Below are 131072 nucleotides of genomic sequence, written 5' to 3' on the forward strand. Positions count from 1 at the left end.
AATTCAGATGACCATTATAACTACTACTGTGGGCAAGAATCCCTTTGAAGAAATGGAGTAGACCTCCTAGTCAACAAAAGGGTCTGAAATTCAGTACTTGGGTACCATCTCAAAAATGACAGAATGCTCTCTGTTCATTTCCAAACCATTCAATATCACAGTAATCCAAGTCTATGCCCCAACCACTAATGCTGAAGAAGCTGAACAGTTCTATAATGACCTACAAGACCTTGTAGCTGCTGCTGCTAAGTCGCTTCAGTCGTGTCCAACTCTGTGCGACCCCATAGATGGCAGCACACCAGGCTCCCCCATCCTTGGGATTCTCCAGGCAAGAACACTGGAGTGGGTTGCCATTTCCTTCTCCAGTGCATAAAAGTGATAAGTGAAAGTGAAGTCGCTCAGTCGTGTCTGACTCTTGGTGACCCCATGGACTGCAGCCTACCAGGCTTCTCTGTCCATGGAATTTTCCAGATGAGAGTACTGGACTGGGTTGCCACTGCCTTCTCCACAAGACCTTGTAGAACTAACACCAAAAAAAAAAAAAAAGATGTAATTTTCATCATACAGGACTGGATTGCAAAACTGGAAAATCCAGAGATAGCTGGAGTAATGGGCAAGTTTGCCTTTGGAGTACAAAATGAAGCAGGGTAAAGGCTAACAGTTCTGCCAAAAGAACGCACTTGTCATAGCAGACACCTTCTTCCTACAACATGAGAGAGAGAACTTTACACATGGACATCACCAGATGTCAATACCGAAATCAGATTGATTATATTCTTTGTAGCCAAAGACGGAGAAGCTCTATACGGTCAGCAAAAACAAGACGAGGCACTGACTAGCTCAGATCATGAACTCCTTATTGGCAAATTCAGCCTTAAATTGAAGAAAGTAGGGAAAACCACTAGGCCATTCAGGTATGACCTAAATCAAATCTGTTATGGTTGATTATACAGTGGAAGTGACAAATAGATTCAAGGGATTAGATCTGATAGAGTGCTTGAAGAACTATGGATGGAGGTTCGTGACATTGTACAGGAGGCAGTGATCAAGACCATCCCCAAGAAAAAGAAATGCAAAAAAGCAAAATGGTTGTCTGAGGAGGCCTTACAAATAGCTGAGAAAAGAAGAGACGTGAAAGGCAAAGGAGAAGAGGAAAGATGTATCCATTTGAATGCAGAGTTCCAAAGAATAGCAAGGAGAGATAAGAAAGCCTTCCTCAGTGATCAATGCAAAAAAAGAGATGAAAACAACAGAATGGGAAAGACTAGAGATCTCTTCAAGAAAATTAGAGATACCAAGGGAACATTTCATGTAAAGACAGGCACAATAAAGGACAGAAACAGTATGGACCTAACAGAAGCAGAAGATATTAAGAAAAAGTGGCAAGAATACACAGAACCATACAAAAAAGATCTTCGTGACCCAGATAACCACGATGGTGTGATCACTCACTTAGAGCCAGACATCCTGGAGTCCGAAGTCAGGAGGGCCTTAGGAAGTACCACCACACACAAAGCTAGTGGAAGTGATGGAATTCAAGTGGAGCTATTTCAAGTCCTAAAAGATAATGCTGTCAGTGTGCTGTACTCAATATGCTGGCAAATTTGGAAAACTCAACAGTGGCCACAGGACTGGAAAGGGTCAGCTTTCATTCCAATCCCAAAGAAAGGCAATGCCAAAAAATGTTCAAACTACTGCACAATTGCACTCATCTCACACGCTAGGAAAGTAATGCTCAAAATGCTTCAATCAAGGCTTCAACAGTACATGAACCGAGAACTTCCAGATGTTCAAGCTGGATTTAGAAAAGGCAGAGGAAGCAGAGATCAAATTGCCAACATCCATTGGATTATCAAAAAAGCAAGAGAGTTCCAGAAAAATATCTACTACTGCTTTATTGACTATTCCAAAGCCTTTGAAGTCAAGGCCCACCTGACTTCAGACTCCAGGATGTCTGTCTCTAAGTGAGTGATCACACCATTGTGGTTATCTGGGTCATGAAGATCTTTTTTATGGAAAATTCTTAAAGAGATGGGAATACCAGAACACCTTACCTGCTTCGTGAGAAATCTGTATGCAGGTCAAGAAGCAACCATGAGAACTGTACATGTAACAACAGACTGGTTCCAAATAGGAAAAGGAGTACGTCAAGGCTATATATTGTCACCCTGCTTATTTAACTTACACGCAGAGTACATCATGTGAAATGCTGGGCTGAATGAAGCACAACCTGGAAACAAGATTGCCTGGAGAAATAACAATAACCTCAAATATGCAGATGACACTACCCTTATGGCAGAAAGTGAAGAGGAACTGAAGAGCCTTTTGTGAAAGTGAAAGAGGAGAGTGAAAAAGCTGGCTTAAAACTCAACATTCAAAAAACAAAGATCATGGCATTTGGTCCCATCACTTCATGGCAAATAGATGAGGAAACAGTGGAAACTGTGACAGACTTTACTTTATTGGGCTCTAGGATCACTGCAGATGTTGACTGCAGCCATGAAATTAAAAGATGCTTGCTCCTTGGAAGAAAAGCCATGGCAAACCTAGACAGCATATTAAAAAGCAGAGACATTACTTTGCTGACAAAGGTCCACCTAGTCAAAGCTATGGTTTTTCCAGTAGTCATGTATGGATGAGAGAGTTGGATCATAAATAAAGCTGAGCATTGAAGAATTGATGCATTTGAACTGTGGTGTTGGAGAAGACTCTTGAGAGTCCCTTGGACTGCAAGGAGATCCAATCAGTCAATCCTAAAGGAAATCAGTCCTGAATATTCATTGGAAGGACTGATGCTGAAGCTGAAGCTCCAGTACTTTGGCCACCTGATGCAAAGAACTGACTCATTGGAAAAGACCCTGATGCTGGGAAAGATTGAAGGCAGCAGGAGAAAGGGACAACAGAGGATGAGGTGGTTGGATGGCATCACCAACTCGATGGACATGAGTTTGAGCAAACTCTGGGAGTTGGTGATGGACAGGGAAGTCTGGCGTGCTGCAGTCCTTGGGGTGGCAAAGAGTCAGACACAACTGAACTGAACTGAACCTGATCATCCAGTGGCTAAGACTCCACACTCCTAATGCAGAGGTGCCAGGAGCCAGCACAGGAGTCCCCACCCATGACAAGGTCATGTGGGAGAGATCTGGTGGGCAAGGTGAGCCAGAACTCGAGGGGTGCCCCTCTGGGCCTACCTGAGCATCTACCCCAAAACCTGAGCCTGTCTGTTTTACTGCTTCATGACTTTCACCAACTCCTTTGACAGTCACGAGGGGCTATTCCCAACCACTCTTATCTGTAAGAAAAGCAACTTAGAGCTCTAGTTACTAAGTCTCCAGGGTATAATAAGGTGTGTTCCAATTGTGATCCCCTCAGAAAGCCTTCTAACCTGCCTAACAGGTTTCCGGACTCCTACAGCTATGCATGTGATTGTTTGCGACCTTCCAGCCGTCTGAGGCACAAGGAGACTGTTACAATGCAGAGCCTCCCAGGGAGTTAGAAATTGTTAAAATAAAATCAATAGACGAATTCTTTGTCGAGTTAATGCCTGCTGCCAAGTTTCCATATTTCCCACCCACTGTGTCCCTGAGAGTGTATTGATTAATATAGTTTATATAAGTATAAACTTTAATGTTAATAATAACCTTAGACTCCTGAGCTAATAAATTCTTCCTTTAATTACCCCCGCTGCACCCTTGCCCTATAGGAATGCAACTTTGCCTAGTGCTTTTGGGGAGTGGTACTAAACTCTAAAGTCACCTTTGGAGAAAATAAGTTTTTCTGGTTGACTAACTCTTATCAGAAGAAAAATGTTAGCAGGTCTCCTGACCAGAACATGATGTAAATCATAAAGCCTTTGTATCTGAAGAAAAGCCTGGTTTCAAGGTCTGCTGACCTTGCATGACTTTACATCCCCTATTATCTTCTATGTACAACTTTGGGTATAAAAGCCCCTGCTGGAAATAAAGCTACGGACCCTGCTCACTAAGCTCGGTCTCCCCATGTCATTCTTTCTCGTCTCCTTTTCTTTCCTTTTGTCTCTACTCTTTCTTCAGGCCAAAGTAATTGGAGCGTGGAGGTATATTAATTTCCCACATAAATCAATTATAATTAGGCCTCTGATTCTCTCCACTGACGCTATCCCTTTTCGCCAACGCCGTCATCCTGAAGGAATCCCTGGATCCAACCAGGGATGGACCCCGGTACAGAGGCCTGGGTTTGATACCTGCTCAGGAAAATGGATCCCCCTTGCCAATATAAGACCCAGTGCAGCCAAATAAATAATGAATATATTTGTGACTACTTTAAAAAAAGTAAAAAACATAAAATACATTTAGACATTTCTATGGACTTCCCATTAAGGTCAAGGAGAAGCATGCTCTCCAAACAACTCTCTGCCCACCTCACCCCACCCCTACATTTTCACAACTGTTCACAATGAGGGCTTAAAAATTATATCTCCTTCTCTACTTTATCTTCATTTGTTTTGGTCGCTAAGCTGTCTCGGACTCTTTGGGACCCCATGGACTGTAGCCTACCCAGCTCCTCTGTCCATGGTATTTTCAGGCAAGAATATTGGAGTGCATTGCCATTTCCTCCTCCAGGGGATCTTCCTGACCCAGGATTCGAATTCGTGTGTCTTCTGCATTGGCAGGCAGATTCTTTACCGTTGAGCCACCAGGGAAATCCTCTTTCTCTTCATAGTGACCTAGTATTTCTCTTGTGCCTGGAATTTTATGTGGCTAGTTTTCTTTGTCACCTGCTTATCAATAACATTTTCCAAAGGCTCAAACACATCAGAACTGTTTAATTTCTGGAACCCCCTTTTCACTGCAGACTGATGGCATTCTCAACCCACTCACAGCACTGCCCTCTTGACCCTTCCTCTGCCGTCATCCCTCTGACTCTTGGCCTTTCTCCTGTATGGTTCCCTTTTCCTGGAACCCCTTTGATGTTTACTCTCTTATTTTGCTGAAGTCAGTAGCTTCCTGAGAAGGGTGCTTGTCTGAAATGTGTTTATTCTGTTCATCACCTGTGGATAGTTTGGTAGGGTATAGAATTCTAAATTCAAAATACTTTTCCTTCAAACTTTCTGAAGTCATAGTTTTTAACTGTTGGCTTCCAGGGCTGCTGTGTAAAAGGTCAAAGTCATTATGATTCTTCACCATTTGTGTGTGATATTTGTTCTCTCTGAAAGATTTTAGGATTTTCTCATTATCCTTCAGTTCAGTTCAGTAGCTCAGCAGTGTCCAACTCTTTGTGACCCCATGGGCTGCAGCACGCCAGGCTTCCCTGTCCATCACCAACTCCCAGAGCTTGCTCAAATTCACGTCCATCGAGTCGGTGATGGCATCCAACCATGTCGTCCTCTGTCATCTGTCCCTTCTCCTCCTGCCTTCGATCTTTCCCAGCATCAGGGTCTTTTCCAACGAGTCAGTTTTTTGCATCAGGTGGCCAAAGTATTGGAGTTTCAGCTTCAGCATCAATCCTTCCAGTGAATATTCAGGACTGATTTCCTTTAGGAGGGACTGGTTGGATCACCTTGCAGTCCAAGCGACTCTCCAACACCACAGTTCCAAAGCATCAATTCTTCAGTACTCAGCTTTCTTTATAGTCCAACTCTCTCATCACATCTTTATTCTTGGTGTTCTCAAATAACACAACAATATACCTTGATGTGGGCTTTGCTCATGGTACTGTGCACACAGTGGTTCTCTCCATTCTACATATTCATGTCCTTTAGTTTTGGAACTTTGTGAAGAACAAGCCTCCTCCATAGTCTATGTTCTGTCTTGATGAAATTCCTTTTACATTCTGACTGGACCTCTAATTTTAATCTTCTGTTCTCACATAGTGTTTACCTCTATTTCTGGTAAATATTCTTTTTAAAGTTTTATTTATTTATTAATAGTTTTGGATGCAGTGGGTCTTCATTGCTTCTCAGACTTTCTCTAGCTGCAGCAAGCTGTGGCCACTCTGCTTCTCATTGTGGTAGTTTCTGTTGTTATGGAGCATGGGCCCTTGGCATGTGGGCTCAGTAGTTGTGGCACACAGGCTTGGTTGCTCTGTGGCATTTGGGATCTTCCCAGTGAGTGTTAGTCGCTCAGTCATGTCTGACTCTTTGTGACCCCATGGACTGTAGCCCACAGGCTCCCCTGACCCTAGAATTCTCCAGGCAAGAATACTGGAGCAAGGCTGGCATTAGGTGATTGGTTAGTGTTGGGGGAATATTGTAATTTCCTCGGTTCTGTCTCACCTCAGCAAAAATTTGAAGCGATGGATGGACCTGTGTTACAGCCCCATGTAATTTCCTCAGACAGAACAGTGTTAAGTCCATTTAAATTGATAAATGTCTCTGAAATTTTCTATTCTCTCTTCCTCTAGAGGTTTTGTATATCCTTAGTCTGCTTTATTCATGGATAATTGGCTTTGTTTGAAGCTATTGTAAATCATAATTTTAAGAATTTGCTGCTTTACAGAAATACAATTGGAGTTTGTATACTGATTTTTTTTTTATGTATACTGATTTTATGTAGAGCTACCTTGCTAAACTCTCTTACTGACTCTAATATTGTATTTCTGAATTACATTGTTTCATGTACAAACACAACCATCATATGTGAATTATGCCAGTTTTATTTCTTCCTTTCCATGTTACAGACCAGCTCCATGTTACAGCTCAGTTTTATTTAGAAAGCAAAGGAAAATATGTCCTTGAAGCCTGAGGGCGGGCTGACTAGAAAGATGTGTAGAGAAGAGAAGCCCCCAATCCTTCTAGGCTTCTTCCTTTTACACATTTGTCTCCTCCCCTGAGTCTGCCCTGTGTAAATTGGGCTGGCCGGGAGTGCTGTTTGTTTTATCTGAGGTCCTCACTCCTGTCCTCGGACATTCCTTTGCTCTATTTTCGTGGGCTTTTCCCTTCTTTGTCTTTTAGCCGCCGCCATTTTGGACTCCTTTATTCTAACTACCTAACAGTTAGGGCGGGTATTTTTACCTAACATGGGGCTTGAGAACTGGCTGGTTTAGATCCAGGGGGCTCATGGCAACGGTTGCTCTGGGGTTCAGTCAGTTCCGGAGATGACCTTAGTGCAGAGCTCCACACTTGTGACCTTGGTACAAAGCCTCACACCTGTGACCTTGGTAGGGGGCTCCACAACAGTGAGAACTGTAGACAAGGCCCATGGATAGATGCTGAAATTAGTGATGAGGATGTGTGATGAGAAAGAGGATGTTGTCAGAGTCTCTAAGTAGCTTCCTACTGGATATTTATTGATTATAGTGACTTTACGACAGAGAAATCCACCTTACCATGATATCAAGGTGAACGTTGCTGGCCAAGAGACAGATGGATGCTGTGTTATCCCCGTTATGATGCCCAAGGACACAGCACTTCTTGCCAAAATGTATGAGCTCATTGTAATCTGGAGAAAACATTAGACATGTCCAAGTTAAGGGGCAATCAACAAAATAAACTTTAGAAGTGTCAAGGTTATGGGCAACAGGCAAACCTTGAATATCCAGGACTGATTGGAATGGACACAGGAGCCATGACGACCAAAGGCCATGTGGGTCCGGGGCAAAGGGCGTTGTGGGAAAGCCACCACACCTAAGTAAGTCTTGTAGTGGCCAGTGCTGTGCTCAAGCAGCTGCCTGCTCTTCAGAATCTCATAAGGCTGTGTTAGTTGTGAGCATCAGGAGGACTTGGCAGTACTGTCCACTCTTTGCAACCCTATGGACTGCAGCCCGCCAGGCCCCTCTGTCCATGGAGTTTCCAGACAAGAATACTGGAGTGGGTTGCCATTTCCTTCTCCAGGGAAACTTCCTGACCCAGGGTTGAACCTGTGTCTCTTGCATTGCAGGTAAAGCCCAGGAGAACCTGGGTGGAAGGTATATGGGAACTCTCTATACTAATTTCTCAACTTTTCTGAGGTCCTAAATTATTTTCCAAATAAAAACCAGGACACACACAATGGGGCATCACTACCCACTCACTATCTTTATTTTTTTTTTCTTTTATTCTTTTTACTGGAGTATAATTGCTAGCTTTAAAAAGACCAAAATAGGGACTTCCCTGGTGGTCCAGTGCTCCCAGGGCATGGGCCCCTAGTTCAATCCATGGGCAGGAAACTAGATCCCACATGCTGCAGCAACTAAGAGTTTGAGTGCCTCAACTAAGAGTTCGAATGCCACGAGTAAGGATCCCACGTGATGCAACAAAGATCTTGTGCGCCACAACTAAGACCCAGCACAGCCAGAGAAATAAACACACGTTAAAAAGACCAGAAATCCCTAGTGTTAACCAGGAGGTAGAGCAACTGGAGGTTTCACACCTTGCTGGTAGAAACATAAAATATGTCAACTATACAAGAGCCACTTAGGAAAATGATCTGGCAGATCTGACAGTGTCAGTCATATTCCATACCCCACGTCCCCTAAACTCCACTGCACCCAGGTCTTCAGTTAAGAAAACTGGAAGCACAGAAACACACAGCCCTGAACATGCTTGCTGGTAGCAGCTCATCCACCAGGGCAAACCCCGCCCAGCGTCCACCAGCAGGGAAGGAAGCACAAGCTGAGTGGCGGGTTGGGTGCTGTTTGGGGGTACAAGGCCGTGAACTGCTGAAAGGAGCAGCACCCTGGAAGGATCTGGACCTCCTTATGCTGAGAGAACAAGCCTGACATGCAAGGGGGTGGACAGCAGGATTTCATTTACATAAAATCCAGAAACAGGCAAGACTCCAGTGAGTGGACGGGCAGGGAGGAGCGGCTGGGACTTTTCGGCTATACGTTTGTTGACTCATCCGACTGTACTCTAGAAATGGAAGCATTTCACTTTAAAAATCATATGTCAATAACCTTTTCAAAAGGTAGATAAAATTAATACATTAAAAAGCAAGAACAGGGACTTCCCCGATGGTCTAGGGGTTAAGACTCCATGCTTCCAATGCAGGGGGCACAGGATCAATCCCTGGCTGCAGAACTAAGATCCCACAATGCTGCGTTGAGAGGCCTCCCCCCCCCCCCAAAAAAAAGAAATAAATTAACACAACACTGTAAATCAACTACAACATTGTGAATCAACTATACTTGAATAAAATAAATGTTAAAAAGCAAGAACACCCAGAATACTTCTGGAAAATCAAAGTCCTGAAGGGGTCCTCGCCTTACAGAGGGTAGAGCGTCTTCAGACCCGGAACTAGAACAGGGTGGAGCAGCAGAGGGCGGAACAGAGGAGGACACCCTGTGGACTCCTGGCACAGGGCGGCTCAGACTTCCCGAGGCAATTCCAGGTACTTTCCTAAGGAAGAACCCTGCCGCCCCCGGGACGCTGGGAACGCAGGGCCCGCGCAGCCTCGGTTCACCGCGCGGCCAGCAGGTGGCGGTGCTGCCGACCCCGACGGGCCGCAGCCGCGCTCCTCCTTCTGGCGACTCCCGGAGGCGCGGCTTCCTGCAGGTGCACGTGGAGGCAACTCTCCCCGCGATGCCCCGAGTAGCTGGTGACCCAGCAGCTGAACGCAAGGCTGGTCCTTCATCCATGTGCGCTGCCTCACAGCCTCCACGTGTACCCTCAGGCCAGAGTGGGAAGCAGTTACTAGGCTGCCTCTCTGAGCACGGGGTGGGAGTAACACCCCCTCTCCAGCCCTCGAAGCTGCCTGTGCGGGAAACTGGAGCCCTGGACCACGGAGGGGCCTAGGGCTGGGGAGTAGGGAGCCGGTTCATCCAATACACTTTTTTTTAGGGCGTTTGTAGCCAAAGATAAATCAACGATTAGTAAGGAGGAGCCCCATTTTCAGCAACGAGATGTTTTCAATCACTGGAAAGTCCTTCTTTCTCATTGAAAGGATGGAAAATCTGTATGAAATACGAAAGCTTCCTTTTAAATGCATGGCCAAAGTGAGAGAAAGAACAGGAGGGAAATAGCAAACCCAAATGCAATGAAATCAAAACCATAGGGCTTTGCTGGTGGTCCAGTGGTTAAGAATCCACTTGCCAATGCAGGGGACACGGGGTCAATCCCTGGTCCTGGAAGATCCCACATGCAGTGGAGCAACAAATCCTTCGAGACACAACTACTGAAGCCGGCGCCCCCAAGAAATAGTAACCCCAGCTCTCTGCAACTACAGGAAGCCCTCAGGCAGCAACGAAAACCCAGGGCAGCCAAAAATAATAAGCAAATAATTTTCTTAAAGGGGGACCATAAGAGGGGCTGAGCCCCAGGATGTGCCGTTGGAGGAGGGGGCAAGAGAAGGGGACAGGCAGGGAGGAGTGGACCCAAGCAGAATGTGAGGTCAGCTGTAGGTCAGTGTAGGGGGTGAGGCTGAGGACACCACTTATCAAGAGGGCAGGATTCTGTATTCATTCCCATTTCTCCCAGCCCGGTGGGGGCCTAGCACTTTAAAATAACTACATGTCAAATGAGCAGATTCTTCCTGTGAAGACGGCTGGCTACTCGGGCTGCAGGTTTACAGAGGAAGGAACTGGGGACACAGAAGGAACAGGACAGCCCAGCTAGCTGACCCAGAAATGTGTCCTGGAGGATTAATCTTAATCATGACACTTCCAAGAAAACATCTGAGCATATTAGTATGAAAGGAAACAGACTTTTGACTCTAAGGAAACCAACGAAACTGTGAGATTTGGCATAATTTTTTGCACAAAAAGAAAAGAAGGAATTCCAGAGTTTTCTTCTGGTTTCACTAAGAAATCGCACAGTTGCCCATAAGAAATAATAAATGACTTACTCTTTTTCTTTTTAAAAAGATAAAAACAATTCCACAGCTTTTGTTTTCATTTGACACAAGCATGATCAAAATCATGAATAAATGTTTTGAACCTGTGTCCATCAACAGATAAATGGATCTCGTCTCTTCTCTGCCATATCCTATCAGGGTTGAATTTACTCCCTGCCAGGTCTTCTCACCGGAGAAGGCAATGGCACCCCACTCCAGTACTCTTGCCTGGAAAATCCCATGGATGGGGGAGCCTGGTAGGCTGCAATCCATGGCATCACTAAGACTCGGACACGACTGAGCGACTTCACTTTCACTTTTCACTTTCATGCATTGGAGAAGGAAATGGCAACCCACTCCAGTGTTCTTGCCTGGAGAGCCTGGTGGGCTGCCATCTCTGGGGTTGCACAGAGTCGGACACGACTGAAGTGACTTAGCAGCAGGTCTTCTCACAAGACTTTCAGGATCAAGTAATTCCAGGACAAGAAGCAAAAGCAGGATTGTCCCATTCCTCAATGGATTTAAATGAAAACTGGTAATAAAATCAGGTACAACTACAAGAGAAGACATTGGAGAAGAATCAGGCTGGGTCTATAAGGAGCCCCCATGGGAGGTGGCACAGATTTATGCTGTGTCAAGGTCACTTGCATCTTACTGTATCACTCTGAGAACATCACTACTGTTTGAAAAGCTGGATGAGTTTTAGTGGGAAATGATTTTTCTCTTTGCGTCAGTGTTTCTGCACTAGTGCTTTGGCTTAGTGATAAATATGTAAGACCTTTTGTTGGGAAAAAAACAACAGATGAAAGAATAAAGAAGATGTGGTATACGGAGGACTTTCCTGGTGGTCCAGTGATTAAGACCCTGAGTTCCCAGTGCAGGGGGTCTGGGTTTGATCCCTTTTCAGGGAACTAGATACCACATACTAGAGCTAAGAGATTGCATGCTGCAACCAAGATCTGGCACAGTCAAGTAAATAAATAAATATTTTAAAAAGAAAATGTGGTGTATATATACTCAATGGAATACTACTCAGCCATAAAAAGACTGAAATTCTGCAACTTACAACAATGTGGATGGACATAGAGATTACTATGCTTAGTGAAATCAGTCAGATAGGAAAAGACAAATACCACATGTTATTACTTATATGTGATGCCTTTTTTTGGCCATGAAGTTTGCAGGATCTTAGTTTTCCAACCAGGAATTGAACCTGGGTCCCCGCAGTGAAAGCACTGAGTCCTACCTAACCCCTGGACCACCAGGGAATTCCCTGTACTTGGAAACTTCAAAATAAAACAAACTAGGGAATACATTTAAACAGAATCAGACTCACATATATGAGAACAAACTAATGGCTACCAGTGGGGAGAAGGGCGGGAGAGGGGCAAGACAGGAGTATAGGATTAACAGATACAAACTACTGTGTATAAACATAGATAAGCAACAGGGATTTACTGTACAGCACAGGAAAATATAGCCATTATTTTGTAATCACTTTAAATGGAGTAAATCCATTAAAGTGTTGAATCACTATGTTGTATACCTGAAACTAATACCGTAAATCAACCATGCAGCAGTAAAATAAACAATATGAGTAAATGTTTCAGATGCCTAAAAAAACCGTTTCACATTCCCAAGAATTTCTCACTTCGTTGATAATTTCTGGTTGAAGACACTTTGGAGCAGAGTAATGTTATATTCTTCAAGCATGATTCACCTAGTTGTTTCCTTGACTTTAATTTTGAATGAATCTCTTCTGCATCTCCTAATATGAGATTCATATACTCATCAAAAGTGCTTCCCTGGTGGCAGACGTAAAGGATCCGCCTGCAATGCAGGAGACCTGAGTCTGATCCCTGGGTCAGGAAGATCCCCTGGAGAAGGGTTATTCTTGCCTGGAGAATTTCACGGACAGAGGAGCCAACAGGCTACAGTCCATCGGGTCGCAAAGAGTTGGACACGACTGAGTGACTAACACACACACATACTCATCAAAAGCAAGGAGATCGCCCTCTAACCCTAACCCTAGCCACATACTCACCTGTGGCTAAAGCCACACTTGAAGCCGAGATCTAGTTTGCAAGAATTTAAAGATGAGGTTGAGGCTTGCACTGTCACCCTTTCGTTCCTGGCCATGGAGTAGCAAGGTGGACACCCACAGAAGCCAGGCCGACTCATCACACTGAGGGATGTCAGCTCAGTGTTATCAGGGCAAAGCCCTGATTCAGGAGGCTGAATCTGTGGGGACATCGGTCCACTCTTGAAAGTCCAGGTGTCGCAGAGGTGCCTTTGTGCCACCTGCAGGCAGCCAGGGAGTGGGGGCAGCTTTATAGCATCAGAAGAACAGAAGTTTCTCCCCGTTCACCACACTGACTGGAGAGGAGGGACATGAATGTCCTCAGAATCAGACATTCTGAGGACGCAGCAGGTCAGGGGCGGCTGAGCCTCCCTCCCACTGCCCTTTTAAACCTCTCTCCCCCCACCCCTGCCCCAGCAGCTGGGAACTAAGCTGGTCAGAGGCTGGATCACCCTGGTTAACATTCCAGAAATAGGGGCCTACAGACCTCACACTTGCTGAGATTAGTGAAGCGCAGAGCAGACCCTTTCTAAACACATGCCATACATGGTGAGCGGTACCTTTCTCTTTTATGTTAGGAATGAAAAAGAATATAATTGTATCTCTTGCGGGAGCAAGAGCACTGTGGGAATTTTCATGCCGATAAGTCTGGAAACATAAACAAGATGGACAACTTCCTAGGACATCTGAATAGTTTCAGGGCCAGCAGATCTGCTGATGCCCTGAGCCCAGACTGACCAGTGAGGCTCAGCCCTCGTCAGCCTCCCTGGGGCTCCCGGCCATAATGGACTCCAAGAGGGTCTCTGTACAAAAGCAGAAACAGGCCAAAGGGAACCTGAGTGACTTCACACATGGGCCTCCTCACTGGAGCCCCTCTCCACTCTGTTCAACACCTCTTTTTGCTCAATTCAGTGTGCTCCCAGCAAAAACTGCCATACTGCTGATGCCTGTGCTGATCTGTTCTGGGAGGAGGGACCCACTGGGAGCCCTGTGGGTCCCTCCAAAGGGAAGATCCCCCAGGTGGGACCTGCCCCACTTCCCAGGCTCATGGAATCCCGAGCCTCAGTTCTGCCTCTGCCAGTTGCCAAGCTTGTGATCAGGCAAGCTTAGGCCCAACTGCTGCCCTGCATACTGCCGGCTCTCCGTTTGTCTACTCTAGGGAGGGAAGGGAGCCAGGTCCCAGGCCAGGTCCCGTCCTGCATGTCCTGGGAGCCCGGGAACCGGGTCTGCCCCAATAGTCCACGATGTGCTGTCCTCTTATAGAATCCTTGGAGGCCCAGAGAAGCCGGCCATTCCAAGCTCCAAGTCTTGCGGGCCAGCTCCCTGCTAGGGGCTCCTGGAGGCCAGAACTTACCCCCCGCCTCTGCAGGTGAGAAAACAGGCACCAGTCCACTGCTATGCCGCCCTGGGGACATTTTTGCAGCCTCTCAGCTCATCTCTGTCCTCAGGGAGCAGAGAAGCAGGGGTTCTGGGTAGGGAGACATCTGGGGCTGGGTGCAGAGGCTCAGTGGGTGCCGGGGCTGGGTGGGTGCTGGGGCTGGGTGCTGGATGGGTGGGTGGGTGCCGGGGCCACCCCAGCCACCTTGCTGCAAGGGCAAATTGGGCAGTGAGTTGTGCAGAGGCTCTCGACACACCCCAGTGGCGGTGTGTGGGGGTCCTCTCTCTAGTGTCCCCTGCACTCTCCCTCCCCACAAGGTGCGGGTGGTCTCCCTCAGGTCACTGGCTGAGGATGAGCTGCTGGGGGGCCCCAAAGGCTGCCCAGAAGCCCGGGCTGTCCGGCCAGTGGCGGAGGCACCTTTGGGTCCTACAGGGGAGGAGGGCGGCCAGCTGCATCATGAGAAACATGGCCCCACAGAGGCCAACCTGGGCTTGACAACTTGTTTCTCAGAGCCCATATCTGCCAAGAGGAGAGCGCTGCACCCATAAAAAAGGCCCCCTTCCTCGGATGTCAGGTCCCCACCCCACCCCGCAGGAGCAGTCATTCTGTGGTCCTTTGGGGCATGAACAGAGGCTGGCCCCAGGAAGAGAGGACCCAGCCAGGGATGCCAAGGCTGTGGAGAGGGTGGTTCCCATGAACACACAGGCCCAGGAGGGCAGTTGCCGCCCCAACCCTCTCTTGCTCAGACAACCCAAACAGCTTGGTCACCTGCTCATCCCATGACCCTCCGTGCTCGGAGTCTGAGGAGCCCCACGCCAGCTGCTCTCTCAGGATGCTGATGGGGTGCAGGGGGCCACCCTGTCTAGAAGTCCCCCCAAGAGGTTTCCTGGAAGCCCCTGTGGTTGCTCCAGGCTGGTCAACCACCCCACCACTACCACCTCTGGGTAGAAGCATTTCCCACAGGTCCTGGAGATCGGCCCCGACATGAGGTGTGAGCTGGGTGGGCTCCCCTGGATGCCCCTTCCCGAGCAGGGGCAGGGACCACAGGGACACCATGGGTGACCAGCAGCCTCCAGGGATCTGAGGGGGCAGGTGGCATGTGGAGAGAATGAAGCTCATGGAGGCTTCTGGGGTCACCCTTAGATGGTCAGTCTGACGCCTCCAAGCAGGAAGCCAAGACCATCCGACACTGACTTTTCTTCTATTTGTGGTCGTGATATGAAGTCTCCTCTAAGCGGATTTAAAAAGAACTTTCAGGAAATAACCACGCAGCTGGTAAAAGTGAAAGTGTTAGTTGCTTAGTCGTGTCCAACTGTTTATGACCCCATGGACTATAGCCCGCCAGGCTCCTCTGTCCATGGGATCCTCAGACAAGAATACTGGAGTGGGCTGACAGTCCCTTCTGCAAGGGATCTTCCTGACACAGAGATTGAACCTGGGTCTCCTGTATTGCAAGTAGATTCTTTACCATCTGAGCCACCAAATATACTGACTACCAGAAAGTGGAGCTTCAAACAGGGAAGTGTGCCTGAGCTGGACCTGTGGGGGCTGGATGGAGGCCTTCCCTCCCTGCCTGCCACGTCCTTAGGGCCAGCCCCAGCTGGATCTCCCAACAGGGGACCTGAGAAGCCATGTTTTCCTTGCCCAGAAACGGCTTCCTGTTTCCCGTGCTCTCGCTCACAGTCACGGGCCATAGCCTCCCCCTTGCCTTGCTGGCCCCTCGCAGGCAGCTCAGCCCCCTGTTCAGTCTGTGTCCACAGCTCACAGCTGGAGCCAAGGGACAGCGGGCCAGGCTGCCCACCCTGCTGTCTGAGGCCCCCGGACCCCAGTCAGGGTAGGGGCAAGTAGGGCTGAGGGAAGATGCTCATATGTTCAGGGAGGAGATGTTAGGCAGAAGGAGTGACCTAGGGTTCTTGGAAAGAGAAGGGGTGAGGGTGGAGGGTGGAAGGTCAAGTTGGGGAGGTCAGCGGGGCCCGCAGGCCACGCATTTGTGGAACTCAGTTGCAATGGTCAGAAAACTGGTGTTCTACTATTTACACAAGAGGGGCTTTCCTGGCCTCTATGACTGTGAAGTCCAAGGGTGGGCTTGCTTCAGACAAGTTGGATCCAGACACCTGGTGCAAATACTCTGGTAGGTTTCTTGCCTCTCTCCGGGGGTGGCTTCATCCACAGACCAGCTCTTCCCGAGACACCCTCCAGTCAGCAGCTGGATGTCTACCCTTGCCAAGGGAGCAACCACACTTTCTGTGAGGCTCAGCAAAGGCCTTCCGGCCAGGCGGATGGTCTGACTGGCCAGGTTGGGTGCTCTGCCAACACCTGGGTAAGGTGGGTGAACCCACCTAAAGGCCCACAGCCTGAGAGTGGAGAATGGAGGCCCCCAAAAGGAAAACGGAGGCACTGGCACTGGAAGGCAGAACAAATGTGGGGCAGGCAGGTGCTACCCGCCTAAGACACGGTGGGGGTGGGGGTGTTGGGTTTGGTTTCAGTTCACATGCTGGTTCCTCTCTGTCTGCTGACCCTCCCCTGTTCCCTGTGCCCAGCAGCCAGCCTCCATGTCTGCATAGCCCAGGCCCTGTCCTCTGGTCTCCAGTGGGAATGCTCAGGAAGCTGGTTCCAGCCAAAGCAGGGTCTCTTTGTGGGGAGGGAGCAATCATGATGGGTGGACAGTTGGTTAAAGACGGGCCCTCTGGTCTTTGCAGTCCTGCCCATTTGCCCTTTCTGGTGGGAGAGAGGCCACCGGTGCCACACTTGGCTACATGAGGGCTGTGGGTGCTGACCTTGACTTCTCCTCCCCTTCCCTTAGTGGGGAAAGAATGACAGAAGCTCCAGCTGCTCCTGCAGACTCCATGAGCTCCTGCTTCTGGGTTGGGGGCTGTCAGGTAGGGGCTCTGGCGAGGGGATCTCAGGGCTGGTGGATCCGGGATCTGAGAGGGGCCATCTCTGTGGGGCTAGGAGAAGGGACCCAGAATTCACCTACATTCCTCACAGGCTGTGGCTGGTGACAGACGGGGTTCCAGCCCCTCTGCAGAGCTGAGCCCTAGGACCGGGACTTTGCAGAACTAGAGATGGTAACCCTGGTGGCCACTGGCAGGGACAGCTGCAGAGGTGGGTGTGGGGGCTGATGTGAGGTGAAGGGTGGATTTCTGGGGAGTTTGTTTGCTTTACCAGCCCAGAGCCCTCTGCTGGGAAGCAGGGCTTTGTCACACTTGCCCCCACCCCAAGCCTGCAGCAGCTCCTCATACCCTGGATAGGAGCAGAACATGCCCCTCCCCCAACACCTGCTCTTTGCCCAGACCATGCTCTGCAGAGTCAAGCCCAGACCGGGAAACAGCAGATCCCGCAACCCCATGCCTGGCCCATCCCTCCAGCCAGGAGCTGCCTGACCAGGAAGCTCAGCATTGGTGTGTGAGCCCCCAACCACAGAACAAGCTCAGGGCATGGGCACCAGACTCCCCAGGGACATCTGAGGTTGGATCTAACTGGACTTCTCCCCTCACCCCCGATCAGCTGGAAAAGCTCTGAACAGTCCTGTTTCCACCTGTCTCAGGTGTGGGCAGGTGAAGTGGTTACCTGGCGGCTCTCTGGCCCAGAGGACCATGGCCCCCTCTGACAACTAACCCCTCGGGCAGAGCAGTTGCAGCAGCCTTAGCTCCCACTGGAAACCCGGTGTGAGCAAGCTGGTCCAGGCCCCAGGAAGCTGAGGGTGAGGATGTGGGGGTCCCTGGGTCACTGTAACTTTCTGCCTTCCTGGGGGAGCTCCTGAGTCCCCCATGACGCCAGGCAAGAGGCTGAACCCAGCCCCATCCCCACCTGCAGAGGGAGAAGCCAGAGGCAGGGCCAGGGTGCCTCTCTCTAAACCCTCACCCCAACCCTACCCCAGTAGGTGTAGAGACCTGGGGAGACCCTGCTCTGGATCTGAAGGAGCCAGAGAGGCCTGGTGTTGAGGGGCAGGAGTGTTGGGCCTGGGTAGGGGGCCGCTAACCCCTAGCTTCAGGCTCCGGTTGAGGTCTTGCTATCCAGTGCTGACACAGAATTCTGCGGGATGACCAGGAAGTGGTGAGGGGGGTGGAAGTAGGATGCTCCATGGGCGGGTGCATGGAGAGCAAGGACTCAGTGAGTGCTGGAGACCACCTCGTCCCTCCCCTGTGTCCTCAGGTGAGAGCAGCACCTGGAAGGGGCTGCGAGGGGACCAGGGTCCACAGGACAGTGGCCAAGGACCCCTCCCTCTCGCTGCTCAGAGCTGTGCTCCCTGCACGTGAGGCGCTCCTGCTTCACATCCAGTCAGGTCAGGCAGGCTTGGCTAGGGGCCCCCTGGCCCTGAGAGGCATCCGGACCGACAGGGGCGGCTCCCGGTCTCTGGCCCATGCTGAAGACAGGAGTGGGGGAAGGTGTGTGCCCTTCCTTCCCAGGGTAGTAAGGTCCGCCCGCTGCATCCGGTGGGCTTGTGGAGGGTTCTTCCCTTTGTGCATTCCTGCTCTCTTCTCGGAGATCCAGAGGGCTGCCCCAGGGCCCTATCTGCGAGAAGCCGAGGGAAAAATTAGAGTGGTCCACTCTGTAGCTGCCTCTTTGGTGCAGAATGAATAGTTTTCAGATGAGGAAGCCTCTTCTCGCTGGCGCCCCTCCCAGGTCGGCGCAGTCCACCTCTCAAGGAGCAGAAGCCTGGGGTCGGGGGATGGGGGGGGCGTTTCCATCCTCACCCCTTCCAAGTTAGGGCATGTGGGACCCTTTCTTTGCCGGTCACCACCGTGGGTCTGGGATGAGGCGGCGTGAAGCCGCGCGCGCTCCAGACCTCTGGTTCTCCCTACCCAGAGTCACACCGCGTTCTCGCCGGGCATGGCCAAGGAGAGTCGCGGAGCTGCCCCCGTGGGCCACGACTCGAGACCCCAGTCTGCCAAAGCCACGGAAAAGCCCTAGAAAGGCCTGGCAGGGCGGGAAGTGGCAGGGCTCCGAAGGGCGCTCATACGGCGAGAGGCCAACAGGCACAACGGCCTCGGCGCAGCTGGCCACAGCCGGCCCCCGCCCCACTCGCGCAGCCGCCCCCTCTCCTGCGAGATCCGATCTCCGGGTGGCTGCGGCCCAGCGAGGGTTAAGGGGGGCGGGACGTGGGGCGGCCCCGCCTCCGCCGCCGCGCCGGTCCGAGCGCGCACGGGGCGCGGGGGCGGGTCGGAGCGGGCGGCGGCGGAGGGCGCGGCGCGCTGGGCGAGCGCGGGGAGCGGTGGCGCGGCCCGCGTGACCCACCGCCCGCGCCCGTGCGCCCGCGAGCCCGCGCCCCGCCGCCGCCCGGCCCAGCCGCAGGATGCGCGCCCCGCCGCTGTTGCTGCTGCTGGCCGCCTGCGCGCCGCCGCCCTGCGCCACGGCCGCCCCGACGCCGCCGGGCTGGGAGCCGGCGGCCGACGCGCCCTGGTGTCCCTACAAGGTGCTGCCCGAGGGCCCCGAGGCGGGAGGCGGGCGCCTGTGCTTTCGCAGCCCCGCGCGCGGCTTCCGCTGCCAGGCGCCTGGCTGCGCAGCGCACGCCTCGGCCGGCCGCTCACTGCGCGCCAGCGTCCTGCGCAACCGCAGCGTGTTGCTGCAGTGGCGCCTGGGGCCAGCCGAGGCGCGCCGCGTGCGCGCCTTCGCGCTTAACTGCTCGTGGCGTGGCGCCTACACGCGCTTCCCATGCGAACGCGTGCTGCTCGGCGCCTCCTGCCGCGACTACCTGCTGCCCGATGTGCACGACGGCGTGCGCTATCGCCTTTGCCTGCAGCCACTGCCGCTGCGAGCCGAGCCGGCAGGCGCCCCGGAACCCGCCGCACCCGCCGAGTGTGTGGAGTTCGCCGCCGAGCCTGCCGGCATGCGGGAGATCGTGGTGGCCATGACGGCGGTGGGTGGTTCCATCTGCGTTATGCTCGTGGTCATCTGCCTGCTCGTGGCCTACATCACCGAGAACCTCATGCACCCGGCCTTCGGGCGCCCGGGCCTACGCAGGCAGCCCTGAAGCGCGAGGCACCTGCCCGCCCGGGCTCTACCTGCCCGACTAGGGCGCAGGAGGCCCCGAGCCCTCGGCCCGCTCTCCCCTCGTCGCTCCTGCTCCCTCTTTAGGACCTCCACACAGGGCCTTCTGGAGATGGATGGGGCACCGGCCCTTACCAGGGCCTGGAGTCACCGGACGACCTTCCCAGCCGAGCAGCTGACTCCCAGATTCCAGTTCGGGACTGGCCCTTGGGCCTGAGGAGAGGTGCCAGCCCTGTCCAGGGCTCTCCTCGCTCTCCAGAGGCCTTTGGCGGCGCCGTGAGACCACAGAGCCCCTTTTCAGAAGAGCCATCGGCAGCCCCTGGCCGTCACCCTGCGCCTCCAGCCCGTGCCGAGTTGGAAAAAAGCCAGGCTATCGTCATGGCTTGGTCACTGTGTACTTGACCAACTCAAGGGCCCTCGAGCCTGTCCCCTCCCCAGTGGGCAGCCCCAGTGGGTTTAGGTAGCTTCGTGCCTTAGTATCTCGGGCCCATTGCGGGAGCCAGCCACCCGTCCAGTACTGTCGGAAAAGATCTGTGGCCCCCGATGCTGGCAGCTTGTGTGTGCTTCTGGCTAAAGCCCCCTGGGGACCCTCCCTTCAAGCTTTGCAGGAGTGATTGGCCTGGGGAAGCAGGGTCCCGCGGCATTTCCTCGTTTGAGCATCCGACAGGCTGGAAGCCACGGCTTAGCTCAGCAGGCGGCCCAGTGTTCAGCTGTTGTATCCAGGGTGAGTGTCCCTGACCTTGGGGGGAAGCTGGTGCTTTGCCTGGGCTGGGTTCCTTCCCTTTCCTTTTGCGTTTCTGGAGAGGACTTTCCTCGGTGACGGGGCAGGTGGCTGGGAAGATGGGACTGGTCTGAAAGAACAGTGTTGTATGCAGAGGGCACAGGACAGATGCCAACCTTGCCCGGCTGGACCTGCCACTGTGGTCTGGATCCCAAGCCTCAACCACAGCATGACGGACAGTACCGTCCACCCCCTCCTAGAGCTGCTGGAGATGCTGCTGCCTGCCGGGCCCCTCCACCCTCTCACCATGGACTGAAGACCGGCCTTGCCCCTCTGTGGGCACCAACCACATGACAACGCTGGGCTCTGAGTGAGCCCCTGACTCTGGCCGTTCTGGACCTGGCACTTCTGGAGTCACTGTGGCTAACTCCTCCCCGCTCACCCCAGCAGCCACCAGTGACCCCCACACCAGCAGCCTGGCTGGTGCCCCCGAAATGCCCACTCCCTACCTCTCTGTCCTTGCTCTGCCCACCCCTGGTGTGGCACTGGTCAGGTGTGAGCCTGGTACCAGTGTCTAAATGTCCATCATTCTTAGACCAAAACCACTGTTTTGTGTACTTATTTGTGACAGGGGAGAGAAGGGGTAGGGTGAAAGTTGAGCCCCTTTTCCTGGCTCCTCAGGCATCAGTCAGTCCAGTGGTTGGCCCTGAACCCTTTGCCAGGTCACCTGGGGTCAGCACAGGCCAGGGGCACAGGCATGCTGCCCTTGCAGTTTGTGTCAGAGGAACAGGCGGCATGTCCCTGGCTGGCCTTTCCACCCAGGGAGCTGGGGAAAGCGTCTTCTCCCTGCCTGCTCTGTTGGGTGGGGGCAGGGCGGCACTGCTGTGGTTAGAAAAAGCCCAGTCTCAGGGATGATCTACTCAAGAGCTAAGACAAGCTGCAATTAGACACCTCCAGGAGAGCCCCCTCCCTGGCCTGGGTCTCCCCACGTGGTGCTGGAGCTGGGGTAGGGGGCACAGGTCGCAAGCAGGGCTCCTCTGGCCCTTCCCCACCCCACCCTGGGCCTCCCCCACCTAGGCTAGGGTGTCCTTGAGATTCTGCAGCTGGCGGTGACCCTTCTGAGCAAACAGCTGTGGGCGGGCCAGGCTCTAAGGAGTGACTCATCCCTGCCACCAGGGGGTGGGGGTGCAGTGCAGTGTCTAGACAGCCCTGGGAGTAGGAGGGGTTTTACTTCATCCTGGCTTCCTGGGGGCCTTCTGCATCCCTCTGCCACCTGTGAGGGCGCTCAGGTATCTTCCACAGGCGGGCAGTCCAGCCTCCAGCTCCTGTGTGCAGCCGGTTTCAGAGCTGGGGCCACCATGAAGTTGTTGGGAGGTCTGCCCTGGACCCTTCCTTCGCCCTGCACCCAATCTGGTCTGTGGCCCTGATTGAATTCATGTCAGGTAGAGCCTCAGGCCTGTCCTCCCAGCTGATTCTTCAGACTGGTCAGCCCTGACCTGCAGGCTTCTGCTTCAGAGATGACTTTGCAGGGCTCTGTTCAGGGGCTTCTTAGAGGCCCAGTGCCCAGCCCAGCACAGTGGTGGGGGAGCACAGGCTCTGGAAACAGCCTGGAGCTGGTGTTCAGGAAGAGCACTTCTGAAGCCTTGCCATCTCCGAAGCTGCGCCTTTCCCCAGTGGCCCCTCGGTCCTCCCCAGGGGGTGCAAGGGACACTCAGGCTTCTGCCCTACCGAGTCCCCAGTCCTCCATCCCCACCATGTCCTGGAGGAGCCTCCCTCTCCTTTCCCCCTGCCCTCTCTGACTCATGCAAGGCTGGTGGGGGCACACGAGTCTTCCCTGTGCCCTGGAGGTAGGGTCCTGATGGCTGTTCCTTGGTCAGGACTTCACCCTCCTCACTGGTGCCTGAAGGCAATTTGCCTAAGCTTGTGATTTTTCTGCTGTGGGGCAGAAAGAACTGTTCTGCTTCTGAAACACTGAAGGGTTGCCTGGCTGTAGGCCTGGCCTGGCCTTTAAAGAGCCACACACAGCCATCAGCGCCTCTGTCTCACCTGTGAAGTGGAAACAGTCATAGGAGCAGTCTCAGAGGCCTGTTTGGAGGCTTATGTGAGGTCAGCCACGCAGAGAAGAGTTAAGTGTCTGTGCTGTTACTGTCCATGCCATGACTGGACATGCGTCTGGGCCGAGATCCCCAGGGCTGCATGCATAGCCTGATTCTGCTCAGAATTCTGGGGTCCTTGAGATTCCGCTACCAAATGCACGCCCTCTGGTGCCCAGACCTGCCCCACAGCTTGTGTTCCACACTCAGCCAGCAGGAGGGATCAACAGTCGTTTTGTGAACACGTGCCCAATGCCCTGTGTGGCTGGCTCTGAGGCCCCGACAATGACACCTGTAGGCTAGATGCTTGCTTGCTTGCCTGCCTGCCTGCTCAGGCCCCTCCCCATGGCCCCCAGGCAGCTGCTTGCGCTGTTGGTCCACTGGATATTCTGGCCTCTGCTCTCTTAGGAGAAACTGGTTTCATCTGTGCTGGCCTGTGAGGACCTCATATACCTGGGGGCTGATGAGCTAGGGGACACAAAAATGTGCAGACAGGATTGGGTGCAGTGGACAAAACATCCCTCCACAGGGGCAGGGTGTGGGGCCAGCGTTTCCCTGAGATCTCAGGATCAGTGGTCTGGGCTGTTGGATTTGGTCCAGAGGGACAGCCAGGGAGCCACTGGAGACCGGGGGGATGTGCAGTTTGGCCACTTCAGCTTAGAGAGTCCTGGACGCTGACAGCTAGAGCCTCCTTCAGCCTCGCTGCAGCTTTTTGGGGACTGGGAATGTGTCCTCACTGAGCCAGCTGAGAGAGAAGGTAGCAGCCCCCTTCCAGGGAGGCGTCAGGCTGCACCTGACCTGAAGGCACGAGCCCAGGGGCCACGGGCAGTCTTCTTTCAAGGCCCCAGATTTCCCTCTCCTTTAGAGATGCACCTCAGACGGTAAAGCATCTGCCTACAATGTGAGACCTGGGTTCAATCCCTGGGTCGAGAAGATTCCCTGGAGAAGTAAATGGCAACCCACTCCAGTACTCTTGCCTGGAAAATCCCACGGACAGAGGAGCCTGGTAGGCTACAGTCCATGGGGTTGCAGAGTCGGACACGACTGAGCGACTTCACTTTCACTTTCATTTTAGAGATGCTACCTCATTTCTACCTTGTATTGGCTGTCTTTTCAAATCTTCATTTTTTTCCAGTGGTCTGGAAATGTCCCCTTCATTTCTGATGCAGGGTGTTTTTTCAAAACTATCCTTTTCCTGTTTGGCTTACAATGAAACATTTGGTTTAAATGTCTGTTTTTTGGGCATGTCTTTCTGGTTTGTCTTCTCTATCTATAGGGATGTCAGCATGCTGCTTCTTTTTCCTTTTTTAAAAAATATTCGGCTGCGCTGGGTCTTAGTTTTCGCATGTGGAATCTTTAGTTACAGTATGTGATATCTAGTTCCCTGACCAGGGATTAAACTCAGGCCCCCTTGCACTGGGAATGCAGTCTTAGCCACTGGACCACCAGGGAAGCCCCTCTTATTTTCTTATGAGTCTGGATGTGAGTCAGTCACTGCTTTGTCCTTTTGGTCACATATAACAGAGCCAGGTTTCCCTCACTCTTAGGTGGGGAGTGGGCGGGCTGGGATGGTGTCTATAACATCCCAGCTCTGCTGTTAGCCATGTGTTAATTACATGGCCTCACACATCTGGAACCTGCCTTTCTCTTCCTCCCCAACTTTTATATGCACTCTCCTTCCTTTGCCCCGGTGTCTCTGTTCTGCTCAATTAGGATTCCAGTCTGGCAAATTCTCCCCATGCCTATTCCCTTCCCTCCTGGAAACCACTCTGATCTTGTGCTGCTCATTTTTTTTTTTTTTTAAACTCTACACCCTGAGATTTATCCATGCTGCAGAATGCACAAATATTTCATTTCTGTTCATTATGTGCAATTTCTAGTGTGTGTCCCTCAGGCTGACTTGTCCTCACCCCTGGAGGAACACGGGTGGCTGCCATGCTGATCACTGTGTCACCATGAAAACCCTTGTCCATACTCCTCAGGGACCTGTGTGAGGATTTTTCTAGGTGAGAGAACGTGGATCTTAGGGGTGTGCTTACCTAATTTCACCATTATCAGCTTGTTTTTAATGGCTAAAGCAGTGCAGAGAGGTTGTGACTTACTGATGTCTCACAAGTGCTCTGCACCACTGTGTTCTATCTCATGCTCATCTGTCAGTGCCACAGCAGGAACTGGATTTGAGTCTGTTCTGCTCACTGGAGAGGCTGCCGACCACTTCCCAGTCCTATTGGCTGTTTGAGTCTCCCCTCAGATGAACTGCTCATTCACGTTCTTGTACAACTTTCCATCACTATGGCTTTTCCCCCTTGGTTTTCAAGAGCTCTGCAAATACCCAGTTCTGCCCAATGGGACTTTCTGAAATTGTGAAGATGTGCTTTATCTGTGCTGTCTTAGTGTCCTGGGGCTGCCCCAACAAAATCTCAAACTGGGTGTCTCAGAACAGGAATTTGTCCTCTCACAGTTCTGGAGGCTAGAGACCTGAAACCTTTTGTGAGTCTCACTGTACTATTGAGAGAGACCAATACTACTACTCACTGTATTATTGCTCACCTTAATCCGTTATAATTTGATTGCATCTGCAAAGACCCTTTTTAAAAAAATGTTATTTTTTGTTGTGTTGGGTTTTTGTTGCTGTATGTGGGCTTTCTTTAGTCGTGGCGAGCAGGGCTAGGTCCATGGGCTTCTCATTGCAATGGCTTCTCTGGTTGCAGAGCAGGGGCTCTAGGGCGCTCCAGCTTCACTAGCAGTAACCCACAGGCTTAGCTGTCCTTTGGCATACGGAATCTCCCCAGATCAGGGATTAAACCCATGTCCCCTGCATTGGCACGTGGATTTTTAACCACTAGATGGTTAAACCCATTTGGACACCAGGGAAATCCAAAGACCCCTATTTTCAAATAAGGGCACATCCACAGATAACAGGAGTTAGGGCATCAACTTATTCTTTTGAGGAACACAATTCAATCACAGTGGTCACTAGTCAGTAGTAAGTCACTAATAAGTCATTGTGGATACTGTGGTTAGTGTAACTGAGAAATTGCATTGTAAGTTTTAATTAAGTGTTAAGTTTAAATATCCATATATGTTTATGTACTGAACAGCATAGTTCTAGATACATACCCTTGACCATTTAGCTGTCACAAATATTTTCTCCTATACTGTTAACATTGTCAGTAGTGTCCTTTGTTGAAAACATAACCTTAATTTTGATGACATCAGACCTTTTTCCCCTGTAAGTTGTATGTATTTTTTTGGTCTTAAGCAATTCTTGCATACCCAAAGAATACGTAAGTGGTCCCCATAAAATATTTCTTTCAACTGGCTTTATGACTTTACTTTTTTTATGTCTTTAGTTGCCTAGAGGGCATCTTTGTATATGGTGTGAGGTAGGGATCCAACATTTTATATCAGTACCCCAATCTGGTCTGCAGAAACAATCTATCCTTTTCTAGTATGTGGATAGCCCCACATCACATACCACATCCCGGCACATGCATGGGTCTCTTTACAGGCATTGATCTGATTATCTTTTCCTATTGTCATCCTCTATTAGTCTTACCATTATGATCTTAACATCTGTAGGATGAGTTTCCACATTTCACTCTCTTTAAAATGGATGTAGTGAGACTTATGATTCCTACTTATGATTCTGGAAAAGGTCAGTTTTCATTCCAATCCCAAAGAAAGGCAATGCCAAAGAATGCTCAAACTACCGCACAATTGCATTCATCTCACATGCTAGTAAAGTAATGCTCAAAATTCTCCAAGCCAGGCTTCAGCAATATGTGAACTGTGAACTTCCTAATGTTCAAGCTGGTTTTACAAAAGGCAGAGGAACCAGAGATCAAATTGCCAACATCCACTGGATCATGGAAAAAGCAAGAGAGTTCCAGAAAAACATCTATTTCTGCTTTATTGACTATGCCAAAGCCTTTGACTATGTGGATCACAATAAACAATGAAAGAGATGGGAATACCAGAACACCTGATCTGCCTCCTGAGAAATTTGTATGCAGATCAGGAAGCAACAGTTAGAACTGGACATGGAACAACAGACTGGTTCCAAATAGGAAAAGGAGTTCGTCAAGGCTGTATATTGTCACCCTGTTTATTTAACTTATATGCAGAGTACACCATGAGAAACGCTGGACTGGAAGAAACACAAGCTGGAATTAAGATTGTCAGGAGAAATAGCAATAACCTCAGATATGCAGATGACACCACCCTTATGGCAGAAAGTGAAGAGGAACTAAAAAGCCTCTTGATGAAAGTGAAAGTGGAGAGTGAAAAAGTTGGCTTAAAGCTCAACATTCAGAAAACGAAGATCATGGCATCCGGTCCCACCACTTCATGGGAAATAGATGGGGAAACAGTGGAAACAGTGTCAGACTTTATTTTTCTGGGCTCCAAAATCACTATAGATGGTGACTGCAGCCATGAAATTAAAAGACGCTTACTCCTTGGAAAGTTATGACCCACCTAGATAGCATATTCAAAAGCAGAGACATTACTTTGCCAACAAAGGTTCGTCTAGTCAAGGCTATGGTTTTTCCTGTGGTCATGTATGGATGTGAGAGTTGGACTGTGAAGAAGGCTGAGTGCCGAAGAATTGATGCTTTTGAACTGTGGTGTTGGAGAAGACTCTTAAGAGTCCCTTGGACTGCAAGGAGATCCAACCAGTCCATTCTGAAGGAGATCAGCCCTGGGATTTCTTTGGAAGGAATGATGCTGAAGCTGAAACTCCAGTACTTTGGCCACCTCATGTGAAGAGTTGACTCATTGGAAAAGACTCTGATGCTGGGAGGGATTGGGGGCAGGAGGAGAAGGGGACGACAGAGGATGAGATGGCTGGATGGCATCACTGACTCGATGGATGTGAGTCTCAGTGAACTCTGGGAGTTGGTGATGGACGGGGAGGCCTGGCGTGCTGCGGTTCATGGGGTCGAAAAGAGTCGGACACGACTGAGCGACTGATCTGATCTGATGATTCCGGCCAAAATGAAGTAACAGGGATCAGAATTACTCTTTCACCTGAAGCAACTAAAAAACCATACAAAATATGTGAAACAACAGTTCTAAATACATTGGCTGCAATGAAGGGCCATGACCCCTAATGAGAAAGGAAAGAGATGAACTGTGAAAGAGAGTTCTGTGACTGTTCCAGCTTACTGTCTGGAGGACTTTCAGGATGCAGAGCACAGAGGAGAGACTCAGGCAGAGTCAAGTACTGTCCTGACTTGAGTGGACGGCTCTGGGAGGCCAAGGTGGCTGGAGACTGAGGGGCAGAAATTGGAAGGAAGAGGACGTGAAGATCTGTAGCTTAGGACTGACTAGTGTGTGTGAGGGAATCACTGGGCCAAGAAAGGTAGCAACAAATGGAATCAGAGGCCAAATTCCTGAGTTCAAGCAGGGCCAGGAGCAGTGTCGCTAACAACTAGCCAGAGTGCCAACCCACCCACTGGGGACACTGATTCCATGTAGATCAGTTGCTGGAGGCTGCCCCATAGCTCACTGATATTCTGTTCATTTTTTCTGTTTCATTTATACTTTCTATCGGTATATCTTCTATTTAATACCCTTCTCTTCTTTAATCTCTAATCTACCATTAATCCCATCAGTATATTTTTCATAGCAGATATTTTAGTGCAATCTATAAAAGAACAAATTGATAAATTATACTTTATTGAACTTAACTTTTGACTTTGAAACATACTGATCAGAGAACAAGACAGACTGCAAGGAGAAAACATCTATAAATCACATATCTGGAAAATATATATACACACTTAACTGGGGATCCCCAAGTAGATTAGTGTGAAGAATCTGCCTGCAATGCAGGAGACACAAGAAACCCTGGTTCAGTCCCTGGGTTGGGAAGGTCCCCTGGAGAAGGGCATGGCAACCCACTCCAGTATTCTTGCCTGGAGAATCCTGTGGACAGAGGAGCCTGGCGGGCTACAGTCCATAGGGCTGCAAAGAGTTGGACATAACTAAAGCGACTGAGCACACAGCACAACTTAATTACAACACAGTGTTAAATGCACAAATGATTTGGACACCTCATCAAAGATGACATAGCAACAGCAAATAAGCACCTGAAACTATGCTTCATTTCATTAGTAATTAGGTAAATATACATTAAAAACACATTGAGATACCATGAGACATCAGCTATTAAAAACATTTAAAACTGAAAAGATTAATCACATCAAATGCTGGCAAGGATGTGGAGAAACTGGAACACTGCTTGTGGAATGTAAAATAGTACATCCGCTTTGCCAACAATTTGGCAGCAGTTCCTTAAGAAGTTAAACACACATTTGAACATGTGATCTAATCATCCTGTGCTCAAGCATTAACTGAAGAGATATGAAAGAATATGTCCATATGAAGTTTCATTCTTGGATGTTCACAGCAGCCTTAACTGTAGTAGCTAGAAGCTGGAAACAACCCAAGTGTCCATCAAGAGGTGAATGGATAAATGAAATGGGGAACACCCATACACTGGAATACTTCTCAGCAACAGAAATGAACCAACTATTTATATGTGCAAGATTATTGGTGAATCTCAAAATGAATATGCTGAGTGACAGAAATCAGACTGCCACCCACAAAAAAAAAAAAGACAGCACATACTCTATGATTCCATTTATGTAAAATTCTAGAAAATACAAACTAATCTATACAACAGGAAACAGCTCAGTGGTCACCTGATGAGATGGGGGGCAGGTGGAGGGGAGCCCAAGGAGGAATTACAAAGAGGTATAAGCAATTGTTGAGGGTGATACATGTTACCATTGTATTTGTTTTTTGACATACAGGACCTTCCCCCACCAGGGACAGAACCTATGTCCCCTGTTGTGGAAGCAGAATCTTAACCAATGGACTGCCAGTGAAGCCTGTTGTTACTACTGGCGCATGGATGTACACATGTCCGAACTCTCAAACTCTACCCTCTAAATGTCTAGTTATATGTCATTAAATTGTCTTATTTATCCATCTCAGGTTGTTCTATATTCTCCAGCTCTTGAGGAATTAATTATCCTGCTTGATGAATATGCAAGTTACCTTGTGGGAGCTCACCCTGCTTTCAGTCTTTTATTGGTAATACTTGCTCATGGACTGTTCTTTGTCCCGTGTGACCCTGGTGATGGATATGTCCTAAGGGAACATTGGGTCCTGTTTATACTGGAGCCCTGGGGATTCCAATGGTCCAAGACTAAGTATATTTTTTATTTCAGCTTGGGGTTCCCATGCCACGAACGTATAAAATTAAACCTCAAAGAGATGCTGGTAGCCTAAGCACAGACAGTGCACAGAGCGCTCTGTCACCCACCTGGGCACCTTCCCCCTCAGGTATCTGCTAGATGAGCAATTGGTGAGTGTCTCCAGAGGAATGATATTTCTAAATACACTGGGCATACGCAACACAGCCATCTTGGCTGAAAAAGGAGGCCCTAACCCTTTTGAGCTCAGAGTCTGTGAAAGCAGTGGGAAAGAGATGCACAGAGTGCTAAAAACTGTACAGAGCCTTAAGAGCAAGTTGAGGGTGCTACTGGGAGCATAGAAAGGCCAGGGGGAGAAGACATGACGAGGGTGAGCTTTCCTGAAGCCCGTGACATCTGTCTGCAACTCTTAGGGCCTGGACTAAGACCTGAGGTATGAAGTTGCCTTATGCAGAGGTAAAAAAGGTAACGGACAAGCAGTTTTCAGCTGGTAGTCCCCTAAGTTCTAAACAGGAAGCTGGGAAATGTGAGGTAGGTGAGCTCAGTACTGCACTGGGATGGTCAGACCATAATGTCTTTGAATTACATTGGGAAAGCACATGGGGGGGGGGTGTTGTTTTCAAAATGTAAACAGCACTATTATTTGTGGTGGGTGTAAGAGAAATACATGTTCAACATAAACTACAAAGTCAAGGGTGCTTTATTCAAAGTACCCATAACCCTACTGCCCCCGTTCTCACTGCCTCAGTGCTCTGTCCTCCTAGACTTATGCTATACGTACATTTAAATACATAGAGAGCAGAGGAGCCCTCCTTCCTCCTGATTCGTCCCTCACACCCCCCGCCCCCCAACCCAGTCTTTCCAAGTAAATGATTCCTTGTTGCAGTCATGCACTGTTCCTCCCCCACACTATGCTCAAGGGTCCTTAAATACTCTAAGGGTCTGATTCTCAGCCTTTTCTTCCGTGAAAACATCAGTAGTAACAGGACACTGGAACATCAGTAAGGGTGGTCACTCACTGCCCTGGTTTCTGTTTCTCCCTCTCCAACAGCAAGACTATCTTCTACTGGTGCCCATGGTCACACTTAGTCTACAGAGATATAAAATGCGGCCCCCTCCCCACACGCTGTTTCAAGCACCCTGTTCTACCTCTGTTTGGCTCCAGTGGCATTTTTCCCACCGGGATCCCCAATTCAGAACACACAGTACCTTTTCACTGCTGCCACCCCTTCACATCCTCCTTTCTCATCACTTCTGGATCCATAGTGGAACATCGCCATTCCCTGCCCCCTCCCTTTTTTGCGCCTCCATTGCAAAACATCAACTCAGTGGCCACTCCAAGCGGCTGGAGGACAATAAAACCGAGTTGACTAGTTTCACCGCCATATCATGACCCCAAACCTCTGGTCCGCACTGAGTGCGTGCTCAGTCATCTCCGACTCTTGGCGATCCCATGGACTGTTGCCCTCCAGGTTCCGCTGTCCGTCGAATTTTTCCAGGCAAGAATACTGGAAGGGGTTGCCATTTCCTACTCCAGGGTACATTCCCCACCCAGGGATCGAGCCCGCCTCTCCTGCATTGGCAGGCAGATTCTTTACGACTGTGCCAGTGCCTCCAAACAAACCCAAGGATTTAAGTCAATTTGCTCTCCCAACCCAGGAGGTCTCCTCACACCTCCTACGTCTCGTTTCTAATTGTCTTTGCAAATACTTTCACAACTGCACTTAAATGTCAAACTCTGCAGGGTTTTCAGAGGGCACCCACGCGCTAGTGTTTGCGAGAGGCTAGTAAGACGCTGGGGCAGTCATCCAAGAAGGGGCGCGGGGCTCGGCCTAGAGCTGTGGAGGCACGGCGGCTCGGGCGGTAGATGTGAAAACAATCCGGGCCGACTTCACGCTAAGGACGGAAGCCGGAAGAGACCAGCAACCTTCAACATACGTCCCAGGTACCGCGGCGCCTCGTACGTCACTCCCGGCGACGGCGAGGACGGGCGTGACGTCACTTTCGCCGGCGCGACGCCTCGCGCGTCAGTCCCGGCGACGGCGGCTTGCGACGTCTGGACGCCAGTTCGAGTAGCCGGGCAGAGTGAGGGCCGTGGCCCTCACGCTCGAAGCGGTTGTGCGGTCGCCGGCCAGGCAGCAGGGGGTGGGGACTCCCTCGGTCCGCGGCCCAGCAGTTCGGGGCGGTGTGGGAAGGCTGTCTGGACGCCGCACATACGCCCCCGCCGCGCGTCCTGACGCGCTACGTCGCCGGCGCCCCCGCTTCCGCGTCATGACTTCCGGGCGTGGAGGCCGCCATCTTGCTCGTGCGGAAGCGGCGCGGCTGGGTGGGAGTCCCGAAGTGGGAGTTGCAGACGGTGCGGCTGCCGCCATGCCGTCGTCGCCACTGCGGGTGGCGGTGGTGTGCTCGAGCAACCAGAACCGGAGCATGGAGGCGCACAACATCCTCAGGTAGTTGGGGCCTCCGCCCTGGCCCAGCGCGCCCCACGGACGCCGGCCGACTGGCCGTCCTTCCGGCCCCGGCCCGTGATGGGCAGTCCTGGTTCCTAGTCTCGGACCTAGCCGGCCCGTGCTGGGCGGTCCCGGTTCCTGGCCCGTGTTGGGTGGTGGCGGCCGCAGTTGCTGGCCCCGGCCCTCCCCGGTCCATGCTGGGCGGCGGCCCCGGATCTTGGGTTCGGACTGACCCGTGCCGGGCAATCCCGGCTCCCGACCCGTGCTGGGTGGCGGCGTTTACCAGCCCCGGTTCTCCCCGACCGGTGCTGGGCATCCCGGGTTCCCAGGCGGGCGGTATTCGGCGGCTCCCGAAGGACGGCCAAGAGGCCGCGCCTCGTCCGGGCTCATTGGCTCCGGGGCCGTGTGCTGCGAGGACTCGAGAAAAGCTCGGTTCGTCCGGTTTTTCCCATATGTACCTAGTGTCAGGAAAAATGCAGAATGTGAGCCGAAATGTTTCCGGATGACGGGAACCTCGAAAGCTGCTCGTAAACCTGAAAGGCTTATGCTGTTCGTGTCTCCTTAGTACTCACATCTGTATCTGAAAACAGTGACCTCCTTTAAATGCTCTGCAGTGAGGTGGTAAGTTCCAAGCCGAAGCTTAGGGTCCACGAGAGGACAGCCCGGCTCTGTCCAGGGCGTGTCGCCTTGTATCAAACGTGGAAAACTTGGCACGACAGAACCTCAGGATAGCACAAGTCGTTAAAAACACGGAAGTGGCCTGTTTTAACTTAATACATTTGTGTGTTTACTCCTGTTTACATTTTTCAAGTCTCATGCAAAGAATTCCTTTCTCCTTTGGAAAATCTCCAGTCGACAATTTCTGAATCACACGTGAATTTGGTTTCACTCTTTTAGTTTATATTTCAGTGGTAACTGCCTTTTTGCGAGTCTGATGTGTACGTTTAATAAAAGTTTATTCCCATTTGATAGTTTTTTTCGTTCAAAAGCACGTCACAGAATGTGAGATTGATCCCTTGTGTTACAGTTAAAAGTTAGGTGTACATGTCATCTTTGATAGTAAAATAAAGTTGAAATTGCTTTTTCTCCCGAAGTTTGCTTACTTGGACTTTAAAGGGCAACCATGCCTCGCTTCCCCTACCGCCGCAGTCAGCTTTGACTCTCCCAGTGAAATCAGAGTTTTCCTGCACTCCTCATTCTTTGTGAAGCTGGACATACCAGGTGTCCATGATCTGCTAGTTAGGAGTTTAATTCTTCCCTAAAATCTACCACACTATCCACAGTATTCAGTTAATGTGTTTTTTTGGTCGAATGTGGTATGCTTGAAACCTAACAAATTAATGTGGAATTTATTTCTAAACTAGAATTTTTAAAGTTGTTTTAAAATTTGGAAAGGCGGAGGATTACAGTGTGCTTGATCTGATCCCCAAACTGCGTGTATCTGTTCAGAGTCACTAAAATATATGTATTTTAGTGGTAAATATAAAGAAAAGACTGCAAAGTTCACATTCATGGAAAATTATTCAAGGAAAATGAAATTTAATATCTTCAGTTAGAATAACAAGTGACCTGGAGACCACCTCATTCTGCTGACTCTGGCTGGTTCTGGATTCTTTGTTTTAAGCTCTTCTCTGCATAACAAAGTTGGGATGGAATCTTACAAAAGGAGGTGTTTTTAAATTTCCTCTAGCAAATTTGTTCAATCATTTCTAAAGTTTTGCCTACCTAATAGTCCTCAGTCACTGCAAATTACAATCCCTTCCTTAGTTTGAAGTAGATGGGATAGCCTTGGTACTCCTGTGGAAAGGAGGGTGGAGAAGAGCCCCTGGAGATAATCACCAAGTAGGAATGCTTGTGTACTTTTAGCCATTTTACTGTCTTTCAAATTTACTCACGAATGAGAGCCAAAGGAGGTAAGTTTAGAGTAACATACATTATCTCATGAATGTGAAGTTATTTTAGATATGAATCTTAATTCCTAAGATGTTTATATTTGGGGGACTGTCTTCCTTTTTAAAATAATAGTGTTTGCGTGTTGCAAAACATCCTTGCTGTAGAAGATGGGGAAGATAAGAATCACTTGAAGTACTGTTTCAGTGTACATCCTTCTTTCTGGATGTTTTCTGTATATATATACACACACTTAAGAAAGATCAAAACACTGTTCTGTAATCTCTCCACAGGATGTCAACGTAGTTTGATTTCAGTGTTCATTTCTGCTTTTATTTTAGTATATTGGATTTAAACATATCTGTTCAGATTGAGTAATGGCAGTGGTTTCAAAATTGATTGAGTAGGCAAGCAGTCCTGTGCAGTAGTCACTTTGGTAATCATCCCTAGTGACAGACGTGGGGTGGTTTCTCAGTTTTATAATGTCCAAATCCTTGTGCCATTCATGTCTCTTTGTACACTTTTCTAGTTATTTCCTTTCCATAAATTGCTGGAGGTAGAATTGCTGAGTCAAAAGGTAGGCATATTTTACATTTTCATACATTCTGCCAGACTGCTTTCCAGAAAAGTGCCTATTTACAGAACTCCCATTTCCTCACAATATGGGCATTATTTACATCTTTTCATGCTGCTGGGGCAAAATAAGAACTTTGCCTTTCCTTTAGCTTTAAAGTTGCTATTGAGATTGAACAAATTTTCATGTCATTTTTCACTTTTGAAACTATGATATTCTCTCCATTTGGATAATTCACAAGGTTTAATAGCATCTTTAAGTAATTTATATAATGACTTTTGTTACAAGTAGAGCTTATAGAAGATGTAGAGACATGAGACATAGGCGTTAAAAATGATTGAGAAAAGTATTTAAAAATGATATGATAAGGGACTTCCCTGGTGCAGCAGTGGTTAAGATTCCGCACTTCCAGTGCAGGGGGCACAGGTTCCATTCCTGGTCAGGGAACTAAGGTCCTGCTGCCTTGGTGTGGCCAACAAAAAGTATGATCGTGAAAACAGGAAAATTGCATTTGCAGTTTAGTTACAACTGCATAAAACTGTGCTTAGGAAAACTTCTGAAATGAACTGTCAAAGGGAATGTAGGTTTTTTTAGGCTACTCTGGGTCTTAGTTGCAGCATGCGGGATCTAGTTCCCTGACCAGGCACCAGCCCCGACCCCTGCATCAGGAACGTGGAATCTTAACCATCAGACCAAACAAATGTAGTTAGTGGAATGTGCATGCTAGATTGTTTATTACTGAAATCCAGTTTTTTGCCCTGTTGAAAGTCAGCTCAGGCTGTATTTTTCTGACAAGTTGAATATAAGTATTAACAAAGGTTGGCATTTTCTAGAGCTAGCCATAATTTCCCTAGGGTAATCATTTTTGATCTTTTGAGACTAAATTGTTTGAAATACTAGTCCTGGGAATCCTTTAGGTTTTTAAAAGGAGTGTAGGAAGACTGTTTCTACAGAGCCTCCTATTCTTTGTACTCTGCAGATTAAGATGTCCCTTTGGTGCCAATTAAATTACTTTTTTGTTCCAAACTATCTCTGGATGTTAAGGAGCATGTTGATTTTTGGAAGCTATATTTTTAATTGTAGTAATTCAAATTTTAAAGAAAGATTTGTATAACTTACTAAAGTGAATTCTTAGTCTGTTTTCAATTGTAACTTCCTGGGTAGTGTGATTTGGGGAACATAAGCAGACAGGCTTCAAATGTGGAAGAAAGAAGTTTAGCGTCATCTCTTGAGCCCCTCTGTGCCAGGTACTTTACAAATGCATATGTCATTTCATCCTCACAACTCTTAAGATGTCCACACTGACAGAGGTGAGGGGATAAGACCCAGAGCCAGAAGCCCCAGCTGGTGAGTAACAGCAAGGTTCTGGACACAGGGCTCCAGTCCTGATGCACAAGTAACGTCCGATGGGCTGGGGAAGGATCCAGATCCAGGGTGTGGGGAATGCCCAGGCAGCTGAGGCCCTGTGATTCTCCGATTTGTGGTGGGGCTCTCAAGTGTCAGTGTCCTCAGTGGAGCATGTAGACCCCAGCCACAGTGGGATGGAGGTGCTCAGACCTCCTCTCCCAGGGGTACCTTGGATCTGAACCCTGGGCCACTTGACACAGCACACTCCCCATGGTGGTGCTGAACTCTCCCTTGTCTTGTCCTAAACCAGGGAGGGATGGTTAGCTCTGCCCAAGGCTCCTTGGGCTGCATTTTTTTATATTTCCTTTCTGGGTACACTTGGCGAAGGTGAACTGGAGACCATTTGGGGAGGTGGAAGGATTTGAAATCGTGTCTTTAAGGATGGCAGAAGAGGTTCCTACAGGGGACATGTTTGCCTTCATAGATCTTAAGGGACTTTGCATTGTGTTTGCTTTTTGTCTTCAGGGGGCAGAACTAAGACCGGAAGGATTGGTTGGAAGAAGGTAGATTTCTGTTTGGATCTGAACATTGAGATGAAACTGGGTAGACCAAGCATAGTATCAGTCCAGCAGCTAAAACATTTTCCCTGCCTTAAGGATCATCACCAACCTTCTGTAGGTGAGAACAGGTCGAGCCCAGAGAAGGAAAGATAGTTGGGTGGGTTCACTATGATAAACAATGCTTAGCGCGGTGTTGGGGCTGAGACGACTCGAGTGCTAGATCTTAAAAACCTGCTGTGTGCTGGCCCCCACCCTGGGGAGGCCAGCAGTGACCGGAAGAGCAAGTTGACCTTCGAAAAGCCAGGGTGGAGGAAGAGCTGGCCTGGAGCAGGGACATCCAAGCAGGAGCTCTCGTGGGGAAAACGGTGTATGTTTGTCACAAGCTTTGTGCACTGTGACCTCATGCTGAGAAGCCTCTTGGTTTCTACTTGACCTTGTGGGATGGTAGGAGTAAAATAAATTCTAGAAAACATTTATTGAGAAGTGTTTTGCTAGTGGTGACATTACTGGAATGTTAACATTTCAGGAAGTTGATCTCAGGCTTGCGGCTGTACCACAGTGAAATTGCAGGCGGATGTTGGAAGTGTGATGGTGTGTGAGCAGTTGATTTGTGTTGGGTAAACATGGGGTCGTTGTGTAGCTAGAAACTAGGCTGATTAATAAGTCATGGATGGTTTTACCTGTAGTAAAGGTGACATCATTGTAAGCACATTGTGTCCCACTTAGACGCAGGTCATACTTTCAGAAGTTTGGCAGTGGTCTAGGATTTCAGTCTTAGCCAAAATAATGCTTTGAATTAGATTAATAAGTACACTAGAAAATAGGGAAAATACCATAACCCGTAACCTATGCTGATAATTTGTGTGTTTTCATGATCAGTGTTCATTTTAACTTTTTATTTTACCTTTAGACATCAGTACTGAAACAATTCTGTTTTCCAAAATTCAGCATTTTCTATGATACTATTATCTTTTTTTAACTTTAACATTTTTTTATCTTAATATTTAACATAATTAAAGTATGTCTCTGATAGTGATAGTTTTTTGATACCTTTATAAAAACAAGTTTGATAAAAATTTGTCTGGAAGATTTATTTAACATACGAAATAATTGGCCCTTAAAGCTTTTTGGTTGTCAGGAATACTTTTATAGCGCTCAGTCCTTTCATGTAAGAAACACATTGTCACTGTGCACAGTCACATAAGATGGGCCTGTGTTGTCAGCTGCGTGAGCTTAGAAGAGAGAGCACTTCTGTTGCTAACTAGCCTTTTTGCCACTTGTGAACATTTTGCTGGGGGGAGAACAAGCCGAATTTATTTTTTTGTGTGTGTGGTTTAAATGCTTCTGCCAGTGAATTCCTCTTTTGGGGGGTTTCATTTTATTTTTAAATATGTTTGGGTAACTAACTGTTCAGGCAGTTGGGGAGGCAGTGAGAGGGCACAGCTGCGCACCCCTGCCCCGCACTGGCCGGATAGTTTCTAGTGGGGAGAGGGTCACCTAGCCTTTCAGACACCATCAGGCATCCTCTGAGATACCCTGGTAAGGGGTCAGCCACCTGAAAGATTAGCCCAGGTTATCTTTGGGGTAGTTTACTTTTAGCATATGGACAGTGTTTCCTTTGGGCCCTAACTCCAACCTCAGACTCCCCTGTGATAGGAGAGGAGGAGAGGAGATGACCCACCCAGGCAGCTTGGACTTGCTGCCCCAGCAGTAACAGGGTGGGTGGGCACAAAAGACGCTGTGCTGGGGCCTCTCCATCTCCTGGAAACCCTGTGGGCAGCTTTTCAGTGGCAGCCCTGCACTGCCCCGACCTGACAAATCCTGGGGTCCTATTGGGGTCTGCATTACAGAGTACAGTATGTGTTGGGGCCCCCAGGGCGCCCTGTTTCCACTCTGCTATCACCCCTGTGCCATGATTTTGCTGTCCTGTGCTTCCCGCCACCTGGGTCCTGGAGGGTGCCTTTATGCCATGCTCCCAGAGTATCTGAGGAGAGGGTTTGGGTCTCTTGATCGCTGCTAAATCCCAGCACATAGCAAGCTCCAGAAAATACTCCTGGATCAAGGTGTTACGACAGACCTACCGCCAGTAGAAATGGTGATTGTTTTCCTTAAAACCTCAGCCATTGGGGTTTTAATAATCTCTTTGCTTCTGCTGGGCTAAACTAAGGTTTGTTCACTGTATATCATTAATGTGTTTCAAGAGTAGTTGTACCTGGACCCGTTTTAACGAATTTGAACTTAGATTTAAGAGTTGTGTTAGTCGCTCAGTCATGTCTGACTCTTTGCAGCTATATGAGCCCGCCAGGCTACTCTGTCCATGGAATTCTCCAGGCTACTCTGTCCATGGAATTCTCCAGGCAAGAACACTAAAGTGGGTTGCCATGCTCTCCTTCAGGGGATCTTCCAGACCCAGGGAGCAAACCCAGGTCTCCTGAATTGCAGACAGACACTTTACCATCTGAGCCACTAGGAAAGCCCCAGATTTAAGAGTTAGGCTCGTGTAAATAAGTTCTTTGAAGTGAAGTCACTCAGTCGTGTCTGACTCTTTGCGACCCCATGGACAGTAGCCTACTAGGTTCTGCCATCCATGGGATTTTCCAGGCAAGAATACTGTAGTAGGCTGCCATTTCGTTCTCCAGGGGATCTTCCCAACCCAGGGATTGAACCCGGGTCTCCTGCATTGCAGACAGACGCTTTACCGTCTGAGCCACACTTCAGGATGGAATAAGTTCTTTAACAATGGATAAATATTTCAAAAGAATGACCACAAGGAAATGACAGATATAGAGATACCTTTTTTTTTTTTTTTAAAGAGTGATGGAGGAGCTGTGTCTAAGTGAATCTTTCACGTACCTTTGTTGGGAAACGTTTTATTTCTCCCATTGTTACCCAAAATGATTTTTGGGACCCTTTTTGGAGCCGACTTCATAGATAGCTAGCTGAGAGAAGTGGGCTCAACCATGATTTCTTACTCTGACCTCACAGGCCCTCTCCCATAATTAATTTATCATTATTTGGTCTCAGATGACATGTTTAAAAGAATCAGGGCTGCCACCAAAGGACAGACCTTTCTCCCCAGATCTGTGCACACCTGTGTGGCTTTGTGACAGACCCAGGGTGGTCTTAGATGGTTGTCCAACAGCTGTGCTCACGCAGCCCCCCGGCTTGCTTCCTGATGGTGTCACACCTTAGGCTCTCTGTTTGGGAACTGGAGTCAGCCCCAGGTCCCTGGGGACTGTGTTTCTGTGGGTATGTGTCTTCTCATAGCACACATCCCTCCCTGGTGGGCCTGTTCCCTCCAGGGTATTTCTGGGATGGGGAGAGTTGGCTCTATGAGGATAAGGTGATTGTTTTGGGCAGTTCTTGTGGAGTAGCAGCCATCGTGAAGCCAGCAAGACCAGCATGGCCCCTGCTGTGTGCTCCTGTGGGGACATGGCTGTGACCTATCCTCCGTCACCATCTTGGGAGGGAGTGGCCCCTGGGCTGTTGTCAGGGGGGCCTTCAGCCCCAGCTTGTTGGTGCTCTGACAGAAAACATTTCTTCTATTGTGCGTTCCTGACCTGCTGAGGAAACAGATTCAGATTCTGGTGCCATGGTCTGCGGGCATCTGCTGGGGGCCCTTGCGTTCCAGCCACCCTTCTTTGAGGTCTATTTACATCTCAAGTGGCCATGACCCAGTATGCTCCTCAGTCATCTCTGCTGTCATCCATGTTCTCCATCATGGGCAACGTTCAGGGCTTGGGTGGGGGCACAGCTTGGGCTTCTAGGGGTGGAAGGACAGGGCTTGGTAGACACAAACCCGATGAGATGCTTTTAAAACGTATGCCTGTGATGCTCTGTGGTGCCAAGCATGGTGACTGTGCTCCTGGACCCTTCATCTGCACAGTGGCACCCCTGAGTGACCTGCAGGTCCTTCCTGCTTCTCTGGGAGAACAGTGACTCAACTGGGCTTCTGGAACTGCTGTGTCTAGTGGGAGGGACCGTGGGTCTCGCCCCATGGGCACCATGGCCCAGTGAGGTTTTCCTCCTCCGTCCCCCTTTCAGCAGAGAGTGACTGGCAAGGGTGCCCACGTGGTGGGGGAGGGCCCGCATGCTGGCACTTCTCTGGGTGCTGGGCCTCGAGTGTCCAGATGCACTGGCTCCTCTGTGGACCTCCCATTGTGACAACCAAAAATCGCTCCAGAAGCAGCCAGACCCCTGAGTTACGATAAAATGTACAAAAAAGCTTGAGACACTGAGAGGTGGCCGCAGAGCCCACAGCGCCGTGAAGAGTACATCAGCGCTGCCGGTCTCGGGGTCGGCTACCAAGTCGGTGGGTAGGGACGCATCCACACGGGCATGCAGCAGTGTGTGAACACAAGATGAGGATGAGCAGGCTGTTTGACGCAGACACTTTGAGCACTCCCAGCCTGTCAGTTTGAGAGGACACAGGGTCTGCAGCAGAGCCCCTGGAGTGAGGACAGCCACGGGGCCACGTGAGTGCCGTGTGCGACTTGCGGGTCCTGCCTGCCTGACCATTTATCAGGAGACACTCAGCCATCCCCTTGTCTTCAGGCCTCACAGGCGTTGCCTCGAGGCAAGAGGCCATTGTGGGGGTGCTTCTCCTGCCCTGGGGGCTCTGGGGCTTGTGTCTAGGTCCTGGGAAGCCGGTGTCAGGGCAGCTGGGAACCTGGGCAAACAGTTTCCTTTTAAGAGTCGCACGACAGTCAGACGACAGGGTTTTCTAGGTGAATTTCACTTGACTGTGTGTCTGTCCTTGGCTTTCACAGATAGCCGCCTCATTCCCCGGCGTTCACTGGTTCTTTGTCTTCTCCTTGGATTGGCTTCATCTAGCTTGTGTAATGTGCTGCAGGATTTTTTAAGATTTGAGTATAAAATACTTAAAAATGGAGAGACTTCCCTGGTGGTCCGGTGGCTGAGACTTCACCTTCCAATGCAGGGGATGTGTGTTCAGTCCCTGGTCAAGGGATCTTAGATCCCACATGCCTCATGGCCAAGAATCCAAAACGTAAAACAGAAATGATAATGTAGCAAAATCAATGAAGATTTTAAAAATGGTTCACATCAAAAAAAAAAAAAAGAACTGAGGAACATGTTCTCTGCAAATGGCAAAATTGTTCGAGTCCATTTCCTTTTCCGTTTTAGCATTTTCTGTCTTGTTTAATCCAACTGTGATTCTCTGTCCTATTGTGTCTTTCAGCAAACGAGGATTCAGCGTCCGGTCCTTCGGAACAGGAACTCACGTGAAGCTTCCAGGACCAGCACCCGACAAACCAAACGTTTATGATTTCAAAACCACATATGACCAGATGTACAACGATCTCCTTAGGAAAGACAAAGAACTGCATCCCAGTGGCTGCCCTTTAACCCCGAGGGCTTGTCTCTGGCACGTGTCAGCTGTGGGCACCCCTCAGGGGCACCTGTGAGGCGGGGGATGCGGCGGCCCGTGCGAGGTGTGCGGGGTCACTGGGTCTCTGTCTCTGTGCTTACGGGACAGTCCAGGGGTTGGAGACCACGTGGACACAGTCGGTTAAGGTTCTGGTGCGGTGTTAGAGCAGCTTAGGTGAGGAAGGTGGGAGCCCGAACCCTGTGGCTTCGCGCACTGCAGGTAGGTGTGCGTGCGGGTGTGCCCTGGTCCACAGGGGTGCCTCCCACCCTGGTGGTGTTCTGGAGATCACAAGAGGGCCATGGTGGCTGCAGAGGAAGCGTGTTAGAAGCAGGTAATCTGAGAGGATCTCATTGCAGAAAGACACAAAGCAGACTGGGTCTGCTCCCTGAGACTCACCAGCTTCTTGCGCACGTGATCCCAGGCTGCGGATGGTAAGGCCATCCTGCTGGCTGGGTTTTGACCAGGACCTTTGGGGTCACCCCGAGTGCTTTAGATTCCTGGGCCTCCTCGCGTTACCTCAAGTGATGGTGATTCTTGGGGTGGAGCCCAGACACGTTCCAAGTGAAGGAGTGTAGGTGCCATGTGGAAATCTGTCTTCATGTTGGCAGTCTTGCAGTCTTTTAATAAACTACGAATGTCCTCTGTACACCTCTAAGTTAGTTAGGTGCGAGGGACCCCAGAGGCCATTCCAGCAAAAGTACCGGACGCAGGCGGTTGCTGCATGCTCTGTCACTGCACCTGCTCCTTCCCAGTTGCAGGGGGAATGTCGGGTGGGAGCATCAGGGCAGAAACAGGTGTTTCTTGTCAGTACTTCGGCCAGGCACTGATGCCCGGGTCCAGGACTCGCCCCCTGCATGGTCCCCAGGGTCCCCCAGCGCACCTGACCCACGTCCCCTTCTCAGAAGCCCCAGAACCCACATTAGAAACAATTAGGAGCACTTCCAGGGAGCTGCCAATTGTGTCCTGGCCTCCATGGTGGTGACGGGCTCTGGTAGAGACTCTTCCCTGAGATCTGAGCAGTGAGAGCCGCCCTGGCCTTGCACAGAGGTGTCTGCCACGGCTGCTCCCCAGGGCAGAGCTGGGAGCCTCACTCCACGCTTTTGGTACTTGCACCGCAAACACTCTGTTGATGGCTTATCTTGAGACCTTGTCTGTTTTTGAAGACTTGTTCAGTTAGCACCATTCATGTTTTAAAAGCTCTTAAACTCAGCAAGAGAAATGAAACAGGTAATAGTGCACTTGCTGTGCTCCCTTTGTCACTGTACCTCAGGTTATCTCACACAGAGTGCTCTCTGCGAATAAGCATTCACACACGAGACTAGATCTGGAGGTGTCGTGTGTGTGCCCCTGGTAGCTTGAGACGAAGGGGCAGGGCCCAGCCTCTGAGTGCTCAGATGCTTCTCCAGGGTGACTGCACAGGCCTGTGCCCCCTGGGAGTGTCCAGGGGATGGCTGTCCTTGCTGTTGGCAGTCACACCCTTTGACTGCCCTGTCGGCGCCCTCTTGAGGCTCTGGGAGGGACCATTGGTTTCTTGCTTCACTTGGGTGGGATTTTTGCCCTCTAGCTGTGGGTGGGAAGGGGCCAGACATGCAGTGCTTGGCTCTTCCTGAGTCAGCCTTTGGCCTTTAAAGGGGGAGTGTGGGGGATCTGGGGCTTCCACACATAAAGGGAATGGCAGAATGAGTCTGCTGACTTGGGCAGGTTGGTGATCACAAGTGGGACTGGAAGCCCTATGTCCCCATGTGTTTGGGACACAGCAGACTAGCTGAAAACCCAGGACTGTAGCATGAATGCCGGGGCTGTTGCAGAAGTGGTGGTTCTTGTAATTTGCAATGCAAAGCTAAGAAAATACTGAAAGATGTAAACCAACATTCAGTAAATGTTCAAATTTTCAGGGGAGAAAAAATGCCAGTCATTGGGCAGAGGCGGGAGTTGAGACCGAGGTGCTGGTGGGGACAGAGACAGCCCTGAGGACACTCGGCAGGGCCGAGGATCCTGTGGTGCTTGAGCCCTCAATGGTGTTAATTACTTGGCTATAAGTAGACGTTTTGATTCTGATGTCCTGTCCACAAACAGGAGTGGGGTTGGGGGCCTGCCTGCTTCGAGCCCCTGGCGACAGGTGTGGTGACAAGAGCACCTGCTGAATGTTGCTCAGCCAGTGAGTAGAGCCAGACGCCTGGTGAGGTGTCCTTGGCAGTGCAGGAAGTCTAGGCTCACCTCACCCTCCCAGACACGGACGCCTCCAAGGTGGGACCTGGCCTTGACTATAAGGAGGTCCATCCACTTCAAGTGTGTGGGTCCCAGGATTGTACAACCAGCAAACAGAGAATGTTCTCACCCAGGAAGCCCCCACAGCCTCTGGCCCACCCCTACCCGTCAGGTTGTACGACTTGGGTCTGTAGCAACTGGCTTCTGCCTGACACCTGAGGTTTGTACAAGTTGTAGCAGGTACTCAGCTGGCCTTTCTTAAGTGTAAATTCCCCCTTGACCTTAATTTCTTTATTCCTTCTGCCTTGGAGTCCTTTTAAAAACTGATCCACTGCAAACTTGGTGTTCCACGTGGGGCTTTAATGTAGCTCCGGGGTCAGGTTGGTGGAGGCATCCAGGTTTTTTTCATTTCCTGCCAGAGCCAGTTTCCACAACTGAACGTCCTCCCTGGCTCCCAGCATCGGCTGTGTGGACTCTGTGGCTTAGCCTCAGCCTGCTGGCCGCCTTTGGGGAAAGAGAAATGGTTTCTTCTAAATGTAAGGATGGCCTGCCTGTGACCTGATGAACAGGGTCCATGAGCCGTCACTGGAGGGGCCGCCCAGAAAGGAGAGTCAGGTGGGGTCCTTGGGGCTCCTTAGAGGGTCATCTTTATGTAAGTTCCAAGTAATTGCTTTGTGAATTATAAAACCATGTGTCTTAACATGGGAAGGAATGTGTGGCTATAAATGCAGTTAATGTAAAATTTTTAATATGTGTGACCACTTGCTCCCCAAATGGTGAGCTGAAGTGCTGGTGTAACTATAACATGTTCCCAGATCCTGACTTGTCCTCGGAGCTGGAGGCTGCCTGTATAGCTGTATCTAGCAGACTTGCCCAGTTTATCTTGTGGATCTTTTGTAACTAATTACCTTTGGGGTTTAGATTTTTTTTAACTATTCATTTTCATCTTCTCAATTTCATTGTTTTTTAGGCCTTAGATTTATGTTTACACTCACTTCTCTACTGTGTACTTTTTGTTCTCTTGGGGTAAAAGATAAAAATAAAGGTGATTTCTAAGATTGTAAATCCCACAGCCTTCAGACCTCCATCCTGGGTTCGAAGTCAGTGGACACGGCAGTTCTGTTCTATTCCAAGGCCCTAGGCTTTTCCAGAACCTTGTTCTTGTGGTCTCTCAGACTCTTAACCGCCTTCTTGTGCTGTGCTCAGGGGGGTGTTGGGGGGTGGCTGCCCAGCTCCGGGCCCTTGCCCTGGAGATGCTCTCTGCACCTGAAGCCCCGCAGGCTCCTTCAGGCCCCCACTGTCGGCATGTTCCGCCTGCCCACCTTGCTCACAGTCGTGGTCGCTTTCCCTGGCCCCGTACCTGCCTGGACACAAACTCGCCTGTCTGACCCCATCTCATTTCATCCTGGTTGGCAGCTGTGGTCTCAAGTGGTTTTTGAAAATGGTGTCTGTTTAACATGGGAGCGTGTTCCTAAGCCAGACACTGGTACCCAGGGAAACTCTGATCCAGTTTTGCTGATACTTAAGCTGTTGGGTTTCAGAAAAGCACTCATGCTTAAAATTATGGCCTTAAAGATAGATGAGGCCAGAAGAGTAGCTTTCATGTCTGCCAGACCATGCCCCAAGTTGAGTGGCCCGCTGGGTCCCTTCTGAGTGAATACGAAGCCTCAGGCCTGGTCACTGCACCCTGCAGCAGGTGTGTAGACAGCCGGTGACACCGTAGCCCACGCCAGTGTTTTCTCTCTGCCTGGTGTCCAGGGTGGTGAGGCCATTGCAGATCTCGGCACCAGACTGCCTGCCACTGGCCCTGGGCAGTGGTGGGACAGGCGCTGGGCAGCTCAGCAGCCTTGGGAGCTCCCTCCAGGGCCGGCCAGGTGCTCATTGCAGGGTGGCTGCAATCACCCTGATGAATATTTTTTTCAACATGAGCAAGTCCCACGTGACAGCTTGTGCTGAGCGTTCCTCAGGGTGTGTTCCAGGAGCGCCCCAGCCATCTTGGACCCTGCGACCATCTCCAGTCTAGAGCCATCTGCTCTTGGCCTTGCTCACACCTATGTGTGGAGGGCAGCCCCCTGACGACTGATGGGCTGAGTGTGTTCTCATGACGACACACAGCAGCTGCACCACCACCCCCACCCCCCCCACCCCCCCGACAACTGCCACCTGTTCCTGGAGCCCTGGCCTATCCCCAGCCCCTGGGGAAGAAGGGCTGACTCAGCCACAGGAGCTGCAGCCTGGCTCTGCTGCCCCAGCCCCGAGGCCCAAGGGAGACCCTCGTGCTGCTGCTCAGCGCTTTTCTGTGAAGAGATGGACTGGGTGCCATGGGGAAAGGGTGCTTCCTGCATCCACAGCAGGTGAGGGTGATCAGGGGTCTCTGGGGGGGGGGTGGTGCAGTCAGCCTCTGGTCCCCTCCCAGTGGCATTTGCATCTGGAGTCTGAACTCCAGGTAACCTGTGACCAGCGTTGGAGGGCTAGCTGGCTGGGAATCCTGGTGAGCTATGACGGGTATGAGGTGGGGGCTGGGTAGGCATCAGCAGTGTGTTCTACCCTCCACCCTGGGGCTGGGCCTGGGCCTGGCTGCAAGGAGCAGGAGGAGAGGGCTGGATGGGCATGCTGAGGGTGGGTGTGGGTCTAGGCCCCAGCACTGTGTGGACACAGTGAACATGGCTTCCTCTGACCTTGGTGGGGGCAGAGTCTGCTGATGAATCCCTGAGCTGGGATGCTGGTGTAGCTATGTCCACTCCAGCACTGACCCCTTCTCAAGGTGATGTGGACTGGAGGAGAGAGCACGCGTGAGGTCTCAGGCCAGAGCTGTGTTGCCAGCAGGTGCTCCCCTCACCGGCCCCACATTCCCTGTCCACAGGTGAACCTGCACCTTCCCAGCGCCATCCTCTCAAGTGAGGGACCTGTCCAGGGTATCTTTGGAGCACGTGTCCACTCTGGTAGCGGGTGGAGGTCGAGGGGTGTCACAGGTGCTCTTGGGGAGGGCCTTTCCCTGGCATGGAACCTGTATCTCCCTGGCTCATGTTCAGGGGCATAGCTACCCTGTCAGGACATGTGCTGTCACTGTGACCCCCAGAAAAAAAGAGCGGGAAACCTGTTGGGACAGGCTCTGCTGGGCCGCCTTTGGGTTAGGGTCCTGTAGGTACCAGGGGACACTGGGCAGCGCCTCTCCTCCCGTAGCCTCCTCTCAGCTTCTGTCCTGCCCTTGGGGCTCACAGCTCTTCCCTTGGCTGCGGTGTTTCCCAGACACCTCCAGACCCTGGCTGCTCCCACAGGTCCCCAAGGGGAGCCCTGTTGGGCACGGGTCGGTTTGCAGTGATCACTGGCATCTGGGACCAGCCCCCAACCGTCTTCTTATCCAGACAGTTAATTTTCTCATGCCGATTGCATTGTCTCGAGGGCCAAGCTCAACCCTCTCTGAGTGGGCTCAGTTGGGGGCGTCTGGGTCAGGGGCCACCCTGGGCTTGGGGCTGTTTCTGCTTCAAACAGTAACTGGAATTTCAGTGAGGGAGGGGGTCATTTTATTTCTCATGGAACTCAAAGTGTTTGGGGCAGATCTGCCTGGCACTGCTGGGAGGGTGGGCAGTGGTGGATGGGCAGAAGAGAGGCTCCCGGAGTGTCACCACATGCCCCCGCCCCTGCCCACTGTACAATGCTTGGGGTCTCTTCTGTTTTTGAACCATTCTGCATAGAAGTGATTTGATGTTTGTAGAGTTAATTTATCATTTGAGGATTTTTTTCTCAAAAAGTTTTAAAAAATAAGTTAATTATTACTAAAATGCTCCAACCTAGGACTGAAGCTTTTACTTTTGTTTCGAGTTTAACATTCCTATGATGTTGCACACAGACAGCTGGGGACAGGTATGTGTCTATTTAAAACAAAACACTTAAGACTAAAGATACATTCCCCATTGTGTTTTTATTTATCCAGCCAACTTATTTTTTAAAAGTTCTATTTTCTTGAGCTTTTTCTCAAATGAACGTAGTCTTTTACCTGATTTGGATAGCAGTCGACCTTATTTAAAAGTCTACTGATACCAACTCTGGTTTAATGATATGCTTGTCACCTGCTCCTTTCAGGCTGACTTGAGAATGAGGCCCTGACCTTTGACCTCATGGATCCTTCCGGTTACACTGAGGGTCGCAGTTTGTGTTCTGGTGGCCCAGTTTTGTTTTTAACACCATTTGAGAGTGGAGGTGGGCGGGTGGCAATGTTTCCTTTGAAGAAGAGATACGGTGGTTTCTCACCCCGCCAGGATCCATGTGGAGGTGGCCAGGTGCGTGGAGCCCCTCATGCTGTGCCCATCCAGGGAGCCCTGGGGGCAGAGCTGGTTGATCAGACCCCCACCTGTGAGCCCAGGCCAAGTTCCAGGTGTGTGTGTGTGTGTCTCTGTGTGCAGGGGATGGGGACAACCGTGCCCTGGAGCCCAGGCCTGTGAATAGTGTGGTGCAGCTGGTTACGTGTAGGACATGATTACAAATGAAATGTATTTGCTGGTTTCCAGTCCATTCTTTACTGACTTTGGCCCAACCACAGCAGCTGTGCTGCCAAGTTGCAGTTTGGGGAGTTGTGGCCGGGTCTCTGCTTCTGTCTATCCTGCCCTTTCCCGGCTGCCTGTAGCCCCGCCAGCCCAGGCCCAGTCCCCTTGGGTGGTCCCCTCTGGTCCCTGCAGCCTTCAGCTGTTGGGAGCACTCTCTCTGTCCAAGAGGTGTGCTTTTCTGATTTTTATCCTTTCTGTACATAATACGTGTGACACAGGTGTAATGGCACAGTTACACTTCCCGTGTTGCCCTGTGCTGTCCTCCGGGGTGTCCTGTTTGCAGCACGTGGGTTTGAGACACCCATTGTGATCTGAAGTCTTCTATCGGGGGACGTGGCTGTTTAACAAGCATGTGGTTGTCACAAATGGTCCCGTGGAGACAAGGTTGGGCCCAGCCTGCCCTCTGGTGGCCAGCACCTGTGCTTCTTGGGTTTGTGCTTTTTTACAGGGCCTTACCAGGCCAGTGGCTTTGACACAAAACCCTGGGGTTGTTGTGACAGCAGATTGTAAGTGGCATGGGGAAGCCATGGGCAAGGGTTGGCCCTATGCAGCCTCGGCGCTCATCCAAAGTGAAGGTGGCAAGGTTGTTGCTATGTTATGAGGCTAAAATTTGAGTGAAATGATTGAATTGTTCCCAGATGGAGGCCCATTTCCCTACTGAGCTGCCCATCCCTCCGTGCCTGGAGGCTTCATGCGCAGGGAGGGGGCTCCTAGCTGCCTCCCTCAGGACTGGAAGGGGTCTGAGGGTAATCTTGACCCTCTTGAATCAGCAGAGAAAAGAGCAGGGCAGCTGACCAGGGCTCCAGACAGCTGGACTTGGAGTTGGGAGGTTACTGTGGGCTTCCAGGGGTGCAAGGTCCTGCTGACCTTGGTGCTATGCTTGGCCCAGCAGGGTTTGCAGAAGCCTCAGCTCTTGCCCAGGGCGTGGCCAGCCAGTTGTCACCTGTCCGGGGCAGCGAGTGCCTGAGCTTCGCAGCTGGGGGCTGGTCCCTGCCTTCGAGTACCTTCCCCAGAAGCATTGGGCCCCTGCATGAGGGGTTTTGCAGCTTCCATTCCTGTTGGAATGAGCTCAGAACTGGAACTCGAGTCAGGAGGATGCCTGAGCAGAGTGTCCTCTGCGGGTGCAGCCCACCTGGCAAGCCCAGCCAAAGGATCCAGGTTTACATCCCAAGCTCAGCCCTGAAACAGGAAATGACAGGCTTGGCCTCATGGTGTGCAGGTGCAGAGGTCCTGACGTAGGTGGGCCAGGATGTCCTCGGGTTCTGACGGGTCAGTGTCCGGGGCGCAGCTTGGACAAAGGTATCCTCTCTTGGCAAAACTCCCATGGTGGTTAGACCGAGACATCCTTTCTTGGTGAAGCTCCTGTCATGGTAGACTAGGGCCTGCCCGAGTCACCACGCCTGCCCGATCCGAGAGTCCCCAGTGCGTGGTCAGAGCTGGGCTCCAGAGCCTGCTTGTGGAGAGTGAACGTGGGTGGTGGTGGACAGTATTGTCCTGAAGCCTCTTTCCAACAGGTGTGGAGCTGCACCGCCCTGGCTCTGCTCCCTCCTTCTCAGGGTTCTGTCTCTTCCCAGAGACCCTGCTTCTCTTCTCAGTGTTCTGAGCTCTGCTTTTCCTGGGTTTGTCTCCATCTCGTGTACTGGGCAATATTTGCGGGAATCCAGACTGAGCTGTCTCACCTTCTGGGAAGTGTTTCTGTCCCCAGGGAAGCCAGACCCTGGTGGGCCTCTGGGCTGAGTGGGGACATGGGGTCTGGGCTCCACTCTTAAACCCATACCCTTCAGGGGAGCATCTGACCCCGGTTCTTCCGGTGTGTCTGCCCTCCCTGGAATCCCTTTGTCTGACTTGCGCATCTGGCTTGGAGAGTTCCATGGACTGCGGAGTCTGGTGGGCTACAGTCCATGGGGTCACAAAGAGTTGGACACAGCTGAACAGCTAACACTTTTCCACTTTGGCTTATCTGCCCCCTCCGCCCTCAGCTATCTGCCTTCATGGGTACATCTCTGCTTGGACCCCAGGCTCCCGGCCTGGGCTGTGTGCCAGGGCCCTGCTCTGTGTCTACCCAGCCCCTTCGGCTCACCCTCCTGGGCCCTTGTCTGATGGGCACCTCTGTACAGCTGAGTCGACCCCCACCTGCTCCTGGGGAGGCAGGAGCAGCCACGTGCTTGCACTCCACAGGGTCGGCTGCCTCACTGCTGAGGGCTCAGTAAGGCCCTGCCCGTGGGTGCCCGTCTGTCATGGTTGCCAGGTGAATTGTTGAGGCCCGTTTCTCTGAGAATCGCTGTTGAGGCACATGTTCAACTGAACCTGTTTGTGAGCCAAGGACACCTGTGTAAGGGCCAAACCTCACTCTGAAAAGCTACCTTGACCTAGAACAGGCCGGAGGCCCTTGGGTGTTCAGTCATGAGCAGGTGCAGCTCCCCTAGCAGGCGGCCTTCAGGCCAGCCCATGGTGCCCACGGGTGTGTCTCCAGCTCATTGGTGTGCCTGCCTTTTGCTCTGGAACTTTGGAGGTGAGCCACCCTGTACCTGCTGTGTTCTATTGCACTGTCAGGACAGTCCCTGAGGACCCCATCCTGAACCAGGCGCTCTCCCGTGGGTTGCTTCAGTGACCCATGGTTGCTCATGGAGAAGCTGCTGAAGAGCACATCTCCTCTGACAGTAGGGTGTGTGTCTTTCAATGGCTGAGACGCCCGAGTGTCTCAGAACCACCCTCTGTGCTTCACTTGGCAGGAGGCAGACCCTCCTGTCTTCCCCAGGACCCCCCCGCCCCACTGCCCCGAGATGCCGCCAGTCACACAGCAGGGGAGGCGCCCCAGCCATCCTTCACCAGCCCCAGGTGAGAGTAGTTGGGATGCACTGTCTGCAGGCCAAGGGGCTGGGGATGCATGGCCGCCACCTCAGGACTGGAGCTGGAGAGGGGGTAGGAGCCTGGATGCTGCATTCTCTGCCTGCACCCACCAGGACCTCCGTTCACCTGGATTGGACTTTTGAGCCTGCTTGGACTTCCCTCATATCTCAGTTGGTAAAAAATCCACCTGTAATGTGGGAGACCTGTGTTCGATCCCTGGATTGGGAAGATCCCCTGGAGAAGGGAAAGTCTACCCACTCCAGTATTCTGGCCTAGAGAAGAGGTCACAAAGAGTCGGACACGATTGAGCAACTTTCACTTTCACTTTCCACACTCGTCAAGGGGTTAGTTTCTGACAAGTGTCTGGGCTCCAGGGGTGGCCCCAGCCAGCTTCCCTCCCTCAAGGAGGCTCCCTGCTGTGGCGGGTCACCTGGCCCTTGACCTACTGTGCTCAGCCAGGCTCATCATTGCACCTGGGCCCAGGGTCACCACTGGCCACCTGAGGATCCATGGGGGTAGTCCAAGGGGCCTAACATGTCCTTCCCTCCTGGTCGGACCCCAGATGGGTGGGCCTTCCCTCAGAAGCCAGACCCTAATAAACTCTTCATCTTGGTGGCAGATGACTCTCCCTGTCCTGTCCCCTACTTTTCCTGTCCCCCAAGGTATGAAGCAGGAGTTCAGTTGGGTCCCTGTGAATCCGGTGGTTTGCAGCTTCACCCTCAAGGGCTTCGAGCATATGCTGGCCTTGGTCCTGCCAAGCACGGCCTGGACCCTGCTTCTCAGATATTTGCTGGAGAATATCCCCAGAGGCCACCATTACCCCTCTCCTGTTGCACTGACCAGGGAGCGGGTTTGATCTCTCAACTCAGCCCTTTCTTAGTTACATCACCTGAATTTCATCTGTTGGGTCATCTCTGTGAATACCTGAGGGTCAAGGAAAGGAGGAGGGGCTTTGCAGGGCTGCTGGGAACCCTGATGCGCAGCTTCCTGAGTGCCTGGTGGCCTTCTTGTGGCTGTCACTGTGAGTCTCGGTGTACCCTGAAGCTGGGCTGTCTGGCAGCAAGTCTCAGCCAGCGTGGGGATATAGGCGCCTCCTCCACCAGCCTGACCCATGTAGGGCCTCCCTGGCCCATGTTCCACAGGACATGGATGCCAGGCTGGCCCATGTTCCACAGGACATGGATGCCAGGCTGGCCCATGTTCCCTGGACATGGGTGCCAGGCATCCAAAAGACTGGGTTCTGGGAAGGCCAACCTTGGTGTGGCAGCACAACTACAGCAGGCAGCCAGGGACGCAGGCCAGAGTGTGGTGCCACAGTCATTACACTCTTCTAGAAAATGGCCAGAGCCAGAAACATTCCCCCCCCGCCCGCTAACAGGTATCTTTTCAAGTAAAAACTCTAAATTGATGTTAAAAGCCGTTTTCACCATCCAGGATGGTAGGAAATGTGTTTTGAGTAATATGAGCTTGTTTAAATAAACTATCTTAATTTAAAATCTGGGAAAGACAGTAAATGTACCACTCAGAGTTCCTAAATCAACTAATCTGTGTCCCTGAGTAGAGTGGGGGACATGCTTGTCCCACACTATCCGGAATGACCTTTAGAGACTACAGGCCCCATCTTTGGAGTGGCGAGCCCTCCCGTGGGGCCAGGGACACAGCCATCGGCCTTTGGGTGGGGCCCTGTGTGGATCCCTGGGGAGGCATCTCCAGCTTGGGGCCACCTACTTGGCACAGACCCTGACTGTGGGACCCATGTGTCCCATCCAATCTCCAATGGACCCGGGCCTGGGCCTCTTTGACTCTGCCCTCAGTTAACCCAAGGCTTCTCCCTCCTGGACACCCTTGCCACTGACGTGTCCTTTCTTGGATGGGTTTCTGGATCTCCTCACTGCGGTGACTGAGCCAGACTTGGGTATCCATGTGAGCTCAGTCTTTGCCGAAGGGCTGCGGTTCATTGCAGGCGTTGGCCAAGAAGCTGTAGGACAAAAGCAGCCATTAGGGACTTGACTTACTCACTTCCACTGCAGGGGGCAGGGGTTCGATCCATGATCTGGGGGACACAGAAGAGAAGGCTGTAGACACTTGCTCTGCTTCCTGGAAAGGTGTGAGTCTAAAGGCAGCCTGGTAGGCTGAGGGGCGTGTGTCCAGACACTAAGCTGGGGGCACTCATCCCCATCTGACTTGTCTTCTGCGGGGACTGTAGCACATTCTGTGCGCCAACCTCCGATCCCCACCTCACACCTGCACCACCCTGATGCTCCTGCTGAGGAGGTGGCCCTGCCTGGGGTGCTGAGCTAGCTGGCTGGGGTGTGGGGCTGCTGCACTTAATGACAAGGGTCTTTATTGAAAGTTCCTTAATTCGAGTACTCAGCTATACGCAGAATGGCATTTTACACATGCTGGACAGAAATAAGAGGATCAAGCCCCGGCCAGAAAGGTTCCAGAACTGCAAAGACCTGTTTGACCTGATCCTCACCTGTGAAGAGCGAGTGTACGACCAGGTGGTGGAAGGTGAGCCAGCCCCAGGGCCAGACCCTGCACTGTGGAGCTAACCAAGGCCATGCCCTCCACCCTGCTGTGTATCCAGTGCTTCTGAGGCAGCCCAGCTCCTGTGGGCGGTCCCTGGTCCTGGCCCAGGGCTGATTAAGGATTCCTGGTGTGTCTGTCCCTAGAGGAGGGCATGGCAACCCACTCCAGTACTCTTGCCTGGAGAATCCCATGGATGAAGGAGCCCGGCGGACTACAGTCCATGGGGTCCTAAAGAGTCAGTGTGTCTGTGGGCTCCTGTGAGCAGGGGAAGTTGGGTGAGGCCACAGAGAGGTGGACAAAGGACCCTTGACCTTTGTGGGTCCTGGGAGGGGGATGGGGGCAGGAGATGGTGGCCTTCTGGGTAATTGCGTTCATCAGGGCAAAACCACCCCTGGTTGTGGCAGCATCATGTGTGTTAAGGGTCTTTTTGGCACGGAAAGAGCATGCATGGTGCAGAGGAACTGGGGCCTGGTCCTTTGCGAGTGAGGGCATTGTTACTGCCCCCTGCACCGTAGGCTGGTTGGTGTTTGTAAGTGTGACCAAGCTGCTAGGGGTCCCACTTGAGCACAAGCTTTCCTCCCAGCACAGCTGTGTTTGGCATGAGGCTCCGGGGTGGCAGGGAGTGTGCAGCCTGCTTAGATGCCTGATGTCGGTCCTTAATTGTAGTCCCCAGAGGCCAGGGCAGTTGGGTATCACAGACCCTCCTGTGCTCTGATTCTGAGGCCTCTGACTTCCGTCTTTCTGTCACGGTCAGATCTGAATTCCAGGGAGCAGGAGACCTGCCAGCCTGTGCACGTGATCAACGTGGACATCCAGGACAACCATGAGGAGGCCACGCTGGGGGCATTCCTCATCTGCGAGCTCTGCCAGTGTGTGAGTATCAGCCTGCCTGGGCTGCCTCCTGCACACCAGGGCTTCAGCAGAAAACTGACCAGCCACTCAGTTCATGTTCAGATTATTTCCAAAGGTTACAACCCAGAACTGCGGAGGTGCCCACAAGTATGAGGGTCAGCAAATTGGTTCTGGCTAGAGAATCCCCCTCTGAGTATTTTAGACTGATCAGTCGCAGTGGAGAGCACCGTACCCCGTGCTGGTTCCATGGACACAGGCCTCCTGCCAGGACTCCAACACCTACTGAAGCTTGGGAGCCCCAGAGATGGTGTTAAAGGGTGCTGGTCCTCTTCATCCTCTGGGCTTATCATTCCAGACATCTGGCCCTCCGCAAGTGGCCGTGGACATCCTCCCTTGTGCAGGAAACCTCAGGTTCTTTCACGCCTGCTGTGTAGCTGTGCTCAGAGCCAGACATTTCCTCTTAGTGGTGCAAAAGAACCCATCCAAGGAGAAACTGTTATGCTTTGTCATACCTTCACCCGCGGTTTCTGCATTTAGGCCAACTAACTGAGTGATTGGAAAATGAGGAAAACAAGTGGCTTAACCAAGAAATATAGAGACAGGCAGGTGTGAATGTGTTTGCTGTGTGAGGGGCCCAGGCCCCTGCTCTCTTGTTACTGTGCCCAGCGCAACTTCTGTTTCCAGTGTGTCACACAGTCCAGGGTGGCTGCTGAAGCTCCAGCCGTTGCACTTATGATCTGGCTATCATGCAAGAGAAAGGGCTGAAGGGGATGACGCATCCTAGAAATAGCACACGTGACACCCACCTGGGTCATGCTTGTGAGAGCTTGCAGAGGAGAGGTAGTGCTTACAGGCCGAGACTAGGGCACCAAGCTGCCTCGGCCTTAGGCCAGCCCCAGGCCACCCGAGGGCTGCCCCTGGTCACGCCGCCGCCTCCTCAGGCAGTGGTTCTCCACCAGGGGCCATCTCACCACGTCTGCACGCACAGTGGGCCTCAGCTGGGAGACACTAGTGGCAGCTGGCAGGGGGTGCACAGCGTGCTGCCCAACACCCTGCTGTGCACAGGATGGCCTTTGGGCTTCCTTGCGGGGAGACATGGGCAGGTTGGGTCTGCCATTTGTGGGGACAGCACAGCAGCGAGTGTCTAAAGTGCGTGTTCACCTGAGCTCTGAGGCTGGCCTCTGGCTGCTGCTGCTCTGTGTCCCTGTCCCTGGTGGGTTCCCCTCACAGGGCAGCAGCTCAAGGTGGGTCTCTTGTCCACTCCAGATCCAGCACACGGAGGACATGGAGAACGAGATCGACGAGCTGCTGCAGGAGTTCGAGGAGAAGAGCGGCAGGACCTTCCTGCACACTGTCTGCTTCTACTGAGCCCGCCTGGCGCCCGGCCGCCACCTGCCTGAAGCCATCTTTTTGAACTTCCTTTTGTTAATACTTTTTCCTCCCTGATATTTGTTTTTACCTGTAGGTATTCTGCCGGTGGACGGTAGCAGTACCCAATAAACTGTACATATGAAATGAGAAGATACATACATGCCAGATCACAAACAATCAAGTTTTTCCCATCTCACTTTCACGTAGGAGTGGGATCTCGATTATAGTTTTTCTTTAACTGAAAAAAAAAAAAAAAAGTTGATAGCACATGACCTCCAAGACATCCGCTTCTCACTGAGCATCCCTTTCCCGGCTCCCCTAACTGGCTGGAATGTACAAATCCCTGAATAAAGCAACAGGCTGTACTTTTTGGGAAAGAACCTGCCATTGTCCAATAAATAGATGTTGATGGTCATCTTGGCTTCATCCTGAGTTGCCTGGCCCCCCAGTCAGGGCCCTTGGACAGCAGTCCCAGGCATGTGGGTCACGGGGGTGTTCCCTGGCACCATCCAGAGGGCTTCCTGTTCATAAGCCCCTGCCCCGGGAGCTGGGACCACTGTCTGGTGAGCCCTCCTGATTTCTGCAGCAGTGGAAAACCTTAAGTCCCTGCAGGAAGCTGGGCAGGGAGTTGGGCGGGGGGAGTGGTCCTGCGTAGGCAGTGCTGTCCCTGGGCTGCAGATGACAGGTTGGCCCAGGGCCCCCTCCCCAACCCCCAGCATCATGGGGCAGCCAGATCAGGCCTCTGACCTTCCAGGTCGACCCCTAAGGACAGCTGAAGCTGAGGCTGGCCCTGACCCCCGCAACGGGGGATTCTTTGGCCTTTTCTGGGCTCGGATGGCTCTGGAGTGATCTAGCTGGCAGCCGCCCTGCAGCCCCTCCACTAAAGGCAGCCTCTTGCCATAGTGGCTGGGTGCCGACCAGCCGGTCCGCAGCCCCTTACCCCGCGACCCCGGGCTGCGGGGAGGAGGGGCCTCCAGCTGAGAAGTGGGGAGGAGAGCGGAAGGAAGCCGGGGCCTCTCCAGGATAGCCCTGGCGGGTCGGGACGGGACGCGGCCCGCGGTCCCGGGGCTCTGGGCTGGCAGCCAGGGCCGGCCCTGGCCACATGGGGGCGAGCGGGCCCTGCGGCCCCCGGGGAGGGGTCCGGCCGGCGTCTCGGGGGCGGGCGGCCGCGGGCGGCGAGGTCCCTCCCGGGAGGCGGGCGCGGGGGAGGCCGCAGGGGGAGGGGGCCGGAGCCGCGCCGCGCGCAGGGCGGGAGGCAGGGCCGAGGGCGGAGCGGAGCGCGGCGGGCGCGGCGAGCGCGCGGGCCGGGCGGCCGAGGACCCCAGGAGTGCCGCGTCCCCTGCCCCGCACCGGCCCCGCGCCTCCTCCCCGGCAAGCAGCGGTGGGTGCGCGGCGGGCTGACCTCTGCGGAGGCGGCGGGGGCTCAGCATCGGGCCGGGGCCGGGGGGGCGCCGGGGCCGGGGGGCGGCGCTCCGGCCCGGCCCGGCCCCGCCCGATGTCCATGAGCGCGAACACCATGATCTTCATGATTCTGGGGGCGTCGATCGTGATGGTGAGCGGAGGGGCTTCCCGCGCGCCCGCTCCCCGCACCCGCTCCCGCCTCCCGCGCCCGCGCACCGCCTCCCCCTCCTGCGCCTTGTTTACGGGCCCGCGCGGCCTGCGCTCCCCCATCCCCGGCTGCCCTGCGTTTCCCCGTCCCCATTGCGCCGGCCCCGGCCTGGGGTCCCCGGCCCAGCTGCTCGCTTCTCGGCGCTGACCGGTCATGGGCTCTTCCAGGCCATCGCGTGCTTGATGGACATGAACGCGCTGCTGGACCGATTCCACAACTACATCCTCCCGCACCTGCGGGGCGAGGACCGCGTCTGCCACTGCAACTGTGGCCGGTGAGTCTGCGCCCAGAGGGGCACACGCGTGATCACACATGTCGGTGGAAGTGGCGAGCCCCACGCAGGCCGGGCTGCAGGGCCCAGCTGGGCTAGGCTGGTGGGCGCTGCCGAGGCTCTGCCAGGCTGGGTGGGGGAAGGACCCGTCAGGCTCCATCTGCACAGGGTGTTCCGGGAGGGGAGAGGACCCCCTCCCATATGGCCTTTAGAGAAAGGGCCTGCAGGGTGATGGGCAGAACTAGTCCAAGGCCTAGAGGCCAGGAGAGCAGCCGCCCAGCCTGGTGTCCTGGGAGGGCTCCTGCCCACAGAGGACACCCTCCTTCTCCCGGGGCCCCCAGCTCTTTCCCTGAACTTTCCTGGGAGCCAGCTAGGGGGAGGAGCAGAAGGTCAAGGTGGGCAAGGCCTCCCTTGAGGGGCATCTGCCCACCCCCTTTGGTTGTCCAGGAGGAACTGAGGCCGGGGATGGAGTCTGCTCAAGGTCAAGCAGAGGGAGGGGAGCACCCAGGCCCCTGTGCCCACTTTGTGACACCCCCCCATTCTGTGCACATGTAGTGATGGAGTCTTCCTGGCCATGCATGTTTGTATGTCCATGTATGAAATAAACATCTTCTCCTGAGACGCGCATGTGTGTACCGTCTGTGCATATACATGTGCGCACACACAGCAGTCCCTCAGCCCTGCAGGAAGCCCACACGCTGGGGCCGTGAGAGTGGACAGAGGCTGAGCAGACGGACTCGCCCGAGGCTGTGTGGCCTGTAGGGAACTTGTGTTCTTGACCCTGCCCTGCACTTCTGCTCCAGGGATGTGTGCACACATACTGAGCTAGGGGTATGTGTGTGAGATCAGTTTCATGCCTCACTAAACATGCTACACGCCTGTGTGTGCAGACCAGGTATTGAAGCAGAACACGGGCGTCAGGGCAGGTGGAGACAGGTGTGTAAATGGCCCTCACGTGTGCTGTGCGCTGGCCAAGAATCATCTTGAGTGTCGGCTGGGTGGCCACACCCCCGAGGTCCCTGTATTCCTGCCCCAAGCACACACTCCAAGGCCGAAGAATGGCAGGTCAGCTCCACGCTAACTGGGCCAATGTGGACTGGAGTGTGAGCAGGGTCCCAAGACCCTCCCGGACACCGGAGGTGTGCACGGCACTGGCCCAAGCTTCGGCTCCATCGACATTTATAAGGCCTATTTTCCATGTGAGGGCTGTGGTAGTGTGACCAGCACATATGTGCCAGAACATCACACCACGGGCCCATCTGGGCAGACAGGATGTGTTTTCAGTGTGTATTTGCTCAGGTTGTGTGTATGCATCATATGTAATGTCCAGAGTACACATGGATGGTGTAAAAGAAATCCCCATAGAGTGCAAGCTGCAGCGAGGCCCATGTGCAGTTTAGACACAAACAACACGAGAGTCACCCAACTGTAGCGCTGAGTGTTTCCACGTGTGTATGTGTTCATGTGTGTGTGCTTTGTATGCACTGCCGCATACAGAATATAAAATTCAGTGTACAAACTATTCTTGTACACTGACAACATGTATGTGTATGCGCAGTACATGTGTGTAACAATATACAGCACCGTGTTCGCCCTGTGGGCGTGGTGAATGTCTGCAGGGCACAGGCTTGCACATGAGACCTCTGTGTACAAACCATGTACATGCACTGCCACAATGGAGTCTACCTGTGTGTACACCCCATGTGCAGAGAAAGTGCACACACACTTGTGCCTTCCACATGCCAGTATGGAGAATTTTATGCAGAGGACACGTGTATAAATGCTGTGGAGCGTGCGTGCCAATAGGCTGTCTGTGGGCGCTCACCATGCATATGCCATGGGGCCCACAGAGGAGGGCTGTGTGCAAGCCCAGTGCATGTGCATCTCCATGTGACACGCACCATGCTCGGCCCCAGGCGCGTGTGCCCTTGCACACGTGTGGAGCTCATGGGCCGAATTCATGGTATACACGCTGGGTCCTGTGCATGTGGCTGGCGTGTATACACAACATGCGTCCAACCTCAGGTAGACACATGCAACATGCGTGGCCCAGGCAGGACACATGTATGTACACATCACAGAAATACGTGTGCACATGGGTGACCTGAACCCCCACCTGCCCCCCAGGGTCTGCCTGACTTGGAGGAAGGAGGAGGGCAAGGGGCAGGGGATGAATGGCAGATGCCAGACCAACGATGGGGGCACAGGTCATGACCTTCGATCCCTTGGAGGTCCCAGGCCCCCAGGTAAAATTGGGGCTTGCCCTCGTCTTACTTGCAGGGGCATTTCTGGCTTCCTTGGCAACCCCATCTTCAAGTTTCCTGCCCTGTCCATGGGTGGGAAGTGGTGGTCCCGAGGATGACCTTCCCTATGGGGGCCCAGGAGGCAGGAACGCAGGAGGCGGGGCTCAGTGTTCTCAGCTGCCGGAAGGCCTGGCCTGGTCAGGGCGATGGGACTGCGAACAGGTGACTAAGGGCATCCTCTCCTGGGGGCTGGCCATGGCTACACACTGGGCAGTCAAGAATTCTCCATCTCTCACTGATGACCAATGAGAGCTATTGGTGAAATGTGATCACATGAGCTATGGCTGCCATGTGTCAGACAGTCCTTGCCAAATAAGCTGGGTCTGCTCATGGGGCTGTGGCGGCCAAGGTGCACCCCCCGACCCCCACCGCCACCAGGCCTGGTCACACTCCAGACTAGCTGAGGGGGATGGGCCCCAGGAATCCCCAGGGGTAGCAGAGGGGTGTGAAAAGGGGCTGCCATCCTCACTGGGAGGAAGGAGCTGGGTGATTCCTGCTGGCTCAGGGGGTGTCTGTGAGGGAGGAGCTGTAGGGGTCTGTGGTCAGGGATGACCTGTGGGGTTTACCGTTTTTGAGAAGGTCCTCTGCAGGGGAGGGGGCATGGAGCATATCCAGTTGTGAGGTGGGGGCAGGGACTCTTAGCTGGAGACAGGCAGAGGTGTCAACGTGTAATTGAAGGGAGGATGGGGAGAAGCGGGCTTGGGGAGGGAGGAGCTATTTTTAGGTGCAAGTTTGAGGTGTCTGTAGATCCCACGTGGAGATGCCATGTAGGCAGCTGGAGCTTGGAGCAGACGTTGTGGGGAAGGTGGGGACTTGGTGGGGGTGGAGGGTTGAAGAAGCCAGTTGAGAGGCTCAGTAGGAAGAGAACCAGGCAGGAGGACCCCAGGGTGGCAGTGACCCTTCAGGGCCAGAGGAGGGGCCACAGCTGGTGAGGGTGACTAGGGGTTCAGGGTGCAACGGGCACCCAAGACCAACAGCTCCTTTTCTCCAGCTCTCTTTCGAGAGTGGAGGACCTGGAATTCAGAGTCTGGTGTCCTGGGTACTGGTCTCCTGGGCAGGGCCACCTCGCCTAGGATCCCTAGGATTGCTAGGCCCAGAGGGCTTCCTGGAGGAAGAGAGGATCTGGGCAGGCTGGAGAGAGCTTTGTGGGGAAAGTTCGTTGTGGCCGTCAGAGGCAGGAGAGGGCCTGGAGGGGTCAGTGGCCTCAGATTGGACTGTCAAGGGAGGGGAGGCTGAGGGGAACGGCCGAGGCTTGGTGGGTGCTGGGATGCCAGGGGCCGTGGTCGTCTAGGAGGTCGTTTACGGCTCCCATGCCAGGATCAGGGACCTGTGTGGGGCAGGTCCAGGGGTGCCCTTGGGCCTCCAGCACAGATAGTGGGGGCAGGGGAGGTTCCTGCGAGGGATGGGGAGCCAAAGGGGACCAGACGCCCAAGGCAGGCTCATCACTTGTGGCTTTCCTTGGAGGACAGGGCAGGCTGACTGCAGGGTTGGGAGGGAGAGGCCAGGGGGGCAGTGACCAGGAGCCAGGCCCACAGGTGGGCTGTGACTCTCACTGGGCTGGGATACCCTGCCTGGGCTCTCACCCTGAAACGCCTTTACCTGTGCTGTGTGCCTGTGACCTTGTAGGGGTTGCCTCTGAGCCTGGGGCTGGGGGGAGAAGGGAGGAGGGTATGCGTACGGGCAACTGAACTTCACGCTAACCTCCGACCTCGCACACTCCCACCCACTGGGCAGGGCAGCCTCCCGCCTGGGACCCATCAGTGACCTGGGTCCCAGGCGATTACGGTGGCCCCTTCCGACCTCAGCTCCCCACAAGGGCTGCTTCAAAGATCCCAGCAGGTGAACGGGTGCGGCTTACTGCGGGGTCCCCGCCCGCCCCGCGGGACAGGTGCCAGCCCGCCCTGCCGCCCCCAGGCACCACGTCCACTACGTGATCCCGTACGACGGGGACCAGTCTGTGGTGGACGCCTCCGAGAATTACTTCGTGACAGACAACGTCACCAAGCAGGAGATCGATCTAATGTTGGGGCTGCTACTCGGCTTCTGCATCAGCTGGTTCCTGGTGTGGATGGACGGCGTCCTGCACTGCGCCGTGCGCGCCTGGAGGGCCGGCCGGCGCTACGGTGAGTGCGGGCGCGGGCACGTTGGCAGAGCTCGGTCTGTGCCGGGGCTACGCCCCACCCGAGCCCCGCCCACAGTCCCCTTCCCGAGCCCAAGCCCCGCCCACCCGAGCCCCACTCACCACGCCCGCCCCCTGACCGCGCCCCGCGTCCCGCAGACGGTTCGTGGACCTGGCTGCCCAAGTTGTGCAGCCTGCGGGAGCTGGGCCGGCGGCCACACAGGCCGTTCGAGGAGGCGGCCGGGAACATGGTGCACGTGAAGCAGAAACTCTACCACAACGGCCACCCGAGCCCGCGGCACCTCTGAGCCGCGCGCAGGACTCGCGGGGCCGCCGGCCACCGCGCCCACGCTCACGGGACTGGACGGCCAGCCTGGGCCAGGGCGCCCAAGGCCGTCGGGCACGTCCGGCGGAAGGTGCTGTCTCCTCTTCTTTTTATAAAGGGGGTCGGGGTGGGGCGGGGGCGGCGGTACCTGGGACGGAGGCGGGGCCGCGTGCCCAGCCTGGGACCACGTCTGCCGCTTGAAGCTGGAGGCCTCCTGTGCGCCTGCGTCTGTCTCTCCGTCCATGTGTCTGGTTCCCGGAGCTGGAGCCATCTCTGCTGGAGGGGAACGCGGCCGGGAGCCAGGCGCGGCAGGGAAGGGGTGGGACCCCGGTGCGCCCACGTCTGCACACGGGAGCACGTGCATGAGGCGTGTGCGTTCGCAGGGCCCGCAGTAGGGGCGTGGGGCAGGGGCCCGGGGTAGGCCCCGGCCCAGCAATAAGGCCCCCGAACCCTGCTGTGGCAAGTGCGGCCACCCTGCCCAGGGCATCCCCGGTCGGGCGCCTCACTGTGACTCCCACCCCTGCTGGTCAGTAAATTCTCCAGAAAGCTCCAGCCTCTGCCTCTTCTTTCACCTCTGACCCCGGGACCCCCACGGCAGGAATGAGACAGACACTTGGTGATATTTGCCAGTTTTTGTTTTTTTTTTTTAATTAGATTCTGGATTAAAAAGACACCAACTCCAGTCAGGGAGAGCTGTGGCTTCTGTGGGCTAGCCAGTACCCCTGTGCTGGACATCCTTGGCCATGAGATCTTGGTGGGCTAGTTCCCGAACCCTAGGTTCCACAGACCTGAGGGGCACACCCCTCTGGAAGAGAGTGGTGGGCACCCTCATTGGGCCGCACAGGGACCAGCTCTGCTCATGGCAGAACAGCTCACGGCTGTTGTTCTGGTCCTGGGTGGGACTCGGCAAAGTCAGGTCCCCTCCCTTGGCCAGGCCGCCACTGCTGTTCACAGCTGAAGCAGCCAGCACCTGCTGGGATGCAGTGCTGCTAGCCTGGCTGCTGCCCCTGGGCATGGGGAATGGTGCCTTCTCCCCATCTGGGCTTGGCCAGGGGACATATCTCCCAGGGTGTCCTGGGGGTGGCCCCAGCAAGCACCAGCCTGGAGGTGGGGGGCAGAGGAACCAACCCTGCCTCAAAGATGCCCAGGTCTTAAGCAGCAGCTGGTCCCTAGCAGAGGCCTTTGACACTGCCTCGCCCCTGACCGAGGAAGATGAAAACTGCCAGGAGATTGGGCACCTCGGTGTTTCTTCTTGCTGAAGCCACCTGGCCAGTGTGCCTGGGAGTCTAGGCCAGCTCACTCAGCTTGTGTGCGCAGGGTTGGCGGCTGGCTCCCCTCTGCCTTCAGCCACTGCATCTTCTGCCTGTGTTGCTGGATGGCATCCTGAACCCGGGCGTCCATCATGGCCTCAGTGAGGACCCCGTCCTCAGAAGCATATGCCATGGCCTGGCGAAGAAAAGGGTACTGACTCAGGGCACCAGAGGGGCTGCCCGCAGAGGGAAGGGGCCAGGCCTGTGGCTCCCAGGTGACTGGTCAGGGCCCACCAGTCACCAGGAACCACTCAGCCTGTAGGCCAGCCCCATCCTTGCTGCTGCTGCTTATCCCCCACCTTGGAGACACCCCCCCACCCCACAGAACCCAAAGCCCTCTTGTGGGCAGGGCAGGCAGGAGCAAAGGCCAGGGTGCTCCCTTGGGCCTGTGCTCAGACTCAGGAGGGGCCTGGCCTCTCAGCAGGACACATATGCAGACAGAAATGCCAAAGGCACACGCCTTGACTCCCTATGCACTTGAGTGTGCCACACACACGTGCTCACAGGCAGATCTGCAGCCCAGTGTGGCCGCCACCCCTCAATTCCGTGGTTCTGCCTGCTCCACTAAGTTTCTCAATGACTTTCTACAAATAGAAACCCAGAGGACTACTTTCAGGAGGGAGCCCCACCCCTCAACTGCAGGCCTTGCTCTGTGGATAACCAAGCTCCCCTCAGGCCCAGGCCATGGTCATCAGAACCACCACAGGCCTGACACTAAAGGGAAGCAAAGCCCTCCAGGGGTCAAATGGGGCACAGTCCACCAGGACCTGCCCCTCACAGGCCCCCAACTGTCCTCACACAGTGCTTCCCAGAACTGTGGGGCTGCTGTGGGCAGCACTGCATTCCCCATAACCCAGCCTTGGCACGTGGCTTGGGGAACCAGAGTTCTGCTAGTCAGGTCCCAGTGTGGTCCACAGCACTGCAGCTGCCAAAGCAGGTCCTCTGGCCAGGCCACATGCCACCCAGATGACCCAGCATCCCTTCTGTTCCCAGTCACCCATCAAGTGGCTCTGACATGTGCCTATCCTGAGGACAGCACTCAAGTGTCCACCAAGCAGGGGGCTCAAACCAGGCTGGCTGTTTCTCTCCAGCTCCCTGAGGAGGTTCAGCCACGTTAGGGCATTGGGAGCAAGCTCCCACTGTCTGAGATGACCAGTCACTGTGCTTACCCAGGTAGCCCCAGCCTTGGGACACGGCTGTCCTCAGCACCCAAGCCAGGTCAAGGACAGAGGGGCTGCCCCTGCAGCCTCCTGCGAGGTACACATGAGAATGGCAGAGGAGGCAGGCTGGGTGGCAGCAGCCAGAGGGGATCCAATGGTGGGAAGGGGCGGGTAGAGGTATGCAGTGACGTCACCATGGAGAAGCCAGGCAGCCACCATGTAACCAGGGGATCCAGGCCAACATCCCTGTGATGTTGTGTGGATGTCTGATGCCCCAATGTGCCATGACCAGATGGGTACCTCGCCTTTAGGGTCTCCTCCACAGTCCCACAATCCCAGTCAGAGACACGAGACTGACCAAAGGAGGGACGCTCTATAGCATTCCTCGAACCGTGAGGATCATGCTCAGAACAGCGCCCCCTGAGGAGCCTGAGACAGCAGGATGGAATATCATGGGCATCTGGGCGGGTTCTGGGTGAGATCAAATCTAAAGTGGAATTGAGGGATGTGGTGAGACATTCAGAGTGTAGTGGGGGCTGTGCTGGCCTTGTGACCTTCCTGTGAACTTGGACTTATTCAAAAATTTAGAAGTTCATTACAAAAAAAACACACAAAACCTTAAAGGAGAACTAACACCAATGTTGCTCAAACTCTTCCAAAACCAGACAAAACACCACATGTAAACCATAGATCCAGATCCTCTGTGAATACTGATGTAAAACCCTCAACAAAATACTAACAAACCAAACTCAGTAGCACACTGACATGGCTATACATCACAACCAAATGGGATTTATTCCTGGAGTGCAAGGATGGCTCACCTAGGGAAAACTGACCTAGGCAAATAATTAACAAAATGGACAAAAACCACATGAGCGTTTCAGTTAATGAGAAAAAATGTTGGCAAAATCCAATACCCTTTCTTGACAAAAACAATAAACTAGGGGGAATTCCCTGGTGGTCCAGTGGTGAGGACTCTACACTTCCACTGCCAAGGGTCCTGGTATATGTGCTCAGGGGAGAAAAAGATCCTGCAAGCCATAAGGCATGACAAACCAATAATAGACCAGGAATATAAGAAAATGTCTTCATTCTAATAGAGGCCATATAAGAAAAACTCACAGCAAAAGTCATCTCAATGGTAAAAGACTGAAAGCTTTTCCACTAAAACTAGGATCAAGGCAAGGATGCCCACTTTCAGCACTTCAGGTCAACACAGCACTAGAAATTGTAGACAGATCAATTAGACAAGAAAAAGAAATAAAAGACATCAGATCGGAAAGGAAGAAGTAAAATTGTCTGTAGATGATGTGATCTTATTACATACAGTAAACCCTAAAGATCCCCCCAAAATTGTTAAAAGTAATAAACTCAACAAAGTTGCTGGATACAGAAGTAACACACAAAACCACTTGGGTCTCTATAGTAACACTAAACAACTGGAAAAGAAAGCAAGAAAACAGGGGCTTCCCTGGTAGTCCATTGGTTAAGAATCTGTTTCGCAATACAAGGGACAGTGGTTTGATTCCTCATCCAGGAAGTATTTAGCTGGAATTCCAATACTACCCAAAGCAATCCACAGATTCAATGCAATCCCTATCAAAATTTCAATGATGATTTTTTGCATAAATTAAAAAAAAAATCCACCCTAAAATTCATATGCAATTTCAAAGGCCCCCAAGTAGCCAAAACAGTCATGAACCTCAGAATTCTCACATTTCCTCATTTTAAAACCTAAAGGACAGTGGTACTGGCACTAAGACAGACATAGCCCAACAGAACAGAACAGAGCGCCCAGACACAAACCCTCACGTGTACTGTCAGTGACCTCCAAGAAGGGGGCCGAGACCACGCGCTGGGGAAATGACTGCCTTTCCAACAAGTGGTGCTGGGAAAACTCCAAACTTTAAAACTGGTAGAAATAAACTTAGGGGAGAAGCTTTCAGACACTGGATTTAGCAATGACTTGTCTGTGACACTAAAAGCAGGCGACAAAAGAAAAAAAATAGGAAAATTCAGCTTAATAAAAATTAAAATCTTTTGTGCTTCAAAGGACACTGGTGGCTCTAGTGATAAAGAACCTGCCTGCCAATGCAGGAGACCCAAGAAACACACATTTGATCCCTGAGTCGGCAAGATCCCTTACAGGAGGGCATGGCAATCCACTTCAGTATTCATGCTTGCAAAATCCCATGGATGAGGAGCCTGGCGGGCTACAGTCCACAGGGTCGCAGAGTCAGATACTACTAAAGCGACCTAGCAGCAGAAGCAAGACACTACCAAGAGAGTAAAAAAAGGCAACCCACAGAAGAGGGGGAAAATATTTGCAAACCATGTGTCTGATAAATGGTTAATATCTAAAATATACAGAAACAACATAAGTGTCCACTTGCAGCCAGAGAGGTGCATGAGGTATGTCCATTGCACTCCAGGGTGTCAGGCTGCCTGACGAGGACAATGACACCTGTTACAACACGGATGAACCTCAAGGGCACTGTGCTCAGTGAGGAAGCCAGTTTTAAGAAGACAATGCCGGTATGATTCCTCACAGGTCCCTGGAAGAGTCAAGACTCTCAGAGACAGCAAGTAGGGGAGTGGGGGCTGGGGGTGGGCGGCAGGCATGGCAGCAAGTGTTTAATGGAGACAGAGCTTCAGTTTGGGAAGATAAAGTCCTAGAGATGATGGTGGGGACAGTGTACAACAACACGAATGTGCTCAATGCCACTGAGCTGTGCACTTAAAAATGGTCAAGATGAATTTTATGTTAAAAAGTTCAGGTTCCCATGATGGATGACCAACTGTAGGATGGTGAGAAGCATAGACCTGACCGTCACACCATGGCACAGGGCGGCAGCTGCAACAGAGCCCACGATACCAGCAAGCGGGAAGTAGGTGCCGGGTGCCTGGGCTGCCCGGCCGGAGAGAGTGGTAGGGTGGTCAGAAGTCGCCACAGCCCAGCCCCAAGCACCTGGGGCCACAAGGGGAGCAAACTTGAAAGAGTGATGCCAACATGTCCTGTCCAAGGCGATGGAATCCCCATGGCATTCTGGGGGTTGCGGGAAGTGGTGTTGGAAGTGGTGATGAGTACCAGGCACACCCTGTGCACACCTGACCAGGGACTGGATACACAGGGAGAGCTCCCTGCAGGCTCCAGCCTCCCGCGCTTGCGCCGGGTCTCCTGACCCTCAGCTCCCCACCCAAGAGTACATGCAGGCCTGTCTCATGGCCTCCTCAAAGAACTGGGAAGAGAAGCAGGGAGAGGAGGTGCACCAGGACCCCTGCTGCTGGGACCACCTGTTTGTCCTCCCCCAGGTCACACTGAAGTGCTAACCCCAGCATGGCTGCCCTTGGAAACAGGCGGGTCAGGTCAGGTAGGGTCACAGAATGGCACCCTACTCCTGCAGGGCTGTGCGTGAGCAAGTGGCAAGGATGCTGCTGGGTGGCAGCCAGGAAGCGGGCCCTCATAGCAACAGGAACCCCCTCACTGGCACCCTGAGGCAGGACATCCAGCCTCCAGAACCATGAGGTGACACTTGTTCAAGCCCTGGCTGTGCGTTTTGTCCCGGCCGCCTGGGTTGTTGGCCACTTTGCTGGTCACGGAAATAGCCAACCTTGTGAGGCCTGCTTCCTGACTGAGGCCAGCATGGGGAAGAGCCCCTGAGTCCCGCAGTGGGGTTTGAGATCTGGGGCTGTTTGTTACAGCACAACCTAGTTCATCCTGACTAACACACTCGTGTATCTGGACGAGGATGTTCAAATTCAACAGATGTCCCCTAATTTCATAAAAGATGCGTTCATGCTCAGCTGACAGTGGCCAGGCTGTCATGTGGCCACAGACACAACTCACTCAGCACACTCCACCCAGCAAGGACAATGGAGAAACGTGCTAAATGGCTGCTCCCCTCCCCACACGCGGGGAGCTGCCACCGGGATGCCTCAGAGGAAAGCCTGGTGTCAGGACTGACCAGGGCCACTCTGACCTGTGTGCCCAGAGCCACCATCCCGCTGCCCCCAGGCCCTCGTGACACCACAAACCTGTCCTGAAAGCCAGGACACCCACCGCCTTCATTACCCTGCAGATCATCCTAAAGGCTGTGGGCTTCTGCAAGGAGCCCAGAAGGAAATCCCGTCAGGTCAGTTTTGTCCTGTGCCCACAGACAACTCCTGGGAAGCGCCATGCCCTCCCAGGCTGTGGCCCCAGACTCTGCACCATCTGCCATCACCTGTACCGACTGTCCTGGGCCCTGGCTGGAGACAAAGCCCAGTGGTTCCTGGGAAGTGAACATGTTGGCCACAGGACATGCCACTGATCTAGAGGGCCCCTTTTGATGTGGACCAGAACGACAACAGGGAGGCCAGAAAATGCGAAGCTGCAGAGGGCCCTGGCTCATTCCCCACCTTGCAGGGGCCCCAGGACTGTGATGGCAGGGAAGTAGGCAGTCATGTCACATCTGTCCAGAAACCCTTCAGAAACACCCCAGTGGGCGCTCAGGAACCAGCCCAACTGCCTTCCAACCACTCTGAGGGTCCCTGGCTCAGCTGGGCTCTGCCCTGCAGGGTACGTCTCAGCTCACCTGCCACGCCACAGCGAGCTGAGAGATCTCCCGGCCTGACATGCCCTCCGTCAGCTGCGCAATCTCCGAGCACTTCTTTCCATAGTCAAACTGGGCCAGCTTCAAGCGCCTGTGAGGAGTTCCCGAGTGATGCCTGGGCGCCCACAAGACCCACAAACGACCAGAGGCTAGTGAGGGCCTGGCTTCTACTAATGGAGGCCAGGGTGGAGCCTGCGCTGGGAAACCCCAGGGAAGAGTGTCCAAGCCCCTTGCTGTAATGAGGCACACCCTGACCAATGTCCATAGGTGTGATCCTTCCACCTCCTCCCCTGCTGGGCATGTCCCTTCCCTGGGGAGCCCAAGACGGAGCCCCAGTGGGGGCCGTGTAAGGATGAGGGGCACAAGCTGTGCTCAGGGGCAGCTGAGGGGCTGTTCAGGACATGCAGGAACAGGCAGGGGGAGATCCCAGTCTGCTCCCAGCCCCACCGCTGGCCAGGGGGCTGGGGGCCATGTGCCCTCCCCCTGAACCCCCGCTGCACACAGCAGCTAACACTCCTGACCCCTTTGCATGCAGATCTCGCCCCATCGGGCTTGACTGAAAGCCCGAGAGAGACCACTCAAACTCTTGTGAAAAGCCTCAGCTCCTCAGGTTGCGTACAGTGCCCGGGCTGCTGCTGGGTCAGGATGTGCCTTCAGGAGCTTAAGGGGACTGGGATCAGCTGGGGCAAGAGGGGAAAGAGGCCCAGGAAAGAGAACTCAGGGGACAGGTGGCAAAGGACTGGCAAAGTCTGCCTGAGCACAGAAGATGGCTCAGCTGTGCCAGGCGGATCCAGGTCAGTGGGGCTGAGATCCGGTCCCCAGGGAGGGATACAAATAGAGCAGGCTTATCTGGAGCGCTCCTGAAAGCACAGCAGTCGGGGCCGGGGGGGTTCTGGACGAGCAAGGAGGGTTACCCCAGCCAGTGGGCCCCAGTGTGTGCAGTGAGGGGCCCAGAGCAAGGCTCAAAGAGTCCAGAAGTGGGCTGTCATGGCCCCTCACTACCAGGACCCAAGTGTGGACTGGATCTGAGGGGTTTGAAGGCAGGATGGAGGCAGGAGATCAATGGGTGGACAGGATAGGAGGGCAGAACCTCCAATGATGGGTGGTCAGGACCCCGTGGTGAAACCCCAGGGGCAGGGTTAGGATTAGTGCCCATGTGGGCACTGGGGGGAGGGACCAACATGACAGGCAAGGGGCGCCGTGGTGGCAGGACACTTACTGCTTTCCTTCTGTAGCCGGTTTAAGAACATACTTGTCAAAATACATTCTCACCAGGCGCTCCCGCTCCTCCCGCTGCGGCAGCTCAAAGCTGACCATCTCATCGATGCGGTCGTTGATGGCCCAGTCGAATTGCTCGGGCTGGTTGCTGGCCAGGACCAGCATGAACCTGCAGCCGACACACGGCAAGAGACGGGGGCTGCCGTCCAGCAGGGTCTACTGGGCAGCTTCTCAGCCCACAAAACCAGGGAGACTGGCATCACCCTCTACCACCTGCCCTCCCTGTCTTGCCCCAATTTCCCGCTTCTCTTGACTGATGGCCCAGCCTGGGGGGAGGGCCGTGAAGCCTCCACGTGCAGGAAGGGCAGGGACCCGGGGACCCAGGATGGAGACAGACCCCTGCCCCTCCCCAATCAAGTGCAGGGTCCCAAGGCCTGGCACTCAGCTCAGCAGAGGCAACAACCCAGGAGGAAGTCAACAGGCCTCCCAGCAGCTAGGCTGGGCTCTCCATGGGCAACAGGTGCAGCAGGCAGAGGGCTGGAAGGGTCCTGCCCACGCAGAGTACAAGACTAGGAACCCAGAAGGGCCAGCCCGACCCAGGGTCACCTGACGGTGTGGTGGCCCAACAATGCCTCTCAGGGGCAGAGAGAGGTGCCAAGGGCAGTGGCCTGTGGACGAACATGCCACTGGGCTTGGCTTCAGCCTACAGCATGTCTCAGGGGCACCCACAAATGTCCCCCAGTGCCCAAATGGCCATCCCACTGCACGGAGGGAAGACACAGGAGGCTGTCTGGTCATGTGGGCAGGCCACCCCACAGCAGCCCCGTGAGCTGAGGCAAGGCTGCTGGCCACCCCTTCTCACTTGCTGCTGTGCTGGCCCGTGCGGTGCAGGAAGGCGTTCAGGGTGGCCCTGAGGTCCTCACTGATCTTCTCCTGCACAGAGAAGGGTCAGGCTGTAAGCAGCCATGCAAACAGTCAGGCCCCCCTCATCCAGGACAGAAACATGGAAGGACCTTCACAGATCTAAGCTCAAAGACTGAATGAAGCTTAGCTTTGAAAAGATGCTAAACTTCCACTTTTCAAACGAAATGTATGAACAAAGTGTGGTTGTGAAGCAGGCTCCCAACAACCTTCTCATAAGTGTAGATGTGGCCCAGGCCACCACCTGCCCACTCCCCAGCAGCCAACCCAGTTCAGGACAAATGGGGCCTCTAGACACTTACAGTCGCTCGCTTCCTGAGAAAGGCGTCCGCTTCGTCCACGAAGAGCAGGAGGCTGTGAGGGCAGGGCCACGTGAGGGCAGGCAGGGCACAGCCCAGCGGAAACCCCACACTTTGCACTGTCCCCAGTGGCCTCTGGGACCCAGAGCCTGGCTACCCATCAGGACGTGTCCAGTGCCAGCATTGGGGCAAGTAACTAGAGATGGGCTGGTGAGCCCTCATCTTAAACACTGATAAATCACCGACACTGAGAGGCCCTTGGACCTCAGGGACAGGCTGTGGGGAAAGTACCGACCCCTTTCCCAGCAGGAGCCCCGGCTCACCCTCGCCGGCTGGTGCTGGCCCAGTCGAAGACCTTGTGCATGGCCGTCACGCCGTCCCGCCCCATGGGGGCCACATCCCCGCCCGTCATGATGGCGTAGTCCATACCGGAGTGCAGCGCCAGTTTCTGGGCGTTTGGGGAAGGGGCTTTAAGGGCTGCTCCACCTACCCTCCACCCCACTTCTCCTGGCCACCAGGGCCGGATCACGTGTGTGTGGAGACACCTGGCCTGCAGAGCTGGACAGGGGCACGTGTCCCAGGCAGGTGAGTCCCCACCACCCCCAGTCCCACCTGTGCCCTCACCTTGGCAAACAGCGTTTTGCCCGTACCGGGTGGCCCGTACATCAGAACATTTCGGTACAGACTTTTGTTCTTCTTGGTGTTCCTTGTGGCGATGGCAATGTCCCGCACGCGAGCCTCCAGGCTGGGCTGCCAGGGGACATAGCGGTTTGGGGGGCGCTCTGCTGTCCAGTCCGTCCCTCCTTAGGGCCTGGGCTGGCACGTGAGGCCACTCTCCCCAGCTGGGCTGAGCCAGCAAACCAACTCCTGGGAGGTTGGGCAGCCCCACTTACGCTGAGGACAACACCCTCCAACGCGTCCTGAGGTTTACTGAGGAGGCGCCTGCTGACCTGCAGGGTAGGGGGAGGGTAGGGAGGGTCAGCGAAGCTCATGGCACAGTCACACCAGAACGCATGTGAGCAGCTTTCCTGGACAAGGCCGGCGGGGGAGACCGTCCGCAAAGCTGACCTCCAGCGCTGACCTCACAGCACAGCCCACAAGACGCAGGGGAAGCCTGGCTCCCCTCAAGGGAAGGAGTCGACCCTAGGCTGCCTCCAATGCCTTCTCTTCCAGGAGGACGGCTCACCACAGCCCCAGGAGTTCATAAACAAGCAGGGGGGCAGTCCACTCAAGAGGATGGCCACCCCGACAGACCCCCAGAGAGACCGAGTGGACCAGGGTGAGAGTCCCCCCAGTGCTGACATCACAGGGCCCAAGGGGCAGCATCAAGGAGGCAATGCAAGTCAGCACACAGAAGGAGGGTGGCATCTGGACAGAAGAGGAGGAAGGGGCTGTTGGGTGTGTGCCCCCAAGACCTGTGGTTACCTGTATGGGGTGCCTCAGCGCCTCCAGCACCGTGATGCGAGATGTCTCCCGCACCAGGGACGGCTTCCCCAGCCGAGCCTCAACGTACCGCCCTGCTATGGACGTGGCGTTCTTGGCGGAATAGATCCCAACAGCCAGCAGCGTCAGCCCGGCCACCTGGAGCGGACAGAGGAGGCAGGTGGTGTCCATCCCATCCCCTGGCTCCCTGGAGTCTTGCCAGGCCCACCAGCACCGGTGCACCAAAGGGCTGGCACCGGGGAGATGAAACGGGCATTTGGCATCCCCCATGCCCTCCCCCCAGCCCCACCAAGGTTGATGCTGAGTCGTTTGAAGTGCCCCAAACCCAAAGGCCAAGTCACTTGTGCCTTTCTGGTAGGGGGAGGGGTGAGCACTCAGCATAGGCGCCAACCCCCAGTGGCTTGCAGAGCCCCTGACATGTGAAAGTACCCCAGGGAAGAAGGCAAAGGCGCTTACCGTGGCTGTCACTTTGTCCCAGTCTGTCACAAAGGCACGGAACCCTTCACCAAACAGGGTGCCTGCTGTCCTGCAGGGGAGCAGTGGCATGACCCAGAAGGCATCAGGCCATGTGCCACGTGGCTGGAGGCCCCTAGGTCAGCCCCGAGGGGCACTGCAGAAGGACCAGTCAGGGGAGGAGTAGGGCACCCACGTAGGAAAGGGGCCAGCAGAAGCCTGCCATGCGGGGCCTCACCTGATGGACTCTAGGATGGTCTGGCGGTGCTCAGCGGCCTTCAGGCGGATCTGCTCTCGGATGATATCAGCGTTCTCGCGCTCGGCCTTGGCCCGGGCGCGCGCCTCGGCCTCCACCCGCAGCATCTCATTCTTGTGCCGCAGCTCCATCTCCCGCTCCACGGTGGCTGCCCAGGGAGGGGGCAGGGGTGGTGCTCAGCCCATGGCCCCCACCCAGGGCTGCTACAGAGGACAAGCAAGCCAGGGTGCCCTCTACCCCCAGGGTCTCAGCGTGCCCACCCCTGATGCTGCCTGGGGAGTGAAAGGCCTAAAGCAAGGGCGTGACCCGTGGCCAAGAGCTCCCAGGTCAGGGCCCTACCTCGCCGCAGGGCCTCCTGTTTCTGCACAGATTCCTCTTGCTTCCGTAAGTTTTCCTTGTTGAGAAGTTGCTGAGAAGGAGCCACAAAAGGAAGGGAAGGGCTTCGAGATTAGGAAACAGGCAACATCACACCAACAGGTTAGCTGCTCTGGCCTTGGAGACACCCCCACCACTCCTAGGGCTCCAAGCTCCTGGGGACGGTTACCCTGGGGCCTGCAGGCTGCACAGCCTAAGGCAGGAAGGAACCCTGGCCCCCCGCTCAGCTCAGCCTCGGGGTGGCCCTGACCTACAGCTGTCCTCATGAAATGGGCCTTTTGCCGAACTGTTGAATTTAGAAGCTAAAATGCCAACAGGCTCGATGTTTGAATGCCCCCTACAAACTCACTCGTCAGTCAAGTCCCACTTGGGAGACCCTCAGGGCAGCTCGGTTGGAACCCTCCTTTTCCCGCCCCTCAACCCAGTGCTTGCTGACAAGAGGATCCCAGACTCTGGCCCCCATGCCCCCTTGGGGAAGATGAGTGGCCAGGCAGTGCTCACCTGCTGCTTTAGCTGGTCCTCGTAGCGCTGCCGGGCTAGCTTGTCCTGGTACTGGGCCCTCTAGGGAGGGAGAGGGCGATGTGAACATACCCCAGCCTCAGGAACTAAGGTCTAGGCCGGGCCCCCACAGGCGCTGTCCCTGATGAGCACCCCTCCCCAGCCCTGCTCTCTTACAGCCTGGTGCTGCCGCGTCTCCTCACTCAGGGTCTTCCTCCGCTCCTCAGCCTGCACTCGGATCTGATCGCCCTTCAGCTGCTCCACTGCGGCCTCGTACTCCTGCAGGACACACCAGCTGCTGTGAGCCAGGGCCTAGTCAGACCTCCTGCCCCCCGTTCCCCCTCTGAGGGCCCTCCGAAGGGGCCAGACAGTGATGTGGCCTGTTCCACACCCCCATAGGCCTGTAGGTGCTCAGCTGCAACTGCACCAAGGCCCGGGAGGACCCAGACCCACAGGCAAAGAGAAGCCAGGAGAATGGACTGGGCCGGTGCCAAAGTAGCCAGAGAGTCTCCTGGGTGCCAGCCCCCCGACATGTGCTTGTGCTAGCTGCTCACTTCCTGATTCGCTTTACAACAACCCAGGTGGAGCATAGAGCAGGGCCTTTTCCACATTTGCTCACTATGTGCTCAGTGTGAGGGTGGGGCTCCCCTCTGAGAAACCAGACTCCTCACCCACACCTGCCTTCCAGAAGGTTCTGTGCAGACCTCAGGCCACACACCTGTGCTGATGCCCATTTCCCTCAACCCTGAGGAGGTGCCTGGGCACCCACCCTGCGCCCACCGCCTGCCTGTGTTCTCTCACCCTCCCCCAGCACCCACCCTCACCGATCACCCCGTCCTCTCCATCCCCCAACCCCTAGCACCCACCTTGCACCCACTGCCTGTGTCCTCTCCTTTCTGCCCGGGTCCTCTCCACAGCCCCCGAGCGCCCACCCTCACCCACCTTGAGCTTGGCTTGATGCTCCAGCTGAAGTGTCTGCTCCTGCATCTGAGCCAGACTCAGCGCCTCCTTGGCGTGTCCTGGGGGGAGGGGTGTGCAGGCATCAGGACACCAGGCAAGCGTTCACCCGGGCTAGGGGCGCTCAAGGACACCACAGCCTCAACCTGAAAGCACGCGTGGCCACGCTGGTTCCTGGTCAGATTTGCTCAGAGGCCCCCACTAAGAAGACCACTGCCCCATCTTGCCACTTTTGTCTATTCCACCCCCAACAGAAAACCCACATGTGGGGTCTGCCCCCAGGGGACTGTCACACCCCAGAGGGCTCCAGCAGAGAGGCTGTCCACTGCTCGTCCACTGACAGCAGGAGAGTCAAGCCTGTGGTTATACCGTCATTTATTTTTCAAGTGTGAATGTTTCTCTTGAGCCTTTGATACCTGTTACTATTCTACAACTGAGCACAGGCAGCTGAGGGCCTGAGTAAGAAAGAAGCAAAGGAGGATTAAACCAGAAAGAAGGCAACGCTTGCAGGCTGACGTTAGAAATGTCTTCACAGGCCATCTGTTAGAAACATGTGTGTAATTAACATCTTCCAGGTGTGTACTCTTCATAAGGGGACACATGTGGAAATATGTGGCAATACAAGGATGTTCTAGAAAAGAACGGACCCCAGCACTCTCCTTTCTTTTTTTTTTTTATTTTTTTATTTTTTTTTTACTCTCCTTTCTAAAAAACCTTTGCATGGGGCCTAAGAGACTCCTGGTAACACAGTTCTGTCATCACTGTAAAGACCACGCTTTACCACAAAAACCTTCTAACGCATAAAAGCACAGAGAGAAGCTGGGGACCCCGTGGGCCCACCTCTCTGATGCTACCACATTCCTAGGTTGCGGACCACATGTCCACCCTTCTGTCTGCCACATCTGTCTTATTTTTTGAGGCCTTCAAGGTAGGCTGCAGATCCCAGGACCTGTCACCCACAAGTTGCAGCCCACACGCCACTGATTAGAACATAACCCCTGGGGCTGCCGGCTCCCAGCATGGGGCTCAATTGTCAGCTGAGGCACTCGGTCTGGCTTCAGAGCTTAGGGAGGACCTGCAGCTGGCTTGTTTACTCAAGCTGTGACCTATGGCAGCCAGGCTTGGTCACAGCCTGCAAGCAAAGCGGGCGCTCCCTCCCCTGACTCGTGGAGTGAGATGGCTGAATTTGAATTTGGCAATAAGGAGTTCATGATCTGAAAGCAGGTAAACTGCTTAGTGCAGGGCCTGGCACCCAGGAGCCCTGCTAATCACAAGCTTTGGGCTCAGTGCTGAGAATGACGACTGTCACCTCACATCGTCCCGCACCAGGAGACGGGCCCAGCATCAACTGCACCCACCACAGGCAAGTTACTCTTCCCAAAATGCTATAAACACGTGGAGCACACAGCTTAAGGCCAAATGGGCTGCTCTGGCGTCCAAGGAGGACTGAGGAGCCCTGGGGAACCAACAGCATCAGGCTAGGCCCCAAGGGACACAGACAGAGGCCAGGCTGTGAGGGGCAGCTGAGGGTATCTTCGGTTCGCATAGGAGAGCAATGAGTGAACAAGAGTGGGCCCAGGCCAACCAGGGCAGGCCTCTGGCTGGGAACTGGAAGCATCTCCAGAAGACAGGCCTGGGGAGGGGCTGAGGGGCCTGAGGCACCCTGGGGAGGAGGGTTTGGGGACAGAGGGGACAGGCAGCTCAGGGTGACACCTCTCCCACTGACCAGCAGAGAAGCCAGGAAGGAAGGCAAGAACAAAATGAAGTAGGGTTCACACCTGGGACAGCATCACGAGACATGGAGACGGATGAGGAGACAATGCCTCTAAGTGGTGGCAGGCGGAGGCTCTGCAGGAAATGCTGACTGTGGGAGGTGGGAGAGCAGAGGCCAAGGCCCTGCGGACCCAAGTGGAGCATGTTCTGGGGCAGCCAGTGCAGGAGACCTGGGAGCAGCTCACAGGCATGAGCAGACAGGAAGTCAGGGAGTTCCCTCGACTGCTACCCTGAGACACACCACAGGCTATTCACACTGGCCTGTACAACTGTGTGAGTGCAAGGGGCCAAGAGTCAGGCTTCAGATTCCCAAGGGAGGACAGGAAATGGGTGAAGCCCCCCATCACATGTGTGCGCACACACATACCCCACCCCACACACACCCCTAAGAAATAAGGGCGAACTCCCCCCACACACACACCTAAGAAATGAGGGTGTACTCCCCCCAACCCCCCACCACACACAAACCTAAGAAATTAGACCTCATGTCAAAAGTCTATGATCACTGAGGTGTCTTGAAGCCTGGTCATTGTCTCTCAAGCCCCTCTGCAAGCCTGTCTTCTATTATCTTGCAAACTTAATCCATCTATTACACTCTACACCCACTCAGAGGTAGGGAGTGTTCCAGGTAGGTCTAAGGAAACAGGCTGCCCTGGGCCCAGGCCTACATATCCACAACGTTCCTCCCAGGATCGGAGAACCAGGCAGGCAGGAGACCTTTGCGCGGGGTGTTCTTGTGGCCCCGGTGGAAGAGCAGAGACTAAGCCACAAAGTGCCAGGCCACCCCTGGATAGGAAGATTCTGCTCACCTCTGCTTACAAGGCTGCAGCATGGGGTGGTAAGAAAACAGCACCTCTGCTTAAAAGTTTGAAAGTCGCTGTATTCTTTCAACTAACATCTTCTCAGCATGTGCTATATTCCAGACTTTTGAGACATCGTCAAATCCGCAGAAGAAAAGAAGGTTGGGAGAAAATACGTGGGCTTAGTGAAGGTGCAGTCAAGGGCTGATGCCTTGAGGGTAGGAGCCAAGAAGGTCATCTGCTGCCCTGGGCCGGCCTTATTTGTTGCTTACAGACCTCACCTATTCGAATGCTAACGTTCTCCAACAATAAGTGAAAGCCTGATGCATTTTCTTTAAAGCCTAGGACACTCAAACCCATCTCCCTTCTCAAACGGAAAACTGCCAGCAACTAGCACAGACGGATCCCCAACCTGGCCTGCCTTGGCCGTCCCACGTGGAGGCGGAAAGAGGCCGTAACTGGAGACCACGGTGCAGTTCCGCCACCTGCTGCCCGTACCCTCTGAGTCTACTCGGCACTGGTTTCCCCACGTGAAGAATGCGTGGCAGCTGGGAAGATGCCAGAAGGTCAGGGCATCCCGAACTTCCCCTGCACGCAGGGTGGCTCCGGCGGGCTTATCGCTTAAGGCTGGTTTCCTCCCCCGACCACCACTTGCTGCTCGATCGCTCAGACCACTTGCCCGCGAGCGCCCCGCCCGGTCGCCCTGCCCGCGCCCACCCGCCGCACTCACGCGAGTGCTCCAGCTCTCGCGCCGCCTTGGCCGCACGCTCCAGGCCCGTCGGGTCGAAGTTGCTCCATTTGTCCTTGGGCCCCGGCCGGTCCCCCGCGCCGCCGTCCCCGCTGCCTTCGCCTCCGGGCTGTACGGGCGGCAGGGGCAGAGGTGGCCCCGTGCCTTCGCCCTTGGAACCCTTGATGCCGAAGAGCCAGGACATGGTCCACAAGCGCCGCCGCCGCGGGAACTTGCAGCCGAATGGACTCGCGGGACTCACAGCGGGTTCCACGCGCCGCGAGCCGGCGGCAAAGACTGCGCAGGCGCAACAGCGGCCCTTCCTCCCTGGCAATGGAGGCGTGTGAGGGTCCCGTGCCCCATGCGACCCTCGGATTGGCTACGAGGGTCGTGACATCATGGTGTCTCAGCCGCGATTGTAGAGGCAGGCACAGAGGGCAGGCCGTCGGAGGGGCGGGGCGAGGTACCAGGTGACAGGCGCCGATCAGGGACAAAATTGAGGAGCTGGGCGCGTGCGCCCCCTTGAATACGTCAGCGTGGCAATGACGCTGGTCCAGGTGCTATGGGCCTCCAGAGTTCCGGCCCCAGGGGCAGCAGAGATGCTGGTGCTGGAGCGGAAGGCTTTTGGGTCCCGAACGAGGGAGCGGCCGCGGGAGCAAGAGTCCTCCACAGGCGCTCGGTCAGCGGGGGAGGAACCGGCCCGCGGCGAGCGATGGGTCGCAGGACCGGGGCAGAGAGCAGGTGCCGGCGCCGCTGGCTGAGCGGCTCCCTAGGATGGCAGAGAGCGGGTTGGGTGTGTCCAGCGCAAAGCGGGCCGGCTCATGGGCCGGGCGGCGCGGGAAGTACTGGGCCTGTTGCTTGTTGGGTCTCGGTGTTGAAATGATGGAAGGGCGGAAGCGCGGCCCTGGCCAATCTCCAGCAACCGTCAGTAGGATGAAGGGCTCTCCCAAACCTCCTCTTCAGCGTCTCAGCGCAGTGGCTCTCAACAGAGGGGACGTACATGCGAGGGTGTGTTCATGCTCAGTCCTGTCCGACTCTTTGCGATCCCATGGACTGTGTACCCTTCCAGGCTCCTCTGTCCATGGGATTTTCCAGGCAAGAATACTGGAGTGGGTTGCCGTTTCCTTCTCCAGAGGGAATCTTCCCGACCCAGGGATGGAACCCACTCCGATGCCTCCTGCATTAGCAGGCGGATTTTTTTTTATCACTGAGCCACGTGGGAAGTCCCAAGTGAGGGGACTGAGCTGTCCAACCCCAGAAGTAAGGGGCGGCAGAGTCCAGAAGCCCCACAGAGGGCGCCTTCGTGGGAGAAGAGCTCCTCGGGGCCCAAGGGTCCTGGCTCTGGTTACTGTCTGGTGAGACTTCTGGGGAACTCCAAAGGCCAGGTTCCTGCTCCTGCTTCAGGGACCAAGGTGCAGGCCAGACGGCCTGGGACAGATGGAGACAAGGATGGACACAGGGCAGCACCCAAAGTTAGCAAAGTTTGCTTCTTGGGCCAGTGTCCAAGTTGCCCCTGTGTTCTTTCCTTGATGGAATTTGTAGAGTTCCCAGAATCATATGGACTTTCCCCTCAATAAGCCTCAATAAAAACAGGGGGAAAAAATTCTAAGATAATTCTGCCAGGGTTTTGTTGTTTGTTGTTTCCCCAAGTGAGAAAAACCAAAGGAGTTTTCCTGCTAGATGTCGCTCATTGGTCATCATCAAGGTCTTTATGAACCGGCCAGAAAATATACATCCAGTAGCACTCCTGGCAGGCTTTGCTGGATAAAGAGGAAATGGGGAAGGGAATTGAAGTCCATGTCCACAGGAAACTGTTTAGTTCCATCCAAAGTCCAGCATTTGGCAAGCTTGTGTACTTTTATGGGCTTTCCAGGTGGTGCTAGTGGTAAAGAACCTGCCTACCAAAGCAGGAGACGTAAGAACCCAGGTTCCATCCCTGGGTCAGGAAGATCCCCTGAGGAGGGCACAGCAATCCACTCCAGTATCCTTGCCTGGAGAATCCCATGGACAGAGGAGCCTGGTGGGTTACAGTCCAAGGGTCACAGAGTTGGACATGACTTAGCACACACACGCACGTGGACTTTTATATGAAAGTGTTAGTCACTCAGTCATGTCCAACTCTGCGAGCCCATGAACTGTAGCCTGTCAGGCTCCTTTGCCCAAGGGATTCTCCAGGCAAGAATACTGGAGTGGGTAGCCATTCCGTTCTCCAGGGGCTCTTCGTGATCCAGAGATCAAAACCAGGTCTCCTGCACTGCAAGCAGATTCTTTATCATCTGAGCCAGCAAGGAAGCCTGGTAGTTTTATATGACAAGGAATAATTGAAAATAAAGCTCTGCATTTAAAAAGTCAGTTTTAAAAATTAAAAATTAAAAAAATGTAAAGTCAGCTTCACAAAAAAGTCAGTTTTCCTTAACTTGGCTTAATTAAAAAACAGAAAGCGTTGGTTGCTATCTTAAGATTTAGGTGGTTGCACGCCCTCTCTTGGAGCGAAGAAACTGCTTCCCTCCAGTTTCCCTCATCAGAGTAGTACTGCTGACACTTTCTGATTTCCAGTGGACCACACAGAACATCAGTCCACTTGTGTTTGTCACTTAAAGTCTTAGGCTGGAAGTAGACACAACTTTGCTAAAGACACTAAGTTAATAGGGAAATTAGGATGACACCTTCCACCTGATGTGTTCATTTTTTTTTAAACTGGAGGATAATTGCTTTACAACGCTGTGTTGGTTTCCGCCATACCATGTGAATCAGCGGTAAGTATACATATGTCCCCTCCGTCTGCATTCATGTTTAGTTGACAAACTCAGGGCACTCAGCTGCCAAGCTGTGCTGTTTTGCTGGTGGGATTCCCCCAACACCCTGCTCCCTGTGGCTTCCCCCCTCCCAACCCCCGAGGGAGTCTTCCAGCTTTGAAGACCTGGAGAGACTGAAGAAATTAAAGGTGCAACTTGGCCTCCAGCCTGACCTTGAGTCAGAGAAGGGGGACATTGCTGTCCCCGAGAGCCCAGGCCAGCAGAAGCAGAGTGGGCCCCACACAGGCCCAGAGCAGAGGACTCTGCCCCCAAAGCCTGCATAGCAGGCGTGGCTTCCGAGTCTGTGCATCTGGCCAGACCTCTGGGGAGCTGGAGCCTTCCTGTCAGGCCCCAGGGCTTCCCAGCGCCAGCTGCCTGGCATCTCCCAGGGACAGAAGCCCCCTGTCCACTTAAACTTGGCGGCCCCGGCCCTCACTCCTCTGGCTTGTTCTCCTAGCTAGGACAGTTGGGCCTGCAGGGGCTGGTCTCTCCCTGTCATCCAGCCAGGCCTGTCTGGCTCCTGGTCTCTCCCCCCAGGTTCCAAAAGACGTGCTGCTAGTTCAGTCTCTAGGACCCCTGCACATGCACGCCCCACGCCTGCCCCCAGCCTGGCAGGCCCCAGCCCCCATGAAAGAAGAGCTGCTCAGTTGGGCCCTCCTGGGCCTGAGCCCCCAGGGCTGGGCCCCTGGATGCTGGTCCCCACTCCACCCACCAAAGCAGTGCTGGGATCTCTGGCCCATGCAGCCCCTCCTTCTGACTCTGGGGTGAACAAGAGCCGAGCACCGAGCCCTCAGACGGGCTGTCTTGGGTTCAGGTCTGGAGAGGGTCCTGGGGCCAAGCCTAAGCTCTCTGCCCCCAGCCTCGTCTTCCTGCACCGTTTGCCCTTGGTGAGTGGCCACCTACTCAGATGCTCTGACACTGTCCTCTCCCCTGTGGAGCCATGCCCCATCTGCCCCCCACCCCACAGCTGGACCGACAGGCTCATCCAACAGAGGTCAGTAGAGCCAGGCCATCCCCAGAAGCATGGAGGGTTGGGGGGCCTTCAGCACAGGCACACAGCTTCCTGCCCACTCTGCTGAGGCCAGGAGACATGCCATGAGCACTGGCTGGCCTGCTCCTTCCCAGAAGAGCAGGGTCAGCTGCATGATCTGGACAGAACTTGGAAGCAAGCTTTCAAGCCCGGTGGCACTGACGGAGCCCCAGCATCATCTAGGGGGGGGTGGTGAGTGGCGCCTGCGGGAGTGATTCTCGGAGGAAGAGCCACCCAGCTTGGCCTCGAGTGCCCTCTCATCCAGCAGGGGCTGGCCCTGGAGCAGAGGAAGGAGGGAGATGGGAGCTGGCTGGGACCCTGGGCATACAGTGAGTTGAGAAGCTTGTGGCTCTCACCCCCCTCCTCTGGGCAGCACCCCATGTGCTGTGTGGCACCAGAGTGGAATGGCCAAGGCCTCAGCTCCTGTGGACACTGCTGTCATGGGCTCAGGCAAGCTGCTGGCTTGCGCACACAGCTGGGGGGAACGGTGGTGGTGGGGACTTTCCTTCCTGCCAGGCTCGCGTGTCTGTGGCTAGGATGACATAATTTGTTGTGGGTGTGTTCCCTGACACTTCTGAAATGTGAGTGATGAGTGCCAGGGATTTTAATTCCTGGTTAGTGAGCAGGGGTCGCATTCGCCCCACGTGGTCCTGCCTGGGAAACCTCAGCCTCTCTCCCTCCTTGAGAAGGGGGCTGTCCCTAGAGCCCCCTGCCCACTGCTGTCAGCCAAAAGCACACCTCACCCTAGCTACTGAGTTGCTGGGGCTGCGTCTGCCTCCCACCCAAGGGCTGGAACCTGTGGGGTGGGGTCTCCCAGAGGGTCCCCACCTTACCACACTCACCTCTAGGGAGAGCTACGACTTCCACTGACATTTTTGTTTTAATGGACTTTGAAAAAAATTTTTCATCCCAGGAAAAAAGCACAGACACACAGCTGTCGCCCTCTAGCTTCCTGAACTGCCCCCTCACCCCAGCAGGAGGCTATGAGGACTCACACGTCTCTCAGGGCGGCTGGGCTTCCGGCCCTGGCTCCACAGAGTTTATTACTGCTGCCATGGAAATAGCTCCTGCTCCAGGGAGACACCGCCAGCCCTACCACCCACTCCTGGACGTCCACCTCCCGGAGACCTAGATCCAAACCCAGTGGCCATCCAGCCTCCTCACAGATGGCCTTTGTCCATTACCTGGCTCTCACAAACCCCTGCCGTCAGGCAAGTTCTGGCTGCAGCGAAGACCCCACACAGGAAATCCTTGCAAATTAGGGAGCAGCAGTCACCCGTGAGTGAGAATCGTGCCTACCCAGCACCACTAGAGGAGCCTCTGTTCGAGGGTTCTCCCCACCCAAGCAGCAGCTCCTCCCCAGCCCAGCCCACTCTTGCTGCATGGACCTGGCCCTGTGGGGCCAGCCCATGACTTTCAGGTGTGCGGGGATGCTCGGGGTTGCCTTGGGAAGTGGCACGTGTAAGTTCCTGCAGGCCTCAGCTTGGGCCTGACCCAGAGTGGACCATGGAGCCAGGGCTTGCGAGTCAGGGGAGGTGGAGGGAAGGGGTGGGGTCGAGACGAAGCTATTTCCTGGAGACTTTCCAGATGCAGCCTGGACTCTAAGACCTTTGAGAACTGCCTGGGATGATGCAAAGGCCGCACTTTCAAGACGAGGGCTTCCAAGAGAGGCATTCCTAGGCCTGGAGATGACCTGGGGCTCCTCTCTCTGGGCCTCAGTGTCCAGCAGAGATGAGGCGAGGCAGGGAGTAGGGTTGCATCTTCCAGCTGCTTTGCCCTCTCTCAGGGATGGAAGGATGTTTTGGGAGAAGGGGCTCACCACTCGTCTTTAATGTGTGACTGAACCACTGGGAAACCGCCCATCAGCACTCGGGACTTTTCTCCTGTCGCCTGTGCAGTGCGCTGCAAGCTGGGCTTGTGGGTGCAGCATGGAAGGAGGCCCTCTCTGGGTGCCTAGTGGGCTGGCACCTGCAGAGCACCCAGGGATCGGGATGGGGAACTCAGGCCTCCACAGGGGAAATCCTGCCCCTCAGGGGTGGATCAGGCCCAGGTTCAGGCCAGGGGAGGGGTCCAGGCCCTGGTCAGTGCTGTCTGGGACCTTGGGACCCTGATGTTCAGGTTCACCAGCCATAGGTGAGCTGCTCACCAGCCATCTCCTGCTAAGATCACAGGAGCCTCTGATCCTCAGCTGACCACTGAGCACCAATCAGGATGCAAGCAGAAACCTTCAGTGGCACAGGCCACAGTGCCAGGTTTCCCTGGGCCTGCCTCAAGGGGATGGGGGGACATGGAGGAGAAACAACATCTATCCAGTAGGCCCCTCAAGCCGGGCCTGGACAGGCACTATCATCTGCCTTGGGGTTAATTCACCACCTGAGCCCTGCTCCCCACCCTGCTCACACAGGCAGTGTGTGTGTGTGGTGGCAGGGCACAGGAACACCAAGCACACTGAACTGGTGGGTAGTGTAGGCGCTGGGTGCCTGGGTGGGCGCCATGGGATGCTCAGAGGTAGGTGTTTGGGAAAATGGTGGCAGATTAGATTGCTAGAAGCCACCCCCCGTCCCCAATATACTCACCAGGCCAGGTGGACTGAGCTGCCATCTGGGGCCCCAAGACCACCTCTCAGGCCTGCAGTTGCTTGGATTAGGGGTTCTCCTTCCCATTAGCAGGGGGCAGCATAGCCAAACTGAAGCCAAGGGAGTAGCCGTGCCAACAGAGGTGGGGGTCTCAGCAAAAGAATCAGGGCCTGGGCTCTCTGAAGAGGAGGTGCACAGAAGGGCCACAGTGGCCTGCGACCCAGTGCTGGGAAGGGACGGCTCCCCCTTCACCCCAGCACCAGGTGGGGTACCAGCCTTTCCTACCAGAGCCCTTTATTTTACTTGAAACCTTTCACAGGGCTGGTGTGTTTTGACAAGGAGTAAAGCTTTTAAAAAAGGCAGAGGAACCAGAGATCAAATTGCCAACATCTGCTGGATCATCAAAAAAGCAAGAGAGTTCCAGAAAAACATCTATTTCTGCTTTATTGACTATGCCAAAGCCTTTGACTGTGTGGATCACAATAAACTGTGGAAAATTCTGAAAGAAATGGGAATACCAGACCACCTGACCTGCCTCTTGAGAAACCTATATGCAGGTCAGGAAGCAACAGTTAGAATTGGACATGGAACAACAGACTGGTTCCAAATAGGAAAAGGAGTATGTCAAGGCTGTATATTGTCACCCTGCTTATTTAACTTATACGCAGAGTACATCATGAGAAACGCTGGGCTGGAAGAAGCACAAGCTGGAATCAAGATTGCCAGGAGAAATATCAAAAACCTCAGATATGCAGATGACACCACCCTTATGGCAGAAAGTGAAGAGGAACTAAAGAGCCTCTTGATGAAAGTGAAAGAGGAGAGTGAAAAAGTTGGCTTAAAGCTCAACATTCAGAAAACAAAGATCATGGCATCTCGTCCCATCACTTCATGGGAAATAGATGGGGAAACAGTGGAAACAATGTCAGACTTTATTTTTTTTGAGCTCCAAAATCACTGCAGATGTTGACTGCAGCCAAGAAATTAAAAGACACTTCCTCCTTGGAAGGAAAGTTATGACCAACCTAGATAGCATATTGAAAAGCAGAGACATTACTTTGCCAACAAAGGTCCGTCTCGTCAAGGCTATGGTTTTTCCAGTGGTCATGTATGGATGTGAGAGTTGGACTGTGAAGAAAGCTGAGTGCCGAAGAATTGATGCTTTTGAACTGTGGTGTTGGAGAAGACTCTTGAGAGTCCCTTGGACTGCAAGGAGATCCAACCAGTCCATCCTAAAGGAGATCAGCCCTGGGTGATCATTGGAAGGACTGATGCTGAAGCTGAAACTCCAATGCTTTGGCCACCTCACGTGAAGAGTTGACTCATTGGAAAAGACCCTGATGCTGGGAGGGACTGGGGGCAGGAGGAGAAGGGGACGACAGAGGATGAGATGGCTGGATGGCATCACTGACTCGATGGACGTGAGTCTGAGTGAACTCCGGGCGTTGGTGATGGACAGGGAGGCCTGGCGTGCTGCGATTCATGGGGTCGAAAAGAGTCGGACACGACTAAGCGACTGAACTGAAATGAACTGAACTGAAAGCACTCTCAGGAGACTGCAGGGCTGAGTTTACATCTGATTTATTGTATTTTATTTTAAAGGCTGGGTCATTAGTGGGGAAGATGAAAAGTGAGCACTGAGTCAGCACAGGTGTGGAGGAGGTGCCTGTGGGGCCACGTGGCAGCAGCACTGCCCGCCCTTGGGACTTGTCCGGTGGCCCCAGCACAGTAAGGAGTGACAGGAGGTGGACACTGCAGGGACGGCTGGGGTGCAGCACCCAGAGGCACCTTGCCTGTCCCTGCCCCAGCACAGAGGCCCTCCACCCAGCACAGGGAAAACCCTCTGCAAGTGCCAGCCTTGGGGCCCTGCAGGAACAGGCTCTCCGGTATCCAGGGTCCTGAATGCCAGGCTCTTGTCGAATTCTTCCCAAAAGGTGCCACCTGGGTCCCAGAGGCTGTGGCTGGGCCCAGGAGGGTTCTGGGTAGGAAGGCAGGGCCACTGTTCCCAGCAAGCAAAGCACTGCCCCCAAGCCAGCTGAGCATGCCAGTGAAGACTGCCTCTCCAGCCACCCAGCTGTTAACCACAGGATCTACTGCCAGCACTTCCCCGCCCCTTTTCCTGACCCTATCCCCTCCCGGAAAACTTTGGGACCTGGCCAGAGCCAGCTCCTTCCCTTCCCACCCTGGACCCGAGTGGCTGGTGGGAACTCAGAACGGCCATCTGGGCCAAGCTCCCTCAAACAGATGCCAGCCTTTGCCACCAGACGTGCTGGCCTCTAACACAAGTGGGAGGCCCGGCTGCCCAGGCGCCCTGTGGCCCTGGGTCCAGAGCCATCTGGAGTCTGATGTTCTCAACGGGCCCCCTGACGCCTTGTCCATCTCCCCGCTAAATCCTGTCCAAAGGACACCACCGAGTGCCCAGGTCTGGACCGGGCAGGGGAGGGAGTCGCAACGGCACGCGCTGCTGCCATAGCTACGGCGGAAGGTGAGGCGAGGCTGCGTCCTGGAGGGCGGACGCCGAGGCGGGGCGCGCTCCTGCGCGGGGGTCCCGCGGGCCTAAGGCCGGTCAGCATCCCATCCCCGGGTCAAGACCCACCGGGATCGGGAGAAGGGGGCCCTCGGGTGCGCGGGCGCGACCGGCTCACGGTTCCCGGCCCCCAGTCCTCTGCGGCTGGGGACGCGGGGCACGGCTGCGCTCGCCTTCGGGCGTGCAGGCCTTAGCTGACAGCGCCCTCTCGCGGCCCGAGCGGAAGGCTGCGGTCACGGTCACCAGGTAGGCGGTGCCGGGCGCCAGGCCCTGAAGCGTGGTGCTGTTCTCGCCCGCGGGCACCTCCACGCTCTGCGCCGCCCCGCCCCGCAGGGGCCCGACCTGCACGTGGTAACCGAGCGCGGCGTCCGGGCCAAGCGCCGGGGCCCAGCTCACGCGCAAGCTGCGCGGCCTGGTGTGCGAGACGACGATGAGCTCCGGCCCGGTCTCCTCTGCGCGGGCGTGGGGGTGAGGGTGCGAGAAGTGCCCGTGAGCGGGAGGGGGCCGCGGCGCCCAGCCGGACCCGTACCCCCAGCCCACCCGGCCCTGTGCCCCGCCTCACCTGGCAGCGTGCGCACCCGTAGGTGCTGTGATCTTAAGAGCCGCACGTTGGACTCCGGCACCAGGGCTACGTCGTAGTCCGTGTCTGAGTCCAGACCGGTCCAGGCCCAGCCCGTGGCGTTCCCTGGCAGCTGCTGACGGCGCGCGGCCCCCGGATCCGTGCTGGGCGCCAGTTCCAACACGTAATAGCCTGAGTCTGCCGTCAGTAGGGACGGCCAGGCCAGGCGGAAGCCGCTGGACGTAACCTCGGAGGCATGGAGCTGCTGTGGCCACATCGCATCTGAGTGGGGTGCAGAGGGTCAGAGGACAAAGGTGGCTTCTCGCGCGGGTCTCTGACTGCTGACTCGGGGTAGACTCCCAGAGCCTTGGAGCAGGAGCGCCGGGAGCAAGGCTAGCCTCGGCCACGCCTACCAGATGCTAAGGATCTGCCAAAGCGAGCTGGCGCCAGGCTGGAGGAAGGACGTGAGTGCAACCAGCGGCACCCCCCCCCCACCCCCCCACCCCGCCTCCACCCCCCTGCCTTCGGCCGCTTCAGGAGCTTCCCTCCCCACCTCAGCTCCAAACCATAGCGGGCCACTTCCCACCCACCACTCAGTGGGCTAGACAAAGGGCACTCAAGGGTGGCAGGGTTCAAAATGATGTCAGAGGATGCCCTCCCCACCACTCCGGGCAGCACGAGTGACCAGCACGGGGTCAAGGATCAGTTCTGCTCTGGAGAGTCAAAGAAAAGGGGCCCACAGTTCAGCCAGGAGATGACAGGCTACTGGAGAATGTCCTGAGGGGTAGGAGAGATGTGACAAGCCCAAGGGCAGCTGGACCTGGAGGAGAGTGTGGTGGGGGAACTCTAGGGTGGGACCCCCAAACGTTACTCCTGAGCTTTGATGCCAAGCCCCAGAGGGTCATCTCAGTGACCTGGCAGGTGGGTGAGGCTAACAGATGTCTACATAGGGTTAAGTCAGGACCCGATGCTGTGAACGCTGGGTGCCCAGCTGCCTGGCTGGCACTCCCCTTGCCCATCGCCACACACAGACCCTGCCCCCAATCCCAGGAGAGCCACCCTACTGCCTCACTGCCCTGCAGCCCTGGGCTTTTCCTGTCCAGCTGCTTGCCCTTTCTCCTGCTGTCCCCTTCAGGCTCAGCCCCAGCAGCTGACCCATGGGCCACCAGGGCCAGGTGCCCTGGAGCAGATCTTCAGAAAGACCCTCTACCTCCCTCCAACCCACAGACCAACTCCTTTCGGTTTCAGGTGGATGATTAACTGCAGGCCAAAATTCAGGAAGACCCTGGGGTTGTTGGCATTTTGCAGTGGCTACAGCAAACCCTGCCAGTGACCAGGCCCTTTAACTCCACCTCTCTCTCCTCCCTGTCCCTCTCCCTAGCTGGGTCAGAGGGATCCAGAAGAAAGTCCGTGGGGAGCTGCTAGCCCCTGCAGCAGGCTCTCCCAGGCCCAGCCTCCTTTCCAGCAATCCCCAGCAGTGCAGTCTTGCTCAAACCCCCTTCCCCTGGGGAAAGAAGGGACCCAGCTCTGGTTGGGGGCACTCTCTGCCCTTCCTGCCCTGGCCCTCCCCCTTCCTCCAGGCATGGTGGGTACATGTGCAGAGCTCTCAGGCTTGAAACCTCCTTCTCTACCTCTCCACATAGCCACAAGACACATCTGCTCAGATCCAGCCCGCGGGTCCCTCAGCCCTCACCAAACCCCCCACTCTCCAGTAGGGAGCCTCACCTGAAGGTGTTTCCTCAGACCTGTCCTCTGTCCCACCTCAGCCCAGGTGGTGGGACCCCTGTGGTGACCAGTTGGAATGTGTCCCTGGAGAAGCCGGGTGTGCAGCCCTGGCCTCTGCTCCCTCCAGGCATGTGAGTTCCTCCTGGAGTCTTCCCAGCCCTCTTCCCGAATTCCCAGCTGGGGTTCCCCAGGCCCCCTCCCACCTACCGAGGATGGAGCCCCTCAGTGCCTGGGTGATGATGTGCAGGTCGTCCACATCCACAAAATGCAGGTGTTTCTCAGCGGGGGCCGAAGCGGCAGCAGACAGCTCCAGGAGGTTGCCCCGACCAGTGCTGACGATGAAGACGGTGACCCCCAGGTCCTTCAGCTCCTGCATGGGGGGCCCCACGGGGTCGCTGGAGCCGCCGTCTGTCACCCACACCAGCACCTTGGGCACTCCTGGCCGGGCCCCTGCCGCCTTGGCAAACAGTTGCTCCTTGGCGTATGCCAGTGCCAGGCCAGTGTTGGTGTCGCCCATGCGCTGGGCTGCAGCCCGTATGGCATCCTGGACGGCTGAGCCTGAGCTGTGCTGGCCGAAGGGGAACTCGGTGTGTGGTCGGCTGCCCACGTGCACCAGGCTGGCACGCAGGGCCCCAGGACCCACGGGCAGCAGGGCCGCCAGCCGCCCCAAAAACTCCCGAACTCGGTTAAACTCATAATGAGACACGCTGGCTGAACTGTCCAACAGAAACAGCAGGTCCCCCTGAAGGGCAGATGCCGGAAGGCCTGGGAAAGAGGGGAGGGTTCAGCCCCTGATGGTGGCCCCCAGACAGCCCCACACCCAGGGCAGAACCCCCAGGGCCTGAAATTTCCCTAAGCTGGCACTCGCCTTTACCCAAGGAAGCCCAGGCCAGCTCAGCTACACCTCAAAGGTCCTGGGATGGCACCCCTGGGGGAGAGAGGCAGTAAAGCCAACAGGAGGTCCAAACCCTCAGCAATTCCAGTTCTACACCCTGGCCACATACCAGGGGGTCCCTGTGGGCTCCTGTCTCAACTGCAAAGGAAAACTGACCCCTCCAAGCCCCCACCCCTCCCTGTCTTCAGCGGAATCTAGGCGGGCTGGAGCTCAGTGTCCGGCCCCGCCCCCAGGAGTGGTGGGTGGATACGTCTGGGCCACAGGGGCCTGGCTTCCTAGAAGTAGTCTACACAGCTCACCCTCCAGGTAAGGCAACCGGTGGGGGGTGGGGTGGAGGCATTCGACAGCTGGGGAGACTGAGGACAGAGGAGGAGGCAGGGGGAAGACAGAGCACTGACTGCAGCCTCTCCCACAGTCCAGAAGTCTGGGTTGGAGTCCTGACCCCACTTACAGATGATGTCATCCCTGCCTGGGCCCCATCCTCGGCTGTGTCCGGACCCAGGAAGCAGGTTACCTGCTGCAGCAGCCTGAGGGCCCGATCATCCCTCAGGCGACTACGCCTTGCTCTCCGCTCCCCAGGGAGCAGATGGGCCCCTAGGTCACGAGCAGACAGCGGCCTGGGGTGTCTCGGGCCTGGTACTAGCCTAGGGGCCTCAGTTTCCCTCAACCTAGTTGAACGACACCAACCCTCTTACCATCCTTCGTCTAAGGGTCATTCCAAGCAAAGGGAAAACTGAGGCAGGAACAAGTCTCTCCGATTGGCACCGCCCACTTCCCCGATCAGGCCCTAAAATCCCGCCGAGTTGCCGGCGGGGCCTGCGCCTCACGTGGGTGGGGTCCCCTGCCAGCCGCCCCGGCCCCACAGCAGCGGAAGGAGAGCGTGGCTCAGCGCGGACATCAGAGGGTGGACGGGCACAGAGAGCCGAGCCTGACCCAGCCGCCCGTCTCACTCACCACGTTCCGCGCCGCTCCGCGCCAGCCGCAGGCTCAGGGCCAGGCCGATCACCGTCCAGGGCAGCATCGCGCGCGACGGGACGGCAGCGTTCTCCCTGCACTGGTCTTTCGCTCGCTCCTGGGCTGTGGGGCGCGCGGCCGCGCGGGTCGGACCCGGGCCCCGCCCCCTGGAGGCCCCGCCCACCGCGGCCCGCCCCGAGATCCCTCGGAGGCGCGCGCGCGCTGCCCCGCGTCCGGAGGAGCATAGGCTCTGCGGAGGCGCACGCTCGCGAGGCCCAGGCGCGCGGCCACACGCTCCATTCATACGCGCGTGGCATGTTTATGTGTATACACATAACTCTTCGGTCTCCCTTTGGGCTGTAAGGCCTTGGGGTCTGCCCTGCTTCTATCCCCTGCCCCCTTCCCCAGCCAGGAGCAGAGCAGGGAGCCACCAAGCTGTATCATGTATCCTCAGCGCTGGGAGTCCCTGAAGCCAAGTCCAAGAGAGCCCCAGGAGGTGTTAGAGTGTGAGGGTGACACCAAACACAAGGCTTGGGAAGGGGAAGGTGTATGAAAACAAAGATCAGGAGGGCAGAACTTAGAACGTTGGGAGAGGAGAAAAAACCTCAGACATTCAAGGAGGGGTTTCTGAGGGGGCACAAAGATCCCACCTCACCAGGCTTCTTGGAGGAAGAGGCATACAGCTGAGGGTGGCTGATTCAGGCCTGTCGTATGTGACCATGCGGGGCCTATAGCTGTCCCCAATAAGAGGCTCAGGGCCAGGGCTGAGGCCAAACTCCAGGACTGGGGCTAGACCCTCCCCAGCAGTGCACTGGGGAAGCCCTCCAGGGACTCACTGTGACCAAGAACCTTGCAGCTCCGATCTTGGCTGGACCAGAGCAGAGGTGGCTGCCTGCAGGGGGCATCCTGAGGGACACTCAGCCCTCCCCCCTACCCACTCCAGGGCAAATTCCTTGCCCTCAGGTGAGGCAAGGCCGACAGAGTCCCATGGGCCGGACTGCCCTCCTCCCTCCTAAGATGCCTTCCTGTGGGGTCACCACTGTCCTGTCCCAGCCACTCCTCTCTGAGGAGCTCGGTGCAGGGTGGCGGGGCACAGGTCCGCATGGGGAGGCGGCAGGCCATCTCTGCCAGGATGTCCCCTCCCTTCCCCCCTGTCAGGAGGTGCTCAGCCCGGAGGACGGATGAAACTCAATGGTTTTCCTTCCTCCCTTTCTGTCAGGTGAGACGCCAGGCTGTGAGACAGGCTGGAGCTCTGACTTTGTCTAAAAAAGGAAGCAGCTCAGCTGAGCCTGAGTAGCTGGGGCAGGAACAAGCGAGAACTGTGTCCCTGCCACACCCCCCCTTGCCGGGAATCTTGGCAGTGACGGGGCTGGCTCAGCTCCACAGACCTCAGGCCTCAGCTAGGACCAGAGGCTGCATGGTGTTTCCGCCTGGGCCCCGGGAGCAACAGTGGGCTTGAACCCCCAAAGTTCAGGGTGTACCGCCCAGAAGGACGGCTCCTGGCCCCCAGCCCTCCAGCAGATGAGGCTGACCAGGGCTGCTCTGGGTATGGGGCCGTGAGAGGAGGCAGCTGAAGACAATCTGAGGGCCCAGCGGGGGACTGACCCAAGTACACGCATGCAGACACAACTTGGCTCATCCTTCACCTTGCTGGGCACCCACTAGCAGGGCACCAGGCCATGCTGGATCTGCCTTGTGGCCTCCCCACTCGTGGCCAGCGGTGGGCCCAGAGTCACACCTCGGCTGTGCTGCTGGGCTAACAGGGAAGTTTCCCTTCTGGAAAAATTGAGCTGCTCTTCTTGGCCACTACTCAAGCCCTTGAGGAAGCAGGCATCCTCCTCCCTTCAGCTCTCCATCAGAGGGAGAAAGGACAGGGGACCTGGCCTCGGCAGTGGTGACAAGGGCCTCTTGCCAGCCTTGGCTGAGCTCAGACACCTGCTTTGGCTGAGAGCCCCTCCTGATGCTCATGCTGAGCTCTGACTTGATCCCCGAGAGACTAAGACCATCCCACCCTCACTGGGTCAGCTCTGTCCTTCAGGCCCCCTGATCTGCCCTGTGGCTCAGCTGGTTCTACCACCCCTGCTGTTAGCATCATGGAGAGTCTCCTTTACCCTGCGGAGACATGGGCAGACAAAGATTCCTAGGGAACGTGGGGGTCAGCCAGGGGTGTGTAGTAGTCCAGGCCAGGGCTGGGCCTGAGGCAGGCACCAGAGGAAGCACAAATATAATGGCCTGGAAACCTCCTCTCTGAAGGAAGACAGGCCTGGGGGCAGGAGGGGCAGAGAAGGACCAGAGGGGGCCAGGACACAGCTGGCCCCAGTCCATGCCTCTCCCTCCACCGGAGCCAGCCCCTGCCTGACCCAGGTGTCCTGGGAACGAGGAGGAGGGACAGGGAGTCCCCATTCGTCACTTTCTAGAACTCGCCCACCATGCCTGTCAGTCCACAGGCAGATGGATGGGGATCCACAAAACCCAGGGACAACATTGCTCTCCAAGGCACTGCCCCTGCCCCCAGCCAATTCACGGGAATGTGCCCTCCTCCACACCATCCACGCCTACTCAGAGAAGAAGGGCCTTTTGTCCCCAGCTAGCTGTGGTCATGTTGACCCCAGGGAAAAGGGCAGCTCCCGGGGCCTCTGACCCCAGCCTAGAGCCTGAAGGGCAGAGTGGCCTGGCCCCACCCCATTCCGTGGGGGTGCCTGTGCTGCTGGTTTTCACGTCAGTTGTATCTCACATAGGCACCCACACATGCTGGGAGACACAAAAACTGGAAGTGGGGGGCAGCTCCTGTGGGCCTGGAATGAGTGGCCAAGCTCAAGGCCCCCTGACCACACCCAGCAGTCGGAAGAGCAGAGGGAGGGGGTGGCCTACCACCACTCGCCCTGCTGCCCCACCCACACATTCTTTTAGACTCAACCTGCCTGTTTGTGGTCAGGGACATGCCAGGGCCTGAGGGCCAGTCCTGGGGGTCTGACTGTCCCATTGTTTCACTTCCTAAGTGCCCCAGCCTGTCCCTTGTGGCCCCAGAGACAACCCCTACCCAATCTTTCAGCCAGCGACACCCAGGGTGGCAAGTGGGCAGCCTGGTCACAGGGTGGGTGCCAACCCATCTGCACTCATCCTTCATCTCCATGATGGGCCCAGTCACATGACAGACTCTGCCCTGGGGACGTGCAGGCCCTGGGCACAGCCCATGTCCTCCAAGCCCTGCCAAGCTAGAAGAGGGATGGGAAGTGGCAAGCTTGCAAAAATGCATGTCTACTCATTTTTCCTCTTGGATGATAGCGTCATGTCAGAGCAGGTGGGCAGGAGCTAAAGGAAGTACCAGGGCTCCGGGATGAGGGCCTGCCAGTATGTATGAGGGCAGTAAGGAGGCCTGGGAGGCAGAAGGGCAGTGGCAGTGTTCATGAGGGAGGCAAGAGCCCAGGGGGAGGGTGATATCAGGCCTTGTAGACTAGAGGCAGAAGGTCAGAGCTTGGAGGCAGAAAGGCAGGAGGGCATCCAGTTGTTCCTGGGTTTTCAGCCTGTGCAAGAACTGCACAGTGGTGCCCTTCATGAGGTGAGACCCTCCTCCCTAGTTTGGGTTCCCTGTTCTGGAAACTTCTGCAACAGGGAGTGACCACCATGCCCTGTCTCAGCCCCAACCAGGGTCCTGGCAGGCTTGTGTGGGGAAGGAGAAAGCAGGGAAGGACAGATTTGTGTCCACACCTTGGTAGGGGGGCTCCTCAGGGGTGAGAGTGAGGCCCTGGGGCAGGGGGAGGGACCTCAGGCCCCAGAGCCAGCAGGGAGCTCTGCCTAGTCCTCCCCAGCCCACCCACCACAGCTCAGTTTCTGGCTGACATGCCTGCGTGGGGGCAGGGCTCACAACTGTCACAGGGGGCCGGTTGTGAGGACAGAACAGGCCCCTCCTAGCTGCTCACCACTCAGGGTGTGCCTGCAGACACCTGAGTTGCCAGGAAATACTTTGTGAATGAATACACGGCCCTGGGCAGATCAGGAAACCTCACAAAGCCCAGACTCTACACCTGTGGGGTCTGGAAAAAACCCCCGCCAGGAGTGTGAGGGCCGGTAGACAGAATGTAGGCACGCCCTCACACGCACACACATGTATACCCATACACAATGCACACGCACACGCACCCACGGCCAGGTGCACAATGGCTGGGCAAGGGCCAGGGTGCTTGCAGAGATTTTTTTTTCCCCAAAGTGAGGGTCTCATCTTGGCCCACCCAGTAGCTCACAGCCTCTACCCTCTACTTTCCCCACCCTGACAGCTAATGCCCCAAAGCAGACCACTAGGCTCCTCCATCAACCTTCCACAGCCCCCAACAAGCGTTCCTTTTGTGAGTGGGTGGTAGTTAGAGCTGAGGCAGGCTGTCCCTGGGGCCAGCTGGAGGCCATGTGGGGCTTGGGTAGGCCTGGGAAGCCAGGATCCACCTTCTGAAAGGCAGCTCAGCAGCTGAGCTCCCCAGGGTGGCCTCCCCACCCCCACGAAGCCCAGCTGTTGTTTTGATGACTCCAGGGCCAGGCGGATCCTCAGGAGAGCCCTTATCCTCAACGCTTGGCCAGAGCAGCCCGACCCTAGGCAGGAGGGGGAGGGCGGTCTCAGACCAGGAAAGCTCTCCTTGGGCATGGGGCAGCCAGCCAGGCTCCCGTGTGACTGGCCACAGACAATTGGAAAACCCCAAGGACTCCTGCTGGACCTGAGCCAGGCCCGCTCCGGGCCCTGTTCAAGCCACAGCTGAGCCTCAACCTTGGGCACATCTGGACCCTGGTCTCCTGGTCACAGGTGGAGTCCTGCTGGCAACAGAGTGTGCTAGGACCTTCCCAAGGTCTTCCAGCTATTACTAGATTCTGGACAAATTACAACAAACACATCTTTAATACACTGCTGGGCTTACAAGGAAGTAGATCTCTCCAAGCCCCCTCCCCTCCAAGAAACACTAAAAAGAAGTATATAAATAAACAAACTGAAGAATAGTGAACAGAAACCAGGATGCTGAAGTGAAACAAACAGGAAAGCAGAGAATTCCCTGAACACAGGATGGAGACCCACACCACATGAGGGCCACAGGCCCACGTGCATGGTAGGCTACCAACCAGGTCCCTAATAGGGACACAGGCTGGGCACGCCTCACAAGGGCATCCTCTCTGGAGGGACATGGCTGCAGAATTTTCACAGGTGTGGGCTGACGCTTACCAAGTACAAACATCAAAGAAACAACATGCAATTACTGAGTCAGCAGAAACAACAAATAACAGATTTAGACCCCAAGGCAAAGGAAGTGTAGTTGCTAAGTGCAGACTATAAAATAACTGTGTGAAATGTTCCTGCTGGAATCCAAAACACAACCATGCACCAAGAGACCATCAAAATGATCAGATGTGAATAAGAAATTAGTAGTATAACTTTTGAGCTTCCCAGGTGGCGCTAGTGGTAAACAACCTACCTGCCAATGCAGGAGACCTAAGAGACATGGGTTCGATCCCTGGGTCGGGAAGATCCCCTGGAGCAGGGCATGGCAACCCACTACAGTATTCATGCCTGGAGAATCCCATGGACAGAGGAGCCTGGCAGGCTAGTGTTCCCAGGGTCGAAAAGAGCTGGACGCGATTTAGCACACAGACAGTATAACTTGTAGATGTGCGTTTAGTCGCTCGGTCGTGTCCGACTCTTCCGGACTCCATAGACCCTAGCCGGCTAGGCTCTTTTTGGATAGGAGGACAATCAGCAGATTGGACACAACCAGTGCTTAGTGAACTATTAGAGGAAGACGAGGAAATTGCCCAAAACACGTGCAGCACAAGGAGACAAGAAGGAAGACACAGAAGAGAAATGAACTGACAGGAAGTATTAATGCAGTAGGTGTTTCCCAAGAAAGAATATGTGGAATGAATGAGGCAGAATTGAAGATATAATGGTTGAGAATCCTGCACTACTGATGAAAGATGTGAATCCCTAGGAACGGGAAACAAACACAGTGTGTACCAAAGGAATAAACCAGAAACATGCTTGAAAGCAAAAAACACAAAAGACGGAAAATATCTTAAAATTAGAGGAACTGACAGAGCCCTTGCTCTAAGCTGATGCAGGCCTCCGGCTGAGCCCTGCACACTCCGCTGCTCTGGCTGTTGAACCTCTGTAACCGTGGAGTGTGGAAGTCTCCGGAGCAAGCCTCCCCAGCTCTACAACTCGCTGACCAGACGGCGGCCCGCAGGGTCTGCCCGTTGTCGGGGCACAGGAGCATTGGGCAGTCGCAGAGGCAGAAGCCAGGAGGGCCGCTTTTCTCAGAGTCTGGCCTCGCGCCCCTTCTCTGAGGGCCATCTCCCTGCTCCCTGGGGGGCGTCCCAGCCTCTCGGCTGCTGCCGGGAGTGCGGGGTCGGGCGAGGGTGGGGAAGGGCCGCTCAGTTCCGGGGGAGTCCGGTGCCACCTCGCGGCACGTCTGAGCACTGCGGTCGCGCTTGCCGGGCAGGGATTTGAACGCAGACCCTTGAGCTCGCCAGCCTGGGGCCACTGATGGGGGACACAGGGTAGTTCGAGGGCCTCCGGGATTTGAAGAGGCTTCTGGGGTCACACCCAGGCGCAGAGCTGCTTCTCCCCGTCGGACTGGCGGTGGGGTCCGGGGCTCCAAGTAGGGGGCGGCAGCAGCGAGTGGAGGCGTCGTGCCAGGCGGGCGCGAGCGGCCGAGGCGAGCACCAGCAGCGGAGGCAGCGAGAGGAAGCCCAACACGATGACTGCCGCGGAGCCGCGGTCGGACAGCAGCGCGCGGCACGCGGGGCGGGGCGCCGGGTGGACCTGAGAACCGGGCGGATGGTCAGGCGGGTTGGTGGGGGGGGGGGGTCTCAGTTCCGGGGCGGGGCCCGAGATCGGGCAGAGAAGAGGGGGATGGGTAGGGTGCAGGGGCTGGGGCTGGCTGTGGGCCAGACATTTCCTAGCCGAGGATGGGAGATGGGGGACCGGGCGGTAAATGACCGGAGTAGGAGTCCCCTGAGGAGAGGCTCAGAGAATAGCTCGCTGGCTCCCCAACCTCCGCCTTCCTCCTCTCTGTGCTCTCCATGGTCCTTCCCTACGCTGGCATCTGATTCCGAAGCCCTACCTCGGGGTGCCCCCAGCTGGTGTCAACCTTCTCTTCTGCAGCCAGCGTTTGGTCCCCCTCCCCTGCTGTGTGCCTACAGAAAGAGGCACACGGGGCCCACCTACCTATACCCTCCCCATCCCAGACCTAGCCATAGCCCATTCCACAGGTGGGGAAACCCATCCCCCAGTAGGATGGATCCTCAGAGGGGCTGTTTTGAGGGGCCTGAGGGGTGGGGGCTGTGGACTGGTTAAATCCGACAATATCTTTATCTCCTCTTCCTGGAAGCCTTCTCCTCTCCCCACCCTGCCCAGCTGTCCAGGCCCTGGTGGCCCCTGGTACAAGGCTGAGAGGCCTCAAAGAAGGGAGAGATCCATCCCCTTGTTGGCAAACAAAAGCTCTTCTTTTGCTGTGGCCCGTGGCAGGGTGGGGGGCTTGGCAGAAGAAAGGGCTCTTTAGGGAGGAGCACCCGCACTCCCAAGGACCCCAGACAGTTCCCCAGTCTTGCCCAGGGAAGGCTCAGCTCACCCTCGAGTGACACAGGAATCCCAGGTACACGACGGCAGCTGCAGGCAGCAGCACCAGCAGGAACACAGCTGCAGGCAGCAGTAGGTGGAGCAGGAGCCGGGCCAAGGCCCATCCTTGGAACAGCAGGGTCCCCAGGCCTCGGGCAGCCAGGCTTGCCCACCCTGGGGACATCAGGTCTGAAGCCTGGTGGTCAGGAAGCCTCTGGGGCAGCATGGGTGCTGTGTCTGAAGGGTCTCCTCCCTCATCCTCCTCTGTCTCCCTCTCCTGATCACTCATGCCCCCAGCAGTGGGCCTGGTGAGCTCACAGCAGCAGTCACGTGGCAGGACTGAAGCCCCTCACCCCCGTCAGATTAGCAACCTTTTAACCCTAGTCACCAGGTCAGATCTCTGCTCAGATTCTAGCAACCGAAGAGTGAACCCAGCTGGAGGAAAGGACCCTGGCCCAGGTAGTTGCACCCCTGACCATCTGTCTCCAGGGCCACACTTGAGCGGCAGGTCCCTGTTGCCAGGCTGACCCTCTCTCTCTGCCAGGTTCCTACAGCTCTGGCCCTGGCCAGTCTCTCTGCCGGCCCCTGCGTGCTCTGGTCAGAGCCTTCACAGCTGTCCTGACAACTCTGCACTGGGCCCTCCTCCCTCTGGGTCCCGCCCTCTCCCCGCTTCCAGCCCCTGCACACAATGACTTCATTTCATCAGTCTCAACTGGCAATTAATTGCCCCATCAGTAGCTGCCTCAGAGAGGTCAACACCCAACCCACCTCTCAGCCCTAGTCCCCCTGGTCGCTTCATCCCCCACACCTGGCCCCTCTCAGCATCAGAGAAACAGCCCCAACAGATGCAAGCCTGTTGAGAAGGCATATGAGCAGTGCATGTGAAATGCTTGTGTGGGACTCAGCACACAGTAGGCACTCAATAATGGCAGCTGCCACCACAGGCATCCTTTTTGTCAGAATCCAATCCATCCTGAAAACAGGGGGAGTGTGTACTCCATTATTTCAAGTAAGGGGGGAAAAGCATTCCTAGCCCTTCCAAAAACCCTAATTTCTCCAAATGTTACCAAAATATAGTTAGCACCTAACAGTCTCCTGGGGGTTTTGTGCACAACCTACAGCATTTTAAAGGGCACTTAGGTGAGTAGTTGACACTTACACACTGAGTAGGTTGTCTGGGAGCTGGACGAAGGAGGCTGGGTGATACCAGATGGGAAAGTTTCTCTTTCCCTTCCCACACAGTCCACCTCATCCCTTCCTGTTGGGGGCCAGAGTGAGGTACTCCGCCCGTGACAAAGGTCATGAGGAAGGAGGCTCGACATACGCAAAGGCGGGATCGAGCCTCAGGAGTCCCCCTGGAACTCCTCGAGCATCTACCCCCATAACCAGAGCCTGCCTACTTTACTACTTTGTGCTCACCTACACCTCTGACTTTACGGGGGGCTGTCCCCCACCACCTCTTTTGGAGAAGGAGTTAACTTAGAGCTCCAGTTTATAATAATTCCTGGGCGTGATAAGAGTGTTTTAACCTACAAACTCCTCTGAAGGTTCTCTGGCCTGCCTGACAGGCTCGTCGGGCCACATGTGATTGCTCACAGCCTCCCAACCGTGAGAGGCACGAGATGCTTTAAACCCTCTAAAAACAGGTTCTTTAGAGAAGTTAGAAAACTATAAGTATGAGTATAGTGGGCTAATTAGAAATTGTATTGGTGAAGGGTTTTTCATTTGTTGAGCCAATGTTTGTTGCTAAGTCTCCACATCCCCTGCCCTTACACACATTAATGAATATATAGAAGAAATAAGTATTAACCTTTGATATTAATCACGTTAGACCTTAGGCTAAGTAAATTCTTTCCTTAACTAAAACCCACTACACCCTCACCCTGTAGGAATGTAACTTTACTTGGGTGGCGTCTGTTTTGAGAATAATCAGCCCTGGAGAAATAAGTGTCCTGATTGACTGACCACTGTCACAAGGAGAGGGTCGTAAATTGTCAGCAGGCCCCCCTGGCCAGAAGATGATGTAACACCCCTAAGACCTCTGTATACATTTGTGTGAAGCACCTGACTTTAATAAAAGTCAGGACTGCTGTCCCCACGTGACTTTTGTATAACATCTTAGTGTATAAAAACAGACTCTGGAAAATAAAGAATTGGGATCAGTTTCTCGAAATACTGGTCTCCCCATGTCGCTCTCTCTCTCACTCTGGCTGAGTCTCCATCTGGAGCGCGGAACCCACCATGCTTACTAATTATGCCTGGGCTTCTAAGATCCGACCGGGGAGGCCTCAGTGTCTCCTCTCCTTCGGGAGAACGGAAGGACGCCTGCGGCCTACGTAAGTGGTGCAAACTTCTTGTCTTGAAGTTTTATTGGTCTCCCGCGTAAACCAAGCTACTCAGCCTCTTTTCTCCACTGAATTTTCCTACTGAGCTATCCTTATTCTATTACTCTTTATATCTTTAATTAATATCTAATTGAAGCTATTGTATCCTGATCCTCGCCTATGCCGTCTCTCCTTCGAATACCCTGGATCAGCCGGGGCTGGTCCCCGGCACCTTCCATTCCTAACACTCTCCAGGTCTCTCAAGTTCACCAGCACCCTTTCACCAGGCAGGGATGCAGACGATGATAGTGACAGTGAACAATTCGTTCAAGGGACGCTGGTGGTGACACCGTGTGGGGCTCCAGGGCACAAAGCCTTTGTGTCCCCCATTTCTTTGATCATAGGGAACAGCCTTCACTCAGCCTCCATGACCTTCCCTGAGTTCCAATGGGCAGATTCAAGCCGTTGTTCATTAGGGAAGGGAGGGAATGGGAGACCAGAGAGAAACCATCAGGAGCAGCCTTGGAGCAAGGTCCTGTTTCCCCATCAAGGGATACACACAATTTCTTTGAGTTATTTTGCAGATAATGAAACCCCTAAGTTTTTGCAGAAAACTTCTGCCTGTGGGAGAAGTTAACAATTAACAATGGAATACTGCCCATAAGCATGTAGACCCCAGACCAGTTGGACCTGAAGGTTAAAAATGCTGACTCCTATGGACTTTCCTGGTGGCTCAGATGATAAAGCATCTGCCTACAATGCGGGAGACCCAGGTTTGATCCCTGGGTTTGGAAGATCCTCTGGAGAAGGAAATGGCAACCCACTCCAGTACTCTTGCCTGGAAAATCCCATGGACGGAGGAGCGTTGTAGGCTACAGTCCATGGGGTCACAAAGAATCAGACATAACTGAGCGATATCACTTTCACTTTTTCTACTTCAACCCAAACTCTGCCTCTGAGATTTGATTTGGAACCAGTGTACAGAGAAGCTGAGCTTTCAGCATCAGTGGAGACACTCTGGCCGGGAAATCTGCTGAGGTCCCTGGCAGTGCATGCCAAGCCCTGCTGCCTGTATGTGTGCAATTGAACTATTTACACTGGCGCACACGTGGAAGATCTCACAGTAACTATTTATTCTGATAGTGAAAGTGAAAGTCGCTCAGTCACAACCGACCCTCTGTGACCCCATGGACTATACAGTCCATGGCATCCTCCAGGGCAGGATACTGGAGTGGGTAGCCTTTCCCTTCTCCAGGGAATGTTTCTGATAACAAAGTTGGGGTTAAAAAAAAAATGCTGCAGATGATAACCTTTGGGTGGAGAGAGTTCAGACAGCAAGGATCTCTGTCTCATCTCCTTTTAAGCCCCGCCCTCTCCTCTGGTCCTCCACTCAATCATTCACTCTTTCAACAAACAGCTGAGCTCTGGCTGTGGGCCCTGCATGCTTGAGACCAACAGAGGCCTCTGGCCCTGGGGGACAGCTCTGTGTAGGTGCCCTGACATCCAGTGGTCACCTGAGCAAGCTGCAGTGCCCTGGCTGTGGTAGAGGCTGCGGGGACAGGCCTCACAGCCCACTCTTGCTGCTTTCTGCCTGTGGAGAGGCCACCAGGAGAGTTTTGAGCTTCCCTGGCTCTGATGAGGGATAGGATAGTCCCCCAGTGCCCAGGATACGGGCGCTTCTCCTCAGCAACAGGGTGGCCTTCCCACCCCACCCCAAGTGCTTGTGTCCCGTCATCTGGCCCTGCTGCTTTCAGCATCTTCCCAGGTCATCCTGTGCAGGCAGGGCACACAGAGCTGACACCCTTGTTTTTCTGGCTTTTGCCGGCTGCTGGCACCCGGTCCACTCGGCCCAGTCTTAGCCAGCAGGGACAGGAGTGGGGCTGGGGGGCAGGGCCAGAGGGAGGGATCCAAGGAAAGGCATGTGGGTGCCTCCTGGGGGGCAAATCGTGGCACATCAAAGGCTGTGCTCTTCGAGGAGCTGTAGTCCACGGGCAGGTTCCTGCCTGCCTGGCCTTTATCTCCTGGGAGGGAGGACAAGTCAGAGGCCCTGGCGGTTGGCAGGGGCTGAAGGCTGCTGGGACACAGGCTGTGGCAGGCAGGGCCTCCCCCTAAGTTGCTGGGTAAACAGTGTGGAGAGCTGGCCGTTCGCCTGGCCCCCAGAGGCCCCCACTTCCCTGCCCTGCCCCTCTCCCCGCCGCCCCAACTGCAGTTCCAGCTACGTACCTTCCTGGACAGATCTCCCATCTCAGCTCCTGCGGAAGGAGTTTCATGAAAGGGCCTGTGGCTGGGCCAGGACAGCATAAAGAGGACCCCCAGCCGGAGGACTGGACTGGGGCCAGCCTGGGCCTCCAGCAACCATGCCTGATTCATGTTGTTTCCAGATGGACTCTGGGGTCTCAGAGCCTGGGGAGCAGGACCTGACAGAGGCAGGGGCGGAGCAGGAACTGCGGTGGTTGGATCTGGGCTCTGAGGAGGCTCTGGGAGCTGGGACACAGGGGCCCAGCACCCCACAGGCCTGGGGGCACCTGCTGCAGGCTGTGTGGAAGGGTCACACGGGCCTGGTGACTCAGCTGCTGCGGCAAGGGGCCAGTGTGGAGGAGAGGTGAGCCCCGTGGGGGCAGGACCAGGTATCTTCACAGGTATCTGGTGGGGTGGTGGCTGCTGTCCCTTCAGTGGTAGGGGGAAGCAGGGATTCCCGGTGGGTAGAGGGGGTCCTTCCTGGGCAAAGGTAGCCAGTTTGAGTTTCTTTCCCCAGCAGGGGGCAGGGGCCGGAGACAGTGGCCTGGTTCTGGATCCAGCCCTCACCCTCACCGCCCATACCTGCCCCACAGGGATGGCGCGGGCCGAACTCCGCTCCACCTGGCGGTATTGCGCGGCCACGTGTCGCTGGTGCGTCTCCTGCTGCAGCGCGGGGCCCAGGTCGGAGCCGCAGACCGCGCGGGGCGCACACCGCTGCACGAAGCCGCCTGGCACGGGCCGTCGCGGGTGGCAGAGCTGCTGCTGCGGCGCGGGGCGCCGGCGAATGCACGTTGCCTGGCCGGCCTCACACCGCTGCACTGGGCCGCCGCGCTGGGCCGCACGCTGATGGTTGGGCACTTGCTGGCGGCGCCTCACCCGGGCCCAACAGCGGCAGACGCGCGCGGCTGGACTGCGGCGCACTGGGCGGCCGCGGGAGGCCAGATGGCGGTGCTCGAGCTGCTGGGAGCCAACGGCGGCGCGCGCCTAGACAGCGTCCTGCTCGTGGCGGCCGCGGCTGGGCGCGCAACTGCGCTTCGTCTCCTTCTGGCGCAAGGGGCGCCGGTGGACGCCCGGGACGGTGTGGGGGCCACTGTGCTGGGCGTCGCGGCCGGCCTGGGCCGCAGGCAGGTAATCCTGGCCCAGCCTCCGAGTGATAGAGCGGGTGGCGGAGAGAGGCCAGCCACCAACCCCCGCCGCCCTTGGATATTGGCTCCTGGAAGCCCAGGGAGGGAGCCGGGTGGTAGCACCAATATTTATTGTGCAAGGGGCAGGCCTGTTTGAGCCAGCAGGGAGGATGGGCGGCAGGGAAGTCAGGACCATTAGGGGGCGGGGGCAGTTGCAGTCTCCAAGTAGAGCCTCTGCAGGTGTCATGCCTGAGTGCTAAGTTGACTCAGTTGTGTCCTACTATTTGTGACCCTATGGACCGTACCTCTCCAGGCTCCTCTGTTCGTGGGATTCTCCAGGCAAGAATACTGGAGTGGGTTCCATGCCCTCCTCCAGGGGATCTTCCTGACCCAGGGATCGAACACGCATCTTTTATGTTTCCTGTATTGGCATGCAGATTCTTTACCACAGCGCCACCTGGGAAGCCCACATAGGTGCTATTTGTTGTTGTTCAGTCGCTGAGTTGTGTCTGACTCTTTGCAACCCCATGGACTGCAGCACTCCAGGCCTCCCTGTTCCTCACTATCTCCTGGAGTTTGCCCAAGTTCATGTCCGTTGAGTTGGTGATGCTTTCCAACCATCTCATCCTCTGCTGCGCTCTTCTCCTTTTGCCTTCAATCTTTCGCAGCATCAGGGTGACCAAATAAGGAAGCAGTGTCAAGAAAGGAGAGGCCAAGGGCAGCTGGGTGCTACGTGGTTAACACAGCCAGCAGCCTAGCCCCTGCCCTCTTCTCTTCCAGGACATGGAGGTGCTGCTTGAGCACGGGGCAGACCCAAGCCTCACGGACAGGTATGGCCGCTCTGCACTCCACAGGGCTGCTGCGGGTGGACATCTGCTTGCCGTCCAGCTGCTGGCCGCCTGGGGAGCAGAAGTGGATTCTCAGGACCTGTTGGGCCTCACCCCCCTGCACCATGCTGCCCGGGGAGGCCACATAGAGGTCACTGGCCACCTCCTAGACAGGGGTGCAGAGGTCAATGCCGCTGGCTGGCTCCACAAGACCCCCCTGCATCTCGCCATGGAGCATGGCCATGGCCCCACTGCAGAGTTTTTGCTGAGCCGAGGTGCCAGCCCCACCCTGCGGACACGGTGGGGGGATATGGCCCAGGACTTGTGGCCTGCCCTCTGTGGAGAACAAGAGGAGTCCTAGGGGCACAGGGCCCTGGGGTGGCAGGGCCAAAGCAGGACAAAAGGCTCCGGGCTTCCATGGCCTTCAGGGTGTGCTCAGGCTTCTCTCTGCTGGTGCAGGGGAGAAGAGCCCAGAGGTTCCTCCAGGAGACAGAGGCAGTGGCTGGAGCCTGAGCAACAAATGTGTCGCTGGACCAGGAGCAGCTCCACTGACTCCCAGAGCCACTCACCCCTGCAGCTCAGGCCTTCTCCACTCTCTGCAGTGGAGAGACTGAGTCATGACAGAACTGACAGAAACCCGATGGTCTCCGCTTTGTCTGTCCACCGTGGGTGTGTCACCCCTGGTGTGCCCTCTGTGCACGCTGATGCTCTTACTGTGTTTTCTTAGATTCAGTGTTTGTCTGTTGGCGCCCACTCACAAATGATGGGGCCAAACAAACGGCCAGCTGTTCTGCCCTGCCACCTGACCCACCCCCTGAACTGCCTTCTCTCATGTGCCCAGCTGACGTCCTCCTGCCCAGAATCACCCAGGGCCACACATGCTTCTGTGCACCAAGGCCCAGTGAATTATCACACAAACCAATCCCAAACTGTTTCCCTGCCCTGCCCTGCCATTCCTGCCGGAACCCCAATAAAGGCCTGAGCCTTCCCAGGGCCCCTGCTTCTGCCTCCCGGTCGACACCAGTGCTCCTGCCCATGTCCCTGTGCAGCGTGGTGTGCCCCCCACCTTTGGTGACATAAGGCATAAGAATCTGTTTTCAATGGCTTTAGCCTCTCCCTGTCACTCAGTCATCTCTGCAATACAACAGATACAGAGAGACAGCTGTTTCTGATTGCCCACCGCTGTATCCTCAGAGAATACCAGTGCCCTTATTCTGTTTTTCTAGAAGAAAAGCTCTAGAGGACAGATTTTGTCTTTCAAAAGTGAGAGTTGTATCAAAGTAGTGTCTCTGTGCGGCAGCCCTGGGAACACTTGGATTTTACTCACAAAATAATGTAAACCTTTGGAGAGTTGGTGTGCCTGTGACATGGTCTCTTTGGTTCCAGGCCCCCAAGTGCTGAGTGGACCATATCTAGGAAGGGGGAACCCTGGAGACCAGTGAAATGGTGGCAGCACAACAGTGGAGGTGGGAGAAGCAGGCAGAATTTGGGTGATTCTGTTGGCACAGCCCTCTGGACTTGCTGATGGTTGAACATGGGGGGCCAGGGAAAGGGAGACATAAAAATGACTCCTAGAGAGGCTGGGCTAGGTGGAGGGGTGGGTGGGAGAGCAGATGCACAGGAGATGAGATGTGGGGAGAGGTGGGGCTCAAGTGACGTCTGGAGCCATCAAAATAAGGATGGTTGTGCTTTGTTGGCTGCACAGCGTGGCATGTAGGATCTATAGCATCTTAGTTCCCTGACCAGGGATGGAACCCCTGCCCCCTGCAGTGGAAGCATGGAGTCTTAACCACTGGACCGCCAGAGAAGTCCCAGGCTGGTTTTTAAAGCTGCAGGATTAAAAAAAAAAAAAAAAGCTTCAGGATGGACCTACAACCAATCTGCAGCACAGCCTGTGGTCTCAACCTTAGAGCATACCCCCAGCCTGACTAACTCTCACCTCTCCCACTGCATCCACCACGTCCAGGCCAGCAACAGTCAGCTTTTCCTGCCCTCAGCCTAACCAATCTTCTGGTTTAACCTGTGACTCCCGGGGGCTCTTCTCAGAACAATAGCCATAATCCTACGGCATGATCCCCCAGGGGCTCCCTCTCATGGAGTGTAGACCAAACATAGCGTATGGTGTTTGTTGATACCCCAGTGATCTTGGCTGTCAAATGAACTCCTTCCAGTGGGATCCCCTTGTTCCTCCCATCCAGAGCTGAAGTCTGGGTCTCCTCCTTTTGAGCAGACTTTTGTGACTAGTCCAGTGCCCTAGCACTGCCAAAGCCATGCTATGTGACCTTCCAGGGTGGGCTGAGAAGGTGACCAGGCTGCGTTGTCCTGTCCTGTGGCCACCATACTATGAGGAAGCCCGTGGTACCCAGGACATCAAGAGTCCTTCCTCGACCTCCAGGGGCCATACATCCTCACCAGCCTCGGTTTCTGGCCTCTGCCGCTGACTTGCTCACTGGCCCTGGACCTGCACTGGCTCTGCTCCCACCACTCTGGCCTTTTGCTGACCTTGCCCATACTGGGTCTGGCACGTGCTGACCCTCTGCCTGGCTGAGTCAACACTTCCCTTGTCGCTGGACCACCACCTTCTGGATGCATCCTTTCAACACTATCTAGAGCCCCAAGGGAAGGCTCTTCTTTAAAGAGAATGTCAATAAATATGGAAAGAGTTATAAAGTCAATGATGGACACCCAAGTGAGTGAGTACAAGTGGTCTTAGAGCCTGCTGGCCACAAAGAGGCTGCTCAGACATCCATTCAAGAACCTCCCCGCCCCCACCTTGTGGAGCTTCAAGTCCATGGCAGCATTTCAGATGAAGGCATACTTCTCCTAGTGGCCCCAATGCTGGCTGAGCACAGCACAGGTGCCAGGGTCTGGCCATCTCTGCCCAACACAAGGCTTCCCTTCTAGGCAGTCTTTGCTCCAGAACTGTCGTGCTGGCCGAGATGTTGACCAGTCTGCATTCTCCCTCTCTCACATGCACGACACAGTACACCTCTGTGCTCCTACCTGGCCTCTGCACATGCTTACAGGAAGGCCTGGGATGACTCATGAAGTATTTCCCTACAAACTACGTATTAGTTGAAACATAAACCTGGCAACCATACCAAGTGGTCAAAGCTGACATTACCTGTGTTGGGACAGGCTGCCATCATGGTCCCCTGACACCCCATACCAAGGACACAATATAATTTCTCCAGTATTCTGCCGAAAATGTGTAACCTGATTCTAATCACAAGGAAGCATCACACAAACTCTGGTTGAAAGGCACTCTGCAAAATAACTAGCCTGTACTCTTCAAGAATGCCAAGGTCAAAAAAGACAAAGAAAGGCTGAGGAACTATTCCAGATTAAGACCAAAAATGCAGAGTGTGATCCTGGACAGAGATAAAAGCAGTAAGAACTTTGGACAGAAATGAGTGTGGACTAGACAGCATTATTTTCTGGTAAATTTCCTGATTTCTATCATTGTGCTGTGATTTGTATGAGAATGTTTTTGTTCTTAGGAAACATACTGTGACGTATTTAGCTGTCTCCAACTTCCTCTTGAATGGACCAGAAGAAATCCCCACTAATGTTTTTATAAACAACTATAGAGAGAATGATTAAAAAATGGAGCAAATTAAACAACTGGTGCATTTGGGTAATGCATATTGAGGAGTTTTGGGGACTAGTCTTCCAACTTTTGTGTAAGTTAGAACCAGACATGAAACAATGGACTGGTTCCAAATTGGGAAAGGAGTACATGAGGCTGTATAGTGTCACCCTGCTTATTTAACTTAGATGCAGAGCACATCATGTGAAATGCAGGGCTGTATGAAGCACAAGCCAGAATCAAGATTGCCCAGAGAAATATCAATAACGTCAGATATGCAGATGACACCACCCTTATGGCAGAAAGCGAAGAGGAACTAAAGAGCCTCTTGATGAAAGTGAAAGAGGAGAGTGAAAAAGCTGGCTTAAAACTTAACATTCAGACAACAAAGATCATGTCATCTGGTCCTATTACTTCATGGCAAATAGATGGGGAAAAATGGAAACTGTGACAGAGTTCATTTTCTTGGGTTCCAAAATCACTGCAGATGGTGACTGCAGCCATGAAATTAAAAGACATTTGCACCTTGGAAGAAAAGCTATGACCAACCTAGACAGAACATTAAAAAGCAGAGACATTACTTTGCCGACAAAGGTCCATCCAGTCAAAGCTATGGTTTTTCCAGTAGTCATGTGTGGATGTGAGAGTTGGACTATAAAGAAAGCTGAATGCTGAAGAATTGATGCTTTTGAACTGTGGTGTTGGAGAAGGCTCCTGAGAGTTCCTTGGACTGCAAGGAGATCCAACCAGTCCATCCTAAAGGAAATCAGTCCTGAATATTCATTGGAAGGGCTGATGATGCTGAAGCTGAAACTGCAATACTTTGGCCACCTGATGTGAAGAACTGACTCATTGGAAAAGACCCTAATGGTGGGAAAGATTGAAGGCAGGAGGAGAAGCGGACGACAGAGGAAGAGATGGTTGGATGGCATCACCTACTGGATGGACATGAGTTTGAGCAAGCTCTGGGAGTTGGTGATGGACAGGGAAGCCTGGCATGCTACAGTCCACGGTGTCACAAAGAGTCGGACACAACTGAGCGTCTGAACCGAACTCAAAACTACATTTAAATGAAAAGTTACTAATAAATTGCACACACCCACTTTGCCCCTCTTCACTATTTTCTGTAATAATGGTAATATAGTGGTTGTTGTTCAGTCGCTAAGTCGGGTCCAACTCTGTGACCCTCATGGACTGTAGCCCACCAGGCTCCTCTGTCCATGAGATTTCCCAGCAAGAATACTGGTGTGGGTTGCATTTCCTTCTCCAGGGGATCTTGCCTATCCAGGGAACAAACCGACGTCTCCTGCGTTGGCCTGTGGTAAAACAGTGACAAAATACACAGGATAAAACCTGTCATTCCAATCATTTGAAAGTGCGCAGCTCAGTGGCCCAATGGAGACTCTGGCCCCCTGTGAAAAGCAGAGCTGCTCGGGTCCGCAGAGGGAACCACTCTCTGCTACCCTGCTGCGGGAGCACCCCCCGGCCTCATCGGGGTGGCCCCCACCAGGGCCCCAACCCTTTCCTCCACCGCCGCGCCCCACAGCCTGAGCATGCGTACACCGGGTTGTCACTGCAGGCCCGAAGCGCACGCGCGACGGCCCGGACGTTCCCTTAAAGAGGGCGGAGTTGACCCGGAAGCTCTCGAGGGGTGTGGCGGCAGAGCAGCGCACGCGTTGGTGAACGGCGGTGCAGGTGTCATGGTCTTTCTCAGTGCGCCGCTCTGGCTGCGGAACCGCATCACCGACCGCTACTGGAGGGTTCAGGAGGTGCTGAAGCACGCGCGGGTGAGTGTGCCGCGCGCCCGGCTCCCCTGGCCGGCCCGGCGTGCGTGGGCGCCGCCGACCGCCTCCTCTCTCGTTTCTTAACCAGCACTTCCGGGGGAGGAAGAATCGGTGCTACCGGCTGGCCGTCAGGGCTGTGACACGAGCGTTCGTGCGGTGCACGCGAGCCCGCAGTCTGAAGAAAAGGCACCTGCGGACGGTAAGCGCGGCCCTGTCGGCCTCACTCTGCCCTCTCGAGCCCGCGGCGCCCTGCTGCCGTGGGTGGCCCCGACCCGGCGAACCCTCCCGTGCACCCGTCCACTCGTAGCGCCTGGGGGCCGGCTGTGCAGGACGCTATGTGCGGGGGTCAGCGGTGCGCGCGGAGCCTGCTGAACACTCAGAGCTCCCGCGTCACCTACCCGCCCTCGCAGCTTCCCTGCAGTGCCTACCCCTCGATGCCCCTGGAGCGGATGCCCCTGTCCATGTAACCCCGGCCCTTCGTGGGCCCCCGCTTTCTCTCCTCCACGCTGCTCACCTCCCTGAAGCTTCTACCCGGGAGCGCGCCGTCCCTGCCTGGTAGCACCCGTCTCAGTGGCTGTCGTAATTCCCACATATGGATTCTTTCTACACCCGGAGCGGTGTCTGCCCCAGCATCTCCCGCTGATTTTTGTATTCCGGCTCGAATGTGCGAGATGTGAGCTTTACAGCTGGCATTTGGACAAAGGGCATCAGGCTTTGCTCACTGTTGTTTGCAGTGCAGCCTGAATAGGCCACTGACTTTTGCGTTTGCTTTTACAAAAACATTTTTTAGTTCAGTCAGAACCTTTGCTGGGAGGTGTGGACGTGACATACAGCTGGTTCTCCAACATTTCTACGTTTTCTCATTTCAGCTCTGGATTAATCGAATTACAGCTGCCTCCCAGGAACATGGTCTGAAATACCCAGCATTCATCCTCAATTTGATTAAGGTATGGTCGAGGATGTGGTTCTGCCGAGACATTAAACGTCTTTACAACCCGTCTAGTTTTCATGCTCTAGCAGGCTCCACCGTGAAGTGTTAGCAGCCTAACACGGTTTTCATTCATTTTTTTTTTGGGCGGGGGGAGGGGTGTCTTTATTAATATTAGAAAAATCCAAGATTACAGAGGACTTGAGTTGGCATTGGGGCCCACTGCTTTCACTCTTGGGGTGGGGTTCTGGTGGGTTCACCTCACTTGCTTTCATTGCCCTGCTGGTAGCAGAATTAGTAATAGGGTGTGTGGTACCAAGACATACTCATGCTGTTTCCCCATCAAGAATGAAAAACAGAAAAACTTTGCTTTGAAGTTTAATTTCAAGTTTTTCATGTTGAATAAATTATGACAAGGTGGCAGATCAAGTTGAAACAATTAAATGGAGCGAAACATTGGAATGTTAGAGTAAGCAAGTGTCAGAACATCTCACTCACTCGCATCTAGACAGTATGCCATTTCCTCTGCTTTTTTGGCTGCACTCTATGACATATGGAACTTCCCCCCAGCCAGGATTCAATTCCTAACCCTAACCAGGGATGAAACTGAACCCTCTGCAGTGAAAGTGCAGAGACTTAACCACTGGATCACCAGGAAGTCTGTCCCTACTCCCTCTGCTTTCTTATGAGTTAAATTTTTTCTTAAAAAGCTCGGGGAGTAGGTGAGTTGGTGCTGTGTTTCTTCCTGTGCCAGGTGGGCCTAGCACTTTACAGAGATCCTCAGCGCAAGTGTAGGTGTGACACTTCCATTTTACTCATGGGGAACTGGCTCAGAAAGGAGAGGGACTTTGCACAGGGGTCCTAGGTAGGAGTCACTCCTGCACAGCTGCATTTAATGTCACAAGACCACCCCCCTTTTTTTCCTGCACCTCAGACTCACAGGCACTGTCCATTGGTTTTCTATTATCTTACTCAACAGATGACTTTGTCTCTCTTATGGAAATTAGGAATGCCCAGTTTTATTTCTGGCTGTGCTTGGTCTTTGTTGTTGCATGTGGGCTCTCTCTAGTCGTGGTGAACAGGGTCTAGTCTCTAGCTATGGCACGTGGGCTTCTCATTGCAGTGGCTTCTTTTGTAGGGCAGGGGCAGTAGGCCAACACAGGCTTAGTTGCTCCACTGCATGTGGGATCTCCCCAGATTAGGGATCGAACCCATGTCTTCTGCATTGGCAGGCAGATTCTTCACACCACTGAGCCACCTGGGAAGCCCAGAATGCCCAGTTTTGGTCCTTGCTCTTCTGTGCCTCGCATACCTTTTCCATGTGTCGCTTTTCACCATTTATACAATGGGAATTGTGGTTTTCTCCTCCCACCTTTCTTAAAGGGATAACCTAGGCCAGGAATCTGGCATTGGGAGCTGCACCCTTCCCTTCTACTCATTTGTCCTACTTGGACAAGACTCACAATGCCCTCTTCCCAACTGGTGCTCAAGCAGTATGTGTTGGTGACTGAAATCACAGGGTGATCAGCTGCATTCAGTCGTTTCATGTTTCACTGAAATGCTAAAACACTTAACTATGATTTTCTTCCCAGTGCCAGGTGGAGCTCAACAGGAAAGTACTTGCAGATCTAGCCATCTATGAACCAAAGACTTTTAAATCTTTGGCTGCTTTGTCCAAAAGAAGGCGAGAAGAAGGATTTGTTGCTGCCTTGGGGGATGGGAAGGAGCCTGAAGGAATTTTTTCCAGGGTGGCACAGCACCACTGAGGGGGATGCTGATACCAACGGCCCTTTGAGCATCCCCCTGTGATGATAATACTAAAATAGGGACTACAAGTTATTTGTCAACAGTTGTAGGTTTGACTTGCATTTGTGTTAATTTACATGTCAGTTACAAGCCCAAGAGAAAAGGACTTGTCTTGCCTCATTGGCACAGGTTCAGAAATCTCACATGGATTGTGTAAAGTATGTATTGTGTAAATAAAGTTTCTGTGGTGTTTGAGTTAACTTCTTTGGTATCAACAGACGCTTTGGGTGGGCCCTGACTGGGTGTTGATGCTACCAGGATGAGGCTTCCCCTGGGAACCTTAGATTCTCCTGAAGGCTGGGGGTGTGCACCAGGCCTGACCCTGGCCTTGCTATAGTGCCCCCCAACCCCATTTTGGTTTCCAGTAGGGACTCCTGGCTCAACTCTTCAGCCATTGAGCAGCAGCTGGTTTCCCTCGCTGTAGACCAGCAGTGGCAGTAGGCAGGGTGGTTCTCCTGATCCCAGGCTCACCTTAGGCTCCACAGGTGGAGTGACCATCAGATCACCTGGGGAGCCTTAATGTAAGGGTTCTGGTCTCACCCAAATACTTGACTTCATTAGTTCCAGAATCAAGCCAGAAATCTCTGCTGATGGAGGCTGCTTCACAGGTCAGCCCTGTCCACCTCTTTTGACCACAGCCATGCAGAGGTGTCTCCCCTCATGCTTAGTAACAGGGCCTTCCTCTGGTCCTCTGTGGGAGCCTCATCTGCTGAGCCCTCTAGCTCTGGCCTGTCACTGGGTCTCTGGTCAGCCCCACCACTCCCTGACAACTCTTACCAAAACCATCTCCTAGTCCCCCAATCTAGGGACACTGTCAGCCCTGGGTGACATACACCCCACCTCAGGCTCACTACCTTCCAGGACTCTGACCTCACCCTCACACCCTCTGCTCTAGGAGAGCTCTTCAGGGCCACTATAGTAGTCGCTGTCTGCGGACTCCTATGCTTACCGCCCTCACCCCAAAACTCCCACACTGGGTCCTGTGTAACACCATCCTTTGCCAGCCAACCCTTGGAAGCCACTCCTTCCTCAGACACACCCACCTCCAACTCAATAAGGGGCCAATCAAATCCTGGCCACCCATTGCCTAGCAACCTTTACAGTCTGCCCACTTCCCTCCATCCTCATGTGGGCAAGTATCTCTTACGGCTGCAATTACTGCACTGGCTTCCTAACAGGAAGCCTCCTCTAGCCCTAGTTATATTCAGTGATGGCCACTAGACTAAGCACTGTAAGGCAGAGAGCTGAGTCCTGTTCTGCCACACAGTATGCGGTGCCTGACTCCATACCTCGTCAGTGAACAGCTCTTGTTGAAAGACAACAGGGTGGAGGATACAGGGAGCTCTCTGGCGTGGGGACGAAGTTCTGTGTAACAGGCACTGTTATGGAGGAGCTGCCTTTGTTCATCTTGATAAAGGAAGGCAGACAACTGTGGGCTGTTCTGGCACACATACCCGCACCACCACCACCACCGCCCACCAGAAGCTGGCAGTCACTAATCCTGAGAGCGCCTGGTGCAACCAATGAGAAATGGAGGGTCAAACCCCCGGACGGCTCCCCGCTGTTGGTAAGACAAAAGTCCAAGCCCTTCCCGTGCTGCCCGCGCCCTCCCACCCCCGCATCGCAGCCTGGCTCTTCTGCCAGCCTCGGGGGAACTCATGCTTCATGCCTCTTTGCAGTTGCTGTGCTTTGTAGGAACATCGAATTAAACGTTTCCAGCTACCATCTCTCTTCTCTCTAGACTCAATTCTGAAGGCGAGATCTTTGGGAGTCTGGCGTTAATACCTGAACTCCAAAACCTCTACTCAGTAAACACCGTGCCGACGGCCACAAATTAACCAGGGAAACAGCATCTCGTGGCTGCTGGGCGCGGGCTGGGAAAACTTATCACGCATGCGCCCATCCTTTAAGGTCGGAGGCCTCGGAGACGTCTGACAGCTCCACTCAAGCCCGGACCACCCGCCCGAAAGACGCAAGGAGAGCTGCCTCCCACCCCCGCCCCGCGGGCCTTCGCGGCAAGGGGCGTCTCGCCTGGCTCCACTTATCAGGGGCTGCCCTCGGGCCCCTTCAGCCTCCCTCGGCACCCGCTTGACCCCTAGGAAGCCTGGGGCTGCGGTGGGAACTTCGCGAGCTCTCGGGTCTCTGCGCGGATCCTATGGGCACGCCCGAACGGTTAGACCTGGAAAGTCGCCGGGAGCCGGCCCCTGCGACTACTTCCGGGTCGGGATCGAGACGACGGTCTCGCCAGGGCGCCGCAGGGCCTACTGGGTAACGAGCCCCTTCCCCTACCCGCGCTGACTTGCGTCGTCGGTATCGCCGCTGACGGACAGGCATCAGAGCCAATCGGGACAAGGGAACCCCGAGCCGCGCGCCAGTCGAACCAATGGCACGCGGCGGGGCGGGGCGGTCACGGTCGTAGAGCGTCGGGAGGAGCCGCCCTGCCGGGAAGGAGCCAGAGAGAGAGTCGGCGGCACAAAATGGCGGCTGCGGCCGGGGCTGGGGCTCCAGGGTCGACGGCCCCCGTGGTACCGGCTGGCACGCCGGGCTCCGGAGGCACAGCCCCCGCGTCACAGGGGGTGTTGATCGGGGACCGGCTGTACTCCGGGGTGCTCATCACTTTGGAGAACTGCCTTCTGCCCGACGACAAGCTCCGCTTCACGCCGTCCATGTCGAGTGGCCTCGACACCGACACGGAAACCGACCTCCGCGTGGTGGGCTGCGAGCTCATCCAGGCGGCCGGCATCCTGCTCCGCCTGCCGCAGGTGAGGGAGCTGCCGCGAGTCTCGGGCCGAGGTAACCGCCGCGCCCGCTCCGGGAAGGTTCCCAGGCCCTTTGTTGGCGGAGGGGCCGGAGTCGGACCCGGAGCTTGCTTCGTGCGTCTGCCCGGAATCCGGGCCCAGCAATGACCCCCTACCCGGATCCCAACCCCACTCCTTACTGACGTCTGGTACCCTGCTCGGATCACTCTCCTTATTCCCACCGAGAACTCAGCCCCCACCCCGTTCCGTGTCCCCGCCCGGGACCTGGACCCAGCGCCTACCCAAGGCCGGAGCGCCCCTGCAGCGCCCCTGCTGCAGCCCACCAGAGGTGATAAAGGAGGCGAGGTAGCGGGATGCGAAGAACCTTTGTGGATGCAGAAAACGTTTTAGGTTCTGGTTCTTTATCAGGAGTTTCGCGAAACCCAGTGGTTTTATTTGAGACCCTTGAAGTGGGCACCTGAAAAGTATGGAATCCTTCTCTTGTGCAGGTGGCCATGGCTACCGGGCAGGTGTTGTTCCAGCGGTTCTTCTACACTAAGTCCTTTGTGAAGCATTCCATGGAGGTGAGATTTCCCGTCTTTCTTCCCCACAGAAACGTGTTGACAGGAAACCTGGGTTTGTGGTGTTGCCGATCGCTCAGAGGAAGGAGTACTGGTCTTGGCAATTGTAGTGCTCGCTGTATTTGGGGCGGGGTGTGTTGGGAAGCTCCCTGCTATAGAGGGGTTTCTCCCAAGTGGCCTTTTTCTCCGGGTGTATCTCCTCTGCTCTTAACCGCCTTTCTTCAGCTGTTGGAGACTGGTCCTTGGAACGAACCTCTGTACCGTCGCTTACATTTCAGCACGTGTCAATGGCCTGTGTTCACCTGGCCTCCAAGATAGAAGAGGCTCCAAGGCGAATACGGGACGTCATCAACGTGTTTCATCGCCTTCGACATCTCCGAGAGAAAAAGTGAGTCCATCAGCGCTGTCATAGATATCCGCCTCCGTGTTTTCTCAGTTATTGTTACACTAGTTTCTGGGACAAAATTTAGGGTGTGGGGTTTTACACTTGTGCCCAGAAGGAGGCCTGGCAGCTGGGAGGTACCCTTCAGATACTGTTAATCAGTGAAGGAACCACTGTCGGCAGGAAGGGGACTGTGGCTATTGTCCAGCTGACATCGGTTTCCTGGTTGCCCAAGAGGCTGTTTGGTCAGCCTGGATGCTCTGGAGCTGGTTCTAAACCTCAGCACTGTTTTCATTTTGGGCTGGATGAGTCTTTGTTGTGGGTACTTCCCTGTGTATTGTAGGGTATTTAGAAGCATCCTTGGCTCAGGCTTTCCAGTGCTCCAGGTAATGGAGGTCCTTTGTGAAACAGTTTTGGCTGTTTAAGCATCGTGCTTCTGTGGGTTCTTTCGATTTCCATTCATCCACAGTGCATCTGCTTATGTCTTGAGCCCAAAAAAGGATGTGCAGTCTTTGTGCGATGAGATGGTGAGACCGTCCAGTCTTCAGTCCATGTTTATTGTCTGTAAGGAAAACAGGGAGAGGGTTATTGAGGCATAAGTAGGTTAGCATGGGGTTTGAGGAAGACTTCGTGGTTTTGTTAAAGGAAGTGAACTTCCTGACTCCATCTGTGTTGTGTGTATGGTAGATTGTCACTGTGGGATTTGATAGACTCTGTTTTGTTTGACTCTTATGCAGATTGTGTGTTTTGTCTTTGTAGAAAACCTGTGCCTCTCCTCTTGGATCAAGATTACGTTAACTTAAAGAATCAAATTATAAAGGCGGAAAGGCGAGTTCTCAAGGAGCTGGGTTTCTGCGTCCACGTGAAGCACCCTCACAAGGTGGGTATGAGGCCCAGTTGCCATGTGAGCCCACTAAAGTGACTGCTGCATTCCCACCCAGATTGGGAACCCCAAAGGATTAAATGTGTCCCTGATTTGGTTTTCCAGTTTATACCTGTACTCTGAAAGATAACTGTTTTGTCATCAGTCTTCTCGTATTATGTTAATTTTAATAGTATATTTTTAAGAGGTGGAAGTTATCTCTTTTAAGTTTGAGCTTTCAGAAATAGTGATAAGAACTTGTAAGAATGAAATTTGTCAGTTTACTGTTTCTTTGTCAACAGCTGATTTTCTAAAGCTGCTTAAGTAATAACTTTATTTTCTTTTATGGGGGAATTGGAAGAATTCTGAACTGTTTATTTGGAAGTGAAGGAAGACAGTTTTACAGCGTGTATCAGTTAAGCATATGATAGCACACATATCTTCCGTGTTCCCTTCAAATGCAGAGTGCTGTTTTCCTCTCTCTCTGTCCCCTTTTTATTGGGGGTTTCCTCATAGCTTCTTTCTCACTTGTGTGACTTTCTGGCATTAATTCAGAATCTTGGTAAATTACTCACCATAGATTTAAGACCTTTTTCTTCATTTGCTCAAAGTATTCTCATGCCATGCCTTGTATAAGTTAGCGGCTGGGGTACAGAAACGTTCCAGGCAGGCTACTCTCACTCGTGGAGAATGTGTCGAAGATGAGAATGAGCCTGAGCCCCAGCCGCGAGCAGCTCAGCGCAGCTAGGTCCTCCCGTGCTTCCCTGGTGCCTGGCTCAAAAGCAGGGAGCACGCACGTCAGCAAAAACTCCCCTCCAGCTGAACTGTGCACCGGGCGTGTGACGGGAGCCAGCCCTGGGATCTAGCACAAGGCTCTTGTTTGCTGCATGGACACCCTCAATATCTGAATTCTGGGTTCTCAAGGTTCTCGGTAATAACTGCCTAACCCGTATCTTCCAGATAATCGTTATGTACCTTCAGGTGTTAGAGTGTGAGCGTAACCAACACCTGGTCCAGACTTCATGGTGAGTTGACCTTCCTTGTTATATGAGACCAGGCAGGGCAGTGCAGGAGTATGTTGATTTGAGGCACCTGGGCAGTGGGTAGTCGGTCCCATGACTTGGTTGTGGGCTGGAATTGTCCAAGTGCCCAGTGTTCCTGCCATGTAAATTCCAACCAGATTCCCAAAATATCAGGCACTGGTGGAACGGTAAGGTGACCCTTCCCCCTCCAATCCCCCAGGAGAGCAGTCAGCGGGCTTCCCTTTGGGGGCTGTTGACTAGGCATGTCGGGATCTTTTCCACAGCTGGCAGTGTGGACTTAGTGGTTTTATATCTAACGTGAACTTGCTTCTCACTGCCTCAATTAAGCAAATCGTATGGGAGGAACAGGGGGTGTAAGGCCTTCCTACAATTTGGGGACTGATTTTTAACAATATGCTAATATACTAGAAGTGAAGCCTGAAGTAATGGTTCAGTGCTGGGTGCTTTCCCATAGAATTAGGTCTGTAAGGGTCATGTTTTTGCTGCCTGAATTGTCTGGTGCTGTGCTGTGCTAATGGAGAACCTATTTTGACTTTTCTTTTCTGTACTCTTTCAATCAAAGGGTAGCCTCTGAGGGTAAGTGACTAAGACTTCTCCTCTCCTGTCCAAGCGCTTCGGTGCGGGGACAGCGGCCGTCCTCAGCCAACCCCGTGCAGGCTCTCCACCGAAGGCTGGCTCTAGATGGTGGTATGCGCACGATAGTCTAGTGCTGGCCCACTGCTGCTGTGGTTCTCTGACGGTTGTGCTTCTTGTTAATCCTGTCGTGCTTGGTAATTGTATTGATTAGAGTTGATAACTGTCTTGACTTGAATTTTGTCCATTTGAAACTGCTCTACCTGTGCAATAAAGATGCAGTACCTTTCTCTTAAAAAAAAGCAAACTAGGGGATGCTGTGAAAACTGGCTGGTGGGAGTTGAGACTGTAGTGTGGGTGGTGGTATTTATTTCTGGAAGTCCTGAAGTTGCTCTTTTCAGCAGCTAAGGGTTGACACATTTTTGTAAAAGGTGTGCATCTTTAAATCATTCCATGGACACTGTTTATATTGTAACTTATTTTAAAAATAGTAACTTTAAATATATGTTTTGAGGACTTTTTTTTAAAGGACATAAAAGTTAATGGTTTAATAATGTTACAACTGAGTACTAAATGTTTTTTTCATTAGAACCAAAATAGTTACTGATGGTTGTATTTATTAAATGTTTGTTTACTTGCAACTCTCGGGACATACGGCCTTGGCTCCATCACAGGAGGTTTTTTTGGTCCCTTCTGGGTACCTGGAGCGGGATCTTAAGAGCCAGGTGCTCCTAGTGGGCAGATGTAGAATTTATCACTGAGAAAGCTCTCCATGGGTTCGTAGGTCACCTTCTCCAGGATTTGGGGCAGAGATAACCAGGGTGGGGGGTGCATCAGTTAGGCCCCAGCATGACTTGGCTGCCCCTTGTGGGTGTAGCCTGCTATCATTGGGGTATGTTAGAAGCAATGAATGTATGACCTGTTCAACTGTTCTCTTGTGCAATGAATCTCTGCAATATTTTCTGTTTTCTTGTGTTTTTGCAATATTGATAAAATTAATGTGAGGTTTGACTTTTGGTCTTTTAAATCTTAGAAAAACGTATCTAAATGAAATTGCTGAAAATGTAGCCAGCATTAGAATTCTAACCTTTTAAGAAATGCAAATGTTTTGTATTTTTATATCTTCTAATATGATAGCTGTTAAAAATGTACTGACTGTGATGAAACTTGTAGTATTTTGTTGCTTTTATCTGATTTTATGAATGTTCATTTTAAGACTCCTTATTGAAATGGGACAATTTGGAAACGGTTCTTTGATAAGCCTGAGAAGAGGATTTCCCTTTGGGCACTGAGCCCTCTGCATGATGTTCCCATGCACCCAAGGGAGTTTTTCCCCCTTGTCAAGTGGACTCCCGTGTGGAAGAAGCCACGCTGCGAGCACCTCTTCCAGGACAAGGAGCGCAAGAGGACGACTTGTCTCAGAAAGGCCCTCGCAGGCTTTGTGCTCAGCCCGTTCATTTGAGTTTGCATGTTTCTCTGCACTGTGGATTTTGAGCATTTAAATGTTCTTAATCAAATATGTCGAGCTGCCACAGTAGACGTCTTTCTGAGGCACTGCGTTTTGCATGAGAGCAGGCCAAAGGTTGAGAGGGAAAAGTAAAGTTAAAGTTGGTTCTCTTTCATAGCAACATGTACTCTCTGACATTCAGCCAGCTTTAAAAGATTTCAGTAGTTTCCCTATCTTCCTATCCTGTATTCAGAAAAAGCAGCTGGGACGTTTCTCCATGAACTTGTGAGAATCACAGGACTGTCTAGATCTTAAGTCCTGGCCGTAGACTAGTTAGTGGAGTAGTGACTTGACCTCGACAGTGCAGACGGGTGTCATGTGCGTGCCCAGGGGTTTCAGTTCTTGCTGTGTTTGGTTTTCAGGAACTACATGAATGACAGCCTTCGCACAGATGTTTTTGTGAGGTTCCAGCCTGAGAGCATCGCCTGTGCCTGCATCTATCTTGCTGCCCGGACGCTGGAGGTCAGTGCAGGGCCACCTGGGGAGTCACCAACCCCAGTAAACTGTGTGCTATGCTTCAAGTTATGTTTACTGGCATCAATAAAAAGCCTACTTGTTGGTGACCATCAGGCTTGTTTTTATTTCCCTGAGAATCTTGTTGGCTATGAAGAATGGTTAATGATGATGGCCTCTGTGTTTACAGATCCCTTTACCCAATCGTCCCCATTGGTTTCTTTTGTTTGGAGCAACTGAAGAAGAAATTCAAGAAATCTGCTTAAAAATCCTGCAGCTGTATACTCGGAAAAAGGTTCTGTGTCTTTTCATGTAACGTGTGCACCTGTTTTTGACTGGAAGCATGTGGTCTGAATCATGCACTCTGGCTTTTCTAGGTTGATCTGACTCACCTGGAGAGTGAAGTGGAGAAGCGCAGGCACGCCCTCGATGAGGCAAAGGCACAGGCCAAGGGCCTGCTGCCCGGCAGCACCCAGGTGCTGGACAGTGCATCGCGGTTCTCGCCTGCCCCCAAACCTGGTAAGCGTCTCCTCCCAGGGGTGGCCCTCCCACCCTGAGTTCTCTTGGATCACATCTGCAGCTAGTCTGAGCACTCCTGAGGGCTCCAGAGTCCCCAGCAAACAAGAGGCAATCTTTGAAGTAAGAACGGAACGCCTATGAAGTCTGTTCTTGTGTTTTCATTAGTAAGGGGTATGGACAGGCTCCTGAAATGGCTCTCATTACCCAGCTCACCCAAGTAGTTTGCCTTGATGAAAGTCTCATAAATCTGGAGGAGTAGATCCTGTTGTCAGATCCTAGAGTTAAGCATGATGCCTGTCCCCAGTCCCGGAGGCCTGGCGAGTGAGACAGGTGGTCTTCCTGCATCTTGAAGTCCTGAAGTGGGCTGGGAGCCAGAAGTCAGAGTTGGCAGCAGCAGTCCCTTGGGAGTGGCCTCACCTTGCTCGGCATTCCTGTTTCACCAGAGCAGTTGTTGAGTTGTAACTTCTTGTGATTGATTCTAGTGGAATCCCCCAAAGAAGGCAAAGGAAACAAGCCTTCCCCACTCTCCGTGAAGAACACCAAAAGGAAAGTGGAGGGTGTGAAGAAAACCAAGGCGGACAGTCCGGTGAACGGGTGAGTAGCCACGTGCCCAGATGGTACTGGGGTCGGCTAGAGAGACTTGAGGTCTTAACTATTCTCTGCCCTATTCTCAGCTTGCCGAAGGGGCAGGGGAGTCGAAGTCGGAGCGGGAGTCACGAGCAGAGCTACTCAAGGTCCCCGTCACGTTCCGCGTCCCCTAAGAGAAGGTGTGTGCTGCTTGGGTGCACGGGGCTGCAGCAGGCACCGGGATGTTTCCTGGGGAAGCGGTGTGGCCTTTCCTTGGGGACAGTTGCTCCTGACTCTCAAGTGGTCAGGATGGGTGGTTACCCACCTGCCTGGTGGTCTCCTTCACAGGAAAAGTGACAGTGGCTCCACATCTGGTGGGTCCAAGTCACAGAGCCGCTCTCGGAGCCGGAGTGACTCCCCACCACGTCAGGCCCACCGGGGCGCCCCCTACAAAGGCTCCAAGGTGCGGAGCTACCGAAGATCCAAGGACTGCAAGTACTCTACCCAGAAGCCACACAAGTCCCGTAGCCGGAGCTCCTCCCGCTCTCGGAGCCGCTCACGGGAGCGGGCGGATACTTCTGGAAAATACAAGAAAAAAAGTCATTACTATAGAGAACAGCGACGGGAGCGTTCTCGGTCTTATGAGCGAACGGGCCATCGCTATGAGCGGGACCACCCTGGGCACAGCAGGCACCGAAGGTGAGGGGTGGGGTCCCCACAGGACTGTGCTTTGGCCCTTGATGTGGACACCTCAGCTGCTGGCCCTGGGGCGTGACTCTTTCTGGATATAGTTGTTGACTCTGGACAGTGTGATGAATTTGGAGATGGCATGGAGAGGCTGGCAAGGTGCCCATTCGTCTGGCCCGGGCCCAGCCCCCAGCTCTTGCCCAGCGCCTCAGCAGCAGCCCTGCTAGATGCGAAGGCGGGGCACGTGTCCCAGCAGCGGGGTTTGGTGCTACGACAGGCTGTCTGTTCACCCCCGAACCCATACTTAATTACGTCAAACCAAGAAAATGACTTTTCGAACCTTTGCCTATATTAGGTTATACTATGTATGTATTTTGCAGTGTTTCATGATGAGAAAATGGCCTTAATAGCCCCTTACTCTGTCCACGTTGTAAATAAACGTGTTTAATACGAGTTAAAGCTATATATGAAAACTGAGAACTTGAACTGTCAGCTTAAAACGTGTAGAGAATTCTGATTTTTAAAATGTGAAGGTAGATCTGTGTTGAAAGTCGTATATTTTTATCTGTGTGATGCTGAGTGCAGGCCACCAGCTTCTAGAGAAGTTTCCTATATATGCATTTTACGTTATTAAATAAACAATTCTCTCTACTCAGGACATTTGGAAAGTTAAAGGGCTTGTCGTTTGTCATTCTCATTGTTTGCTCCCCTGCACAGCCTGCAGCACCGATCTAGCAATGTGTCTGCACTCCCCTCTCTGATCTCATTACTGTGTTGGGTTTTGTACTGAATTCTGTGCATCTGCTCCTCTCTGAGGGCTTGTGAGGCTCTGAGCTGTCTGCTACCAGCATGGTAAATGGAGGGTTTGCAAAGGACAAAGAGCATCACCCTAGAGGGGTCCTCTGTGGGAGTGGGTGAGGACAGCTCGGTGGTGCCAGTGAGCAGGGTGGGTCAGGGCTGTCTCCAAGTGCTGTGTGCACTCTGTGCAGATCAGAGGCACTTGGGGGCGTGTCTATGCCCTGTGTTGGCTCTCTCCAGACCAGCACTTCTTCATGGGTGGAAGGCACTCCCTTCCTGGTGCCAGTGGCCTGGAGAAAGGTGCCTGAAGTCAGTACAGCCAAGGTATGAAAGCAGCAAGGTCAGCATCCAGGGTCCAGGTGGCTCACTCTTAGAACCAAACCATAAAAGCCTGTGGAGGCTGAGAGATAGGCTCCTGGATGGGTTTAGAGACCTTTCAACCTGGGAACCAGAAGCTGCCCCTCAGGTTGAAGGGTACATCCTCTGGAGACTCAGTTATAGAGCTAGGCCCAGATCCTGCAGTTTTGCCCTCCCATTGGCCTATCCTCCATTCTCTGCTTAGCTAAGTTGGGGCCTGGGGGTGGCTAGGCCTGGCCATTTCATACTAAGACTCACTGGAACACCCTCCTACAAGGGCAAGCCTCAGAGGAGGACCAAAGAGACTCCCCACGTCCTTGTCCCAGCAGGAGTTCCTTCAGGTCCATTCTGGGGATCCTGTCCATCCTAGCCAACCTCAGGACAACAGAGCCTTTCTGTGTTACACGGGTTAAGTGGGCCCTCTGAGCCCCTTACCCTGAGGAACAACACTGGGTCTTAGCTCAACCCCATGCTGCTTCTGGTTTTCAGACAAACTTCTCATGGACACAACATGGGAGCTTGTTTGCTTTAAGGAAAGAATATACACTCCACCCATGCAAAAAGCGTCGTATTATCCATCCCACGGTACATGCGAGACGTCCTTCGCTTATCCAGACTAGCAGAGTGGAGGCTGCAAGCCAAAGCGGAGGGGTGGCGGGTCCTAGATATCCAAGTCACTCCTGACGGCGCCCCGGCTCTAGCCCAACACCTCGCACCTGTCAATCACCTTCCCCGCCCCAAGAGGCGGGTTCGGGGGTGAAGACGACGACCCTCAAGACGAGTTGCTCCGAGTCCGGCTCCCGCCCCAGCATCTGCAATAGTTAGGGCCACTTCCGTCGCCCCCTCAACATCTCCGTCGCCGGGAAAACGCCATTTCCGGCCTCCCGGGACGACTGACCCTTGACTGTCGCGGAGCGACCAGAGTTCGAGCCACGCAGGCGCAGAGGGAACACGCTTGGGATTGTGGTAAGTGTAGTTTTCTAGCCTCCGCGAGGGACAGGCGGAGTCGGAGAGCTGTGGGAGGGGCTGGGCACGGGGGCAGGAGGGGCGGTTCCTCCAGCCGGAAACCGTCGCTTTCTGGGTCCGGCAGGGCCTGCGCTGATTGGGAGTGGGGCGCCTTGGGGCGCTAGGGGGCGCTGGGCGTAGAAGCACGCGGGCGGCCGCGCTCGGGCCGGGGCGGCCTTAGGAAAGGACCGGAAGCGCTTGAGCGAGGCGAAGGTATGGTTTGTTGAACCTCCTTGCGGCGTCTGGGGAGGGTCTGTGTGAGGACGCGGCGAGCGGGCTCCAGGGACAGCCCTGGAGGCCGCGGCTGGGTGGGGCTCGGGGACCGAGACCCGATCGTAGACACAGCGTGAGAGGTGGGAGACCCGGGGTGAAGCTGAGGCTCAGGGAGGGCCAGTACCTGCCCAGAGTCGCTCAGCTGGGGGCCCTCGGAGGCAGAGGTTTTGAGGGAGGAAGCTGTACTCGAAGTGGCATCCTCGTGGTGGGAGAGGGTGGCGAGGGAGACCAGAGCCCCCAGAGTGACCTTGGCGCACACCTGTATTCCAGCTCCGCTGATCGCCTGGGGCCACAGCCAAGCACAGACCATGTTTCTGATGCGCCTGACTTCCCAGCTGCTCAGGGCTGTTCCCAGGGCAGGTAAGAAGCCCTGTGGGGGGAGATGGTCGGGATACACATCTGGGTTAGGAGTGTGGAGTTAGCAGCTCGGTGACCTGCACTGCTCTTCCTCACCACCTGGAGGCGGGGCCAGGCCACACAAACAACCCTGTTCAGTCACTCAGTCCTGTCGGACTCTTTGTGACCCCCATGGACTGCAGCACGCCAGGCTTCCCTGTCCTTCACCATCTCCCGGAGCTTGCTCAAACTCATGTCGGTAGGCCATCCAACCATCTTTTTCTCTGTCATCCTCTTCTGCCTTCAGTTTTTACCAGCATCGAGATCTTTTCCAGTGAGTCGACTTTTTGCATCAGGTGGCCAAAACATTGGAGCTTCAACATCAGTCCTTCCAGAATTTTCTTTAGGATTGACTGGTTTGATCTCCTTGCAGTCCAAGGGACTCTCAAGAGTCTTCTCCAGCACCACAGTTCAATAGCATCAGTTCTTTGGCACTCAGCCTTCTTTATGGTCCATATCTCACATCCATACATTACTACTGGAAAAACCATAGTTTTGACTAGACAAACCTTTGTTGGCAAAGTAATGTCTTTGCTTTTTAATACGCTGTCAAGGTGTGCAGAGTACATCATGCAAAATGCTGGGCTGGATGAAGCACAAGCTGGAATCAAGATTCCCGTAAGAAATATCAGTAATCTTAGATATGCAGATGATACCACCTTTATGGCAGAAAGCGAAGAAGAACTAAAGAGCCTCTTGATGAAAGTGAAAGAAGAGAGTGAAAAAGTTCACTTAAAACTCAGCATTCAAAAAATGAAGATCATGGCATCCGGTTCCATCACTTCATGGCAAATAGATGGGGAAACAATGGAAACAGTGACAGACTTTATTTTCTTGGGCTCCAAAATCACTGCAGAGGGTGACTGCAACCATGAAATTAAAAGACACTTGCTCCTTGAAATAAAAGCTATGACAAACCTGGACAACGTATTAAAAAACAGAGGCATTACTTTGCTGACAAAGGTCCATCTAGTCAAAGCTATGGTTTTTCCAGTAGTCATGTAGGGATATGAGAGTTGGACTATAAAGAAAGCTGAATGCTGAAGAATTGATGCTTTTGAACTGTGGTGTTGGAGAAGACTCTTCAGAGTCCCTTGGACAGCAAGGAGATCCAACCAGTTCATCCTAAAGGAAATCAGTCCGGAATATTCATTGAAAGGACTGATGCTGAAGCTGAAACTACAACACTTTGACCACCTGATGTAAAGAGCTGACTCATTGGAAAAGACCCCGATGCTGGGAAAGATTGAAGCCAAGAGGAGAAGGGGATGACAGAGCATGAGATGGTTGGATGGCATCACCGACTTGATGGATATGAGTTTGAGCAGGCTCCGGTAGTTGGTGATGGACATGGGTCGCAAAAAGTCGAACACGAGTGAGTGACTGAACTAAACTGCCTGAAGGTCTCTTTTGTACAGTTCTTCCGGGTATTCTTGCCACCTCTTCTTAATATCTTCTGCTTTTGTTAGGTCCATACCATTTCTGTCCTTTACTGTGCCTATCTTTGCATGAAATGTTCCTTTGGTATCTCTAATTTTCTTGAAGAGTTCTCTAGTCTTTCCCATTCTATTGCTTTCCTCTGTTTCTTTGCATTGATCACTGAGGTAGGTTTTCTTATGTCTCCTCGCTATTCTTTGGAACTCTGCATTATCAGATGGGTATATCTTTCCTTTTCTCCTTTGCCTTTCACTTCTCTTCTTAGCTATTTGCAAGGCCTCGTCAGACAACCATTTGCTTTTTTGCATTTCTTTTCCTGGAGATGGTCTTGATCACCATCTTCTGTACAGTGTTATGAACCTCTGTCCATAGTTCTTCAAACACTCTATCAACTCTAATTCCTTGAGTCTATTTGTCACTTCCACTGTATAATCATAAGGGATTTGATTTAGGTCATACCTGAATAGTCTAGTGGTTTTCCCTACTTTTTTCCATATAAGTCTAAATTTGACAATAAGAAGTTCGTGATCTGAGCCACAGTCATTTCCCAGTCTTGTTTTTACTGACTGCATAGAACTACTCCATCTTCGGCTGCAAATAATATAATCAGTCTGATTTCAGTATAGACCATCTGGTGATGTCCATGTGTAGAGTCATCTCTTGTGTTGTTGGATGAGGGTGTTTGCTATGACCAGTGTGTTCTCTTGGCAAAACTCTATTAGCCTTTGCCCTGCTTTATTTTGTACTCCAAGGCCACACTTGCTTGTTACTTCAGGTATCTCTTGACTTCCTACTTTTGCATTCCAGTCCCCTATGATGAAAAGGACATCTTTTTTTGTTGTTAGTTCTAGAAGATCGTGTGGGTCTTCGTAGAACCATTCAACTTCAGCTTCTTTGGCATTACTGGTTGGGGCATAGACTTGGATTACTATGATACTGAATGGTTTGCCTTGGAAACAAACAGAGATCATTCTTTCATTTTTGAGATTGTATCCAAGTACTGCATTTCAAACTCTTTTGTTGACTGTGAGGGCTACTCCGTTTCTTTTAAGGGATTCTTGCCCACAGTGGTAGAAATAATGGTCATCTGAATTAAATTCTCCTATTCCGGTCTATTTTAGTTCACTGATTCCTAAAATGTCAATGTTCACTCTTGCCATCTCCTGTTTGACCACTTCCAATTTACTTTGATTCATGGACCTAATATTCCAGGTTCCTGTGCAGTATTGTTCTTTATAGCATTGGACTTTAACTTTCATCACCAGATATATCCACACCTGGGCGTTGTTTCCACTTTGGCTTAGCTTCTTCATTCCTTCTGGAGCTTTTTCTCTGCTTTTCTCCAGTAGCATATCAGGCATCTTCTGACCTGGGGAGTTCATTTTTCAGTGTCATATCTTTTTGTCTTTTCATACTGTTCATGGGGTTCT

The 131072-nt window shown here is 54.1% G+C and overlaps 11 protein-coding genes and 1 pseudogene across 20 annotated transcripts in view; 9 read left to right on the forward strand and 3 right to left on the reverse strand.

The window, feature by feature from the left end:
- The first annotated feature begins 9478 nt into the window (after window positions 1–9478).
- LOC133227356 (large ribosomal subunit protein eL39-like) lies at window positions 9479–11352 on the forward strand (annotated as a pseudogene).
- An 8006-nt stretch (window positions 11353–19358) lies between these two features.
- On the forward strand, window positions 19359–26313 carry FNDC10 (fibronectin type III domain containing 10). Of its 2 annotated transcripts, none has more exons than XM_061383099.1 (2): window positions 19359–20900; window positions 21052–26313. In XM_061383099.1, the coding sequence occupies exon 1, from the start codon at window positions 19482–19484 to the stop codon at window positions 20157–20159; it is 678 nt and encodes a 225-aa protein (XP_061239083.1). In that variant the 5' UTR covers window positions 19359–19481; the 3' UTR covers window positions 20160–20900; window positions 21052–26313. The 2 variants fall into 2 exon arrangements, with proteins under 2 accessions (XP_061239083.1, XP_061239084.1); XM_061383100.1 differs by having other exon boundaries at window positions 21158–26313.
- Window positions 26314–32293: 5980 nt separating this feature from the next.
- On the forward strand, window positions 32294–57198 carry SSU72 (SSU72 homolog, RNA polymerase II CTD phosphatase). Its single transcript, XM_061383093.1, has 5 exons — window positions 32294–32666; window positions 42238–42381; window positions 54403–54542; window positions 55315–55433; window positions 56679–57198. Exons 1-5 carry the CDS (start codon window positions 32488–32490, stop codon window positions 56778–56780), a joined length of 684 nt encoding a protein of 227 aa, XP_061239077.1. The 5' UTR covers window positions 32294–32487; the 3' UTR covers window positions 56781–57198.
- On the forward strand, window positions 42388–54396 carry LOC133227946 (uncharacterized). Its single transcript, XM_061383091.1, has 2 exons — window positions 42388–53184; window positions 53218–54396. The coding sequence occupies exons 1-2, from the start codon at window positions 52563–52565 to the stop codon at window positions 53505–53507; spliced, it is 912 nt and encodes a 303-aa protein (XP_061239075.1). The 5' UTR covers window positions 42388–52562; the 3' UTR covers window positions 53508–54396.
- A 193-nt stretch (window positions 57199–57391) lies between the features above and the next one.
- Window positions 57392–63962, forward strand: TMEM240 (transmembrane protein 240). 2 transcript variants are annotated; one of them, XM_061383082.1, is made up of 4 exons: window positions 58042–58335; window positions 58560–58666; window positions 62881–63089; window positions 63245–63962. In XM_061383082.1, exons 1-4 carry the CDS (start codon window positions 58279–58281, stop codon window positions 63391–63393), a joined length of 522 nt encoding a protein of 173 aa, XP_061239066.1. In that variant the 5' UTR covers window positions 58042–58278; the 3' UTR covers window positions 63394–63962. The 2 variants fall into 2 exon arrangements, with proteins under 2 accessions (XP_061239068.1, XP_061239066.1); XM_061383084.1 differs by lacking the exons at window positions 62881–63089; window positions 63245–63962 and adding an exon at window positions 60944–61032 and having other exon boundaries at window positions 57392–58335.
- A 65-nt stretch (window positions 63963–64027) lies between these two features.
- Window positions 64028–80631, reverse strand: LOC133227939 (ATPase family AAA domain-containing protein 3). 4 transcript variants are annotated; one of them, XM_061383070.1, is made up of 16 exons: window positions 80196–80627; window positions 76878–76954; window positions 76113–76214; window positions 75939–75998; window positions 75402–75471; window positions 75045–75210; window positions 74810–74879; window positions 74336–74491; window positions 73804–73860; window positions 73535–73660; window positions 73234–73358; window positions 72914–72965; window positions 72553–72623; window positions 71692–71859; window positions 70455–70587; window positions 64028–64856 (listed from the first exon to the last, which is right to left on the reverse strand). In XM_061383070.1, exons 1-16 carry the CDS (start codon window positions 80395–80397, stop codon window positions 64707–64709), a joined length of 1785 nt encoding a protein of 594 aa, XP_061239054.1. In that variant the 5' UTR covers window positions 80398–80627; the 3' UTR covers window positions 64028–64706. The 4 variants fall into 4 exon arrangements, with proteins under 4 accessions (XP_061239054.1, XP_061239055.1, XP_061239056.1 ...); XM_061383071.1 differs by having other exon boundaries at window positions 70455–70563; window positions 80196–80623; XM_061383072.1 differs by lacking the exon at window positions 80196–80627 and adding an exon at window positions 79475–80142.
- A 7527-nt stretch (window positions 80632–88158) lies between these two features.
- Window positions 88159–93415, reverse strand: VWA1 (von Willebrand factor A domain containing 1). Its single transcript, XM_061383079.1, has 4 exons — window positions 93254–93415; window positions 91612–92169; window positions 89683–89961; window positions 88159–89572 (listed from the first exon to the last, which is right to left on the reverse strand). The coding sequence occupies exons 1-4, from the start codon at window positions 93318–93320 to the stop codon at window positions 89235–89237; spliced, it is 1242 nt and encodes a 413-aa protein (XP_061239063.1). The 5' UTR covers window positions 93321–93415; the 3' UTR covers window positions 88159–89234.
- Window positions 93416–98116: 4701 nt separating this feature from the next.
- On the reverse strand, window positions 98117–103489 carry TMEM88B (transmembrane protein 88B). Its single transcript, XM_061383105.1, has 3 exons — window positions 103401–103489; window positions 100858–102098; window positions 98117–100049 (listed from the first exon to the last, which is right to left on the reverse strand). The coding sequence occupies exons 2-3, from the start codon at window positions 101131–101133 to the stop codon at window positions 99825–99827; spliced, it is 501 nt and encodes a 166-aa protein (XP_061239089.1). The 5' UTR covers window positions 101134–102098; window positions 103401–103489; the 3' UTR covers window positions 98117–99824.
- A 2028-nt stretch (window positions 103490–105517) lies between these two features.
- ANKRD65 (ankyrin repeat domain 65) lies at window positions 105518–108357 on the forward strand. 2 transcript variants are annotated; one of them, XM_061383080.1, is made up of 4 exons: window positions 105518–105770; window positions 106000–106534; window positions 107311–107632; window positions 107817–108357. In XM_061383080.1, exons 1-4 carry the CDS (start codon window positions 105526–105528, stop codon window positions 107969–107971), a joined length of 1257 nt encoding a protein of 418 aa, XP_061239064.1. In that variant the 5' UTR covers window positions 105518–105525; the 3' UTR covers window positions 107972–108357. The 2 variants fall into 2 exon arrangements, with proteins under 2 accessions (XP_061239064.1, XP_061239065.1); XM_061383081.1 differs by having other exon boundaries at window positions 107311–107909.
- A 4216-nt stretch (window positions 108358–112573) lies between these two features.
- On the forward strand, window positions 112574–115664 carry MRPL20 (mitochondrial ribosomal protein L20). Its single transcript, XM_061383104.1, has 4 exons — window positions 112574–112733; window positions 112819–112929; window positions 113600–113677; window positions 115251–115664. The coding sequence occupies exons 1-4, from the start codon at window positions 112647–112649 to the stop codon at window positions 115422–115424; spliced, it is 450 nt and encodes a 149-aa protein (XP_061239088.1). The 5' UTR covers window positions 112574–112646; the 3' UTR covers window positions 115425–115664.
- Window positions 115665–117902: 2238 nt separating this feature from the next.
- CCNL2 (cyclin L2) lies at window positions 117903–126050 on the forward strand. 3 transcript variants are annotated; one of them, XM_061383075.1, is made up of 11 exons: window positions 117906–118226; window positions 118712–118786; window positions 119062–119171; window positions 119925–120045; window positions 120988–121052; window positions 123513–123612; window positions 123794–123898; window positions 123981–124122; window positions 124605–124716; window positions 124797–124889; window positions 125038–126050. In XM_061383075.1, exons 1-11 carry the CDS (start codon window positions 117942–117944, stop codon window positions 125390–125392), a joined length of 1563 nt encoding a protein of 520 aa, XP_061239059.1. In that variant the 5' UTR covers window positions 117906–117941; the 3' UTR covers window positions 125393–126050. The 3 variants fall into 3 exon arrangements, with proteins under 3 accessions (XP_061239061.1, XP_061239059.1, XP_061239060.1); XM_061383076.1 differs by lacking the exons at window positions 117906–118226; window positions 118712–118786; window positions 119062–119171; window positions 119925–120045; window positions 120988–121052 and adding an exon at window positions 121063–121840; XM_061383077.1 differs by lacking the exons at window positions 123513–123612; window positions 123794–123898; window positions 123981–124122; ... (1 more) ...; window positions 124797–124889; window positions 125038–126050 and adding an exon at window positions 121633–122205 and having other exon boundaries at window positions 117903–118226.
- A 1569-nt stretch (window positions 126051–127619) lies between these two features.
- Window positions 127620–131072, forward strand: part of AURKAIP1 (aurora kinase A interacting protein 1) — a 4547-nt gene continuing 1094 nt past the window's right edge. The window contains exons 1-2 of one of the 2 annotated variants that reach the window (XM_061383101.1): window positions 127620–127749; window positions 128080–128169. In XM_061383101.1, the coding sequence (XP_061239085.1) occupies window positions 128118–128169 (52 nt within the window). In that variant the 5' untranslated portion in view covers window positions 127620–127749; window positions 128080–128117. Of the gene's footprint in view, window positions 127750–127791; window positions 127890–128079; window positions 128170–131072 lie in introns of those variants that run through there. The other variant, XM_061383103.1, reaches the window with a different exon arrangement.

This window comes from Bos javanicus, chromosome 16 (genome assembly GCF_032452875.1).
Source record: "Bos javanicus breed banteng chromosome 16, ARS-OSU_banteng_1.0, whole genome shotgun sequence".
Taxonomy (NCBI): Eukaryota; Metazoa; Chordata; class Mammalia; order Artiodactyla; family Bovidae; genus Bos; species Bos javanicus.

Coding starts and splice junctions, on each gene's coding strand:
- FNDC10 (XM_061383099.1), top strand. CDS start 19,482: ATGCGCGCCCCGCCGCTGTTGCTGCTGCTGGCCGCCTGCGCGCCGCCG.
- SSU72 (XM_061383093.1), top strand. CDS start 32,488: ATGACTTCCGGGCGTGGAGGCCGCCATCTTGCTCGTGCGGAAGCGGCG. Junction 32,667..42,237: donor GAGGCGCACAACATCCTCAG/GTAGTTGGGGCC, acceptor TGTGTCTTTCAG/CAAACGAGGATTCAGCGTCC. Junction 54,543..55,314: donor GTACGACCAGGTGGTGGAAG/GTGAGCCAGCCC, acceptor TGTCACGGTCAG/ATCTGAATTCCAGGGAGCAG.
- LOC133227946 (XM_061383091.1), top strand. CDS start 52,563: ATGTCCTTCCCTCCTGGTCGGACCCCAGATGGGTGGGCCTTCCCTCAG. Junction 53,185..53,217: donor CCACAGGACATGGATGCCAG/GCTGGCCCATGT, acceptor CATGGATGCCAG/GCTGGCCCATGTTCCCTGGA.
- TMEM240 (XM_061383084.1), top strand. CDS start 57,886: ATGGGGGCGAGCGGGCCCTGCGGCCCCCGGGGAGGGGTCCGGCCGGCG. Junction 58,336..58,559: donor TGGGGGCGTCGATCGTGATG/GTGAGCGGAGGG, acceptor GGGCTCTTCCAG/GCCATCGCGTGCTTGATGGA. Junction 58,667..60,943: donor TGCCACTGCAACTGTGGCCG/GTGAGTCTGCGC, acceptor TCTTACTTGCAG/GGGCATTTCTGGCTTCCTTG.
- LOC133227939 (XM_061383070.1), bottom strand. CDS start 80,397: ATGTCCTGGCTCTTCGGCATCAAGGGTTCCAAGGGCGAAGGCACGGGG. Junction 73,661..73,803: donor TGGAGGGTGTTGTCCTCAGC/GTAAGTGGGGCT, acceptor GTCCCCTGGCAG/CCCAGCCTGGAGGCTCGCGT. Junction 71,860..72,552: donor ACGGGCCAGCACAGCAGCAA/GTGAGAAGGGGT, acceptor TGTCGGCTGCAG/GTTCATGCTGGTCCTGGCCA.
- VWA1 (XM_061383079.1), bottom strand. CDS start 93,320: ATGCTGCCCTGGACGGTGATCGGCCTGGCCCTGAGCCTGCGGCTGGCG. Junction 92,170..93,253: donor GCGGAGCGGCGCGGAACGTG/GTGAGTGAGACG, acceptor CCTCTTTCCCAG/GCCTTCCGGCATCTGCCCTT. Junction 89,573..89,682: donor ACGGGTGCGCACGCTGCCAG/GTGAGGCGGGGC, acceptor ACGCCCGCGCAG/AGGAGACCGGGCCGGAGCTC.
- TMEM88B (XM_061383105.1), bottom strand. CDS start 101,133: ATGAGTGATCAGGAGAGGGAGACAGAGGAGGATGAGGGAGGAGACCCT. Junction 100,050..100,857: donor GATTCCTGTGTCACTCGAGG/GTGAGCTGAGCC, acceptor CCCGGTTCTCAG/GTCCACCCGGCGCCCCGCCC.
- ANKRD65 (XM_061383080.1), top strand. CDS start 105,526: ATGCCTGATTCATGTTGTTTCCAGATGGACTCTGGGGTCTCAGAGCCT. Junction 106,535..107,310: donor CCGGCCTGGGCCGCAGGCAG/GTAATCCTGGCC, acceptor CTTCTCTTCCAG/GACATGGAGGTGCTGCTTGA. Junction 107,633..107,816: donor AGAGTTTTTGCTGAGCCGAG/GTGCCAGCCCCA, acceptor CTGCTGGTGCAG/GGGAGAAGAGCCCAGAGGTT.
- MRPL20 (XM_061383104.1), top strand. CDS start 112,647: ATGGTCTTTCTCAGTGCGCCGCTCTGGCTGCGGAACCGCATCACCGAC. Junction 112,734..112,818: donor AGGTGCTGAAGCACGCGCGG/GTGAGTGTGCCG, acceptor TTTCTTAACCAG/CACTTCCGGGGGAGGAAGAA. Junction 113,678..115,250: donor TCATCCTCAATTTGATTAAG/GTATGGTCGAGG, acceptor TTTTCTTCCCAG/TGCCAGGTGGAGCTCAACAG.
- CCNL2 (XM_061383075.1), top strand. CDS start 117,942: ATGGCGGCTGCGGCCGGGGCTGGGGCTCCAGGGTCGACGGCCCCCGTG. Junction 118,227..118,711: donor TCCTGCTCCGCCTGCCGCAG/GTGAGGGAGCTG, acceptor TCTCTTGTGCAG/GTGGCCATGGCTACCGGGCA. Junction 124,123..124,604: donor CTCGCCTGCCCCCAAACCTG/GTAAGCGTCTCC, acceptor GATTGATTCTAG/TGGAATCCCCCAAAGAAGGC.